This window comes from Parasteatoda tepidariorum, chromosome 5 (genome assembly GCF_982258835.1).
Source record: "Parasteatoda tepidariorum strain Cologne lab strain chromosome 5, Ptep-v5.0, whole genome shotgun sequence".
NCBI lineage: Eukaryota > Metazoa > Arthropoda > Arachnida > Araneae > Theridiidae > Parasteatoda > Parasteatoda tepidariorum.
In genome coordinates this window covers 52,304,722-52,420,191 of record NC_141759.1, presented here as the reverse complement: position 1 = coordinate 52,420,191, position 115,470 = coordinate 52,304,722, and the positions used below count along the sequence as shown (strand labels likewise).

Genomic DNA, 115,470 nt, shown 5'->3' with positions numbered 1-115,470 from the left:
TGGGAAACATCCCGGAGGATGATCCGAAGACATGCCATCACAATTTTGATCCTCTGCAGAGGGGATGGCACCCCCGCTTCGGTAGCCCGACGACCTGCGCGCGAAGTCGAGCACTTTACGGTAGCACAGTTTAACGAGGGCCAATACCGCACACCCTCGGTCCCTACGCAGACTGATCCAAGTGGTCACCCACCCGCACACTGACCGCAGCCAGTGATGCTTGACTTCGGTGATCTGCTGGGAACAGTGTCTTAACGATCAGTCCACTGCGGGACAACTCGTCTCGAAGGTGAGTCGTTTTTATTGGGGATCCAGACCTTAGAAGATCATGTACACTTTTATTTCTTTAGTATATGTGGCCAACAGTTTATTTAGGAATTCCAAACTTGGTGGCGATAGCAGAATTTTAAATTTTTTCCGTCTCTTTATAATCAAAAGGCGAGTGACTAAAGTCGCGTTTTTCCCTGTCTTCATACCTGCAGCTAATTAAATAAACTATGTTTTCACTTAGGAAAGAGAATTCTAATACTTTAAGGATTATACGAGTGAGTTTCGCACACAATGACGCGGTCGGTTATAAGTCAGTTTCGCATACAATCCAGTTTTATGTATACGATGCATCGCATTTGGTAGGGATGTAAGAATACATAAAACTAATTTCAGGGTTCCGACTCAATTTAAGAAAAAAATTCCCTGACTTTTTCAGGTATATCAGGTAAATTTCGATGCTACGAAATTTTTCATCAGAAAATTTTGATTCTTTTATTTGTAATGCCAAGTATTAGATTTTCTATGTAAAACAAATATTATATGAGGAAGAAAGCATTTCAGTTCGTCTAAAATGTGAATTTTTTACAATAAATAATAGATGTTAAAATTATTTAACTCGAATCTCAACAACTTAGTACTGTTACTGACAATTTTAAGACTGATTTTTTTCCAGGTATAATGAAGGAATTTTCCAGGTCTTTGTAAAAAAAATTGCAACTTTCCCTGATTTTTGGAGTTGAAATAGATTTTCCATTTGCTTGTTACGAAGTTGCAACCATTTGCTTGCAGCTTCGTATGGAAAGAAAATAACGAAATCATCATTCAAAAGGCAGGAACTGGATACGAACCCACATATTTTGAGTGGAAATCCTCTGTCCTAATCACTGCGCTATGGGGCACTTTTGTGTGAGAAATTCTAGAAAATACTTAAGTAATAAAAATACGAATGGTGTTAAAGAGTCAAAACTTTTAATTTCAAATTTTAGTTTAGTGCTAATTAAATTAAAAATCTTCAAGTCTATTGTTAGCTGCTTCCTATGATGGATGACTGAGGCTGCTAATTACTAATTTGCACCATTCAAAACCTTTGCTTATAGTATATATATCGAATATATATCAAGCAAGGACCTGTTTCAGAAGCCTTTGAAAATTTTGGAGAGTTTAAAATATAAAAATCAGCAAATACATATTTTTAAGGCTGTTGTCTACTCCATACTTCTGTGTGGTGCTGAGTATTGGAACCTCCGCAAAACTAGAAACATTCCAGAACAAATGTTTAATACTAGATTGCCCAAGGAAGTCATTTTGATTGCTTTTTCATTTGCAAAACAAAAAACGTACAAATAATAATGCACAATTTTTTTCCCCAAGTGAAGTAAATTTTTTTATTGTTAATATTTGCTAATAACTTGTTATATAACTGTAAATATGAAAAATATTAAAAAATAATTAAACAAATTTCTTTACACATTCCTTCACAATGCAGTCATTTTGACTGCTTTGGGGCAATATAGGTATAAACTAAGTTTCAGTCTTTCTAGCGTTAAGATTAATTAAAAAAAATTTCAGGTTCTAACACTATTTCAAATAGAGGCAAAATTTCCACCAAGTCAAGCTCAAGAGGAAATTTTGAAAAGATAGAGATAGACTGGACATATTCTTCGTCGGAAAAGGGATAGACCTGTTAGCATATCACTTACTTGGGCACCCGCATGGAAAAAATAAAAGAAGGCTGAGACTTACTTGGCAAAGATACATGTACCAAGATCTGTGCAAAGCGAAACTAAATGGACGGAAGAGGACTGGCTCAGGACAAGGGTGCTTGAAGGAAGAAAAAAAAAAAAAAAAGACTTGAGGCCTTATGCGTCAGCTGGTACAAGGAGGATAGGTAGTGTTAGCAGGAAACCCATCTATCTTACTTAGTATAAGGGGGTAAGGGAGAGGCTTAAATAAAATATGGTCACTGTATTGTTAATTTGAATAAATAATTTGCTTCAGCTGACAGCTAAGAAAATATGTTTGATAGCCAGAGAAAAAAAAAAAAAAAAAAGAAATTTCAGCACTATTTTTCAACTCAGTTTTTTACAGCACAAAAACAATATTTTTTTCTCATAATGTGTCATATTTTTCGATATATGTATATATTATATATATTGACAAAATGTAAATTTTTTTTTTAAATTTAAAAAAAGTCTCCTAATTGTAGTATTAAGGTCCAAAAAATTATGTCTTTTTTTTTTTTTTCTAAATAATTCCTCACAAATAAACTTCATAAAACAAGAGGAAGACCCAGACTTACCATCCAGCGCATGTTTTTGGGCGAATTAAAAGAATTTGGAATATCTGGCTGGGAGGAAGCAAGATCTATTGCTAAAGACAGGAGGCGTTGGAGGGATATGCTAGAGGCCTTAAGTGCCCAAGGCACGTAGAGGATAAGTAAGTAAGTAAGTAAACTTCATAAAAATTTGTGAAATGGCAACAATCAAATTGAATGAATTAATGATGAATATATTTATAAAATACTATACCTGAGCAAAATGTTAAAATGGTGGCAATTACTTTAATTTGTACAAAGTTTATTATAATTTCAAAACTATTAAATGTCTCTGAGGTTAAAATAACTATATAATATTAGTGGTACTATTTTAATACCATAATATAGTATTTTTTCAATAATATAATATTTTTTCCATTATTTTATTTATCCAAAAAATATTTAACAATTCATTTTTCTTCTTCTCAATAATATAAAAATACCTAATTAAAATAATAATTTTGAAATTAGTTTTTAAGTTGAAATTTCTCATGATAATGGGCCTAAATAAATTTTTAAATTTAGAATTCTTTTTACTTGTAGGCAAAAGAATGTGCATCCCTATTTTAATAAATCTTAAGCTGTGCATTAATGATGTATTGGAGCTTGCGGATGCTGTTTTGAAGGCACACAAGGCCATTTAATTGTCCATGGACACGATAAAAAAAACCCATTCCTCTATCTAATTAATGTTAGATATCCTCTATTTAATGCATGTTTATTCTTAAAACATAAATAAATGTAATAATAATAATTAAATCATTTATTTTATAAGTATACACATTACTCTAGAAATATCCTTCTGGTTTTAATATTTAATAACACTGAAATTTAAAAAGTTATTACTGAAAATTTTTTTTTGGCAGAAAATATAAATTCTAAATTCTTGTATAGCAAGCTTCAAACTTAACACTTTTCCTGAGATTAAAATATAACTTTTTTACATCATCTCATAGAACGACAATAATTGCTTCACTATCTACAAGAATACCTACATGTACATTTATAAAATAAAATCTGCCCTAGACAAAAAAGCTTAAATACTCGTAAAATTAAGTAATAAGATTTGTTTGAAATAACATCTTCAATTGTGCATGGATTTATTATATTAAATCTGAAAACTAATAATAAAGTTAAAGATTGGATGGTTCTTTAATATTTGTTCCGAAAACCCTAACTTTTTCATAGAATTTAGAATAGATTTGTGAATTATACTGCAATTTTAGTAATCTTTTAGTAAATACAGATTGTGAGCCTAAAAGTAATTAAAATCAGTTTTTGTAGTAATAAAAAAAGCTATGATCTATATTGAAACAAGATAACTCAAACATAAAAATTACAATAGTCATTATTTAACTTTAAATCTAATCAATTTTAACCATATATGTATACAGGGCTTGCGCTAAGCACTTTAAATTATTAGACAAGTAAATTAGCACATCAAAAGTATTAGTATACCAAGTATCAATATCAAAGTAAAACATATTTCTTATGTTTGATTTTTTTTTAGAAAACTTTAAATCAAAATACAAATTTACTATAAATTAAATTATTTCATAAAATATAAATTCAAATCAAGAGTCATTTTGCAGTTGGGGAGGGGTAAGGGAGAAATGAATGAAAAAGAGGATGGAAAATGTAGATATTTTATAGTCTTTGAGGAAAATAAATAGGAATAGGTTGGGGTTAATTTTTGATAACTTCTTAGACTAGCGTAAGGATAAACTTAGGAAACATTATGTTATTATCTTGTTACTGTATATGTTGCAGTCACAACAAAACATATTTTCTGCAAAAATATTTGGATGATAATACAAAACTTACTAACTACATAATCTGTTTTATTGACACAAAAAATTTGTCACTTGATATCGCATGAACCTGCAATGAACCTGGTAAACTGTATTTTACAGTAGTTTGTCTCATGCTTAGAAAATTTCTTTTGTTATTACATTATCTGGACTTATGGCAAATGCATAGCAAGGGCCCTGCTATATGAAATTATAAAAATGAATAAACTTTGAATAAAAATAAACATAAGTTAATAGCATAATAATAAACATGATAAAAATCCTAATGTATGTCTTAACACATAAGTAGCCACTAAAATTAAACACACGCACAAAAAAAAAAAGAGGTAATAGTCAGTCAAAATTCCTATTGTAAATCTTAGCACGCATGCAGTCAAAGAATCAAATAGAATAGCTTAAATAACTAAAAAAATTCCATAGTGTAGTAGTATCATAGTCAAAATTTTAAAAGTTCTGATAGTATAAAGACCAGGGTTGGGTTTTTGCCGTCAAAAACTGGTTTTTTGACATGACAGAGGTAAAAACAGTCAAAAACCTACTGTTTTCTTCATTTATGGCATATAGCGAACAATATATTATTTCTACATAATTGCCTTTATAAATGAATGTTGTAAATGATTGCTATTGATTTTGCAACTATATACATGTATTCTTATAGAAGGATATACAATATACTTATTGAAAATAGTGATACTTACTTTTATCATTATAGCTTGATTTGCAAAGGATTCAAAATTTTGCACTTCTTAATTGTTAGAAATAAACAAATAAAAAAGCTTGGAACTATTAATAAATTGAAGAACTAAAAAGAAGAATTTAAAATTTGGCATTTCTTAAATATTAGAAATAAGCTAAACAAAACTTTCAAAACTTGTAGTTACTAGCAAACTCTAAGTCAAGAGTTACTGCTATTTTGTCAAGTTAAAAACTTTTATTCAGTTGAAAAAGCACATTAAACTAAACCTAATTACAAACAGAATTACATGTTCAGTCGACGGGGTCACTGTGCCGAAGCATATGATAGCAAGTGACTAATTTTGCGCATTTTTCATTGCCCAGTCGATTTCTGAGTTTAGTATGGATGAGTCCTTCAACATTGCTGTTGCAAGGTATCTCTAAAATGGTTTCCTAGGCTTTTTCATGTCTCATTTCTGTGTAAAATATTGAAAGCAAAATTGATAAAAAAAGTTTATGCTATGAGGCTTCCTTTTTATGTGTACAAGTGTTTTTCAAAGCAAGATTTTATAAATGAAAGTAATCAATCTTGACATTCGTCAGTAATGTAATATGCCAAACAAAATGATGCTAGGAAATGTTGAAAATTTTGTTCAGTATCCTAATATTTTACTTCAAACAGTATGTTTTGATATAATCATGTTGGGAAAATGCAAGAATCTGTTCTTAAATATCTTTTAACAACTTATTTCTAATTTTATTGCCCAAAAAATGAATTAATTTTAAATTATAAGCAGTTAAACTCAAATAAAAATAGTTCTACCAAAACTATAGGTTTTTGACATGACGGTAAAAACCATGGTAAAAACTGTCAGGTGTCAGAAACTTGCCAACCCTGATAAAGACAAATATATGCATAAGAAAAATGCAATGCGGCAAAATATTAATCAACAATTAAATAGGATGAATGTCTATAAATTATTTGTTTATTTAAAAGTATTTACTTATTTGTAATATTTATTTATCATCCTTTAACATCATGCTCCACCATTGTGATTTGATTTTTATTTCAAATTAAAGGCTTGAAACCGACAACTTATTATTCCTGTATAATTATCTTATTGTGTGACATTTTATTTAATCTATATTGGAAAAAAGGTAAGCAATTTAATCATTATGTAATTATTAAATAGAAAATAAGTTATGACTTTAATTATGAATTTTTTACAAAACTGTTCCCAATCAAAATAAGCAAGTTAAATAATGAATACAACACTCTTATTATGAATTAACTTTACACATTACTTAACAATTTGGAGAAAAACATCTGATTTTATCGTAGCCAATAGTTGAATAGGAATTTAAAAAACAAAGGTGTACATTAATTTGAAATAGTAACCGAACAAAATGATGAAGTTTAAATTTTATTTAAATATACTTTGAAGCTGAGCCTGTGTAGAGCAATAAAAAGTTTTAGTCTTCCAATTGGGTAAATTGAATTGTAAAAATCTATTCGTTGTTAAGAATACAGTGCAGCAATCTAACATCTCTCTCCCAAAAAAGGTTACATTGTAACAAAACAAGTTATAGTAAGTAAATAGTAGTAATATGTTATAATAACAAGTTATATTAACTTTCATGTTAGAAGCAAACCAGAAATCTTATTAAGGACACAAGAATAAAAATTTTATATATTTCTGAAAATAAAACCCCCAAGCCTTTTATCAAAACCCTAATAAAGATTGGGTTTTAGACAAAAAACCAAAGGGGAAGGGATTTTTTTGAAAAAAGCCTGGACTTTTTTAAATTCTGCAACTAGAATAGTGAAGTATTACGCTAGTCAGGTGTTCAAATGTTATAACTCAAATGACAGAATTAGACTATAAATAATCTTTCATAAATATGCTAGTTCTTGCAATAAGAAAAAATATGCTAATTTTAGAAATACTTTTTTTGTTATAAAACACTTTATGAAATAGAATAAACATTTACCAGCATAGTATTGTAACCACTACGCTAATTATTTGTCAGGACTGACAATAATGAATGATTAGATATATTAAACTTAAAATGTAAATGTGATCATTATTTGCTACCTACATATCTCTATAGCATTATTAAGCTAAGCATGTGTCCAACATAGAAGTTCAAACATTAAAACTCAAATTAAAGAATTAAACTGCTCACAATCTCTCATTACTATGTTTAGTTTTTTTACTTTTTGCAATAAAAAGGAAAACATGCAAAATACAGAAAGACATTCTTTCCACTTAGAGCACTTTATTAATTAATTTAATAACAGAATCAATTTTTACCATACATATCTTAACTACTACATTAGCAGGACAGAAGAATACAGAGTTCAATCTTTCCATTTATTATTCTCATAATCGTATTTTGAAGTTAGACCATCAATTGGATCCACACGAAGCTGAATCATCCTTTCCAACATTTTAGACTGATGTTCCGGTGTCATCGACCAAGGCAAAGGAGGATACACATAAAGCTTTAATAGATAATATGCCCACAGCATGAGTCCCATAAAGGCACAGGTACCTCCGATCATGTACTTCCAGTCACCAGTAGGGGCCCTCTGTTCAGAAAAAGTTAAGCAAAAACTGTGCCTGTACAATGCTTTCTTTTCCTCAAGGGTTAACTTTTTCCAGTCGCCTTTTTCTTTCTCTCTCAGAGCTTTAGAATCAGCAGTATTTTCTCTAAAACGAATAGCAGGCATTGGGTAATCCACTCGATCAATATAAGTGTAAGAACCATTCATTCCAAATCCCACAACATCTCTATTACCTATTCTAGCTTTACCATGAAAAGCAGCTAAGGATTGCAGGAATATAGGAGATGTCATTTTCTTCATGACTCTCTTAGAAGCCATGTTGGTTATAAGAAAACTCATATTAATTGCTTATTATTCCCGCAATTAATGCAGATAAACAATAATTTTTGAATGACCCTTTCGTCCCCGAGTGGCGGTGTTGAGCGACTTTTTACTCAGAATTTTAGCAGTAGGCGTCCTGTTACATTAAATTAGTTCTTGCTTATAGCACGCTTATACTAAAGCTGTGCAATAGCGTGTGTTTAATATGGCATCTGATGAGAACTCTTCTGTATTGGCTGCACGTAAGGTTATTTTATTAAACAGAAATAGGTAACCGGAAAAGGAAAAGAAATTCTAATCTTGTTTTGTTTTGCACTTGTAATAAGAGGAACATCAGAGAATATAATTCTATATAACGAATAGGTAAGCTAGTTTATAATATTCCGGATTATATGTGTGTGTGCTGATTAAAATATTCCCAAGTTTTTGAATTACTGATCTGTGAAAATTATTAGGTTTGCTCAGTTCATAACAGAAATTTAGTATATGTATCCAACTTTGTATTTATACGGAATAAGTTTTTCATATTTGTTGTGAAAATAAAATACTATTATTACCCTGAAAGTTTAAGCTGAAAGTTACTTTAAGAATAGTAATTCTATGTGTTAGAAAATATAGTATCAAGATAGATTTGCTTTGAATAATTTAAATTGCATAGGCTGGGGATATTTCCTTATCTTGATCTGTCGCCCTATATTACTAACAAAGTCTTAGTTAAGCCTTTAAGTCGAATTTAAAGGTTCATAGGGCGCTATTCAGCAACACCAACATAGTGTTTGAATATTACGCAGTGTTCTCCCTACGCGTATTTAGATGGGCGATCCGCCTTGCCTGTAATTTGAGCCCTATAAAAGCATCGTCTTTGTCCGTTTTATAAAAATAAGCCACCAAACCTTAAAAATACTGCCTTTATACTCATATGCCATTTTTTAAAAAAAATTAATATACTGTACAAAAAATAATTACACATTGGTCAAATTATCTGGGTTTATAGGTTTAATTATGATTACTATTACAAATATTTACTTTCTTAGGATTGTTCTGAACTGGTTAAATTTTTATAAGTTTCTCTTTTTTTTGGGGGGGGGGGGGTGATAGATTAATAAAACTTTTTAAGTGATTTTAAATTTATTTTTTTGAAAGTGCACCTTTGAGTGTACATTTTCTTGTAATTTTCAGTTCAAACTACAGAAACAATTTTAAGATGATTATCAATTAATCATTTGTTAAGTTTACTTTTTATTTTGAAAAAAAAATTTTCTTGCAGTGAACTGATTATAAAGACTCAGTTCCCCGATGCCGTAGAATACCAAAGTCAAGCATCATTGGCACCATTAAGTGCTTGACTTTGCTCACAGGTGATCGGGCTACCAAAGCAGGGGAACCATCCCCTCTACAAAGGATCAAAATTGCAATGGCATGCCTTCGTCGCAATTAGCCCGTTGTGCAGCTCTAGTGCGACGTGAATAAATTAAAGTACCTACCTGAAAAAAATTATGCATAGAGATTGTCATTTAGCATGCCGCTATTTATTTTTTATAAAATACAAATTTTTCTTCTATTTCGATAATGCGTGAGAATCACTTTTTGAAATATAAGCATAAAATAGTATGAGAGGATTTAAAAATTGTTGAGGGCCAAATTCAGTCATCACATAATATTACGCAAGTTTTTACAGTGTTAAGTAAGTGCCATTTCAAAATTCAAAGTGCCCTTTTCTGTGGGGAAGCACCCTGCCCTTTTTTATTCTTAGGGGGAACTTTGCATTATGTTATTTAAAAAAGTTTGTTGTGTTCTTTATGACACCATTGTATGTATTCCAATAAAATCTAAATAATTTAGCATATTTATTTAGTTTTTCTTATCTACTTTTTTTATAATATGTTATCACATCTTTTTTCTCGGTATTCATTAACACAAGTCCCGCAGTGAACTGATCGTTAAGACACGGTTCCCAGCAGATCACCGAAGTTAAGCATCACTGGCTGCGGTCAGTGTGCGGGTGGGTGACCTCCTGGATCAGTCTGCGTAGGGACCGAGGGTGTGCGGTATTGGTCCTCATTAAACTGTGCTACCGTAAAGTGTTGGACTTTGCGCGAAGGTCATCGGGCTACCGAAGCGGGGGTGCCACCCCCTCCGCAGAGAATCAAAATTGTGATGGCATGTCTTCGGATCATCCTCCGGGATGTTTCCCAGACCATCGCCAATAGCCCATTGTGCAGCTCTAGTGCGACATAAATTAACAACAATCATTAACACAACTGCAAAGATTTATTAATGTCTACAATTTATTAATGATGTATTAATGTCTGAACAAAGTCAAGATGAATCATCATTGTGAGAGGGGAAGATGGATGAGAATTATTTTCTTCAATAATATTTATCATAAATTTATTCAAGCGCTTTTTCTCATCAACATATGAATGAAATAATATCTTCTTTGTCAGCTCAACAGTCCCTTGCAGGTCTTAGCTGCCTCCAGAGCTGACAAACACCAGCGCCTCCTATCCATGGCAACTCTCTTCCAATTTCTAATCTTCCGGGTTTCCAGGTAATTTTTGATGTCGCTGAGCCATCTAGTATGAGGTCTACCTCTGGGACGTGACCTCTCGGGGTTCTTAAAGGCGACGATTCTCATGGCGCTATTTTCCAGGCTTCGCCATAAATGGCCCAGCCATCTCTGCTTATTACTGCGGATTATTTGCGTAATTTGGGGCTGCTTATAGAGGAAATTAAAATATCAAAAATACCATCTTTCGATTGCTGCCCTGGTGCCAAACTCTGTTACTACTCGCTAACCTTAATAATTTGGTTGCCGATGGCAAGTAGATATTTAACCCTTTACATTATATTCTGAATGCTGTTAAACCTAATTATTCATAATAATCAAGGTCTTACTGTACAATAATATTTTTCATATTTATTAAAATGAAATTAGTAGAACTGTTTTTGGAAGTTTTGCGACTTCAGGTATTTGAAGACACTCTTTAAAACTACCAATTGCTTTGATCATTCCTTTTCATTCTGAGTTATCCCCTGTTAAACAGATTTTTTTAAACAGCTATCTGAAATCATTTGACAGATTGGTTTTATGACCCAATGATCAGTTTGAACTTTTAGTTCCTAAATTATTTATAGGGCATGCAAATTTAAAATGAATTAAATCACTACATTTATTTGAAATCACTTATTTCAACAAAAGATTTTTTGCAAAATTATTATAATTTTCATATATTAGTAAAATGCGCAAATTAAAAAGAGACAATAAATATGCTTAAGATATATCCAAAAACAATTTTTTGAATTAACTTACCTTTTGTTTCACAGGATTTAAATTCTTTACCTTCAAATTCTGTAATCTGGAAAATATGATCTTGATAGCTTGGTCAGGAGTGCAGTTGAAAGTTTGAACCCCTTAATGTTAACTTTATTTTTTGTGTATTTCGACATATCTCAAGAACTTTGTGAGTGAATCAAAACAATTTTTGCAATTAGAAAATTCACTTATCCAAAGATAATTCTATGCCAAAAATTAATTATTTATTATTTTATTTAATAGTAATTTAAAAATTTTGAATTTTAAGACATACAAATTTTTAAATCATTTTAAAGAATGTCATTTCAATAGACAAAATGCAAAATTAAAAAAAAATTTTTTTTTTTGAATAGTTCTTGTGAACATAAAATTCTTTATTAGATTTGGTAGCTCAGAGACTATTCAACTAATTTTGTATTTTGCCATGAAAATTAACAATCTCTGAAATGATGTCAAAATTTGTATACATCTTTTTTATTAAAATAATAATAAATATTTATTAAAAATTGTTTTTTCATCGAAATATCTTTGTATAAACGAATTTTTTAATTATGTGCACACATTTTTAGAATTACTTAAAAAGTTCTCAAGGTATGCAGAAATATGCAATTAGTAAAATTAATATTGTGAGGGTCTGAAATTTTGAACTCTCTCATGACTAAACTATCAAGACCATGTTTTCCAGATAGCTGCTACCCTCCAAAAATTAAAATCGACCGTAAAAATCCAATCATTAAATACAAAGTTATTCAGAGTGTCTCTTTTTTGCATATTGTACACTATTAAAACTGTTCAATATATTTACATTTCAATTTTCTCTCATTTAAGCTGCTATCTAATCTGGATATCTCATTGTTATGCAAAATAGCGAGAAAAATTCTATAAATTCCATTTGTGATGCAGATACTGAAGATTGTTCATCACCCCTAATGGATCATACAAGAGTACGTTACCCTTTCTGTATTGTTTGGACTCCAATTCCCATTTTAACATGGCTCTTCCCGATAGTAGGACACATGGGTATAGCTATGTCTTCTGGCATTGTAAGAGATTTTGCTGGGCCATACTATGTATCAGAGGATGATATGGCATTTGGTAAACCTACAAAGTATTGGCAACTTTCTCCAGAAAAAGCTAGAAATGGCAAAAATGGATGGGACACTGGTGTATCAGAAGCTTCTGATGTTTATAAAGGAAGAACGCATAATTTGTGTTGGGACAATTGTCATTCTCATGTGGCATATGCTTTGAACACCATGCAATATGAAGAAAGTACATCCTGGAATATGGTTAAGCTTTGTTTTTTAATGCTGGTGCATGGGAAATATGTTAGTTTTGGTGGTTTTTTGAAAACTTGGCTCCCATTTCTTATTATTGCTGGAGCACTCTGTGTAATTTTAATTTTATTACATGCTTTATAAACATAAATGGCATGAAATTGAAAATAAATTTCTATCATTTTTTTTATTAAATTAAGAAGATTATTTAGTTTATGAATAATAAATGTAATGTACTAGTCAGATGTTTTTAATCTAGTAGCTTGAAATTTTAAATTTTAATTATTATTAATTTATTACATAAAAAGTAATTAAATTTTACTCATAATATCTATACTCATAATATTATATCTCATAATATTATACATATTTGTATCTTTATCATATTTCTACTTATACTTAAAAATGTTATTGTGCTATTCTAACCCAATGATTGTTAATGAAAATTTTAATAAAATTTATCATTGTAATTTTTTTAATTTTTTTTCTTTCAAATATTAAAATAAACTTATAGCTTGAAGCATATCTTTGAAATGCACACAGATGCATTCATGCAACTCTATTTTTATGATATTTATTTTAGAAGCTCCTTTTTTTTTTTAATCTTATTTAAAAATTTATCTATACATTATAACATTGTTCTTAACTTTTATGAATAAAATTTTATGTTTTTAGTTATATTTATTTAACTCTGTAGTTATAAGTTTCCTTAACATCTGGAATATGACCTGATACTTTAAAACCATTCTTGTATCAAAAAAAATTAAAATCATTCCTAGAAATTAATAGAAGATAATTTTATGGGCTAGTTTTCTGCATTTGAATTTCAAGTGCAATTATTGGTCATGAAAGTCTTTATTAATATGTTAAAAGAAAAGGTATAATTGATATGTTACAAGGTTGGATTTGCAGAGGAAACACATACAATGAATTTTTATTCCAAAGCCTGTCAGTAAAAAATTTAATCTGAAAAAACATTGTTTATTTAATAAAAAATCATAAAAAAACAAGTATTAATAATTACTATTATTTATAGCCAAACTTTTGTTTAAAATGTTATCCTTTTGATATTTATTAAAAATATATCCTAAAATTTCTTGCCTTTTAAGCTGTAATCATAACTTCAGACCCTTCCACAGGCTTGGCTAGGGTTCTGTAACTTTTGTTTTAAGAAGTCATGCCCAAGTATATTTTTGTAAATATACAATATCTTCCTTGTATTATCTTATTCAGTTAATTTCACTAAAAAAAATTGTATTTCAATGTTGATTGCACCATGTTATTTTTTTAAAAATTGACAAGAAATTCAAGCAATATGTTTGTTTGTGAACTTTATTAGTTTAATAAGTATAAAAACTGAAATTTCACACTAAGTTAAATTAGTCACTGATCTCATGTTTATAAAGTTTTAGTAGCACCAAGAAACGTCCTGTAAGCACTTTCCTTCAAACCAAATGGCCATCAGAGAATTCACGATCGAAAATTTTAAGAATCTTTTATTTCTTTGATCCTGCTTTTCTACCTAAAAACAATGAAATTTTTTTATTTAACATAAAATGAATTCATAAATTATTGATCATATATGGTGCTTGTAAAATTGTATAAATCTTAAACTACATCAGAAAGCGTTTGTACAGTTTTGTTATATTAACCTATTTGGAACAAACAAATAAAAATAATTTAAAGTATATTTTTGTGGTTTTAATTTCATGATTATCTGTTTAAAGATTAGTAATTTTGCTTAAACTTTTGCTAATGAACATGGAGTTACAACTGTAGTGGGAAATCACTACATACAAGAGGCTATTGATCAGTAAAATATATATATGCATAAATAAATAAATGAAAGCTAATGGCATTACATAAAATTTTCAGAAAAAAGTAATAGCCTTTAAATGCTTTAATCTTATGCAATGATATAAAATCCTTATAGTAATCTTTAAATTTCCCACTCCATGTATTATGATAAAAAAATTATTTTTTATATTGTCACATCCTCCATTAAGTTTGCACCTTTATTAGTAAGACAGGATATATTTAGTATATAATCTATTATGTATGTTTAGTGCATAATCTTTAATACTTCAATAAAAGAATTTAAAATCATTTTAACCTTTTGCTAGTACAACAAGTGAACCGGATTGACATGTTTCATCATGATAACTGCCATGTTTAAAGGGTAAAAAGAAAAATTCAAAAGCAAAAACGTCATAATTTTTAATCATTTTATTTATCAAATTAATTTTTAAAAAAAATTTTACTGAATGATGTGCATAATATTGTTGACAATGAGTAAAGAAGAATACAATGTGAGTGAAAACACTTTGTGCTTCTGTTAAACAAAATCTATTGCTAAGATGAAAAAGCATGTTTTTAAAAATGAATTTTTTCTATTTTTTAATGAAATTATGTTGATTTTCTCTGATGGATGTAGATATGCCCCTTAGTCTTTTGTTGGTACACACTCTGATAAAATAATTTTTTAGTTTTTATTTAACCTAATTTTTAGAATAAAAATGCACACTTACAGATGGTGGTGGTATTAGTCTCCGATATTTTCCTCGGTTAATAAATTCCTCATAAGCAGTTTTGAAGACTCCTTTGATATCATCAGTCAAACATTGAGTGCAAACCTTGCAGTGCTAAATGTTTGGGAAATAAGTTTTTTTATGAGCATAGTTTTTAAAAAAATAAAATATAGTTATTCTTATTTCATTGCACAACTAATAAGCAGGATAATAAGATAAATAACTTCAACTTGTTCAATCATGGATGTATTAGTAATAATACAAAAGTTTAAGAGTTTGGAACACTTTTTTTGTTTCAGGTTGTAGATGTTATACACTTTTAAATGTTTTAAACTTTCCTCATAAAAAATTTAGAATTTGCAGAAAGAATCCTTTTGTGGAAAGAATCCAATAATTAATGTAAAAACAAAACATCCCTTTCCTACACATTTGCATTACCAATTTAGAGAGCCATAAATTTATTATTAATTATGAGATTGTATGAATTGCATTATGAATTTTGCAACTTTTTTTCAACAAACAATTATAAATAAAAAGCCATTTTAGTTTTCTTTTCCAATCTATATTATTTTAATGAAACAATATGGACAAAAAACTAAATCTCATCTTATAAATGTATTTAACCAATCACTCCTTTGAATTTTTAAAGAATTATTTATAGCTGTAATCTTATCTAGGCAGATTAAAAATATTTCAAACTGCTTACATTAAGAGTACAGTAAAAAAAGTACTCATAACAATGCACAACAACAGGGTGGAGTTTCTTAACTGTTTTGGTTTGATGTTTATGTTTGCCTCCTCATAAATAATGTGATCTCGGAAGCAAGTGAAGCAGTTCAACCAATTCTGCTACGCAACAAGTTTTGCTTTGTACATTTAAGAAAAAAGGAAAACCTCTTTGCACGCTTCAGAACTGGTTTTGGTTTACATTCAGAGCCAACAAGTGGTTTTTATAAAGAAAATATTTATATTTTGGATTTAAGCTCAGTTAGCATTTAACTTAGTCAGGTCATAAAATGAAAATTTTACTAGTTGCACCTTTTGATGATTCTTTTAATTTTTTAAAACACTACGATTTTCCGCAATTATTTAAAAAACTAAACATGTAGTAGTAACACTTCAATTACTATATGTTTAAACTTTAAAATTAGCTCTTTGTTTCTTTTATATCTCTAAATAAATCAAATCAATTTCAAAACTATTTTTTTCTTCACTTAATCCTTTTGTCTTGTTTCTACTGAGTATTTCTACATATTTTAAACCTTATTCCATCTTATAGTTTCTTTAAAGGCATCTTGGTAAGGTCATGCCAAATAATAATTTTATTTTTAAAAAAAAATTATCGTAAAATTAATCTAAATCTAATTTTAAAAAAATACTTTCCTGCTATATTTATGTAAGAACATGTTAAATCTCATTATGCAAAGTAATGCATTTTTATAAGTGTGAATATTATAAAGAAAGACTTGTATTATCCATGCCTTTGAACATTTATATCAGTAAAGTTTCGATTATTTGAAGAAGATATTTTAAGTAAATGAAGTTTTGCTATAAATATGAAAATCAATTTAGTGTAATTTCAAATAAATTTTTTACAGTCTCTGGAGGAAAAAGCAACATCAGCTGCATAAAATGCTCACTATCTGGATTGCTATTATATTTAGGCTGATTAAAAAGTAATCTACTGTAAATATTGAAACAACTTTAAAACATGCTTACCAAAGCCTTACATGATGCAAAACAAATTTGAGAAGAACACTGTTCAGGAAATACATTAAGGTCTTTCTCAGATACTTCTGCTTCTCCACTGTACAAGAAATGTATGCAACAAACATCAGGCTTGATTTTTTTAAACTCGTATCTTCAACTATACGGTGAGTGGGTTAGCCATCCATATCAAACGAGAGCCCAAAACCAAATGTTAAAATAATTAGAAAATAGACATTAGACAAATTTTCAAAACAAGACCAAAATGCCAAATATGAGTTGTTGTTTTTTTAAAAAAAATAAACATTAATTATCAGCATAAACCATTAATAATAAAACAAACAGATTAGATGCAAAAGCTTCAAAATGTTTTGAAATTTAGAATACTATGTTAAAAAAGAAAAGCAATTAAGAAAATTTATTAGTCAAGCAAAAAATTATTGAAAAAAAAAACGACAAATATATGATAATATAAAACTTAAAATGAAAATATAAATAATAACCTTCAAACAATTTTTTTCTGCTAAATAAATGAAACTTATGTTAAAATTTTTAACATACGTTTAAAAATTTTAAAATATAACGATTTTTTAAAATTTAACGTTATTAATTTATAGTAATTAGAAGGAATATAAATAATTCTATAAAAGTAAACTTTAGTTTTACAATAGTTTTTAATTTTTTTTTTCAAATAAACTTTTCAGCTTGAACCTAAATTTTTCAGCTGAGAGATCAAATGAACAGCAATAATCTTGATGTATTATATTTTAATATATATATACATTGCGGCATATATGCAATGACAGGGGCTGAACTTTCGTTCTTTGCAGAAGTGTTGCTCATTTCATGTTACCTAGTGGGCATGTGTGAACCTAAGTCACGGAGGCGAGTAACATTATCAATGGCAAACTGCCATTGATAATGGCTACTTTAAGACACTACACCAGGCTACTTTAACACACTACACAGCGAAAAACATTCACCCCCTGAGCGGAATTGGAACCCGCAACCATTGGCTTCACAGTCGAGCATGCTGGGGCACCTGGCCGGCATGTTTTAATAAATGAATAAAACTACTAATAAAATAAGAATAATTAAACTCAAGTAAACTAAATAATTTTTAAAGAATAAAAAATTTTCTCTTTATATTACTTATAAAATTACCTGTATTGTGCTACTGTAGGAAACTTTCTGACAAAGCCAGCAATGTTCAATGTGCTTAAAACAATTTGTTCATACAACAAAGCGTTTTGAGAAAAGTGAGCTGGTGAAAGATTTGGTGACATATTTACCTAAAATTCAAATTTTTCAATCAAAATAATAATTGGATAATAGTTAAATGTTATGTTGCATTGTATCAAATATTCCTTTATTTGTAACTTGTAAAACAACAAGAATGATAGGATGGTTATTCCTCAGACATAAAACTTGAAATCCCAATAACTTTACAGACTATTATTCCCTTCTGTGGTTTGAATTTTATACTTCACCTTCTCTCATGCAAAAAAATTAGCATTTTGCCAAACCCAGAAGTTCATTAAAGAATGAAAAGTAATCTTATTGAAATTTAAAGAATCAGAGGGAGAATTTTAAAACTCTCCATTTTTATTTGCATAAATATTAACAGAAAGCCACCCGAATAAAATAATTCCAAACGTTTTTTTTGTTGTTCATTTTCCTAAAAAAATTTAAAACAATAACTTTAAAATTTAATTACTTTAAAAGTAAAAAAAAAATTATCTTACAATATGAATACCAAAAATTATAATTTAATTGAATTTCCATACTTCCCTTTAATTTAATTATTTACCTTAACTTCAAATAATCTAAAAAAATATATAAAAATTTAAAAAGCTGTTCAATTACTTCAAAACTAATGCGGAATTGAAACGAAGTGAGACTTGTTATGAGACCATAGGTGCACATAATTGCAAAAAATAATATTCCTCCCGCAAATAGTTCTCGCTAAACTAAATAATATGACACAAAGAATAAACCAATAATTGTGACATAAAAAAAACTAATGCTTTCATGGATAAAAATTTTTATACTAGAATAGACTCTCTAAAAATGAGCAAAATTTCACATTTTTCATCACCAGGGGTGATTGTGGGCCTAAGTCGAAATTCCGGAAAATTTCCTGAGTTACACATACCTATACCATTTACACATACCTATGATGACCTGGAGAAGTAATTAAAATTTACAAATATGTCTTTCTTTCTTGTGTTTATGATTATAATAACTATTTACTGATAAAAAAATAAATATTAATCATGAATATAAGCTTATAAAGTAACTGGCTCTCCCTTACAAACAAATAAACTGTGTTTTTAAGTTCCACCTTTGAAAATTTGATTTCCGGAAATTCTGTGATCAATAATTTTTTGAAAAGTCTGGACCTTCGATATCCGGAAACTTCCGGATCACTGTTAGCGAAAAATCCGGAAATCCGGATTTTTTCCGGAGCACAATCAGCCCTGCATCACACTATGAGAATAAGAAATGCTCATGGTGAAAATCGTTTAAAATGGCAGTGATGGCAATAACTTTTTTTAATATAGAGAAATTTTAAAATGCAAACACATCTTCTATTTTTTAAATATGGTTGTTTTATGAATCAAAACAAATAAAAAAGTCAAGATATATGTAAATACAGTTTTTGCCCTTATAGCACGCATTCCATTTAGTGTTAATTTTCACTGCCTTTGCAATAAAATAAAAAAAACTTTTGAATTATACTTATATAATTTAATCAGACTTATAATGAAACTATACTTGGATAATAGAGAATGAAGCTTAAATTTTTAATGCTAATAATGTATCTCCCTACACTTTTTTTTTCTGCTCATAAATCTTAAAAGACAATTATTTAGACCTTCAGTGATCTTTTACTGATAGCTTAGTGATAAAGTTAATCATCAGAAATAGTTTTATAAAACTGTTATTCAGTGGTTTACTTTCAGTAATAACTCCAGTTTGATTATATTATAGAATAACAGTGTTTTTAAAATAAATGAGATGAAAAGCACCAAAAAAAAACCTTTTCTATGAAAAAGATGAAAAATTTATGAAAATAAGAAATGCAGCTTAAGTCCAAAAATTATATTTTACTGAATTAAAATTAATTAAATAAAAAGAAACAAAATAATGTAACTCTTCTATATAAGAAATAAAGGAAAGTACTTTTATGTCATTAAAAAAAAAAAAAAAGCTCAAATGTCAATGAAACATGCTGTCAATGATGCAGTTCAAAAGAAAAAAGTGCTAAGTAATTTATGCCAAATAAAAAATCCTATGAACATTTGATTATTGTTTTTGTTATAACACCTTAAAAATTGACTAAGGTCACTTGTGAGTACAAAAACTATTGCTTTTGATCTAAATTGACTTCATGATACTGATCAAATATAAATATGTAGCATGTATAAAAATTGAACAAAAAAATCATTAATCTTCTAAAATAATAATATTTCAAAAATAAATTACCTCCAAAAGATGCACATTAAATTCTGCATCTGCTATAAAGTCAAACCTCACTAATTCGAAGAAATTTCTGAAAGGAGAAACATGAATGTATTTTTAAAATAAGAAAAACACAAATTTTACCTGGATTTAAATTATTACCTTTTATTTGAGAACATTGAAGAACTGTACTTTAAATTATCTTCTGTTTCATAATAAACATCTTGAATAGCCTCATGAATTTGAAGCCACATTTTTTTCACATCCATACCTAATTGGAAAAATAATTATAAAACAGAAATGATTTATTAAAATGCTATTACAAAATATTTTTCTGGATAAGTAATTATAATAAACAAAAATAATAATTATTATTATAAAAAACTAATTATAAAACAAAAATAATTTATTAAAATCCTATTACAAATTTTTTTTCTACATAAGTGATTATCTACATAAATATTTTTCACAACCATACCTAATTAAATAAATAATTATAAGGCAAAAATGGTTTATTAAAATGCTATTACAAAATATTTTTCTACATAAGTGATTATAATAATAATAATTATTATAAAAAATAATTCCTACATAAGTGATTATCGACGTACATATTTTTCACATCCTTACTTAATTAGAAGAGTAATTATAAAGGAAAATAATTTATTAAAATTCTATAAAACTTAATGAACAATTATGATTATAAATATATATTTTAAACAAAAAATATATATGCAGCTTAATTTTGAAACAACCAAGGACAATATTTAAAAAGGTTGTAAAAGTTTATTCATTCTTTATGGAAAAAAAATTATAACAATGCCTATTTTGTGTTTATGACATATGGCATTGTTTCTACATAAGTGATTTATCATTATTCCTTTTAAGTTAGACTTAGTCTGTTGTACAATTTTTAAAGGATTCTCATTCACAAAATATTGACATTATTTGACAATGTATTAAACTATTGATATTTTTTCTTATATGTATGTACTTTCAGATCTTCAAACACAATATTGATGTAGATGTATGAAGAGAGATGGCGTGACTGGAGGTCAAAGAAATAATTTCCCCTCTTTTCCCACATACAAAAGACTATTTTAACACCTAAATTTTTATTCGATTTTTGGCACTCGATACTAGCAAGAGAAAGTGTTTATAATTATCAGCATTTGGAAAAAAAGAACTTAATATCAAATTGTTACAAATGTTGATAAAATATTAAGTTCTGATTTAAAAAATGGTGATTAGTTAGTCGGATTAGAGAAATTTACATTTGAGTTTTTATCATTAAATATTAAGAGGAGATACAGGATAATTATGAACACTGATACGTTAACTCCGTGAGAAAACAACAATGTATTAAACTATTGATATTTTTTCTTATATGTATGTACTTTCAGATCTTCAAACACAATATTGATGTAGATGTATGAAGAGAGATGGCGTGACTGGAGGTCAAAGAAATAATTTCCCCTCTTTTCCCACATACAAAAGACTATTTTAACACCTAAATTTTTATTCGATTTTTGGCACTCGATACTAGCAAGAGAAAGTGTTTATAATTATCAGCATTTGGAAAAAAAGAACTTAATATCAAATTGTTACAAATGTTGATAAAATATTAAGTTCTGATTTAAAAAATGGTGATTAGTTAGTCGGATTAGAGAAATTTACATTTGAGTTTTTATCATTAAATATTAAGAGAGGAGATACAGGATAATTATGAACACTGATACGTTAACTCCGTGAGAACAGTATTTATTCTTGTTGTAGTTGTAGAGAATTTTGTACTGTAAAAATCACAAACAATTGTTAATTATGAACATTTTTTATGCAAAAAAAATGTTCCATAGCTGGTTCAGTTGAAAAAATTGATATTCTGTAAAGTTAAAGTAGTAGTATTTTTTGCCTCTTATTGCCAAATAATTAAATATACTTGGGTTAATCGAAAAGTTTTTAGAAGAAAAAACTTTTAGCTAAATATGAAAAATATTATCAGCATTATATGAATCTTACACTTCAAAATTTTAACAAAGTCTGTTCATAAAATATTTGGTACTCTTCTTAATTGAAGGTCTCTAAAAATTTAAATAGGGAACGTAATATAAGAAATAAAGAATGTATAATAAATGATTAACCAAAAAGACAATTTATAACAATATAAAACTGATAAACAAAGAGGAATTACAGGTGAATAAAATGAGCGCAACAGTGTTTGCATCATTTTAACTCATCAAAATTGTTTTCACACATTATTTTGTCTTTATACTTAAAGCACTGAAGTTTTTTTTAACCAGTTCAACTTGTAGTTTTCTAATTCATAAAATGTGATCAATGTGAATCTTTATCAGAACAGTATTGTATTATCTGATAAGGATTTTTAAATCTACGAAATTTGAAATAACTTTAATAATTTTTTTATATTTATTTAGGAATACATTGTTCAGTGAAATTTTTTTGAGTGTCCTGGACATTTAATAAAACATTGAAACATAGAAAAATGTTTATTTCTAATATTTCAAGATCGTGTTTCAATTAAGAATAAAATATTTTTAAAAAAAAATAAGCACATTGAAGCATGAACTATTTTTTAACATTACAGTAAAATGGTAAAAAAGTACCTTGTTTTAGGAGATACGCATTCAATGATTCTTTTGCTGTGTAATTTAATTCTGAGAAATAAAACTGCAAATCAGGTACCTGGATTAAAATACAGTCAAAATAACTTACTTATAAATTCAAACATTGTCTAATATGATAATTCTTTCAAATTTAAATGACAAAACAAATAAAACTAATATAATAAATAAAAAAATCAGAAAAAATAAAGACACAAAAACAATTTTTAAAGTATTTTAAATCAAAAATGTAATATAATTATTATACTTTTTTAACTCCATAATAAAAGCAATAAATGCATGAAGTTATAATAAAATAATAAGGTTCAATTTTCAATAGGTTGAAAATGAGTTGAAATTTTTTACCAAATTATCTGTTGAAAAAATTATTATAAGTAGAATTTTATTAAAGCAACGAAGCCCTAGATGAAACTAAGTTTGAGATCAAAAGACAAAAGCCCTAAAACAATACATACTTCCCAAATTGGTAAATAATCATCTCCAACAATGTAAGATTCAGGCGATGATAAATTCAGAGGATAGTAGTCTTTTTTGCAAAACCTATAAATGACAGAAATAAAAAATATTTCATTGTGAAATTATTTTTAATGCATGTGAAACAACAAATTTAATACAAAAAACAATTTTCTCTACTAAATTTGAAACAAAATAAAAATAAACTTGACACATTTAAGACTAAAACAATAACTGATAACTATAAGGCACTTATATTGAGTTTCATAACAAAATCAAAGCACTAACTTTGTTTAATTGAATTTCACAATCAAATATTGAATATTATTTAACTGATATATAGTTAAATAATATTTTACATATGTAACTCTTTAAAAAATTATTTACTATTCCAAAATATTTAATTAGTTTTGTATATATAACTTTATATGTAATATATGTAAGAGTTAAACTATATGTACCTCTTTACAGAAATAATTTACTCTTCTAAAATATTTAATTAGTTTTTATTTTATAATAATCAAAGGTACCTTCATATAGTGTGTAACAAAATTAATGGTAATGATTATGGTAATAATTAATGGTAAAAATTAATGGCTTGTCAAAACAAATAGCTTCGTGTTGTCTGAAAAAAAAAAGCTTTCTTTTCTAGCTTTGTGATGTCTGAAAGGCAAAGGAGAGAGATTGTACTTACATAGTGAAAATGGGAAATACAATAACGACAATAATAGGAGGAAACAATCTTTATTATAGAAAACTTTGTAACAAGTGCTCGAATAAGGAATCACCAGCTGCAATACAGGATTCAAGCAAGTGAATTAAGCACAAGTTAAAAAATTCCTAGCAATACTCCGATTTCTGCAGTTATAACGCTAATACAGGCAACAATTCCTTGTTTACTCTACGGGCCTGGATCGTTCTTAAACTACACTTTTTAGAGACCACCTGATAAAAATAACAATGTAGAACAAATGGGAGGCAGTGGTGTTGATATAATGACCCAAAGATCTACTTCATATCCTTCATACCAAAGATCTTCAACCATACAAAAGATGAAGGTAATAAATCCTGGAGCTTTTGGCGAATATATATATTTTTTTTGCAAGAAAAAAAAATTATTTCATAAATAAATATATGTCAACCACAATGACATGGAAGTTTTATTATTCTTATCAAGAATTAAAGTCCATTATTTTTATTACCATATTTAACCAAAAAAATTATGCTCATTTATTTTATTTAAGTGTGTTGATATTTTATTTCGTGGGCAGTAGTGAATTTGAAATACATTTTTCATACTAAACTTCGAATTTACAATACAAAATCTTTACTAATAGAATTTCTTAAAAAAATAAAGAAACAAATTGACCAATATAAATAAGAAATCAACTACTAAAAATGTAATGAATTAATTTTTTATTGATTTTTTGAAGAAGATCCTTTAAAACATTTTGCAAGTGTGTCTTAAAGTTGTCAGCACTATCACAACCATGTGTAACAGGACTATAAAGCAAAAACTATATTATTAAGAATGGAAACACAGATCTACTCGCAAATTGATAATACATTTTTATTTTTTCTTACTCTAAAGAAAAAAATAAAGATTATATAAAAAAAATTGATTTTTTTTAACCTACACCCAGGTTGGGTTAATCGGTTATAAGCTATCTTGCTCACCAATAAAAATGCAAAATATCAGAATTGAAAGTATCCTTAGTGTCAATATTTTACAGTTTGGTGCACACAAGGGAGTTCTTCATTCATGGAACTACCCCCACACAGACGGCAGGAAGCAGAGGCTGCAATGCTGATACTACTGAAATTAATAAACTAAAATCTTAAATTTAAATAAATAATTTGCAGTATATGTACTTACCTAAGCAAAATATCTCCCGAATAGATATAAACACGTAAAGGATTGATGCTTGTAAGTATGACATAAACACCAATATCAAATTTTCTGAAATTAAAACAAAGTTTTCCTCAATCAAGTGACATAACATACGAAACAGAACATACTTAACCCTTTCAATTTTAAGTAATATTGTCTGATTTTAACTTAATATGAAATATACGTTCACAACTGAAAGCGACTTTCAAAAATACTAATAAGGAAAGTTTTAAAAAAATGTCATTCCACAGAAGAAAAAACAAATACAAGAAAAATTATTCAAGCTCAAGCCCAAAAATTTTGTTTTGCCATACATGTTTGCTAAGTTATAATTTAGAGCTTAACTACTTGATTAGTGCTTGCGTGAAATATCGTGAAAGAATATGTTCATTCCATGAAGTTTTAAATTAAATTCTGATGTATGAAACATTCACACACCTAACTATGGCAAAGCACCTAGTTCGACTAGCAGGGCTCTACTTTTTAACAGTCATGGTAGGAACACTGTGTATTTTTTGACCACTGTAATTTGATGTGGACAGTGTTTGAAAAAGTACTTCTCTCTCAAACTTCCACACGAAAACCAATGAGAGAAATCTCAGCAATGACAGATTTAGCGTGCACCTTGATGCGTATACACGCCAGTTTTTTAGTTGGCTGCCGGGATCAAAATCATGACCTTCAGACTTTTACATTCTACAAATATATTATTGACAAATAAACCTCTATAATTACCTCTATAAATTATTGACAAATAAAATATTTATTTCTGCATCTTGGTTTAAAAATTTAATTGAATACATTAATGCCCTAGTCACAACTATTTTAATAATATTTTGTATTTCAGATAGGGTGAATCAACTTTTTTGCTTACTAAAACATTTTGTTTGATAAATTTTTTTTATTTTATTTGAAAAGGATAAAAAAAAATTGCAGTAAATGTTAAAAAAAAAAAAACTGTTAAAATCTAAGTTTATAAAAAATTAAAAGAAAAACATAATTCTTACAATAGTATTTATTAAAATATATGTAGAATACAAAATAATTAATTAATTCAAAATTAAACAGACTTCAAACTTTACTGGTCATTGCAAAAAACTCTTTTTGAGCAGATACAAAACAGAAAAAACTTAACATGAAACAAACTTGTGCCTTTGATAAAAGCGGGAAAAAAAAGTGTAAAAGAAATTTTCGTAAAGAAATATTTCATAAGAGTTTCTAATGCAATTTCACAATTATACTAACAAGAAAAAAGGACAATGGGATATAAAGGGTTGAATTAAATTGAATTTTATACAACAAATGCGGCATTGACTTTGCATAATCAGTGCTTCTCGCATAAATTCTTGAATAAAGCAATGGTGCATGGGAAAAGTGTTCCAACAAGTTCAAGCTGCATTTTAAAACAAATTAAAATCAAATTTTGAAAAGACTTTGGTGAGCATTTTCTCCACTACTTTTCTTAAAACACTGATTAGCTACAACTTAAGGGATAAGTTATAACAATAAAAATAATATGAAAAATAAACAGGACTTAATTTAAAAACTTCTGGCCCAAAAATATCTCACAGAAACTTTTACAAATTAATATAATCTTAGCATCTTGATATCTCTGATCAAATGAAATCATTTATATATTACCATCAGCATACATCAATCATAAACATAAAAATACTCTATAGAGATAAATGGAAATCCTAAACATTTTCACAAAATATAACTTCTATTGTAAAAAAAGCAAAATTAATATTAACCAGTTATTTGATCAAACCTTCATACTTACTTGTTATTAATTAATAAAGGATTTTGAATAAATTCTTGAATAAAAACTCCATTCTCGTCTAAATTTGAAGTTAGGTTAACTATATGCATAAATCGATGAGTAGAACTTTTCATGATCCAAGACTTATTTTGATTTTTTTGTGCCTATAAATAACAAAGTTTTATAAAACAAAATTCTAAAAATAAAAAGTAATCACATAGAAAAAAAATTGAAAAATCACACACCTCTTTCTGAGACATAAAATAAAAATAACTTTCATTTCAACAACAATTAAGGCTTCTCTTTAATAAATACTACAAAAATATTTTACATTATGCTTGTATATTAGAATTACTAAGTCACTGATAATTTATATACATTTATTTTAGCATCAACAGTAATGTGTGCAATCTAAGTTTTACATCATCTCAATACAAGTATGTTTCTTCAAATGCTTGTCATTCATATAAAAGATAGACTATACAATATAGACTATATATTGTTACATTTGTAAAGACACATACAATACTATTCATAAAATACACAATATTGTGGGGATATTTCAGTATCTGTATCAATTAGTGACTACTAACAGTAAGGTACCTAATGTTTTATATAATTATAAAAAGCTAAAAATAAAAAAAATTAGTGGTTTGACCAAGATTGGATACAAGTTATAATCTTTGAGTAGATCTCTTTCTGAGATGTTTTTTACAATTTCGAATGTGCCAATGCCAGTTTGTCACCAAAATTTGACAACTTTCTTAATATTGCAGGTACTGATACAGAAATCTTCCCAACATTGCATTTTATGACATTAATACTTATATCGTTAAAGAGTATCTGATCATTTTATTAAAAAATTTCCTTCAGAAAAACATTTAACAATTTAATTAGTCGATTACAAGATTCAAAACAATACTTACATACTCAATAAAATGCTCTTTATCAATTGGTAGAATGAAAGATTTTGGAATATTATTCAGCTTCAGAGAAGCAAGATTAGACTTTTGAGTGATAAACCCACTTCCTGGAAAATGATTTACCTAAAAAGTTCAGACCAAATAATAAATCAACAATTAAAATTAAGCAGTAATTAGAAATCATACATGATAGTATTACTCTTCTTACCTTTTGATAAGACTTCAAAGAAGATAATTCCTTCTCCAATACATAAAAAGGATATGTATATGACCATAAAACATCCCAATTCAGGCTATCATTAGTTTGGACAGTATACCCAAGGTCACGGAAAACAGTTTCAACAATGGCTAGAGTCTTCTCTCCATTCTAAAAAGGAAAAAAAAAATTGTTCATTGAACTGCTCTTACAACTAATTAATAATCCAAAAATTGGAATTTCTCTTACATGAATTATTAAAACCATTTTTTCTTGAAAGAAACATTCAGTTTATATAGAACGTTACATTTTAAAATTCCTAAATAGATTCTTATTGAAATAAATTATTGATTGAAAAAATCCCATCAAAATATACTTTTTCTTAAAAATTATAGAACAAAAATATTTTATATAATACTTAAAGGTGAGAGTTAATAGATTTTGAATATTTGTATATAATAACTAAGCAATAAGTAGCTTTTGATTCGCATGTTCATTTTTAGACAAGTATTAGTCATTCAGAAATATTTGTGCAGATCAGATATAAAATGGATAATCAAATTGAGATAATATTGACTTTTGTTTTTCTTTTAGCATGTTTTATTTTGAATGAAAGAAATTTCTGTAAACATACACGGTTTGCATAAAAATGCCTGTGATTTTCTTTCTAACTGCATTGATACATCTGTTGCATAAATTGATGTTGCAACTTCATTTTGGAAAGTAAAAACTTAAAATCTTTATCCCTATTTAGCACAATAAAATCCCAGGCCACCTGGGTATTTAATTAAAAACACAAATTTTATGGGATTTTAAAAGTTAGAACGTAGTTTTTTTTCTTCAGAAATATTGCAAATTTTTATTCCTAAGTACTTAATAAGATTACAGGATTTGCTTCTAACAAGTTAAATGTTTAGTAACTATTTATAACTTGTTTTCAGGGAATTTCATCATTCTTTGGGAGGTTTTAGATTTATAAACTATTATTTTTATTTAACAGAGTGTTAAATAAAAAATTAAATCAACTCAATTGAAAGGTCTCAAAATTTTTTATTGTATTAACACAGTTCCAGAGACAATTGGGATAAAATTCAAACTTAATTATTTTTAATTATTTTACAAAGTTAACATTACAATTTAATATACAATTTTGTTTTTTAAAATTCAGTCCAACTTTTGGTTATTTTAAAATTAATAAAATGTTTTTTAGCCACATTGTTTGGTAATATTTTATAAAATTAATTCATAAAAACAATTTTGGCTGGAAATAATTTTACGTGCTTTTTCATAAAATGTTTATAATAAGGTGATATTACAAATAAATTATTGTATAATAAAACAATACCACTTTTAGTTTTAAGCTGTTAATTTGTAATAAAAATCAAATCATAATAATAAAAGATAATAACATTAAGAAAGGGTGATCAAGAAATATTTACATTAAATATCTTTAGACGATGAAAAAATAAATAATTTGTGGGTATTTTATAATTAAAGAACTTAACCAATTCTTTTGACACTAGGAATGTGCTACAACATTAAAAAATCATTTTATGTTACATTTCAAAACAGATTGGATTTTTGTTGCAACTAAAAACTGCTATATGAAACAATTTGATTCAAAAATTATAAATTTTCTCAAACCTAATTGCATTTTTATCCTATAAAAATTTTAATAAAAATATGTATTGCAATGAATTTAAAAAGCATTAAATTAAGCCTCATAAAAAAAGTGGAATGATGTAAAGTGTCTGGATATTATTATACCTGTAAGATATCTGGATATTATTACGCCTGCATTTACCTGGGATAGGACTTAATTTAGCATGGGATAGTTAAGAAAAATCTTATGTATGATTGTAAATCAACTTTCAAGCACATTAATTCTTTTAATATACCCTTATAAATTATCCTTTTTATTAACAGAAAGAAAAAAATTTTTTTTAGCCTAACCAAATATTTAGCAAGATTGTCCACAATTTAATATGTTGTGCCTCCCTATCAGCAAAATATAAAAAAAAAATTTCTAATAATTTTTACAATGTTGTTTTCCCTAAATTTCTTTATTTATACTTTCTGAATCTAAAAAAAAAATTTTAATCTCAATTTCTGAACTTAATTTTACCAACTATAAGAACAAAAATTCTAAAACCTAATTAAATTTCAATGAGATCATAAAAAATGGAATACAAATTAATTTTATCAATGTTTTTTAAAAGATATTTAACTTTATAGATGTTTAAAAGATACATCACTTTTCTATCATAATTAAAGGCCTTGGCAAAACAATTTTAATGCATTAGTTTTATAGATATTATTGCCCTTAACAATCTGAAAATATTTCAAGTTCACTTTCCAGCAAGAGTTAATAGTTAGAGTTAATTAAATATAATATTAATTTTATAATTATAATTAAGTTAATTGTAAATATGACAACAATAAATCATTGATTTTTTTTGTCTAATGTCATGTATTTACATGACATTAGACACAGTAAGTTAAAGTGCCATGCTGCTGATATTGCAATTAAGAGTTAAAGTATATAAAAACAGTTTTTTTATGTTCTGTAATAATATATAAACTCAATTTATAAGTTATATCATAGAGTTCAATTATATTTTCAAGCTACATACAGGGATGAGATTGGCCAAAAGGCAAAAAAGCTGAATTTTCATGGGAGTAAATCGTGATTTATAGCAAAAATATCAGTAACATATTCTCATCCAGTTTCGCTGATGTTGTAATGCCTACATATAGCAATAATCGTTTATAGAATAACTGCCACATTTATAGGTACTAATTCCAAAAAAAAATTACTTTTTACAAGAATCGCGATCTTGGATTTTAAAATCGCGTGAATATAAATCACGATATAGAAATCACGTGAATGAAACTCGGTATTGGATTTCAAAAATGTGAAAATAGAAATCATGATGCGTAATTTTCAGATCGCGTAGATACGAATTACGATGCATAATTTCTAAATGGCGTGAATACGAATCCAAAGGATAATTTTAAAATCACATGTAAGTACGAAAATAGATGTTGAATATTACAACCGCAAAAATTAATCACGACTTTGGATAAACTCGCCGTGAATATGAATCGTTACATAGAATTTTAAAAATGCCTGAATACAAATCGCGATATTGGATTTTAAAATCTCGTAAATAAGAAACGCAATGAACGATATTGAAATCGCGTGAATAAGAATCGCAGTGAACAACTTTTAAATCAGGTAAATACGAAAATCGAAGTTTGATATTAAAATACGAGCTATCTAGCGGAAGGGGGAAAATTAAGAAAATCTTATTTTCTGCTCGTAAAAGCTAAAATAAGTAGATATGTAGAAGGGTTAGCAGCTATGTAGTTTGAATTTTCAAAATAGCTTTCGATATATTATATCTATATATCAAATCGGAAATAAATATAATTATTTTATTTCAACGACTTAGTTTTCAGAAAAGGCGAAACATTTATTTAAAAAACTGAAACTTTTAGAAAATCGGAGTTTTTGATAATAAGGCTGAAATTCAAGAGACAGAAGTGAAAAAGGCGGAAATCCGCTAAAAAGCGGAAAAATCTCATCCCTGGTTACATAAATAATTTCATTTCATAGCAACTGATAATTCTTCCTAATAGAAATATTGATTAAATTATAATTTAATTATAATTTTAACCACTGTAATCTGCCTAGATACTTAAAAAAAATGCAATTTTAATATCAGATCAAAAGTTTATCATTTGTAATGGAAATTTGATTAATAAAAACATAATATTGTATTTAGTTATAATTTTATATAAATTAAAAAATATTCATATGGTTTTAGAAGCCTCAATGTTTTTATAAAGAACAGATATAATTCACTTTTCCATTATAATTAAAGTAACATTACAGGGTTACCACTCAATTTCAGAAAAAAATTCCCTGTGTTTTGCTGGTATATCAGGTAAATTTCAATCAAAATCCCTACCATATTTTATCTATACCATGCAATTTTTACATCAGAAAACTTTGATTAGATTTTGTGAACCAAAAAAAGATATCATTAAATGAGGATAGAAACATGTCCGTTTGACCAAAATGTGAAATTTTTACAACAAATAATTGTAATAGATGTTAGAATTATTTATCTCCAATCTCAATAACTGATTACTGTTATTGACAATTCAAAGACTGGTTATTTTCTGGGTATGATAAAGGAATTTTCCGGGTTTGTGTAAAAAGATTGCAACTTTTCCTAACAATTCCCAGATTTTTGGAGTTAAAATAAAATTCCCTACAATCCCAGATTTTCCCCAACCTGTGGGAGCTCTGCATTAGTATGTTTGCATTGTATAATGCATTTCAATCTATGCACCAAGTTAATTTATCTTCAATTATTACTCATTATTTTATCTTATTATTTTATTGGACTTCAGATAACTTTTAGAGATTCATAATTAATTTTAGAGAAAAAATCAGTAACTAGCAACTTAAAAAATAAACAACTTTTTAATAGTCAAAAACAAATGAAACAACAGATTATTCTACAGACCTTAACACCAAATATTTTTACTCTAGGCAAGTAAAAATCACAGGTAGGTGAAGACACAGATTGTATTTTTGATGATGCGAAGAGAAATGAATATCCAATAAATATGAGACAAATTGCACATAAAGAAGTAAAAAAACAGCGGAAATATTTTATGATAAAAAGGAGGAAGTTATGAATTTGCCACATGCTTCTTTAATAATAAATTAACTTATTACGATGCATGAAGAACGCGTACAAACGCGTACTATGCATAAATAACCAAAACAGAAAAATAAAAACAAATCTATTTATAGATCTTCATTGCTTAAAATACTGATTAAATGACAATGAATTTTGATTTAATGAACGATCTGAAGCAATGAATTTAGTTTTCTAAATGAAAATCTTAGAATATACAAACAGATGTCAAACCTCTGATCGGTAGGTTGTTGACATTACCTGTTGACAATGAGAGTGGTTCTCAAAGTATTTACTGTTATTTAAAAATTAGCTTATAGCTTTCTTAGAATCAAATTAAAACTAGTTTTTGAGATGGTTACGTCATTTTGCGAAAATTCGGTAGGATTATTGGCATTTGGCTGAAGTCAAGTTGTTCTTACTTTTTGAATGCTTGCATATTTTAACTTATTATTTGAAGAATTTCTGGTAATTTTAGGTTTTTACAACAACGTAAACATGCATAATGATTATTTTGTATGACCGTAGCAAATTCGAAAAGTTCGAAAAAGTTTTAAATTTTTTTTTCAAAAAGTAAAAATATTATAAAAATAGCAAAGTTTTTTTTTTTTTTTAAATATTCGTTAATTTAAGAGATACAACTTGTATTCAAACAATACTTGGGATTGTTTTCTTATAATTAAAACAAACCTTTTTGTTGTTGTTAATTTACGTCGCACTAGAGCTGCACAATGGGTTATTGGCGACGGTCTGGGAAACATCCCGGAGGATGATCCGAAGACATGCCATCACAATTTTGATCCTCTGCGGAGGGAATGGCACCCCCGCTTCGGTAGCCCGACGACCTGCGCGCGAAGTCGAGCACTTTACGGTAGCACAGTTTAACGAGGACCCATACCGCACACCCTCGGTCCCTACGCAGACTGATCCAAGTGGTCACCCACCCGCACACTGACCGTAGCCAGTGATGCTTGACTTCGGTGATCAGCTGGGAACCGTGTCTTAACGATCAGTCCACTGCGGGACCAAACCTTTTTGCAACAATCGCACTAAATCTGCTTAGATTAGATCTAATTTAAAAGGCGTTGTCTACATTTGCTGTTAGATTTTGACTGAGGTACCTACAAATATAGGGGGAGAAATGGACATAGGAAATTCTAGTGACAGAAGGTATCACTGACATATTGAAAAGGAGAGAACTTTTGGGTGCAAAAGTAATTAATATCAGCCGCATATATAGTCAATTTAATTATTACTTCTGTCAGGGCATAAAACAAACTGGTTTTTATTGAAATGATGAGTTTCATTATTTGCTTACTTCCTTTGCTATATTTTTTAAAACTGAAATTCTCCGAGATATAATTTAAACAATTCATCATTTTATCAAGTTCTTCAAATAAAAATACTATTTGGGTTTAATAAATGCATACATATTATATTAAAGATAAAAAGTTAATTAAAGAATTAAGATGCTCTTAAACATCAATATCTCATTGATAAATTAAACTCCACGATTTGAACTTAAAAGGGGTAATTCAGAAGTTCATCAAACATTGAAACTAATCCAAACAGTATTAAGTAATGAATATATATATTTTTTAAATATTAAAACTTGGTAAGAAAAAAAAATAATGGCTTTTGATTTACATTTTCATCAAAATCCTACTTAAAATGAAAAACTAAAAAAATATTTGTATAAAATCCATCCTGTTAAATTCCTGACTAGATTTTGTTAATAGTTAGAAACTAATAATTTCTTTAAAAACGCTGAAGTTTCTGTTTCCCCCCCCCCCCGGCAGTATCAGCATCTCAATATATTTCTTTATTAATAGTTTAATACAAAAGTAGAAAATATCCTCAAAAAACTATTTAACAAGTTATTAAAATTTTTACATTTAATCAGTGTAACATAAATTTTAAAACTAACTTCATTTTCACCAGAAGTAAAATTTTATTTTGTTTATTGTTTTGCAGACATTATATCAAAATTATTACATCATATTAAATTTAATATAAAGTCTTTTTTTACATTATTTTATAACATAAAAATACAATTAAAGATAAATTTAATATCAATGTTTTTAATAGCTTAAAAAATGTGAAAGTTTTAAAAATTAAAATAAATATGAAGAGTATCAAATTTAGCTGTAGAATTCCACTTTACAGAAATATAACGATAATTGCATTCACCTTACTAAAAATATGGATTTTGAATTTCTTTTAACTTTCCAGCAAATGGGAATTGTAATTTTTATAAAGTAATTGTATTATTTTTAACATAACTGGACAAATTTTAAAAATGCAAGTGTTGACTACAAACAACTCAGATGTTAACTTTCTTATTAAACTGAATCAAATGATGAGTTTTTTGGTTACTGCAAAAAGTAAGATTTATTTTTAAAAAAAGAGTCAGTATAAATATAAATGAAGTTTTATTAAACACAGAACATTACAAATATCAAAACAATAAAAACTTAAACATAAAAAAGCACCTTTCATAATTTATCACAGTGACAATATCTAAAAAGCAGCATAAAGATAGTTTTATTTAATGAACAAGTATGCAAAGAAATTTAATGTATACTAATACTTTGCAAAGCAAAAGTGTTTAATAAAGAGAAAATAATTTACAGCAAGGAAAAAATAAAATTGCTTTTTAAAGAATATTAAAATTGTAAACTTGAATACAATGGAAAAACAAAATATAAGAAAGACGAAACTGAATCGTTGTTAAAATTCCTTACAACAATTACTACTTTTATTATACATATTAAGCTTGTATTGTTAAATTTAAAAAAAGTTTTAAGCTTTGTAAAAAAGGAATAAAGTAATAAGTCTTCAGAAAATGTGAATATGCAAGATTATATCGATAAACATTTTCCAATAATCTTTCTTAACTTGATACCTTATTATCTCAAAATTTTTTAAATTGTCAAGTGATGTAATTAAAGGATATAAACATTTATATATATTTTTAAATTCCATTCAACAAACAGTTCAACTATTTTTCCATGCATATATGTTAAGAAAAAAAAACTTTTAAATCGTTTAACAATCATTCAATATATATATAATATAAATAATTTATCTATAACCTAAATATTTATATAATCTAATAACTTTTTATTACGGCTCTATTTCATTTTAGAATTTAAAAATGCAGCTAACAAAATTACTTCTCACTCAACATCTGCTTTAAAATTTCTGATTAAATAATTAGAGTTGCTCCTATTAAGCAATAAAATATTCCATACCATTTAATGTTTGAAAATAATATTAAAGAAAATTTATTAACTTATAAGCCAAAATAAAAGGAGGTAACAATCTTGACACATAAAAGATCGACTACATTTAATTTTTTTTGATAATGCATCACATTGAGATATCACACGACTCCTTCACATTATTTTTTAGACTTTTATCATTATCACAAATAAAAAGTGCAGAATCCTTGATGGAAGAAATATATATTAAAATTTGTATTATTATGTTGATTTTTTTAAGTACTATTACTAGGGCTAGTGTAGTCCTTGAAAAAAAGAACAAATTTTGTTAGATTTCCACTTAGCTAAGTCTTTTAAGTTAAAAAAAAATATAAGAACTTTTAGCAATCATTTAAGTAAAAAGTTAAAAAAATTACTCCTCATATTGCTTTTACAGATTTATTGTTTTTTTAATGGCTCTCTCTCTTTAAAAAAAAAAAAAAAATTAATCACTCTATCATTGTTATTTTGGAGTAGGCCTATTAATCCAGCTTGACGTATTTGAAAGACTAACTTCAATGCCCTGATCATGACAGTAAACTTCACCTTCAAGACATTTATCCGTGTAAACGACCCAGTTCATTAGAATTTTTAACACATTAATAATAACCAGTTGATTTTGGAAAACAAAATTAAATACAGTAGATCCTTGCATAGTACCTGAGAACTGAGATCCACATTCAGATATATTACTTTTGCTATGTCTCCAAATAAAAAAAAAATTAAAAAAAGTTTACATATTTTTTTTTATTTAGAATTCTAGAAAAACATAAGAAATTGTTATTTATTTTGTTAAAAATGAAGATAGCGCTTTATTAACAAATACATTGCAATGTCATAACTCTTGCAAGAAAATAATGCAATTAACAATAGCTGTAGAAGGTGATAAATATTCCATTCCATATTATAGAGAATAATAAAATAATTGTCTTGCAGGATAATATGGCAGCCTTTTTTTGTATCTGAACAGATGTGATATAAAGGGAGGCTAATGTAAAAAATTTTAAATAAATATCCCACTCTATACAAGCAGAAAAAAATTACACACAAATATTTGCTTTAGCACTAAATAAATTTCATATAAAATGCCAGTAAACTAAAGTTCATATTTGATTTAAAAAAATTATAATTTTTAAACTCATTTATTTCACTTTTGCTTGAGTATTTATTTAGTAATTTAAATGAGTAAGCATGAAAGGAATTAAAGTTAGGTATTAGGATTAGGTAGAAGTACAACAATTTCTTACCACACAATTAATTGTGAAATACTTCATACAAGCATAAAGATTTCATGCCAAAATACTGAAATAAAATATGTACTACAAAATTACTACAACACATTTTTCTAGAAACTGACAATAAAGGAATTTTATATATATATATATGAAATAAAAAAAGTTAGAGCACTAATGCTAGAAACAATTCACATACACAAACAATTGTAAGAAAGGCACAAAATGAGATTGTTAAAGTATAAAATATAGATTATTACACCCAATTATTTGGGAATTTAATGAATATTACAATTAAATATATTAAAGATAAAATACAATTTGATCCGATAAAATGGAATGCAAAATTAAACTTAAAAATGTTTTAATGAATATAAGATAAACTATTTCCTAGTTAACGAATACACAAAATGTTTCTAGTTCTACTAATTTTTTTTAAAACTAAAACATTTTATTGAAACTTAAGCCTTCTAACATTCACATTCAAAATGTGCGAACTGCATGTAATTAAAGTTTAAGCATGATTAATTTAAGCTAACATTACGACATTAAAAAAGAAGTTAAATGTCATATTGAAACTGCATAAATTAATTGTAAATGAATAGAAATATTTGAAAATTGAAATGCAACAAACAATATTCTAATTTTCACCTATTTGTCAGCTGTTTTTGTGTACCAACCCAAATTTTTCACTAACTTCGAAAATGTAAATCGAATTTTATTAGATAAATTCTTTCAACCAATACTTTCAGAGCTCTTTTCTTTTTGTACTCATTCTTAGAACTAACCACTACAGTTTTGAACCATATAAACAGGTACATATATTGCTGATAAATTAAAAGATTTCTTGTTTTGCTTAAAGAGAATGATAGACTTGAAGCCTAAAATTTTCGTTGTTTTAATTTTAATTTCAAAGTATGTAGTTGTAAATAAGTTTTGCTGCCAAATTTACTGTGGCAGTTTAGAAAACTTGCCTTTCATTGGAAATTTATTTACGACATTCTTCATACTTGAAAACTTAGGTAAACACTTTTGTAGTAACTGTATGCAAAACCAAGTAAGTATTACTGTATTTCTAAGAATTTGAAAAGTATAAATTCATTTACTACAAAAATATGCTAAACTGATTACCTTAATTCTAAAAATTTTACTCATAGTTTCTTTACAAAATTATAATTGATGTATTAAAATACTAGCATGTAATAATGGAATGACATAATTGAATATTTCATTAAGAAATATATGAAATAGTTTTTTGGAAAAAAATTTACAACTAATTAATCATTTTTAAACCGAAAAAAAGTAAGCTGATATTAGGTCAAAAATTATAAATTTTGATTGCAGATCACAAATGGTTGCTTATAAATATATTTCTGTACTTACCTGTTAAGTTCAAATCGACTAGTAGAATGCTATGATATTTTATATTCACTTAAGTGATTCAGAAATGCAAACTGTAAACTTATATTTTAAGTAATGGTTCTACAATAAAATATTACAAAAAAATTCACTTTTACTTTTTACATTGTTAAAATGTCTTTTTCTTACTAAAACATATATGAAATTAATCATTTTTAAAATTATTGATACATTTTTTTCTTATAAGTACGTATATTGTGTACAAATGCCAATTTGTTGGGTACTATAATTATACTTTTCTATGTTTGATTCTAATCCAGACACTTGAAATAAAAAATGAAAGTTGAATTCTCTCTGAAACTTAAGAATGTCAATATTATTATTCAATAATACATATTAAATAATTATGATGTTTTGTGTAAATGTAAATAAATATTTTAAAACTATACCCTTTTTAATTAAGTATATTGCACACAAAGGCCAATTTGTTGAGTACACTAAGTATATTCAATTCTCATTGAGACACTTGAAATAAAAAATAGTAGTTGACTCATTTTCTGAACTCTAATATGCCGTCATTATCCTTATTTCATAACACATTTTAAATAATTATGTTGTTCAATATTCATGTAAATAAATATTTTTAAAATAATAAAAGTATTTTATTTCAAACACTTGATAAAAATTTTATGTACAAATTAAAAAAATGTAAATAACTACTTAAAAAATAATCAAAAAACTTTGTTTCAAATTCCTTATGTATATATATATGTATCTCTTAAACAAAAATGTATGCATATTGTAAAGAAATTTAAAAAAAAAAAATATCTAACCACATGCAAAACACATTTATTATGAACAGTGCACATTTTTAAACCCATTCCAAGCACAATACATACATTAAAAGAAATTTTTTAAATAACTATAACAAGGTTTGGTACACTATGTGCTTTAAAAATCAAAGTAGAATATCTTATGATTTATAAAATTATAACTTATTTCTTAGTGATCAAAGCTTCATATAACTTAAATGTTAAATGAAGCTATGACATGTTCATAACAGTAAAAAAGTATTTATAAAACCAAAAATAATTTGGTATTGAATTTGATCAAATATTGTAAATGCATATTTTCCTTTATTTCATCTTTGATACTTGAACGTTTTTTAATTATTTAATTCATTATTGGTTCAAAATAACTAAAAGTTTCCTAGGTTTTAATTAAAATAATTAAATAAATAAAACTCTAGTTCAGATCGAATTTTAGTTTCCAGACAAAATGAATTAAATTACAAGATTTAATACAAAAATTATGAGGTTCCACAGCAATTTAAAAGTGATTTTAAGGCTGAAATAATCTTAAAACATTTGTTCTTAAATTTTGTGCAAGATAAAACATTTATAAAATTGTACAATAAAATTTTATCTTATAATATTCTAAAATCTTATTTTGAATCAGAAGAATAATTAAATTTTGCAAAATTTCAAGACTTCTCCTAAATATAATCCCCCAATAAATTTAAGTTTAAAGAGTATAAAAAGATTGAATGCAAAACTACATTATGAATGCTAAACAGGACATACGCTAAACGATACATGTTTTTACAATCACAACAAATTATCTATATATGCTACCATACTGCTTTATTGTGTTCTTAATTTATTGATCATAAACATTTTAGAAGCGAATTATCCATTTACTAATAACCAATATTAAATCTGCTACTATTTTATAAAATGATAGAATGGAAAGTTAATATACATCATGCATGTGAAATATACATATGGAAAATACGTCTTTTGTACATTATAAATATATACAACCATTCAAGAATTTGGAATTAATTTATTTGCTAATCAATTAAAGTTACAGTTGAAAAAACTATTTGTTGGACTTTTAATCAAGCGAAAATTGAAGAAAGGAGCTATTTGTGTCTATGCAAGATTTATAAATAGCATTTTAAACCAAATAAAAAATAATGATTTTTTAAAACGTAATGAATTAAAAAATATTTTTAATAATGGATTTTTATTAAAAAAATCCAAATAACATTTTCTTATTTTTTATCTTTCATTTTTCTATGTTTCTAAAAATTATGAACTACTTAATGCGCCAATAACAAAAACCTTCCAAAAAGGATTTGTGTTCACACATAATTTACATAAGCTATAATTAAAACTTGATTTTTCTTCTTCGTTTACCTAAATACATTTTAAAAGGTAAAGTTTAGAAGAGCTGAAAATTTAAAAATAATTTTTATTATCTAATTCATTGTTTTCACAATATTTGCATAACATGACGCTTTTGTTTAACTATAAGATATACTTTTTCAATTTTGAACTAGTGTTTTAATGAAGTTTGCTTCAAATTTATTAAAAAACTGAACTAAATTCAGTGGCGTGATCAGGGCCAAGGTTTACGGTGCCCATCCCAGTTTTCTTGCCCTAAGGCTCTGGAGTGCAGGATCATATATTCCAGTTGGGTGGTCAGCTGAACACTGAAACCCCATTCACTTCAAAAGCAGGCCTGGTACTCATTTTACGCATCCACTAAAGGGATGACATGCTGAGTCAACCTTACCCAGTCTGAGGACAGAACCCAGGAACTGTGGCATAGGCGAGCACAGCTACCATGTGTCCAGATTTATTCTAACTGGAATAAATTTTCTTTAATATATTCCTTTTTTACAAAAACTAAAAATAATACGATATTAATATCATAGAGTTACAATGTTCATGATAATAAATAAACTCATAAAGTTAAAAAAAAATTTATATTTTAAGATTAATTTTAATTCAATGAAAAAACTGTCATTTACCTAATTTAGTTTAGTGGAGTATCATCATTGAAACATTTTGTATATGCGCAAATAAAAATACAGCAGTTTAAGAGAATTTAACTTTAAAATAAATTACTGGTTCCAAATTTTTGTATGGTAGCATTAACAAATATCACACTATCATAACAATTCTCATTAGGAATTAAAGATATCAAGGACATCTAATATTAATAGTAATGCTCTTTAATTTAAATAAGTATTGAAATTTCAAATGTTAGCTAAGTTTAAGTACATACTTTGTTTTAAAAATGTAAAAAGGAAACTTATGAACATTTAAGAGAACTTTTATAAAACTGTGACAAAAAATACTCGATTCAGTACAAATAATCTAAAAATGTGGAAGAATAATATAAATCACAGCCATACTTGAAATACTTAAATTTTCTTTACAATGTTTACAAGGCATATGTGTGAGTTTTGCTGCAACTAACACTATCGTTCTCTCTCTCTCAATTACATACATCTCAAACCATACCAAAGCCCTCAGATCCTTCGTTAATTGCTAATCTCAGTGCTCTTTCAAATTGTTCATAGGAGTCATAATCAGGCAAGCACAGCTGGTTGAAACTATAAAAACAAGATTTAAATAACATGTAAACATTAAATAGAAACAATTTTCAATGAACTATAGGAAAGGCTTTGCTCTTTCATTGACTGTCATAGATTCAATTGAACTTGTTTAAATGTTTTAAAATTGTTTTACTTCTTCCGATTTTTTTTTTTACTACTTGAAATCTGTTTAGAAGTAAAACATATTTTTCTACCAGCATTAATTACTTTAATTCAATATGGGGTGATTGTGAGTCCAAGTGAAAATTCTAGAAAATTTCTTGAGTGAAAAAAACAAAAAAAAAAAAAAAAAAAAACATTTTAAATCGAAAAATTAGAAAACAATTTAACCAAGTTTTTTTTTCCTTTTTCTCAATATTTCTTAGTTTACTTAAAATATAATTAAAATTTTACACATACTTATGATGACCTGGAGAAGTAATTGATATTTACAAATACGTATGTCTTTCTTGAGTTTATGATTATAATAGCTATTTACTGATAAAAAATGAATATTAATCTTGAATATAAGCTTATAAAGTATATCTGGCTCTCTCTTATAAACAAATAAAATAAACAGTGTTTTTAAGTTCCACCTCTGAAAATTTAATTTCCGGAAACTTTTGTGATCAATGATTTTTTGAAATGTCTGAGCCTTCGATCTCCGGAAACTTCCGGATCACGGCAAGCGAAAAATACGGAAATCCGGATTTTTTTCCGGAGCACAATCAATCCTGTTGAATGATAAAAATAATTTTACTTAAATCAATGTCCACTTGCACTACATATGAAAAATTTCTTTGTAGTGAACTTCATTTTATGTATTGTATTCTATTGCAGTAAAATCCCTACAAATATTTTTATTGTAATCTATCACTTTCAGCTCCAGGTTTTTTCAACCTTTTAAAAAAATTTCTATTTTAGAATTTTTAAAACGATTTGTAAAACAATTCAAGTTAATTTACAAAACATATAAAAAATCTCAGATCCAGATTTTTAACGTATAAAAAAAAAAAAAAAAAAAAAAAAAAAAAACTGGCATTTTAGAATTGTTAAAATTTTTCCAAAAACAATTCAGATTCATTTACAAAAATAGAATCAGTTAACTTACCATGTATGTGCTGTAGGCAAATTACCAAATGTTGGTGCAGCTGTAATGTGGAATTTTGGACTCAGTTCTGAGAAACCACCTGGTGGTAATTGGGAACACCCGGTAGCAAACTGCAATAATCGTGCCATTTCCTCCTCAGAAAAGTTTGACACTGCAATCCAAAACCATTCTAAGACCTATCAATAAATATGAATAATAAATTTTACAAACATTTATTTTTATATATTTAATGTTTAAAAATATTATTTTGATTAACATGAAAATAAAAATAAATAAAATCAAAATGGCTTTCAAAGTTTAATAATAATCAATAAAATATTACCTTTCTGAATTCGTAAGATGAGCCACTAACAGCATGATTTGCTTTAAAATCAGCGATAGAATAACTGCCAGTTCCACACATAAGTAACTGAAATAAAGGAAACAAATAGTGAGTGAAAAGTTTACTTAAGAATATGACAGTTTTATGTTAATATAACAAATTCTTAGGCAATATCTAAAATTGAAAAAAAAATTTCCATATTTTATTTAATTTGAAAAACATATTGAAGCTAAATGAGTTTATATAGCGGAATTCCATAATTTAGTCTTACCTTTAAAAAACTTCATACGAAAAAATAAATCTGCATACAAGTGCAGTTAAATAAAAAGTTTATAGATACATAAAACAGAAGAAAGTATATCCCATATCAAACAACAGAAGAACTGCTAAGTGCAGGTTTGTACGGAAGTTCCATTTTGGCATAAGTCATACAAACTATAAAGTGTAAATATGTTGCAACACACATGATTGGGCCAAACTAATAACAAATTAATATCAATCTGCTCCAGTTTTAGGAATGTCTAGAACAGGAGCCTTTAACATTTTGCATCCAAGAGCTCCAATAAATTGGGAAAAATCACACATTCTAGATGATATTTTTAAAGAATTCAAAAATGGGAGAAGAATAAAAGTCAATTTTAGGGTTAAGTTTCTGAAATTTTCCTTTTGAACTTAATTAAAAAAATTGAAAGCAGTAAATGCAACTCTCGGACCCGATGGATAAAGCTAACCAACTTGACAATTACATTGATAACATTTTCAAAGTTTATAAAGAAACATCATTTATACACACTTTCGTGATGGATTTTAATAATCTCTATGATTCTTGTTCAGTGGAACTCATAGAAAAAGCAAAATATTCTCATGGCAAAAATATTTGGCTTGCATAGAGCCAAGATGTTGAGTAAACAAGAATATAACTGAACAAAGGGTTGAATTTTTTTAATGTAAAAGCACTAATTCCTTTATTATAAAGAATTTTTTTCTATCAAAGTCTGCAGTATCTGTTGCATTTATTCATTTTTGCATTGCTACAGAATAAAACACGAATTTCTTACATTTGAATTCAAGAGTATTAAACATGATTTAAGTCAGATCCTACACAACTCGTTTTTGTTCGACCAGACAAGCGAATATTTAAAATAGACTTACGTAGGCAAATTACAAAAAATGGACAATACAATTCTCAACATACTCCCCATTTTTTAAACGCATTTATCAAGTTGCAATGTTTTGACTACTGTGTAACTAACACAAATTGTTACTATTACTAATTTGTTAGAGAAAACAATGACAGCTAGCATTTTGTTGTGCTTTTGATTTCTGAACTCGGTCACTCCGAAAATACCCACCCAGTTGAAAATACTTCAAACTTCGTTTAGTATCATAACACATCTTAATAATGCATTCCTTCATACTTCCTGACTCTCACTGCAAATAAAGCAAACTGCATCACACAGATAACTCCCCACTACGTGTGCATTCAAAAACAAAACACTTCTGAAATAAGTAATTTAACTGAAATTTATAGTAGAACACTTCTCCTGATACAAGTCACTCAGAGTTGCTGTTTAGTCCTTGTCTTATTTACATCGTTTATTTCAAAACAGGTAATACAAAATTGCTTCTTAGAGAAAGCTGTTCAAGTCGAGGCAATACTTAATTGCTTATTAAGCTTCCAGTCATAATAAATGACTAAACATATTAATTTGTGAATCTTTCTTATTATTATCAGTTCCTCACTTCAACTTATTATGTGAAAAAAAACATTGTTCTACATCATTCAATTTATTTTTGAATTACTGATTTAAAATTGAATGAAAAAATTTGGAGGAGTGAGGCACATTGAAAACCCACTAGTCTAAATATAACCCACTCTGAAACAAAATGTAATCGCTCTGACTTTTTCTCATAGAAAATAAAGTATGAATTCTCGTTAAATGAAGTAAAAATAGTACTGTGAGCATATAACCAAATATTTGCAGATTCCGTTGAACTATTTTAGTTAGTTTTGATAAAATAAGCAATCAGTTGCAACAATTTAAGTAATTTCTAATAATAAAAGTTGAACTGGCCATAGAAAAGAAAAATTTAAAATTCATGTAACAGTCAAACTTGTTTAGGGGTATGCACATAAGGGCCAAGACAATGCTTGCTTAAAGTAGCTGGTCACCAGCGTTAGCCAAAATTATGAACATAAATGTACTTCAATGAGTTAGCTATATGGCACAAGATTCAACTAGAAAATAGCTTGGATAAAACTATTGCATTGTATAAAGCTAAAATTTTCATGAAAACTCAAATATTATTTTACCGACAGTTTCAATAAATTTTTTTCAGTTTATGAAAAATGCCTTAGTAAATCAGAGATACGCTGATGACAACATTTTTATTTGGTTCTTATCACTAAACCGGAAGTTTGTAAACCATTTAACCGGAGGTTATTAGTAATACTAATAACCATTAAATATTATAACCATTTATAATAAAAGAGAAAAAAATATTACTTAACTTTTTTTACAAATTACACTATTGAAATATTTTGCTTTTAGAAGAATTAAAAGAATGTGTTTTTTTCTTTCATAAATAATAAATAAATACCTCCAACTCATTTTCGTCAAAAATGCAGAGGAGATTATCGGGTATAAGTTCTGTCAATCCTTTTAAAAAGTGCTCTATTTCAGACTTCACACTAGTCGTGAGTCTATATTGAGCAAGAGCATTTAAGTACTGCAGCTTGTTTTCTTTAGTAACAGGTATCATGTAACCATTTGGAATGAGGTCAACTTCCTGCAATAAAGTATGAAACTAATTAATTATTATTTTACAAACTTTAATTGTTGATCTTAAGTTCTTATCAGTGATTTAGAAATTATTAACACACTATAAATTAGTTATGGCTTAGAAATGTCTTACTTCAATCAGTTTTCCTGTTGAATCATATAGTTCTTCAACAAAGAATAAGTCCATGCTTTCAATATCATTTTCTAGGATGTATTTTATTTTGTTCACATAAAGGTCTGGATCATCGTGTTCAAAATACTGAAATTTTTTTTTAAAAAGTGAATACATGAAATATAAATGTCTTTTTTTCCAATTAATTATGAGATTTTTATACATAATAACATGGATGCATTTTTATATTTCTGTCAAAATCAATTTGAAATCAAAGGACATAAATTAATTTTAATAGAATTTAATATAACAGGGTGCGTAGCAAAATCTTTCCAGAAAAAGCACCTTTTAAGTACTTCTTAAGCTCTCAAAAAATATTTTTAAGCACTATATACGCTAACAAAACGCAAAATAATTTTAAAAGACTTTGCATGATAAAATAACTAGTTTCAGACAAAGAACTTTTTTCTTGATTATATTAGCCAACATAAAAAGATCGAAAAATTTTCTGGTTCGATTTTAGAGGGTTGAAAATGAACCTGAATTTGAGAATATCTTGCAAAATGCAGCAGAGTTGCACACGAGAGTGCTGGAAACTCACTGAACTCAACTCAATAGACGCACATGCGGACTCGCAAATATTTCATCAAAAATGTAAAGTGATTGGCGCTTGCATTGCGTTACGGACTGATGGTATGCCGAAATGGATTATGGCTTAATGAATTGTGAAAACGTTGAAAAGAACATTGTGAAAACTACGCTTTTGCATAATACATCACAAAAATCGACATGGTAAAGAAAAAAAAATAATTTTTAAAAGTGAATATTAAGCACTTTTTTAAAACCTCCAATCTCACTATTAAGGGGTTTTAAAATGCGAAAATAAGCACTTTTAGAAACGCTACGCACCATGCCTTCAGAATTGGCCGTTCATTTGATCACAGGTGGAGCAAATGAAATAGAAAATAAGCATTTTATTAGCCTTTCTAGCATTTTATTTACTGCACCTATAAATGCCGAGGTTTTGTACCACAGAAAAACATTTCTGTTTAGATTCAATTTTAATTTCCTTCACAAAATGTATGATATTCATCATTGTGTTTATAGCAAGACTTCAAATAAAGCAAGACTTCAAATATAAGGTCAAGCATGATCTGGATAAGCAAATAAGATACTGACTGATAAATTAACTAAATTGATAAAAAAGGCAACTATTAAAAATCCCCTTAGCATTCATTGATTAAAAAATAAATGTTTCAATTTATGCATTATTTTCTGATAGCTTTAAGTCAGTTAATACATTTCAACAACCTGTATAAAGTTCAATTGCCTTTAAAATATTTGCTTAATTTCAATTCTCAAATCAAAATGGATGATTCAATGAATGAGAGTAATCAGGGTGCGTAGCCAGATTTTTCAACAAAAAATAAGTACTTTTCAAGCATCCCAAAAAATATTTTTAATCATTTTCCAAAAAAAAAAAAAAATTATAATCAGGATCTGTGCAGTAATAAAAATGATTTTTTCTATCGCTTAAGTTGTTAATTTATAAACAAAAAATCAATACAATTTGAAAACTTTACATAATCATCATAAAATAACTAGTTTCTGATAAATATTGCAGAAAAAATTGGGAAAATCATGCATTTTTTGTAATGTAGAACGACAATTGACATGACAAAGAAAAAAATCTATTTTTAAAATATAAAAAATTAAGCAATTCTTACAAACCCCGAATAAAAAAAGCACCTTTACGGGCTCTTAAAAAACAAAAATATGCACCTATAAGCACTTTTTAAAAATGCTGCGAAACCTTGGTAATTGTGATAAAATAAATTTTACTAAAAACGTTTAAAAATCGCAATAAGTAAACTTTTATTCAAACTTATATGCGTGTTGGTGTCACATTGGTATACTCTCATCAGTAGGACAAAATGTTGCAATATTTTGTCCTACTGATGATCAGTAGGACAAAAGTAGTTGAGAGAGTATGTTGCAACATTTTGTCCTATTGATGAAGTTCAACCAATGTTACCCCACAAACGCATGTAAGTTTAAAAAATTTTTTACTATTTGTGATTTTCTGAACATTTTCAATCAAATGGCTGATTCTTGTTTGAATAATTGGAGTTGTACTCTAGATCGTCATTATTTAATGGTAATTATAATGTTCATTCAAAATTAATTTCCATTTGTCGTTTAATTACACACTTTATCTCTATGAAAAAAATGAATTGGTATACTTTGATGATAAAAAAAAAATGTAAGAGTCATTAAAAAAAATTTTTTTTGTCTGATGATTTGACTATAAGGATGAGCAAATTGTTTTGTACACGTAAGCACAAAAATCAAATTTTTATAATAAAAATTATAATTTTTTATGAGCTTCAAGGATAAAGCATTTAAATAACATTTCAGTAAATAAGTTTAAAAAAAAAACAATTATGCTTGGTAACAGTGAAACTTTCTGCAGTTTTGAAAAAATAATTAGCAATTCATTCAATTAATCATCGATAAGGAGAGAAATAAGTATGTTATGGAAGCAGAAGATTAGGAGGGAAAAATTACAACTCAAAGATTTTTGTAAGACAAAAGAGTATTGGATGAATTGTTGTTCAATGAGATGTCCTTCAAATGAAATGTCTTAGTAATGATAAATAAAAAAAATGAACCCAACATTTTGAATATTAAAAAGAGGATAGGAAAGCTTAGTCATTTCTCTACATTTTGATATTCATTTGTCTTTTATTAGCTCATTAAGGTTTACTTGATCTTGTTTACTGGTAAATATTTAAACCATAAACTTTTATTTCGGATTTTATGGTGAAATTGCCAGGAAATATATATATCCACCCAGTATGCCTTTTGACAAGTATAGTAATAATAACTACCAAAAACATTTGCAATGTTTATCCAAATGAATCAGACATTCAAATAGTTACATTATTTGGTACAAAAATTTATTTTTACGGACTTATTCAATCACCATTAAATATTTTATTTTTTAAATGAATTGTGTAATAAATTTCAACATAGGGACTTAAAAAAATCTGACATCCAAAACTACTTGAAGTTTTAAAAGTAATTGTCACAAAATTTCTCTTATTGGATTACTAATTTTAGAAAAAGCAAAGCCCGCTAAGATAGAAGAAACTAGCACAAACCCCCCCCCCCCAAAAAAAAAAAATGCAGCAAAGGTGACAGAGCAAAGGCCAACAGAGAAAGGAACACATGTTTCGTTCTCCTTAAATCCTGATTTCAAGAGAAAAGAAGAACAAAGAGCATGGAAAAGAAGACAGCCTATATCTAAATAAGTAATTCATTTAATGATATCGACATTAAGATTACTTTGTACGAAAATTGAGATTTTAATAGATCCAGTAATATAAACTTCTGGAAGCAAATATGCTAATTGATAAAAAGATTTACTATAAAAAACACTTGGTCATAACTTACCTTATAATGAACACTAAGACCAATTAATTGAGCTAGAAATGATCTTGAAAATTTGGCTTTTACAAGTTGTCGATAAGTACTACCAAGAGAAGACTCATATAAACATTTTCCAACTATTTTTCCAGCAAATTCAAAATATTTCAGCTTCAAATTTGGGGGCCTTTTGTAACCAGGGCATGGATGTACCTGAAGATGAAATAAAAGAAAATCAACGATAATAGTTTACTACTTAGCTTGTGTTTTCAAATATTTGAGAATAACACAAAAAATAAACTTTAATTGATATTCACAAAATTGTTAAATGAAAAGTGCATGCTGGATTGGGTTAAATGCAATCCATCTTGCGCATTTCAATATTCATTAAAACTTAACTTTTCAGTATTCGTTAAAATATATCAATCTACCTGGATAAAAAAAGAAAAACTCTTTAGATAGTTTGCTTAAGCATCAGCTATAGCTATATTCATCAGCTATATTCACTTCCCAGATACCCATTGATCAGAGGATGTGTGAGTCAAGCCATTACTGGGGATCGAACCTGAGTTCTTCATAGTGACAGCTTAGTGCTTTAAACACTGAACCATTGTCACTTTTTAATATTTTGAATGTACAAAAATTATAATAATAATAATAATGTCATTCAACAAACTAAATCATGAAATATAATGACTTAATAGAGTTTCCATATAATTTAAGAAATAGAATTCCAGGAAGAATATATTTCCAGGTATTAGAGAAAAATTTCTACAAAACTCCAGACTACATTTACAGGAATTTTTTATGAGAAAAACATGAAGTAAATATATCATGGAAAAATTCCATTGCAATCTGAAATCTATATCTTAATTTTAAAACAATAAATTTGTCATTGTAATGAATGCTTAAATTATTTAGGTTGGATTTTAATGATTGATTACTGTTATTGCTAGTTTTAGGATTGGTCAATTTTTAGGTTTGTTACAGGATTTCTCTCTCTCTATATATATATATTTATTTGCTCAGATTTTTTTTTCATAAAGATCAAATTTTCTGACAATTTCAGGTTGTTTTTTTTATCAGTAGTACTCTTAGTTTAGATATAATCATGCTTATATTAAGACAAAATTCCTCAAACAAAATATAAAATTATTATTTACCCTAGATTCAATAACATGCATGAGAAACACTTGTCTAGTAATCTAGAAAAATACTATCCTTTTCCTTACAAGTTCCTAGTATAGAAATATTAAATAAATAATCCCAAGAAAGTGATGAAAAAATATATGCTTGATTAAAAAATTTATTGGCTAAAAAAAATATGAAGATGGTAATAAAATTCGAACTGCTCCAAGTGCTCTAAAATAGGCACCCACTCTCAAGATTTGCCAGACTTATATGAGAGAATGAGAAAACTAAGTAGATTTGAGACATGAAATTGCCAACGAAAAATGAGAAATAAAGGTGAAAAATAAAACTAGAAAAACGGAGGAATTTAGTTTATTAATATATCATACAACATATTACATTTATTTTCTATTAATTAACCATGATTGTTTTAGTTTTGTTTTTCTTCCCATTTTTCATTGGCAGCTTTAGATTTTATGTTTCATGTCACTTTAATTTTCCCCATTCAAATGTAGCAAATTTAGAAAATGTGCTCATATTTTCTTGCACTTGAAACATGTAAATATTTATTATGATCTTCATATTTTTTTAAGTAAACGATGTTTTTAAACAAGACCATTCATAATTCGCAGTATTTATCAGACAAATGTTTATGAATCCAAGGTTAAAAACAAAAGTACAATAAACTTACCAGGCCTTGTTTATCTGATTTAAAGGAATGAAATAGAGAATTCTCTGGAGAAAATAATGATGTGCACACAAGCTCAAACCATTCTCTTTTAAGTCCTCCCCAATCAACTCCTGTGAAAAATATTTGGAATAGTTCATTTGTAAATCATTAATAAACATTTACGTTACATTATTGAGAATGTACAAATTATTTGAAAATATAAAAATGGCAGCAGGCTTACCCTCTTCATCTATAAAGGTGATTTCAAAATTTTTACACCAATCACTAACACTAAAGCCTTTTGTTTCTTTTAGGGACTGAAAATGAACAAAAAAAAATTTAAAACAATACAATAAAATTTTTTTTTTTGAATAATAATTGGCTAAAAATCATAAAAACTCACTGATTCTAAAATATTCTCCCTTGATATTTTTACAGATACTTTATCATGAAAATGTTTTTGATGATACTTTCTAACTTCGTGATGGAAGAAATCTTGTTTATCTTTGAATGTTTCTGATCCACCTACATAAATAACTATTGATTAATCTCTCTCATATTTTTATCACACAACATTAACACACTCACTACATGAATACATATTTTCCATAATGACTACTCTCAATAGACATCTAGGATCTTTTGATCCTATTATGTAAAAAAAGTAATTTTGCATGAGCAGACTTAAGACAAATTAATTTTATCTTATAACCGTTGTTGAGTAGCAAATCCAATTTTTCGGGTTTACGACTACTAATGTTCAACTCTGTAGCCTTGTAATTTTGAACCAAATCCAGAAGACAAGATAACTCTTGGATCAAATATTGGGAGAAATTTGCCTTCGTGGAGGACTTTTTAATGGAACTACCTTACATTTGTGTTACATGGAGAGGAAAACCACGAAAACCTCCCACGGTTCTTCTACCATCTCTGGGATTTGAACCTGGTTCACCTGATTGAAAGGCAAATGCTCTATCCCCTGAACCATCACGGTTCAAGACTAATTAGTAATCACAAACTTTTATTAGAACAATATACAGGGTTAGAGAGTTTGAGGCTTGACATAGTGTCATGTATTAATAAGTATCAGGTAAAGCCACACTATTTTGCTTCTCTCATAGTTTTATATTGGAGACTTGTGTAGGGAATTAGTTGCTAGGATCTTTACTCACATAACAGCATGTGATAAAAAAGGAGTCTATCTTGATTCAACTTCTACATGGCACCAGAGTACCTTAAAGGTACTTCTTTAATAATCAATACTCCAAAGAAAATGATTGCCAATTAATGTTAAAAATTATATTTGAATCGAAAATTCAATATTTATGAGTCTTTTGAAAGTAAAAAAACATCTGTACTTTAACTAAGACTTAATATAAAAAGACTCACTAGAGGCATTTTATATTACATATGAAGAAAAAGAGGGAAGAGCATTTATGTCCATGAAAGCTGATTTGAAGAAAAAAGGAATTTTTGCAATGAGAGGAAGGGTTTTTAAGTAATTCTCAAAATGTAACAGGTGATCCAACTGTCATTTTTTGTGAAAAAATGGACAGAAACCATACTTTGCCCTTAGTTTTCATATATGTTTAGAATTCTTGTAAACAAATTAAGTTTCACTTGAAATCAGTAAAAGAAAGAAAGATTTTTAACTTTGAGAATTTAAGTGAAATACGCATAAGAGGAATTAAAATAATCTAAAAATTAGTTTATTTCAGAATGAAGCATAATTGCAGTTCTTAACGAAATGCGAACACATTTAAGTATCATTAGATAAATAAAAACTGGTTTTTGTTCATTTTAATGATTATTTTATTTTTCCAGATAATTAAAGGTATGTACTATTTTGGGAAAAAATAAGTGAAGGATAAAAAATTAAGAAAAAAAAATCAGTTATTGAAGGATTGAAAAGAAATCCAAAAACATAAAAATACCTAGAAATGAATTGAAAATTAGATTGGTAGTCACTCTTAATCAATAAGTAAAATGATGGAAAAAAATTTAAAAAAAACTTATCGTGAGAAAAAAAGCCCTTTCAAGAAACGGGAAACTTACGTTTGAAAACTCCCCTCCCCAGTTCTAGTGTGTATCAAGATTAAACATGAATAGAATACTGTTCTTTTTTAAAATAAAAAACTTCTACAAATAAAACAAGTCATTAAAAAATTTATAGTTCAGATTTTTCAAACTAAATAGACTTTGTGAGAATTTAGAATAAATCAACAAAGGTCTATTAGAACTATTACCGATGCCACAACTTACCTATGTTTTTTAGTAAAAACTGAGTGAAAGTTGCCACAATAATATTTCTATCCGGGGATATAAGCTCAACTTCTTGACAACCATCATCAATAATAAGAACTGGATCAGCCTGTATGATATCTTTTCTACTTTGAAATTTGAACTAGATAAAAGAAATATGTTCATAATTTAGTTAAGTAAAGCTATGATTTTAATTGAATGACATATAGAAACTTTTATTCAACAGAATATACCTAATATCACACAATAAATACACGAGAGCCTGAACACAAAAGAAACTTACTTCATTCAAAACTAAGTTTGAAAGATCAATATTTTCACTTGTTTCCTACCTTTAAACAAATCTTTAGGAAAATTTTAAAACTGGTCTTTACTTTTGTAATAATAAAAGACACATTTCAGTAACGATTATTAAAGTTTGATAGTTAAAGTGATGCATTGAATGAATAAAATATGACTATATTATTTTATATACAGAGTTATTAAAGTATTATTGTTTAATAATCATATAATATTATCACCCATTTTAAAAATATTTGCAAGTGATAAAAATCTTAAGGAAAAAAAAAACTAAAATTTATTCACAAAAATTCTATTTAAACTTATTAGTTTCATGGCTTAAAGGCAATATTGAAGCAACAGTTACAAACAATATTGAACATATGACATGTTCTTAAAAGTAGTTTAATGTAGAAAAGTAATAGATTTGACTGAAATATGGTATAAAGAAAAGATTTTCTTTTAAATAATATGCAATTTTAAAAAAATGTCAAAATTTACACATTTACAAAAAAGTTAATAATACCTTTGTAGATGGGCAAAGGCGAAATGTGACTAGATGTTTGGGGAAAAATTTCAACACATATTCCTTCAGTGTTAATTGCTGAAAAAATATTTATATACATAAATTTAATAAACGAGTTAATTCAATATTAAAATAACATGCACACTATAAAAAAAATGAATTACAAAATGTAAAAATAGTATTAAGAAAATAGAAGTAAAACACAAATACATTAAGAATCTAATGTGTTAGTTCTAAATTATTAGCAAAATAGTATAAGTTTGCTAGAAATTTCCCAGGTAATACTAAGATGAATAAGTATAATGCATTTCACATTGATAGATAAACTGTCAATTAAGAAGGTTTGGTTTAATTCCTTGTTAAGTAAGCAGCAACTTCAGTTCGTTTTTTATTACTCTAATGTGGCTTACAGGATAGGATTACAAGGAATTGTAAGTGGATTCCATTTTTGTTTATTATGAGATAAATTACCTTAAAGTCTAATAAGTGTATCATTTTCCTGTATTGTGTGATTTCTGGCTTCCTCAGTATGCCAACAGAAATAAATTGGGAGGAGTACTAGTTTTAAAATGACATGTGTGAATCGGAAAGTAAGTTTTTTCTTACTATGCAGAGTAGAGCTTTGAAATAAGGCGAATATAATAATATGAGACAATGACTATGTGCTTAACTTACTTACTTTAAATGCCCATACATTTATTAAATTTTTTTTTTAAAAATATCTTTTCTTGAAAATTTTATAAAATTTAAAATATTTTATAACTAATAAAATATTCAAATCAAATAATAAATCAAATAAAATACAAATAAATCTAATAAAAAAATTCAATACGAAATTGTTTCTAAATAACAAAGAATTCTTAAGCTTTCTTAATGAGGAAAAGAAAATAGATTACTTTAGGAGATATATAACAGTAGACTTTTTTGGCCTTTTGATTCCTCTCTCCATTCAAAGCAATAAGCTTGACTTCATAACATTTGTTCTTTTTAGATACATTCTTCTGTACAACAGATGACTCATCAGCTGTAAGAAAAAAAGAAAAAAAAACTAAATTGAAACAAAATATCACTGAAGAATTGAAACAAAATATCACTATTCAACTTTAAAATAGCAATTATACTAATTGGCATCATTCAAAAAAATAAATGGAGTTTTCAATACATTACATATTTATTAAAAAACTAAAATAAGCCCTTCAATTAATAAAATAACTGAAACTATATTAGTTAATTTGTTATATATTATCTAAAAAATTCTTCATTAATAAAGCAAATTTTAGTGAATGGAGGGAAAAAAAATTTTAAAATCTGGATCTAAAAACCTATTATGAATTTTCCCACCTTTTTAGAGATAAACATCATACATATTTAATAAAATATTTTTGATTGCAATAAAGGTCACTTTTATGTCACCTAAGCAGGGAAGTAATCAGTTTTTTGCAAGCAAGCCAACTCTAAAAAATATTTTAAGTAATAATATATTAATATAATAATATATTAAATATTAATATATTATTATTTAAATGTTTTATTAAAAATTTTTTAATATTTATATATTTTCTTTTTAGGAAAATGTTTTTGTAAATTAAATGAAGCTTTCTTTAAAATCAGTGTGAGGAAAAATGAAAAGTATCTGATGAATTAATTCTAAGAGGAAAATTTAATTTCATTTGCTACCTATAAATTACAACTAGCAACCTATTACTAACAGCTCAGGTTACGGTAGTGTGAAACTCAGAGAGCATTTAGCAAAATAAAAGTATTAAGAAAATAGGTTCAATAATGTAGTTCTTTTCTCAAAAAAAAAAAAAATAATAATAATAATATCCAAACACATCCAAGCAAAAAAAATATTGTATTAAATTTTATCGAATCAAAAATTTATCCAATCATATCCATTTCTTGAAAACACAAAGTGTTTTTGATTAAAAATATACATGATTTTTAATATTGTTAACTATTTATTAATTGGTAAATTTTTTAATTAAAAACACTTTGTGCTCTCAAGAAATGGATATGATTGGATAAATTATTGATTCTATAAAATTGAATTGTACTCAATAAAATTGTTTTCAATTCAATAAAATTGTATTCTATTTTATAGAATAAACAATTTATCCAATCATATCCATTTCTTGAGAACACAAAGTTTTTAATTAAAAAAATACATGATTTTTTATATTGTTAAGTATTTATTTATTGGTAAATGTTTTATGCAATAAGATTTCAAAATTTTTAAATAATTACAGATTTTTTAATGATTATAAAGGATAAACCAAATATTTTTTAAATATCTCTAGTATTAAAGTAATGAAAATGAATTATAATCACTTAAAGTTCATAGCAAAAAGGAAAATTTTTTAAACTCACAATTAAGTACAATAATATTAAAATCTCCATTTTGAATAGTTTGTCCCTTATAAGAAATTGTAGCTCTATAGCAGCCTTCTTTTGGAAATTTTAAGACTAAGGCTAGGCGAGAAATCAAAGGATAGCATTCCCAACGGAAGGAATCAGCAATAGGGCGACCAGTATTTACCTAAAAAGAAAGGAAACAAAAATAATCAGATAAAGATAGTTAAAAAAATATTATAGCCATTTAATTTTGCTTTATTATGAGCTAAACTGAGATGATTTACTGAAATTCTCCCAATATTTATATTGCATTTTATTTAAAATTTTGTATAGTAAGCACAATAAACATTTCTAAAATTATGCTCGATTTTAAAATTATCATATAATGTAGGCTGAAAAAGAATGAAAATAGAAAATATGATTAATGAGAACAACTAATATTAAGTAGAGTACTTTCTTATAGTTATGTGCATTTTATGCCTTGATTTAAAATTGTTGGGAAAAAAAAAAATTTTCCCATAAAAATAAGATTTAAAGAAAATTTATAAAATGAAAATGTAATTAACATTTAATGAAAATGTGATGAGTGTGGAATTAAATTTATTCAAAAGCTAATAAGCTCAAAAAATGTTCAGGACTTTTAGAAAAAAAAATTCAACAGTGAAATACAGGGTGGTCCCGAATTCATGGTACAAACTTTAATGGTAGGTACAGGACATTGTAACAATGATTTATTGTATAGGAATGTATAGTCGCAAGTGACGCGGTGAGGCGTAAACAGGGGAAATAAAAGAAAAGAGAAATGGAGTGATCGGTTGGTATCATTGCCGATAGAGGGCAGTAGATGTCTAGCCGCCGTTGAAAATGATGCATCGCAGTAGGGAAAAGTGCCATTCACAATTGTGCTGCCGTAGACGATGGGTGACTTTACGTATGCAGAAAAAGCAGACATGCATTACATGTACGGCCGTGCAAATGGTAACGGCAGAGCTGCGTTACGAATGTATCGCGCGGAGTATCCTGATCGACGAATGCCGGATCATTGAATTTTTCAACGGTTACATCGTCAACTTTGTGAAACAGGTGCGTTCGACGTCAACAGACATGACGCTGGTCGATTATGAGCTGTACGTACTCCAAGGCTGGAAGAAAGCATCTTGAACATTGTGGCTGATAGACCCGAGTCAAGCACAAGAACTGTTGAGCGTGTGTTAGGTGTGAGTCATCAAACTGTATGCAGAGTGTTAAACGAAAATCGCTTACACCCCTTCCATTTTCAGAAAGTACAAGCATTGAATTCGGCAGATTATCCTCTTCGCGTGAACTTCTGCCTGTGGGTGATGCAGCAATGTGCGTTGCAGCCGGATTTCGTAGGTGATGTGCTATTTACAGATGAAGCGACATTTTCACGCGAGGGTGTCTTTAATGCGCACAATTCCCATGTGTGGGCAGATAATCCACATGCAACGCGTCCACATGCGTTTCAACAACGTTTCTGTATTAATGTGTGGGCTGGTATTGTGAACGACTTTTTGATTGGCCCATACTTACTACCCACGAGAATCAGTGGCGGAAGCTATCTTATTTTTCTGAAAGAAGTGTTACCACAACTGCTGCATGATGTTCCGATCGCCATTCGCAACCACATGTGGTTTCAGCACGATGGGGGGCCAGCATACTTCAGCATTGATGTACGGAATTACCTGAATGCCACGTTTGGTGCTCGATGGATTGGGCGTGGTGGACCAATCCCTTGGCCACCCCGATCTCCCGATTTATCGAGCCTCGATTACTTTTTATGGGGACATCTCTTGGCCAAGGGACATCTAAAGCATCTTGTTTATGAGACTCCAGTTGACTCAGATGAGGATCTTGTCGCTCGCATATCTGTAGCTGCTGCAGGTGTGCGTGAAATACCAGGCATCTTTGAACGTGTACGCCAATCGCTCCACCGACGCTGTCAAGCATGTATCGCTTCTGGTGGAAGCAATTTTGAACACTTACTGTAAACATGACACTTGTCAACAACGCTTTCAATAAAATCTTTGTTTTTCCTTTCGGCTGTTATTTCTCCTGTTTACGCCTCACCGTGTCACTTGCGACTATACATTGCTATACAATAAATCATTGTTACAATGTCCTGTACCTACCATTAAAGTTTGTACCATGAATTCGGGACCACCCTGTATAATAGTTTTTTCCTATTTAGTCAAACTTTGAAACCATACATTTATTATGAAAATTGTTAAGACAATTAGGACAGTATTTTGATTTTAAAAAAAAGAGTATGAATTCTCTTTGTATTTATTATTATTTTTTTTTGTCGTATGCCTGTTTAGGCAGTGGGGCTGCGATTGTTCCTGTTTTTCAGTGGCGCCATCTATGGCCAGGAATTCGACTTCTACCACGCCATTCACACAACCACAATCCATTCATAGGGCTGGTCACATTCACACACAAAGGAGAAAGGACATAGAACACCCAGAGAGAGAAAGAAACATCCCTGCCTTGCCCGGGATTCGAACCCAGGACCTTTCTGAAGCAAGGACAGTTCCTACACAGGCTAGTCAGCTTTGTATATGCTACTCTGATAATAAAATAAATAAAATTTTACAGACAAATAAATTTTTCATTAACTTTTATGAAATATTTTTTGGGAGAAAGAATAAAGGAAACAGAAAATTTACGTCAATGTTTGATAATATTGTTTACTTGTTGCAGAAGATGAAACGTAAAGTAAGTGTAAGAATATTATAAAATAAAAAGTTATTTCTCTTTTGAATGAATTAGAACATAAAGTAAAGAAGAGTTTGAAAATTTTAAGTAAAGGAATAAAGCAATTTTCAGAAAATATGTGACAAAAATGCCGCCGTTAATGAAGTTTGCATTGATTTCATAAAGACACCAGTTTCTATTCTTACTTATTATGAAACTAAAAAAGTTTTTAATGTAGACAAAACAAGTTTTTTTTATGTTTACCCATAATAAAAAGATCCCAAAAAGCAAATCTGATTATGGTCATAAGTAAAGCAAAGAACAAAATACTTTATATAAATAATCTCACGACACTGAAGCAGTAAAATATTACTCGATTAAAAACTTCATAAAAGAATAGCTTTTTATTTCAAATCACTTTTGTTTCATGTTATTCACAGCTGGCTATCTTGAAAATGGGAGCTTATTTTCGAGCACTTGAACCATGTCGACTATTATTTCCATTTTGCATATTTTTGAAAAAAAGTTTTTAATCAAGTAACAACTAACTTTAAAAGTGCGCACGAAAATAGATGGTTCTGAAAAAAAGGAATTAAATCAATAAATAGACAAAAATCTGATAAATATTTTTATGTGAGTGTCTTTCTGTTTAGAAATTAAGTACACATTATAAAATTTTTAAAAAGTATGCACCCTCATTATTTTCACTAAAAATATTAAAAATACTACGATTTCAGATAACCAACATTTTTGATATCAATGCATTATAAAAAGGTATTACTCTAATGCATTGCATATAGACATCTTAAAAAAAAAAACAAAAAAAAACGAGGTAACTAATAAATAAATTTGTAACAATCAAAATGAGAGAGTTTTAAACAAACTAAACAGAGACCTAAAAAGAATAACAACAAAAACTCACTTCAATGATATCAACACTATACTCATTAGCTGGATCACAGTCATTATTTATTGTGCATAGGTTGCCATATTTATCTCTTGGTTCTATAAAGAGTTGAGTAGGTACATCTTCACTCCCCACTACTGTAGAACAATGTTGAACAAAACTGGTTTTAATAGGATCTGGTGGGCCTGCAAAAACAATCGTTTTTTTTATTGCAAATTTGCATTTTTTGAAAAGATGAATAACAGGGTGAGTAGTCAAATTTTTTCAACCAAAAATAAGCACCTTTTAAATACGTTTTAAGCACTCAAAAAATATTTTAAAGCACTTTTAATATTATAATTAGGAAATGCACACTAATAATTTTTTTCCTTTATATTGTTGAAAGTTCTTCATATGCAAAATGCCAAATAGTTTCAAAAAGTGACATGATCATGATAAAATAACTAGTTTCTGACAAAGAATTTTTTTCGTGATAATATTAGCCATCATAAAAACAATTTCCCAATTTTAAATACATTCAATATTGAGTAAATTATTCAATTTTTTAAATTTATAATTCCTCTTTTTCAGCAGGACTGCCCCTTATAGGCCTTGGCTGCCTCAACCACGCGTAGCCTCCAACACCTCCTATCCATGGCGACTTTTTTTCCAGTAGTTAATTACTTTACCCAATTACGTAAAAAATTTTATTCAAAATTAAAAATAATAAAAGATTATCTCGCTTGCAAAATGCAGCAGGGCTGCTCATGAGAATGCACGAATCCTTCCTACCAAATCCAACTCAGTATTCGAACCAACAAGTATTTCATAAAATTATTGGCGCTTTCATATGCTACAAACTGATGTTATGCCGAAATGGATTGCGGTTGAGTGAATTATGAAAACGTTAAATAGAACAATGTGAAAACCACACTTTTTGACTAATTAGAAGCAAAAATTGATATGGTAAAGGAAAAAATCTCATTTTGGAAAAGGGAAAATTAAGCACTTTTTAAACACACCCACTGAAAAAAAGCACCTTTAAGGACTTTTAAAAAACGAAAGTCGAAAATAAGCACCTTTAAGCACTTTTTAAAAACGCTACGCACCCTGAATAAAATATAATTGTGAGTAAAAATGAAATGAAATTTATATTAATAGCAGAAATTTATGACATAAAAACCATATTATTTATTACTTAGAAACAAAATGTGAACGAGAGTTATACAATTTTTCTAATAATTTTAGAAACATATAGGCAATTTTTTATGTAACTCTATAGTACTTCTATTTAAAAAATTTGAGTTAAGACACAAAATCGAAACAAAAGGATAAAACAAATAATTATTAAATGGTGTAAAATAAAATATATTTTTATCATAATAAAATAGTATTGAGTTTTTAATATGAATAGTTATTAGACATTAGAGAGTTTTTCATGTAAACTCAGTGTAACTTTTCAATGATAAAATAAAAAAATAATTTCATAATATGATTATTCTTTGCAAAACTTTTAGAACATAATCACAAACACATGAGCTAAGAAATAAGATACATAAATTAAAGACACATATCAAAAAACTTTAGTTTAGAGTTTCATCCAAAAAGTGGTTATAAATTTCGCAGTTTTAAATTAAGATATAATTTACATGTTCTTAAAATGGACAGATTTAAATTTTAAATTTTCTGAAATTTCAAACACCTATATACAATGTGCTAAAAAGTGGACACCGTGAATAACTTTTGATCTAATGATCAGATTATCATGAAACAGAACTCAATTTCAATGGTTTGAAAGCCTGGCCTTAAATATGCTAATTAATCAGTGTAGACAACATATCAAGGTACAAAAAACAAATTTTCTCTGAATAAATATATCTTTTTTCTGATGGATTTTTGATCCTCAATATATGTTCTATAGTTTAGTCAAGACAGCGTTTTAAATGTTAGTTCTCTTAATGCTAATTTTACTTTTTGTATATTTCTCTATGTCCCGAGAACTTTTTAAGCAAATTGAATGATTTTTTTAGCACATTTATAAGATTTATTTATTCAAAGATAATTAAATCAAAAAATGATTTTTCATAATTATTATTATTATTTTTAATAATAAAATAGTTAAAATTAAAGTAAACAACTTTTAAAAGTTTAATAATTCAGAGACTATTTCCCTTAGAAAAGCAGGCATACAAACAGCAGTGAGAGATGCAGGCATACAAACACGAAAAACCATTTTCCAAAAGTCAGTGCAATAATTAGCATTGGTTAATGATATAGATACTGTATGATGTCACAGAACTAAAGATTTGATCAAAGCTTTCAAACCCTTGATACTGCAAATAAAAATCTTGGCTCATTTGCCAAAGAAGAAAAGACTAAATTCATGGCAGTAACAAGCAAAACACAAGATTCATCACCACTGAAAACAAAAGAGTATGCCTTTGAAAAAGTAGTTCAGTTTAAATACTAGGGAGCAATGTAAACAATAATAATGATATTAAAGCAGAAATTAGCAACAGAATAAATATGACTAATCGATGCTATTTTAAATTACGAAGACAGTTCAAATCAAAATACTTATGTAGGGAAACAAAAATACAACCATACAAGACCTTTAGTTTTAAAAGGAAGTAAGTGCTGGACAAAGAATAAATCAGAAAAAAATTATTAGATAATTAGGAAATAGATAAAGATATCCCAATGAAAGATTTTATGCTGCAATAAATGAGAAAAATGCATGGAAAATAAGCTAAAACTTGGAAATTTACAACAAATTCATGGAATCAAACATAGTAAAGTTTATTAAAATTTGACAGATGAGATGGCTTTGACTATTCACAATGGTAAAAATACTTTGACTTTTCACAAGCAAGAAAAAAAAGAGAGGTGGGTTACATACAAGAAGCTTAGATAATGTGGAAAATTATCTGACCAATATGGGAGTTGTGGCATCTGACAGATCAAGATGGATAAGGCTGTTTGAGATAGCCATAGCTGGCTATTGGCTATAGTGTTTGTAGAAAAAGGGACTTATATTTTGTATTTTAACGTTTAAAATTATATACTTTTAAAATGATGTAAACATTTGTATACCAAAAAATTCAAAAATTTTCAACTATGTATTATTAAATAAAATACTAATAAATAATTATTAGAAAATTACATTTACATGGAATTCTCTTTGAATTAAAGCATTTATAAGAGTGTAAAAATGTGTTTAATTCTCTGAACAAACTCGCGAAATATGTTAAAAGTGAGATAAACATTAAGGAGTACAAACTTTCAATTGCTCTGCCCCTCATATTTTAAGGGTCAGGTCAAAAAAGGCTTATTTATTCAGAGAAAGAGCGTATTTGAGTCAGATTTTATAACTTAAAATTTAAATATTTTCTACAGAAATTAATGAGCATATTAGAATTAAGAGCCATGAAAACTGAGTTCTAGTTTGTGAAAATTCTATTATTAGATAAAAAGTTATTCAGGGTCTTCTCTTTGTTATTGCAAAGGTATAAACAAACAATTAAAACAGCCAAAATAAATACCTGGTATAAACTCTTTTTTAAAAGGACTTCCTCGAATGTGGGTCATACAGATAAGGACACAAATTTGATATTCTCCAGAACGTCTCACCGTGAAATGTACTTTAGCCTTATTAGCATCTGAAATTTGTGGTCCACCATATTCAATACTACAAGCTATCTTGTATGTTCCCTGAGTAACTTCGATGAGAATGTTATCTTCATTACAAATAGGATATGCTTGGCCATTTCTCTGATAAAACTAGAAATACATAAAAAAATATATGTGCAAAGCCACCTTGAATAAATATTGGTTTAATGATCAGATTTTCACATACTAGGACTCAATCTTAATGGTTCGAGAGGAGACCACAAATATAATAAATAGTTACTGCAGACATTTTAAATTACAAAATCAGACACAAAAACGTACTTTCTCTGCACAAAAGTAATTTTTTTAAAAGTAGATCTGGATTTCTAAAACTCCAAAAATATGGGCTGGCCGAAATCTGGGAAATATGGTCCCAATAGTTTGGTCAGGAGAGCGATCCAAAGTTTGAACACCTTAATATTAATTTTACTTTTTGCGTACTTCGTCACCTCTCGAGAAATTTTGAAGCGAATTGAAATTTTTTTATACACAATTATAAAATCTGTTTATCCAAAGATAATCCCACAAATTAAAAATATTTTTTAACAATTATTTTGATTTAATAATTGTAAAAAAAAATTTGAATTTTAAGGTATACAAATTTTTACAATTTTAAAAAATGTAAATTAACTTTTTTTAAATTCAATTTCACAGTAACTACATGATCAATTTCGTTCAAATTTTGTATTTTGCCATAGAAAATTACATTCTTTAAAATGGTATGAAAATTTGTATACCTTACAAATCAAAATGTTTTAAGTAAGACTATTAAATGTAAGACTATTATAAAATAAAATAATAAAAATTTATTAGAAATTAGTTTTTGCATAGATAAGATTATATATATACATAAATCTGCTTATCTTTGGATAAACGAAATTTATAAATGTGTGCAAAAGTTTTCCCCTTCGCTTAAAAAGTTCGCGAGATATGGCGAAAGTCGTAAAAAATAAAATTAATATTAAGGCTTCCAAAACTTTGGACAGCTCTCCTGACCAAACTACTAGAATCATGGAGATCAGAAATTCAAATCCATCGAAAATAAGGTATGTTTATTCAGAGAAAACGTTTTTTTGTCTGATTTCGTAACTTAAAATATTGTCTGCACTAATTAATTAGAATATTTGAGGTTACATCCTTGATCCTTTAAGAGTACTAGAACTTAACAAACCGATCATTAGAACAAAACCGAGTACATGCAATATATGTGCTTGTAAAATCTGTGGAATCAAAAATCCTTTGGTTAGTCGCTGAGTAGTGCCATGGGTACAGGGATCTGGAGAAAATTTCCCCCCTCTTCAGATCTAGAAGTGGCATCATGAATGGGAGCTGTTGCCATCTATTGGAGGTTCTGAGTTAAGTCACACTTTCACCCATGCTCTTGTCAAAAAACTTAACTCTTAAAACTCTTGTCACTTTTCTGCCTTAATTAGACTTACATGCTTGGTTTGTCTAAGTGTCACAAGAAACAACATCATACATACCCAGCCAGATATATAAATATTTAATTAGAAATACCATTAACCACTGATTAAGTGTCCCTCAAATTTACGACAAAAATTGCCAAGATGCCAATTGAGGCAGATAAATAGGGAAAAAAGAAAATGCATTATACTTAATATTTAAAATTATTGAAATTAATGATGTAAAAATAATAATTCATAAAACAAAATGAGTTTATTCTTTTTTTTCCTTCTAACCATGCTTACTTTTATTAAAAGAATGTTTACTCCAATTGCTGTGCATAAGAAAACAATTTAAATAAAATTGAAACTGCTATATGGAAGCAAACAAAAGAATCGTTTTTTCAAAGTTACATATTCATGTGAATAAGAATCCCGATAATAGCGGATTAAAGGGCAGTTTCAAATATTCAGAATGGCGTGCAGAAATTGCATGCACATAAGCGTTTCGTTAATGGAATTAGCGAAAGTTTCAAAATTAAAATGTTAGATAGCAGAATTTTGTTGGATTATGTTTTTGATAAACCAAAGTATGAGAACTCATGGTCTTGAGAAACGCGGAATTTCACGATATTCGAAGAAAAATCATTTGCTTAGCTTCCAATTTTCAGACCCAGAAAATGGAACGAAAATAGCGGAATTCCGGAATACACTCACCTCTGATATTGAAGGGCGTATATTTGCTGAGAATACTTTAATTCTGATAGTAATACATATTTGTTAATTCAATAATACTTCCTCAATGTTTATTCATGTTTAAAACTTCTTCTTATTAATACTTCTGATTTATAAAAATAAAAGTATTGATGCAGATATAATTTTGCTAATATAATTTTTTCGACAGAAAAACATAAAACAAACATTAATATGTTTTTATTAATATGTATTCGAAAGGTGTTTGTTTAAAATTCATTTCGGCATGTATTTTATTGTAGACTAATATGCCTGGGAGGTCATGTAAAATTTCTGAGACCGTATTGAGATTTGAGGTAAAAAACAGGGAAAAGGAATTACTTTAACAGTGAAGCTCATAGTATTTCCCACAGACTGAGGTTCCTTCCAATCAAAGACAACTTTGCAGCTGGATGGTGAAAGATATCTACCAGTTACATATGAAAGGAATCCAAGCTTTGAAGATGTCACTTGTGGATGGATTAATCTAGGCTGGGACATGGTCAACACCATGCCTGAAAAGAGAGCTATGCAAAGGGACAAGATGAATGTGCCAACTGAAAAGAAAGAATGCTATCAATGAACACATTTTTTACAAGAAACTTTCTATAAGTATTGAAATCTAAATCAAAGTATTATTATGTAAAAGAAAAAGGTAAGATAACTCAGCTTAACTTAATGCAAGTTCAATGCAAGAAAAAGGGAAAAAAATTCCATTAATCATAAGATTCATAAGTACGAAATAATAGAGTCATAAGATATCCAAATGAAGAAAAAAAACACGCCTTTTTAAGCACAAAACAATAATTAGAGCAATAAAAAATATTAATAATAATTATATAATACTAATTAGTTATATAACATATCCAAAATGTAGTCTTGTTGCATAATCTAATTTTTTCCATTAAAAAAACTAACATAATTTACTAAAAGGCTATTCCACAGCGTTTGTTACATTTGCAGAGATGCCAACTGCTCCGGACATGCCAAAATAATAATAATAAAAACGGTAAATAACTACAAAGTAAATTTTGCAAATATTTGACTATTTTTGCTTACTTTTTAAAAGGTATAGCATGACATAAGTACAATAAAGTGGTGAATTAGATAAGCCTACGAATTATTTATAAATAGTGGTGGATAAAAATCTACTAAATTGAATTTTCTAAACCAAGAATCACAATTGATAAACTACCACGTTAAAATATATATTTGCTGTCCGGAGCAAGTAATTTTTGGTTACCAAATGTAAAACAAACAATAAAAGCAATAACATTCAATTTTTTTCCATACCCCTTCCTCAATATAAGAAAAAATATATAGTTTATAAAGTTTTAGGTCATTAAATGTGAAATAAGAGGAATGATCTAAAAACTTACTAAAAGAAAATCTATAAGCTCTGAAACTCATGATATTTAAAAAAAATAACATGAAATAATGCTAAAATTGATATAAAACAATGTAACACTACAGAAAAAAAAAAAGAATTATAAATGCATAATATAAACATGAGTAATAAAATATGTAGATGATCAGTTTAATTATTTAATAATTAGGCAAGAAATTACTCTTTAACCACCTAAAATTAACTGAAATAAATATTAATTAGGTTTCAAACATCAAAATAACAACCAAGATTAAAAAAAATATTTAATAAAGTTTAAACTTAATTTAACACAAAATGTTTAGTGATATGAAAAAAAAAAAATTTAGTTGAATTATAAACAGACAAATACAAATAATGATAATAATAACAATAAATTATTAGAGGGAAACATTAAATTTAGAAACTAAAAATGTTAGGAAAAGGGAATTTATAAGAGAAAGCTTTAAATAACCACTCACTTGTTTTTCAAACATATGATTGATTATTTGCAATTAAACAAAAATGTAACTTTTTTTAAGTATTGCATGCCCTATATGCGTTCATTAGTCAGTATTTAATATGGTAAAAATATTTGTTACTCTTTTTGACAAAATAAGTTAAGGTCATATGGATTTAAAGTTTAAATAAGAAAAGTTGAAATGAAACAGAAGTTAAAATTATTTTAACTTAATGAAACAGAAGTTAAAATTGTTTTAACGAAATCAGAGAAAATGATAATACATATATGTACATATTTATTATTTGCATTTCACAACCTAAAGATAACAAAAATAAATAAATAAAATAAATAATTTAAATGTTTTTTTAAATTAAAATTTTTATAAAAAGTTACCATAATTTAATATTAATACAATAATACAGAGAGTTAAATTTCCCTTCTTTACTTTCTCAGTGCGCATAAGTAAATGAAGAGATAAAATATATGAATCATAATGATATATGAAAAACAGAGAGAAAGCTTTAATTTCAGACATCAAAATAAAGCAACGATTACACAATTAACTAATTTAAACTATTTCATTTTAACAAAGTTTTGATCAAACTGTGAGAATATCTCATACTTTCTGCTAAAATTAGCAAGTATATTTCACACTAATTTACAGTGCCCTGAAATATGTGTTGATACAAAAATGCAATAGTAGATGATAAAGAATGAAAATGTAAAACAAATCACCTGTAGTCCATGGTCGGTTTGCATTTTCCTCTATTTCTTGCCATAATTTTTTGTTGAGAAGTGCGATCTCATCAGGTGAAAATGAAAGGGTCCTACTAGCTTTAAGGAATGTGTTGAATTCTGCACTATTTAGTCTGTATTTTAATTCTGTTATGTCAACATTCTGCAAAAGCTTGATACTATTGATGCCTTGAGCATTAAATCTAAAAAAAAATATTATAAACATTGTAAATTTTCCACAAAAAATATTCTTCAAAAAATGTAGGCATTACTTAAAGTGTTTTTTTTTTAATGAATAAAACAATAAATGAAAACAATTTCTAAAAAAAAGTATCTTTTAAAAATAGGTAGTTCATAAAAAAGTTTCAAAACAATTAGGTATTTTTTCAATAAATAAATAAAAATAAATAAATATGTTTCAAATTTCATAAAAGACTCATTTTTTAAAATAAATGAAATAAAAAAAAACAACAATTATATTCATAAAAATAATGAAAAATATATAATGAGCTTATTCTCTTAAAGTATAATTTTTCTTATTCATTTTGCAAAATAGAATAATTCACGAAGAGAAAATTTAAATTTTAAATTGCGAGTTTTACAGTTAATTAATTCTTAAAATTTTTTATTTTCTACTGTTTTTTGTTGTTGTTAAATAATAAAACAACTAATGAAATGAAAGCGAAGCAATAATTAATTATTTTAAATTATCCATTAAAATAATTTAACTATGATTTTTATCAACAAAAGGCTATTAAAATTAAAAATTGAGATTTTTTTTACAATTAATTAATTTTTAAAAACGCCTATTACACTACAGTTTTTTGTTAAAATAAAATAAAATAAATATAATTTAAATAATAACATAAAGTAAAAATTATCTAACAAAAATACTGCTTATTTCTTTTGAAAAAGAAACAGAAATAAACAAACGAAAAAAATAATAATGAGACCTCTATTAAAATAACAACTTACTATATTAAACTAGTATTTTTATTAATTATTTTTCTAAGTAAAATCATTCACAAAGAGAAAATACAAGTTTTCAATTGAGATTTTTACTATTTTTAAAAATTTCTATTATACTACAGTTATTTATTAAGTAATTAAGATATAAATAAAACAACACATAAGTAAGATAAAATTAACAAAAAACTAATCATCTTTCAAAAAAAAATTCTTTATTAAATAAAACAATAAGATATCCATCAAAATTAAATTTTTTAAAATTAAATGAAATAAAACAATAAGATATCCATTAAAATAACAACAAATGTTATAATGACACTTACTTCTTTGCACCACTATTTTTATTGATTTAATTTTTTTTTGAAGCAGAATCTTTCACAAATATAAAATTTAATATTTTAAACAGAAATTTTCTTAATCCTGCTAAATAATATGATCATGTGATGGTTCGATTTAATCCAGGCTCTTTCTATTAAAAAAAAATAATCACAACTCTATTTCAAAAGAAAATAACCTTCTTCTATTTTAAAATAAAGAAGGTAAGATTAAAAAGCAAAATTAAAGGGCGCCTATTAAATGAAAATAAATACTAATTGGGTTCTAGAAAATATTCTAAAAAGGGACCCCCTATGAGGAATGAATAGATTCCGCAATGTTTACATGAGTCCAGTTGGAGCAGCTGCAATGGAGAATATCTCAAAATCGATACGGACACGTTGGCTTAGAAACGACGTTTGGCTTCACATCTCTTTTTCTGGCGTCTCATAAAAATTCATTATTAGATCCATTTTCCAATAGCGCTCACTCAATGGAACGTAGATCAATGGTTAAGCAACCAGAAATCACGAGATTAAAGTTGGCTGAAATATTTTTTTTTAGAATTGAATAGCACAGCGCATGTTAGGAAATATAATGGTCTTGTTTTTGCCTAGTTAACCCTTTTTTACATAAATTATTTCCGAGTTATAAAAATAAAATGATTTAAAAACAACATAAAGAATGTTCTAACTAAATCAAAAACAACATGATTTATTTTCTTTATAAATTAATAAAAAAATTTAGCAAGTCATAAAAAAAGAATCTTTTTGTTATCTCATTTTCAACAATTTCTTAAAAAAAAAAAAAAAAAAATGTTTATTGGTAAGTTTTGCCAATAAAAGTTTTTCCTAGACAGGGTGCGTAGCCAAATCTTTTAACAAAAAATAAGCACCTTTTAAGTACTTTTCAAGCACTCAAAAAATATATTAAGCACTATATACATTAACAAAAGGCAAAATAATTTTCAAAGATTTTACATGATCATGATAAAATAATTAGTTTCTAAAAAAGAACTCCTTTCTTGATTACATTAGCCATATAAGAATGATCAAGAGATTTTTTGGTTCGATATCAGAGGGTGGAAAATGAAGCCTGAAATTTAGAATATCTCGCAAAATGAAGCAGAGTTGCACATGAGAGTGCAAGAATCTCAGTAGACGCACGTGCGGACTCCCAAGTATTTCATCAAACATGCAACATGATTGGTGTATCATACGTTACGGACCGTCGGAATGGATTGTGGATGAATGAATTATTAAAAAGTTGAATAGAACTATGTGAAAACTTCGCATTTGCATAACACACAGGGAAAATCGACAAAAATTAAGGAAAGGGAAAATTAAGCACTTTTTAAAAACACCTCATGAAAAAAGCACCTTTAAGGGCTTTTAAAATACGAAAATAAGCACCTTTAAGCACGTTTTAACAACACGACGCACCATGCTATAGGAGGTAAAAGAGTTTTACATATCTTGGAAGTGCAATTAACAACAAAGAAGGAACTGATGGAGATATACTAAATAGATTATATAAAGCCCAACTCAGTTACACTATTCTCAATAAATTTTGGAAAAGCAAAAATGTAAAAAATTTAACAGAAATTAGAATTTTTAATACTAATGTCAAATCTGTCCTACTCTATGGATCTAAGACATGACACTGCCAGTGTTGCCAGATTGGGCTACAAGTAGCGGATTGGGCTACTTTTAAAAGTCCCCGCTACTGAAAATTGAATTTTCGCTACTTGCTACTTTTTGGGCTACTTATTATTTTTCGAACGCTACAAATCTTAACAAATCTTTTTTTCCTTTCTGAAATATATATATTTTTTAATTTTTTCCCTTCCCATTATAAAATGATTCTGAAAGTTTGCAGCTTCTTTACCATTTTTAAAAAAGGACATTTTTGTTGCTGTTGAAAACGTTCTCGCTTCAGTTTTGGATTCTTATTGATGTGTTTTACTGATGGAGTCTATAATCTTTCCATGTTTATGTTTCAAATCGTAGACTCGGGAAATCGCAAAGATATATATGGAAAAATGCACGGAGAGTATGATGGGGAAAATGTTTTTTAACTCCAACTAATATTAATCGTTTATCTTCTGGAGAAAAAAAAATCACGTTACTCGCTTTGAAACTCAGAAAAATTAAATCCAAAGTCATTTGACCTGATGAATGAAAATAGTTATTGTGAATGACAATGAGTTTCCAAAAAAATATCGTACTGTTAAATGCTTTTTAGAGAATTCATTTCACTTTTGTAAATCAACACAGTTGCACGAAAAATAGGAAAATTTTTGTATCTCTCTAGAGCAGGGATGGGCAAACTACGGCCCGCGGGCCAACTGTGGCCCGCCGGAAGGTTTTATCCGGCCCGCGGATATAATTTTAATTTGCCGATCAGTGGCAATATACATAAACAATATACATCCATTTTCTTGTCAACTATTTAAAATTATTTCTGTTTTTCCTTTTTTAACAAAGTACTGATGACCTTTTTACTTTCTCTATTTTTGTTCTACAAAACATAAATTGATGGAAATAGTTAGTACAGACAGCTGCAATTGGTAAAATGTTGAAAGCAGAAGTTCTTCATAGAATAGTCTTAGATTGGCTCTAACTAGCGTTTGTCTTTCTCGAGGAATCTAATATAGGTAAATTGTACTTCACATTTGGCAGACAACGCATTTTAAGATCCAACGAGCGGACAATCTAACAATCATCTGAAGCAGTTGTTTCTAAATATGCCAAAGTTTTACAAATCATTACCAAAAGCTAGTTTCCAAAATTTAATATTTTATTCCCAGAAAATCAGCTCTATGTTTGCTTAATCTTATATATGTGAACAAGAGTTTTCAACTTTGAACCTTAGAAAGAATAATTTCAGAAGTGGACTAACAGAAAAGGATTTAGCCTTGTTCCGTAAAATAGGCACATCTCGCTTCGAACCTTAATATAAGGAACTTTTAAAAACGAAATCGCAATTTCATTCATCTCACTAAATATTTAAATACTTGTATATCGCTTTTTTATTTAAATTTTGAAAGTTTTATTTGTCCCACCAAACATTTTTTTTCTCGATTTTTGGCCCTCGACCAAAAAAGTTTGCCCATCCCTGCTCTAGAGCTTAGTTTTGCCCGTTGTAAATGATGAAATTATTTTTTTTTAAAGGAAGGTATAATATGTATTGCTATGGTTAAAGTTATTATTTTTCACCTCATTTTGCCAAATATGCAATAAATAAATGAAACAAATAAAAATTAAGTTTTGGATAGTTATCATATTAAAATAAAATTCGTATTACCAAACACAAATGATAATCAGAATTGGCATCAAGGAGAACGACATGAAGAAATATTTCATAGATGGCCAAGGCCCACCCAATGATGACGATGAAACGCAAAAGATGAATTTTGTTTTTAAAACAAAAATATATACTATTAAATTTCAAATAATAATTAACTATAACAATGAAATTATGAATAAAAATGATTAAGTTAATTGAAACATAATGCACTTAGGGATCAGGAAAACTGAATAACGACAATTTTTTTAATTCGAAAATGTCAACATTTTAAACCTTTCGAAACATTTATAGTAATTGCAAAATAACTAGGAAAGATAATCACTTTAAATGATAAACACGGTAATGTATATGCTGCGTGTTATAAAAGGAGTTTAGAAAATTATTAAAGCTACTACAGTGAAACTATCGTAAACTGATCAGAAGTGGAATTACAATTTGATGGTTTTATCAGAGAAGTCATCTTATAAAAATGATAATAAATTGTTTTTACCAGTTTTGCACTTGATCATCAAAATCTTAGATAGGTGATTAACTTATAGAGATGGTCAACTTAACAGGTTTCACTGTGCAAGTAAAGTAAGCACAGCAACTAAGGCGAGCTGCGAGAAAAGAAAATATTTACGAGCATTTAGTGCAAATCTATCTTTTTATCATTGTTTTTTTTTTTTTTAACTTTACAACAGATGTTACGGCTACTATAAATGAAAAAAAAATTAGTTAAAAATATTTGTTACTTCGTAGACGCTTTAAAATACTGTTTCATACGTGGTCCAAATCAAAATATTCATTTGTTCACAAATTTACTATCAAAACTATTCTCAATCGAGTTTGTAACAATTAGTGATGCTGTTACAAAGAAAAGCAAAGTCATATTTCTCATCTGTGAGCTGAATGTTTGTGCTTTGTATTGTTTCGAACTTCAGAGCAGAAATGATTAAATAAATTATTTTGCTTATCAAAAAAAGATTTTTTGCCTTTTATTTTTAAATACACACAGATGTAGGCCCATGAAGTTGAACTTTTCTGAATTTCTTGTTGGAGATTGGGTCCTAGTTAGGTCTTATTTTTAATTTCCTCGAAACATGAGATAATTTTTATTAAAAAAAAAAATTAGCTAGTGAGAACATTTTTATGTGCGAGTAATTAAGGTTCTTGAGGTTGGGGAACGAAGCGAGCTGAGGTCGAAACCTCTTAGTATTCTTATGCAGCTCAAAGACCGCACCAACATTAAAATATCGAAGACAGTTCCGACTGATTTTTACACATAAAAAAGCTGGAAAAAAACGAGCTAGTCAATGTTATTATAATTTTAGTGTTTTCTGGCAAACGGCGCTGTTTTACAGAAATATAGCCAAATAAATTAGTGCAGTAAATAAATTTATATTTATATATATATATATATATATATATATATATATATATATATATATATATATATATATATATATATATATATATATATATATATATATATATATATATATATATATGATTTATTTTTGGGCTACAAAATGTTCGAATCCGCTACTTTTGGAGCTCCCATTCGCTACTTTTTAATCTTAAGTTCTGGCAACACTGGACACTGCAATAAAAATAACAAATAAATAACAAAACAAAAACCTTCAAGAATTTATTAACAACAGTTTTAGAAGAATCTTACGTATCAAGTGATTCCATAAAATTTGTAACGCAGAAATTTTTAGAAAAGCAAAACAGAAACCAATTGAACTGGAAATTAAAAAATATAAATGAAAATGGATTGGTCTTGTTTCTACGTAAAAATTTAAGTAAAACAAGTATTTGATTGGAACCCCCAAGGCAATAGAAATTTTATTTTATATCCGTCGTTGAACAGCCGACTCAATTTTGGGTTTACGACTACTGATGTTCAACTCCGTAGCCTTGTAATTTTGAACCAATCCAGAAGACAAGGAAACTCCTGGATCAGTACCCCCAGAGGTATTGATTTGACATGTTGAAAAAAATTTTTTTTCAACATGTCAAAGTACAAATAAATTATGACAGGATAATTCAGGATTAAGCTGTGGTGAAGCATTCGTGCTCGCAGTTGAATGTTTTAAAAACCTCTTTTCAGCATTTGAAACTTCATGGTTTACACTAGGTTTAACTGAACTCACTTTTCTCTAAACTTTGAATTTTTAAATACCAATGGAGGTGAAACAGAATTTTACATTAAAAGTTTCTTTCGGGGTTTAACGTAGTCTTAAAGGCGGTATTTACGGAACACCCTGCGTTTTAAATTAGATGCTGTTGTTGTTAATTTACGACGCACTAGAGCTGCACAATGGGCTATTGGCGACTGTCTGGGAAACATCCCTGAGGATGATCCGAAGACATGCCATCACAATTTTGATCCTCTGCAGAGGGCATGGCACCCCCGCTTCGGTAGTCCAACGACCTGCACGCGAAGTCGAGCACTTTACGGTAGCACAGTTTAACGAGGACCAATACCGCACACCCTCTGTCCCTACGCAGACTGATCCAAGTGGTCACCCACCCGCACACTGACCGTAGCCAGTGATGCTTGACTTCGGTGATCTGCTGGGAACCGTGTCTTAACGATCAGTCCACTGCGGGACCATATTTTAATTGAAAATAGACTTTTTATTATTAATCCTAAAGTATTTGTAAAAACACTTTCTTTCCAAGTCAAAACATGTCGCAGTTATACCATTAGGTTACAAGCTAAAGCAATCTTTCTTATTTCAACACTTAATGTATTTGCGAATTGTATCAATAAAATTTTCTCATTAAGATTTTGTCCGCCAATTTTTACAATTTCTCAACGAACGATCCTTTTAAATTGTGTTTAAAAGGGCGGGGGGTTCACGTTTGGAGTGGCATACGTTTTGGGGTGATTTGCGCAAGCATTTTTTGGGGCATTTTAGACTATCTACTAGTAATTTTTTTTTTTTTTTTTTAAATCCTACGGCACGATAGCAAGGTTTGCCAAAGTGGGCCCGGACCGGAAAAACCACACTCAGGTTTGTACGGGTGCACCCACTTAAAAAAAAACTACTTTTTTGCAAGTTCCCCCCCCCTTAAATTCGCGAATAATTACGTTTTTTTTTATTTTAAAAAATTCATTATTTATTTATAGCTATAATTCTCACTTCAAAAGCAAACGAATTGTTATTGTCATTTAAACAGACTTTCAAATAATGAAAGCAAAATCATCTTCGTGATTTAGCTAAACTAGGCATAAATTGAAATGCATTCAACTCCCCTAGCAGCGAAATAACCTGGGCCCTCAATGCACCAATATTCACGAATCTTAGCTCAATAAGGGTTCAAAGGGACTACATTTTTCCGATATGGGCCCTATATAGAATTGTCCGATTCTGACCCGATATTTTCTAATCATTATTCAGTCATAATAAGCTCTATCTTGACACTGCATAGAGCCAATATTAAAAAAATCTAGACATCCCACTATTAATCCTTTGGAGCATGTTCATATAAGACAGATATTGAGCCAATTTTGAGCTCAACCAAGGTGTAACTGTTGCTAGGGTTGTTTTGAGAACATACTTAATGTGGGTTTGACTAATATCAATTATTATTATTATGTTTTTATTAAGTCAATTTTCATCACAAAACATTGAGTTTCGATGTGAAATCAATTTTGCAGTTGCATGATATCTAAGCAGATTTTAGTGATTTGAATTACAATTAAAATCAATTTACTTCAGTAATAAAAAAAATGACAGCTTCATGAAGAAAATAAATTATGGCTTGAAAAAGTTATTAAATTTCCTTAAGGTCAAATCTAATACACGATTTATATATTATTATAAAAAAAAAAACTTTCTACATTTTAATTATATATATGATACCACTTACTTTTAATTTTTTTAAAATCGCATTGAAATAAAATAAGGTTTTAGACATTTTTAGAGTTATACAGTTAAAAGCGGAAACAATGATTCACTATTTTTCATTAATAAAAAAAGAAGTTTAGGGGAAAAAAAAAACATTGAAAAGTTAAGAAAAAGAATCACATATTTTTTTTCTTCACTTTGCTGACAGACATGCACCAGATTCTTAGCTTACAGCCACTCTTTCTAAATATTTAAGTCGAATCATTTTCCCTTTACAATATATAAAATAGTCCATTAGGAATTTAAAAAAATTTCTTCAAAAAAGTAGAATTAGAATCATGTATAAAATTTTGCTTAATTATGTTCTGTATACAAATACAGTTCCAACCAATCTCTAATCCTTCTCAACTTTTTTTTACTTCGGTTTTTTATAGATTTTTTTTTTATCCCGCTTAGTTTAATACCATTTAAAGTAATTATGATGAACACTAAATATTTTTATTTTCGAAATTTATATTTTTGCCATGTGCAAATCCAATTCGGGAAAATACGTGGCTAAAAAATTTTATAAGTAACCAACAACCTCCTCCAAACTTCAATTAATATTTTTCATTATATATATCATTATTTATAGTATAAAATGTAAAAATGTTTGAAAAAATTTATAATTTTTAGACAATTATGTTTCATTTACTGGCACTTCACGAGTGCAATACATACACAAAATGTTTCGTTTTTCTATATAGCATATAATGATACAGGTCTAAAACTGTTTCTCATTGTTAGATACTTTTTACCAACGAAAAAAATTCTTTATGAATACCACAAACTAATTTTGAGCATCCAATAGCATTAAAGATTTTTTCGTACTACTTGACATTTTGCTGACTTCTATACAGTAACTGAGGAAGAATCTCAAGAATGGAGGGAGGGGACTCTTTTCTATCGCTGTATATATATACAAGGGGTGATCAAATGAAAAGGTACGAAACGACATGGTGGGTACAAATGTACACTTTATTCATCCCACTGATGAACAAGCCGCAGGATTCCTTGTTCCCTGAATTCCTGTGGCCGTGACGAGACCCAGTAATTCACAGCATCCTTGAGTCCGAGTTGAAGAGCTTCCCTTTCAGGCGTTTCTTCAGTGGACCAAACACATGGAAATCGCAGGGCGACATGTCCGCACTGTAGAGCGGATGGTCCAACGTCTCCCACTTGGACTTGGCCAGTTCCATGTGTGTGACTCTGGAGACGTGTGGACGGGCGTTATCATGGAGCAGAACCACACCCTCCGTGAGCAGCCCCGGTCTTTTGTTCCTGATGGACCTGCGGAGGCGTCAGAGTGTCTCACAGTATACATCGGAGTTGATGGTTTTTCTGTGCTCGAGGAAATCGGATAACACCTCGCTGTTCCTCAATCGTCGAATTTTGCAAAGCGAACACCATCCTGTCCTCATACGGACTGTCGCATCATTTGGACGCCGCTTTTGATAAGAGCATCTGCTCTTTCCTGCTCATGCGGGCACCCGTGCATGCTCCGATCTCAGTCAGAGACTCCAATCGCATCCCGAGATGTCTCGCTGCGTTCTCCCATAGCGGAATATGCAAATATTTAACTGTTACGTTTTTACGTCGTTTCGTACCTTTTCATTTGATCACCCCTTGTGTATATATATATATATATATATATATATATATATATATATATATATATATATATATATATATATATATATATATATATATATATATATATATATATATATATATATATATATATATATATATATACTCTATAACAAAAAAATCGACGCACCACGAAGCAATAATCCGATTGCTTTGAAATTTCGTATGCACGAATGTTCTGAACAGATATGGCTGGACTGATGCCGACTTGGGGACGTATAGTCTTTAGCGACGAATCCCGCTTCCAACTGTGTCCTGACGATCATCGAAGACGTGTTTGGAGACGCACAGGGCAGAGGGTGGATCCTGCCTTCACTATTGCAACAAGGCATTATGGTCTGGGGTGCCATTTTCTTTGACAGCCGGACCCCTTTAGTCGTCATTAGAGGTACACTTACTGCACAGTGGTACGTCGACGACATCGTAAGACCTGGTTTGCTACCGTTCCTTTTGCAGGGCCCTGGGCTGGTTTTTCAGCAGGACATTGCCAGATCACATACGGCACGTGTTGCTATGGACTGTCTGCAAGTTTGTCAAACTCTTCCTTGGCCTGCCAGATCACCAGATCTCTCTCCCATCGATCATGTCTTGGATATGATGGGAAGGCGATTGCATCTGGCACGGAATGTTGATGACCTCGTTCGACAATTGGATCGAATTGGGCAGGAAATACCGCAAGAGACCATCCGAGAGCTTTATCGGTCTATGCCACGCCTTGTGGCAGCTTTTATCTAGGCCAGAGGCGGGTCAACACCTTATTGAACTTGTTACCGTAACTTTGCAATAAAATATTCAATTGTTCTGAAATTTTAATCATTTACTATTCTGTACATTGTCTTCCTATCCACCAATTTTCGTTTCAATCGAACAACTTCTTCCATGTGCGTCGATTTTTTTTTTGTTATAGAGTGTATATATACACTGGTGTGCAAAACTTAAGCAACAAGTGCGTTTTTTGTCATAACTCTACAAGAAATCATCCGATTGACATGAAATTTGAATATGATGTACATTATTTTGTACTTAAACGATGGTAAAAGAATAATGGCGCAGAAATGAATATAAAGCTTAAAGTAGGGTATGGAACAAAAAGGGCTTTATTTGACATATAGTGGCGTTACACATGATTGCCTGAAGAAGCGTAAGTACAACTGGCAGATGTTCCCTAGTATGGGATATGCCCTCCCAATAGACTCAAAATTTTCTATTTTTTTTAGTTGTAAATTAAATTACATGAATATTGAGTGTCAAATTTTAATTTTAGAAGGGGCTGTATCTCCTTTTTTTTTTTTAGAAAAAGTTAGGGAGCTAAAGCCCCCGTTCCGCGTGGTTCCTTCCTCTATAAACTAAACTAAGCTTTAATCACAAAATGTCATTTCATGCACAACTGGTTTTGAAAATATTACGTTCTTCTCTCCATTTTATGCTTAATTACTTCTGAAGGTTCAATTTTTTTTTTTGAACAGCAAGGGAATGGTTCTGAAAAAATCTAGATTCTCTATGGTCAACTGTTATTTTAATTCGGATTCTGTATTCTCTAAATAGTATTTACAGTTGTTTATCGCAAAGAGAGGAAAATAAATAAATGAAGGAATATTTCTTTTACTTCAAAATGATAATTTTTAATCGATGCCAACACAAAAGTTTTAGCACCCCATAATATACCTACACTAGGGGTGCACAACCTGCGGCCCGCGGGCCAAATGCGGCCCTTCGACTACTGAAGTGCGGCCCGCGAGAGTTTCTAAACACAATTTAAAAAAATTTTAAAAATGGCAATTTTTAATCGCACTTTTAAGTCATCACGTTTTGACGCAATCAATTTTAACAGATTCTTTAGTAAATGTACGTTTAACGCGCTTTCTTTAAGCTGATTTTATCGTAAATATAAATGATTTTTTTTAAACAGTTATTTCCGCTTTTCGACGTGATTTCGAAAATCCCAAATTTTTATTACGACGCGAGTTTCAGATCGCCCATTTAAATAATCACTTTTTGGTGCACTTTATTAGTGACGATTTAATCTTAAATCTAAGTGATTTTTGATATTATTTTTTTTTGCAATTCTTTTTTCTACAATTTATTTCGGCAGTTATTGCTATGCGTTCCCACGTATTATAAAAAATTTCAATTATTCTATTACGACATGCAAATTTTAAATCGTGCATTTGACAAGCTTTATTCGTGCTGAGTTCAGCATAAATATAAGTAATTCCCCCCCCCCCAATTATTTCTATACTTTTCCACATGATTTTGATGATCCCGTTATTTAATTATGATGTTACTAAGACACGTGATTGTTAATCGCACAATTAAATAATCACTTTTTGATACGGTATTTTGGTACAGTTTTATCGTAAATCCTAGTTATTTTTCCTTCTTTTTTTTTCCGCAACGAATATGATTTGGTCGAATGTGGTAATGAATTGTGATTTGGTCAAAAACCAACTATTCGGCAAAAAAATCGACTGAACGCCGTACACTTGGGGCCAAATAGCAAACTCTTTTAGCAGTATAGCAACACTGAAACTAACATTTCAATGCTCAGAATAATATTTCCTGGAGAAACGTATTCCTAAATTAACTCTAAAAAATAAGGCCAATCAAGAACGTTTTTGAAAATGTCGCAAAGCGAAACAAAAGAACATAAAAATCAATCTTAATTTTTGGAAGAAAATTTTTAAGCTTAACATCTCAGTTTTCCAATTACCAGAAAAAGCCAAGAAAAAAGAATTAAGTCAACAGAAATGCTATTAAAAATTACTGTGTTATAATAAAAACGCGTAAAAAAAGTTTTTTTTCTTTAAAGAAAATAAAAAGTTAGAAAAAACGTTCTTAATCTTTTAAATGAAAATCTTACGCTGAAAATCTCAATTTAAATTTTTCTCATTGCCATAATTTCAGAAGAAAAAAAAATTGCTATAAAATAAATTTTATTAGTAACTTTATTTTTTTAAAAAAATGCTGTCATTGTAAAAATGCCTTAAAAAAGAAAAACAGAAAAAAACAAATTTTTCTTTCCTGAAATAAAACTTTAATACTGAAAATCACACTTTTCTATGTTACTGTTTATTTATATTACAGTACAGGGAAAGAGTGATAATAAATTAATAGTATGAGACGTTCTGTTAAAATGCTGGGTTATAATAAAAACAGCAAAAAGTGGAAAAAAATCCTTCCCAATTCTCAAAGTATCGAAAAAAAAATGACAAAATTGACTTATCTGATTATAATTTTTTTTAATTTTTTTAAAAAAAGTAATATCTAAAAATTCAAAAAAAAAAAACTTAGAAAAATATATTTCTAAAAAATGTTCTGCCGAATATTTGACAGATCATTCAACAAACTGAATTTTTCACAGAAGGGCCAAATACTCGTTACATCCCTAATTTAAATGCAATGTTATTGCAACTTGCGAAATTCATAAAATGGAGGAAAACGGGAATTTTTAAACTGCTCACTGTTTGTAGTTAAGATTTCAATTTTTTGTTGCTTAAGTGATCTTTTTCGATTAAAAAAGAAAAAGGTTTACGATAAAAAAAATCTAATAATTAATAAAATGTAATAATAAAGTACATTACAAAATAAGCATTGAATTTTATTTTGAACTATCACAGTTTTGTTTTTATTTTAGGCTTTTGTTTAAAACCTATAAATTTTCTTCAATTAAAATATTTAATTTGAATTTATATTGCTTAATTATGACAAAATTTTTTCCTACTTTCATTCTGTGGGCATTGCAGTTTTTTTTTATTTATTAGAATTTAATTCTAAAATGAATTTTCGTATTGCATGATATGATAAAAAAAAAAACATTTCTTTCTTCAATGTTTTGATAAATCTCTTATTTATATAATCAAAATAGCAAATCTTTTTTTGGTAAAAAAAAAAGTTAAGGTTTTTTTACTTTTGAATGAATTCTAATAATGGAACACCCTTAATTTTTTACAAATATATTACTAAGTTTATTGATAAAAAAAATAGAAAGCGAATGTTTAAATAAACATAACTACATTTGTCATTAACATGTACATGTTTTTTTTAGTACATGTGCGGCCCTTCGTTAGCCAACCTGCTGTGCAAGTGGCCCTTCACTCAAAAAGGTTGTGCACCCCTAACCTACACATACACAAATACAAAATAGCGATATAACATTTAATGTTATTTGATTAAAAACAATGTTTAAAAATCACAAAATTTATACAAGTTTCGGTGACACATTAGCACACTTTCATCAGTAGGATAAGGAGCAGGATCACTTGCATTTATTAGGTTTTAATAGAAATTTTACTATTTGTGATTTTTAAACGCTTTTTTTAATCTAATTTATTTATATCAAAGCATCGCCCTCGTTATTTTATAATTTATGTTATACTTAATTTTGCTCACACTTAAGATTTTTACAGCATGATTATATAGTAAAGGCATGTGCACGGGGAATCCTTTGATGGGCAAGACGGCTATTAACCCAGTGGTTCCCAATTCTTTTCGGCTGCGGTACCCTAAACAGTCAACCAACCATCTTTCCCCGGAATCCTGGCTTTATAAGCAAATGATATAAAAACAAATGTGAACGTATTAACAAGTAAAATACTACTTTTTTGAAAATATTTAAATAAGAGAAATGTAATTTTTTCATTGTTTTATCATTAATGATCTTAAATTATGTTTTATGTCTGACAGTTGAATTTGCAGTCCTGGAGATGAATCTAGTGTAGTTATGAGTTTGTTTTTGCTGTATATACATAAGCTGAAAATGAAAGAAATAACCGCAAAAAATGTTAAAAATGGTTGTTAGGAAGTAAGCTTATTTCTTTAAAGCCAGTCTTTTTTGTAATTTATACAACAGAGAAGATAGAAAAGTTATATTTTCTTCAAAAAAAAAAAAATTCCATTTTTTTTATTACCACTTTACTTTAAATAATTTCGTAATGGCAACCGAAATATTAACTAACAAATGGATAATTAATTGGAATTAAAAGTATTTACAGGTTTCAAAAATGCTTTTTTAAAAAAAAAAACTTTTTAAACTTATTTAACTTTCTCAGAACCTTTAGTGCTCCACGAAAACTCATTTGAGAACTGCTGTGTTAACCTAACCTAATATGTTTTGTAGTAACTTTTTTTCCCTCAAGCTTTTTGCAATTTAAATTTCACAAAATGACTCAACATAGACAAGAAAAATTAGTCCACAACTCAACGCACATAATTAGAATTCCGACACAGGATGATTTGCTAAAAATTTCTCTAAATTGACCCCCTCCCCTGGCAACAGTTTAATGGTAGGCCTGAAATTGATCTATATCGTAAGTCGAAAAGTAGCGGTATACAAATATGAAGTATTAAAAGTATGGGAACATTTCCGACGTCTTAATTTTCGAATATTTTTTGTATTTTAATGATGTGTGGATAACATTGGAATTAATGAACTTATTGAAACTTTTTTAAAACTAATTTCAATGTTTTTACCAATTAATGTGTTTCAGTTTTTAATTTGTTACATTATTTTATGATTTTAAACGCCAAAAAGTTCTTTTCACAAAACCTGTTAACATTTTGAAAATTGCATATTTTTTTAGGGAAAATAGTGGCGAGGAAAAACTTTCGCCTGGCTAGTATTTCAGAATTGAAATTTCGTGTTCTGTTCCAATGATCACGTACTAAGTATCGATCATATTGACTCAAAGGGTTGACCTAACATGCTAATTTATTAGTACCAACTATTAATTTAGTTACAAAATCCGACATGAAAACGTATTTTCTTTGAGTAAACATGCTTGTGTTTTTCTACGGAAGATTTGGATTTTTTATCATCAAAATATGGAAGGTAGTGGCATTCTGGAAAATATAGTGTCAATAGTTCAGGTTGAAAATTCGGACCCCTTAACATTAATTTTGCTATTTGAGTACTCATTGAGCACACTGTTTTATGAAGTTCGTTTACTTTCAAGATAATTTCACGTAAAAAACGGTACGGATAATTTCACGGATCATTTTTAACAATTTGCTATTTTTTTTAATTTGTAAAGTATATAAACTTTTTTTCCATAACTATACAATTTTAATTGACATAATACAAAATTTAAATAAAGTATCTGTATCAACCAAGAACTTCTGAATACTCAGAATCCAAGTGTTAAATGTCGAGCATCGTGATATACGAGTATTTCCACATCAACACCGAAGCCGAACTTCGTTTTTACAGACTCCTTCCTCAAAACACAAATATTGTGTGGCTTTGAGGAGAACTCCAGACTGAAAGTCTGGGGCAGTCTGCTGCTATGGTAACAAGCGAGAGCATATGTCTAATGGGAGTGAAATTGAGGAAAGCAAGTGTCGATTAGTTTACTCATGATGACCTACGCTAAGATTAAGACAAAACTATTCATCCCACACCCCTACTCAAAGTGACCCTTCCTCGTAACCATAGTACCCGCCAAGACGCGAGACGGCTGTCTGGAGGAGTTCTCCTGAAAGCCGCACTATAGTCTTATTTTAATATTTTGTAGAATTTTCTAAGAGCCTTTATTCAAAATTGTAGTTTTTATAAAGGAATATTCTCCATTTATCTTTTAAAAAAATTATTAAAAAGGATTAAATTTTTTGTTAGCAATTTTGACTGCACCCTCAGCAATTTAGCCCTGCCCCCCCCCCCTTGAGTACGGCCTTGATCAACACTAAAAACACTTTTTAACACTTCAAGCCCTCAATACCTGTGCTCAATACACAAAACAGAGTTCTTGATTTCAAAACAACAAAATACAGCACCAACACTAAAGCGCATAATGTATCATAACCACAAGTAACATTTTTCTCATTTTACGACACTCGTTCGTTTTTGATTCTCATTTGTGCTGCTAACAACTTGGAAGTTAAAGCAGAAATAAAAACAACCCGTTTACGAAGAAAACGGATTATGAATAATTTCATCATTATGTTATTCCAGTTTCACTTTTGCAGGAGTCTCACGCACTACTTCTCCGAAACGAAAGAAAATAAGAAAAACTTAAGATAAACCAGAAACGTAACAATGTGAATGAATTAAATCACAAAAGGATTTTAGATTACTTAAAGTTTTCATACAATTTTAACAATTTCATTCGAACTAACACAATAAGTCAAAAATTGTAATTCATTACTTAAAATAAAGGGTAGATGGCATCTCAACTCTTAACATGTTTTTATTCTTAGAAAACTGAGTGTTCTCAAAATGCCCCACGTTCTCCATGTATATTTTTAAATTGGTTTATGAGTCTTTCATGTCTTATACAGAAAGGGTTAGTCATTTCTGGAAACGATTTTGATAATTAAGCCTGGAGTACAAGTAGCGATTGCTTGCAGCTATTTGCTTTTATTTGACAACCTTAATATTCGAGTATAGCACTTAAACTCAAACTTGATTTTCATGAATAAAAATTTACTTGCTTCATTATTACAGTTATTAGCTTTTATTTGACAGTCTTAATATACGAGTATAGCTTAAACTCAAACTTCATTTCCGTGAATGAAAATTTATTTGTTTTATTATTACAGTTATTTGCTTTTATTTGGCAGCCTTAATATTCGAATATAGCTTAAAAAGCAGCTCAAATTCTATTTTCATGATTGAAAATTTATTTTCTTCATTATTACAGTTATTTGTTTTTATTTGACAGTCTCAAGCTTGATTTCGTTAAGGAAATTTTTTTTTACATACCGGCATAATATCAATTTTATTTCATACGTATAATAATGCTCCAAAAAATATCGCCAGAAATTAAAAGTTGGATTAAAAATTTGGGTATATTAGTATTTTTGTGTGTGGCAATTTTGCTATATCTCTCGACAATATATCTCGAAACAAATTTAAAAAAACACAACAAAATATACTATTTTAATTTCAGAATTGCTTAGTTTTGAGCAGTTAAATTTCAGGGATTTCCAGAATAATTTTGTCAGTGGCGCACTCAACAATTCATAATAGATTAAGATAAATAAATATATAAAGAATTTTATAGTACTGCTGCATTAAAAAAAAAACGAATTTCAATTAGTTAATATTCTTTCATACTGATATTTAAAAATTGTTAATCAAATTATTTTATAGTAGGATTTCAATTATCTCGAAGCGAAAACAAATTGAATATGCTATTTAACTTAATATAATTGCGGATATATAGTAATATATGGCGGATAATACTCAAATCACAATTTAAAAACTCTATGGTACAATTACTGTATTGTAGATTGGAATCGGTCATTTTTACTAAATGAACGAGACGAATTAATATTTGTGAAACTACAACTTATGAGATTAATTTTTACATTTGTCGAAAACAATAAATAAGCTTCTGATGAAGGAATTCATTATCATAAAAATTAGGTAGTTATATTGTTAATTGAGTTCCTTTTTCAGGAAAAGTCAAAATTTACATAAAATTTGAAACATTGAATCCTGAGGGTAAGGATATATCCATGAACCACGTCTACAATTCGAAAACTGTTTCTAAGTTAACACTATCGAATTTTGTGATTTTATGCTACCATTATTAATCAAAATAAAAAGACATTTGATCTAAAGTCTAAACCTTCCCAATCTTCAAATTTATTATTTTAAAATCCGCATGTATATTCGGAAAAAAATGGGTTATTCTGGACACACAAAAATCAGAAATATGAGGAAAAAAACTAAAAATCAGATCAAAATATTTTTTATCAGGAAAAACCAGGGCAAATTCGAACTCTGAATTACGGGATCATAAATTATGATATCTAAATTAACCCTTGTGGTCGTATGTCTACTCTCAGTCCTAAAGCTCTTTTATCGTTCCAGTCGTATGTCTGCTCTCAGCCACCACAGTTAGATACAGCTTAATGGCAAACTACATATATTGCGGCACTGTGTAAATGTAAAGATTGTTCTGCATGTCCAAACAGAAAAATTAAAGGCGGAAGACGCCGAACTAATTGTTTTTGCAACACATGTTTTCGAAAAAAAGGGCTTCATATTGGAGACTGCTTTGAAAGATACCACACGATGGAGAACTATGAAATATAATTTTTACATAAAATTAAAACACATTATTGTGTAACATATATCTAAAGTTTAAAAAAGAATTCAACGAAAAGCTGGTCAGAATTACCGTTCGTTCAACGAAAAATAATTCTGACCAGCATGACACCTATATATTAACTTAATACGACAGCAAAGGGTTAATGAAGTTGCATTTTTTAGATAGCAACCCAAAATTTATTATTTCATATTGTTTTGAAGATGTATAACTTTTTATAAATCAGGACAAACATGAACCCTGAATAAAGATATCATAAATTATTTTATCTGAAATAATGAAGTTCTATTTTTTTAGACAGTAAACCCATATCAACCGAATCAAAATATTATTTCATATTGTTTTGAGGATGTATAATTTTTTATAAATCAAGACAACTAGGAGCCTTGCATTAATAGACCATAAATTGAGATATCTAAATTAATGATGTTATATTTTTTAGATAGCAGCTCATATAAAAACAAAACGTTATTTCATATTATTTTTAAGATGTCTAATTGTTAAATCAAGCAATTTCAATTTATTTCAATTATCGTGAAGTTAAATAGTAATTCTTTTGCCCGGAACTATTTTTAGATTAAAAAGTTTTACTTTCGATAAGTTTCTTGGCTTAACTGTTGAGATTAAATTTTTCACTTAGGGACTTTACTCTCCTTTTTATCATTCGGGTTAAAAATTCAAATTGTCGAAAAAAATTACATGTTTATTCAGAATGCGTCTGATTTAGTAAATTAGTGTTAGCAGCAATCAATTAACAAATTTTAGGAAGGATCATCAAACCAGGAAAAGAGCATCTTAGTACCAAAAAATCCGATCAGAAGATTAAAAGTTATATAACATTTTTACGTTTTGATGTTATGTGTTACGTTTTACTGTTTAACGTTTTTTATTTTGTGCACTATAGTAAAAACGTATCATCGATACATTATTAGGATATTTTTATTGTTTTAGTAATACTGATAACAGAATTTCTTAATAAGGGGATTTAAAGCCTTATTCATTATAGTTTTTATCAGGGCTCGAAAAAACTCAGAAATTTTACCCGTCCCCGAGGACGGCTTGCTCAATCATGTACCTGTCCTCCTTTGAAACTAACCCGTAGATTCTAAATAAATAAAAATATGATTTTCTCTTATTTATTACAAACATTTATATGAATTGTATAATGAATTAGTAGTTACTAGGATTACATTATACAGTAATAAAAGAAATACTAGGTTACTAATAGTAACCTAGTATTTCTTTTATGAAGTAATTTATTTCTTTTATGATAATTATAATTTATTTTTAAAATTATATAAATAATTTAAATGACAAAGGTCAAGTTATCTGGAATGTCAATTTATCCGAGGGTACTAAGTTTTTTAAATAAATCAAATATGACGTTTGCCAGTTCCACAATCAAGTCAATGATTTACAAAGGTTTCTGCACAGAAATCTGAATGAGGTTTTCCTTTTAGGTAGATGTTCATAGTTGCATTTAACGCTTCTTGTTTAAGACCAGTACGTACTGTGTTTTTTGTAAGTTCATTGCTGAAAAGCCACTTGTAAGATAGCAAAAATTGAAAATGTATCACGAACATTAACGGGAAAATGGTCGTCCGCGCGGACGTCGGATTCGAGAAATTTGTTGTCCGCGGGGAATTTTTGACCGCCGAGGACGGCCGAACGGGCTGTTTTTCGAGCCCTGGTTTTTATACATATTTTTTCGAAAAGTATAACGCCAAATGCTACCTAAATTATAATTATCTTGTGTTATTTAGTTATAAATCATGCGCATATGAACAATCCAATTATTTTCAATTTAAATGCAACTATACCGCTTTCATTATTCCACGATTGTTATGACTATCGTTTCTTGTAAAGCTTTTTAAAGAAACATTATTATAATATTAATGGGATAGCAATTTTATCATTTGTATCTTTTGTTTATGGGCTAGAACGGTTTCTAGGAAATCACCATGGATACGAAGTGTGTATTTCCATTTGTGGCAAAAAAAGAAGTTTTCTTCTGTCCACAAGCACACTTTACCACACTCCATTAAAGGCTTATCTATATTCCCTTTTTTTTTTTTTGTTGAAAAAGAAATTCTGAATCATTCATCTACTAATTTATTATATTTTTTCTTTTTCTTGAAATACATATACGTATTTTGTTTGGAATCTATTGCGTAAAAATGTACGTCATGTACCAACTGGAATGACATTTTAAAGTAGATATTTATACTAAAAACACGGATAGGGGTAATGTGGCCAGTCTCGTTTTTTGTTGCTCTGTAATTCAAAAAACAACTCACCTAAAGTTTTAAGTATTATTGACTTTTCATAAATTAATCTAATCTAAGTGATTATTTAATCAGTCACGTGTTAGCTCTTTATAAAAACGTATACATACGTAGAACTTTATACCTAGAATGTCGGGAAGGGTCTGAGAGACCCCTTATGTATTTTGGTAGGCATCCTGTATCCCATAATCTCAAATAGTTTTGGGCATAAGGTACCCTTTATAGTATATATGAGATACCCTAGTTTCTATAATAAAACAAGAGTATTTTACCATACCTATAATTATTACTTATAGAAAAAAACGAAACTCAATAATTAAAGAAACTAATGTATACGTATAATAAAATAACACTGAATTCCGATGATCAAGTCTATAATGAGTATATTTTATGATTTTCAATGCGTTATTGATCTACACACAACTATCTGGGAAGGTCGACATGGGCACCTTAAAGCTTTCTAAGTACACAGTTATGTTCAGTCTTTTTAGAGTTAATGTAAAGGCCTGGTTTCTTAGGACAAACGCCTTATCTGGGCGTCAGCGGGACGTTGACGCACCGCTCGCGCCAACAAAATACTGGTTTGTCAGCTCAAGGCCTGGTTTCTTAAGCGTCTTATCTGGGCGTCAGCGTTAAGTTGATATAATTTTGACGCCATAAAAATACCGTTTTGTTAGCTCAGCGTGAGCAGTTGGTCCAACACAGACATTATCTAGCATTGCGCATGCGTTAATAACGTAAACAAATATTTATTTTGAATTTGTATTAATTTTGCGATTGTCGACCAGTGCTTTAAAGAACAAATAATGACTTTGTTCAAGAAAAAAACACATTATAGCTTAGTTAAATGAAGAAGAAGAGGAAAAAGAAGCTATGTTTAATGTTAAAATCTTGGCTGATTTCAATGCTCTGTTGTTGGTTGTTGTCCGCTATTGCTTCAGTTGTTAACGTCACGTTATAATTCAACTGCAGTTGATTTGGACGGCAGTTGTCGTTCAAGCTGAGCGTTCGATGACGTATGCTATCAAGCTCATAAATTGACCAACCAGAGGTAAACGTTCGTTTCAAGCAAGTTCCTAAGAAACCAGGCCTTAAGGGATTATTTTTTAAAAAATTAGTTTATCTATACTTTTTTTATTTATTTTAAAGAATATATTCCACTTTTCAGTTATAAGTAGTCAAAAATGGGCTCATATTTTATGAAAGTAATGCAAATAATATTGCTCGAAAATTATTTCGAAAATTTTAAATATTTATATTTCGATGTGAATTTATAATTCTTATTTCTGTGAAGGTAATAATAAGAAAATTAAATACAATTTTCAAATTAATGAGTATACCCTTTAAAAGTAAAATATGTATAAAAGTATTATCGTTACTTTTTGACACATTCTACGTTTCAGTCAGATGTAATAAAAAATGACTTACGTTCTATGAACGTAATGCAAATTAAACAAAGTCGGAAAAAAAATCTTTGATTATTTTAATGCAATTAAATTATAATCTTATCCTCCAAAATATAATCCTTACTTCTGTGACGATTTCAAAAATTAAATACAAGTTTCAAGGCAGCTAAGAACGTAGCTTTAAATCGTTATTATATACATAGAATCTTTATCTGGCGCTATACTATTCTAAAACATGTTCATATGAAATATATATAGAACACTTATTAAATACATGAATAATCCATTGAACTTTTAGGAGATAGATATTTCAGATGAAATAAAATAAAAAGGATCAAAATTCAAGACGTAAAACATGTATAAAAATATCAAACAAAAAGATCAATTTACCACATTAAAAGAAATCTTATTCGTATATACAACTGATGGAACTTAAAAAACGATTGGCTTCAAACCAGGGTTGGCAAGGTTTAGGACAGAAGGGATTAATCCACCCGTCCTGTCCAAAACCCCTTTGTCCAAAACCCTTTTACTCAAATTATGTCACAATTTTATCTGAACAATATTTAAGAGGTAAAATAAACATAGAACTAATAACATATTGATAATTAAATATACTAGAGAATATTTGTTTTTAAAAGTATAATATTTTATTAATATAGTTTGACGCTTCAATTTAAACAAAGGAAGATTAATCAGTAATCAAGTTCAATTAGTCCTCTCATTCAATACTACATAACTGAAGTTTGGCCTTGCCAGGCAGGTTAAAATATTAGGGACTAAGTGCTTGGTTCGTCATAAACAGGTTTATTTATCTATTGTACTATTCAAGAATACTTTTATTTCATTCATGTTCAATTCTTTTAGCATAGTGGTGATACATCACCAGTGTCAGTAGCTGAAACTGATGTTATGCCCTTCAAAACTGTTAATACATTTTTCAGTTATTTTGTATTTTCAATTTAAACTAATATATTTATATTTAAAAACAATTTTTTTAAAAATAGATATCTTTTTTATCATCCTGTGATGCAGAAATTATAAAATTCTTTTAAAAAAATATTGTGAAAAATAAAAGGTTAATTTTTGAACAAATTTAGTATTTTTTTTTTAAGAAAAATTATTATTTTTTAATATTGCCATATTTATCCTTATGCAAAAATATTATTTATCAGTATTAAAAGCATATTTATATTTAAAGGATTAGGTATTCACTTCTGTTGTTCAATGAATTGTGGAGCTTCAAAAATTATAAACCTTTTCCTATTATATTATATTATTTTCTTTTAATAAGTTATAGTAAATTGTATAAAAAATATCAAATATTTATTGATACATGTAATTATTATGTGTACAATGGTTACCTATAGAATTTTTGCTTTTTACCAAAGTTCAAGGTTTTGGACACTTTAAGACAGTTTTACCCAGTTTAAGACAGTAAAACCCACGTGTCCTGTCCAAAACCAGTTTAGGACGTCCAAAACCCCAACCCTGCTTTAAACGCTTGTTTAGATTGAGGGAAAGAGAGCTAACAATTTTCAAAACTATATACACGACATATAATAACAGAATAAAGACAAAACAGATAACAGAACAGAGAAATTAATGAAGAATTATTTAATGCGCGTAAGCTGCAGGGCTAAAGAGAATAGAAGGGCTGGTTCACTCCTTTGAAGTATCTCTTGCCGCGCCGATCCTCCGACGTCACTCTAGTGACGTCACTTTGGCGCAAAGCTCGCACTTTTACTTCAAGAACGGAGCGTTTGGCCTTACTAGCTCTAACTAATATTAGATCATTTCTTTTTGCGAGATATACTAAGACATTTGTTATTTTCTATAATGACTTTCCTCAGTTTTTGCAGTGAATTTACAAGAATTTAAAACTATTATCGAAATGTCAGTTTGCGCGATTGCAACTTGCAAAAATTCTGATATAAAAACAAAAGGAAAAAGTATAATTTTTCGCGTGTTCCCTAAAGTAAATGAACAACTATGTAAAGAATGGATTTCGAAATGACACAGTTAGTATAAAACCGCAATACGTTTATTCTGTCGTAAAGAACTTTTATAAAAATTCATTATCTAAATAGAAACCGCCTCGCTACTTCATAAAGAAAGGCAGGTGAAAAGAATTAAAAAATAGATAAAGTCAAAGAAAATTAAAATGTAAGTAAAAAGTATAAATAAAATATATAGTATATAGTTGAAATTCTCCTAATTTCATAACATATTTTTTAATGTAGTTATTCTAAATATTTATGATTTTTTTTAAAAATTATATTCTCTTCAATTTAAATATCTATATATTATATCATCGTAAATTTAAATGTCTATAAACAATTGTAAAATTTCTGATGTCATTATGAACCTAAATTATTATTTTGTTTCAGTAATTAGCGTTTAAGGTTGATGTTTCCTAATGATTAAGTATGAACAAATTGCTATTAACGACATATTTTAAAATCAGGGATTCTAAATTTAACTTAACTTATCCTTATAAAAGAATATGTAGATAAAAAAAAGTGTCGATATATGCCTTCATTTTTCTTAATAGTTGAAGTTAAAACTGAACTTTTTAAAATAAAGTATTTATCGTGTCATTTTCACCAACTAGCAAAACATTTTTATAAGTTTAAAATGGTATTTTTTTAATATAATAACCAAGAAAGTTTTTTTTTAACTATGTTTATGAACGGAAATAATGTGTTAATTACGTAAAGTTTGAAGGCTAATAACCAGAAAAAGTCTAACTTATTTTTACAAGAGAAAGATGCAAAGTTATCATATCTTTGCTTGCGATCTCCGAGATCTGTAGGCACAGTGACGTCATGAGGAGGGAAATCGTAGCTTCAGCTCTAAGAGCGGAGTGAACTAGCCCTTTAGCCCTGCGTAAGCTGTAAGTTCATAGAACTCATAAAATAAGTTAAAAAGATAGAAAAAACAAGGAAAAAAGGAGTAAAGAATTTTTAAAGGGGAAAAAAAAAGTGCTTTCTAATATTGCATTAATATAGCCAAAGCAATACAATAGTGAATCACACTATGCTAAGTCTAATTTTACCGGACTAAAGACTATTAAGATGTGACATTAACTTTCGTGTTTACGGCGTAGTATAGTTGATGAAGAAACTAAATTTTTTTTTTTAAAAAAAGACACTTGCGTGAAAATTGTTATATTTTCATATTCGCGGCGTGGCGCCAATGATATAGCAAGTAACAAAGAAAAAGGATTAGTACTAACGTAATGTTTGGAGGACTTAAGAATTTTTCTCTACTCAAAATAATGTTTTCCTAACTAGTAACGATAATAATCCAATACAAAACAACTAAAAAAACTCAATAACACTGTATTTCTTGTTCAAAGGTTGGCTGGTTGAAACCGAATGGTTTATTTAAAATCTTATTACGATTCATTAATGCAATGCTATTCATTTACGCTATTTTTTTTCCTCTTTAAAATTTATAAGTTATTTCAATATTTCTTATTTGAATTTAAAATTCTTATAATAAAGTAATTAATTCCTTAACATACTTGTATAAAAAAGTTATTAAACTAAATAACTTCCTTTTTCAGAAAAATAATTTATTATTACTTTTTATTACAGTAAGAAGATAAGGGAACAATCGAAACAAAAAATCGTTCTAACTATCAAACCCTCTTTTCCTTCTCCGATGTTTTTTCTTCTTTTTAATTACAACTTATTCTGCTCAATAGCAGGTAATAGAAGTTGTTCATCACAACATGTCACTTTTCAGGGTAACGGCTTTGATTAAGATTCAAAAATATTGCTTAAGTTCATACCTGGCTTGCATCTAATGAAAATGTTATGAAGCTAAGATAACATTGGACAAACATTTTATAAGCTTCTTCAATTTGGCCAAACAATAACTGAGGAGGAGTTCTGTGGGAAGTCCTTCAACTAAAGATTCAAATTTAAGAATGTCGAACTTGGTCAATCTAAAAGGCAACCTTCAACAAGAGATCTTATTAAAAGCTGTGACAGCAACCACTCCAAAAACTTAAGAGTGCTAGAATGGAAGATCCGCCCGGACTTAAGAGTCTTTTATGAGCTATCTACAGAAGATTCTTCCAGGACAACTAATTTTTTGACCTTCGCAGAGTTTTTTACCCCAATCACTCTAATGTCTGATTCCGTAGAATCAAGCCACCATTTTTTTTTTAACCTTTCTCTTTTGCAATTAATATGACACAAAAAGAAAAGAAGAAAAAATCTTTACTGAATGTTTTTATTTATATGCAGCAATATTATCTAGCAATATGAGCAGCCCAGTTCATTCCTATAATTTTAATCCTTTTATGGCATACTTCAGAGAACCTTTTTTTTCAAAAACTGATTTGAAAATGTTGGGTTTGACATAATTCCTACGACTATACATAAGTAGGTTCTCCACATCCGCACATCATTTTATTGCGCCAATGATCTTTTTCTACTTGTGTCTCAAAGATGAATAGCAGAATCATTTCCATCTTTATTAGGCCCCCATAATTCTTTTTTTTTAATTGACTCGACAGCTTTTTGTGGGTAAAGGCCATATTAGAGTCTTTTAACATTCAGATTGTTCCAGTTGTTTACTCTCAATTCTTTGAAACCCTCATTAATACAGCCTACCAAACTCAGTCTGGGCCACCTTTGATTTGGGTTTCAAGTGGTTTAAAATAACAATGCTGGATGTTAAGAAGGATGGTTCCACACATTTGTTCCACAGATGTGTTCAACACATTTTATACGGTTTATTATAATACTATCTTTACAGCTCAATATTGTATTTGTGCGGCTATTTTCTATTTGTATTCACTGTAAAACTTTTCTCACGATTTCCCCAGCATTTCTTTCTATAAAATAAAGCACATGTCTAAGTTTTGGATGGACTTATTTTGTTTTTCGTGCTCAAAAGTTGGTCTGAGTTGATTTCTTAGGCTATAGAAACATTTATCAGCCCTAGATGGCTTTTTTTTTTTTTTTTTAAATTGAGCTGATATAGACCAGTGGTCAACGAACGAAGCTGATATTGCGAAATGACTGGAGTTCAATCCTTAGTGGCGACTTGTAGCCCATCTAGCTTCAAATCGATGGATACCAGCTTGTCGGAGACGAAAAACCAGCCTGTGTGTAATGCAAATCATATTACAACACTCATGCTGATAGTCATGAAATTGTAGTCTTAACCAGCATTACTCCCTGGTTCCCAGCAGACTGTTGTAAGAATAATTTACTTTAATTTTTTTTACCTCACTTCTCATGGAATTTCAGCTTGATATTTAAATTGTTTATATAGTTTCAAAAATATACATATTAATCTTCAAAAAGGACTTATATTCATAATTTTATTTATTGCAAACATAAATTTAGTTTTATTTTCATTAAAAGCAAAGTCCTTCTTCATTGAAAAATTTTCAAGCAAGACAAATATATCGACGGCAACTTGTTTAGTTCACCCACCATTATAAATAGCTAAAGTTAATAGTTGGTAGAAGACACACCATTTAATTTTATCATTTTTTTACTGTGAAAATCTTTAATTGTTCATTCAGAAATTTTAATATATTTCTTTTTTTTGTTAGATTTCTAAAATAATGATTTTTGTAGCAAGATTAGTTACAACACTGTGAAATGCTTTTTAACTATAATAATAAGCAAAATACTAATTTCAAGATAACATTTAATTGCTTTTAAGTTTTTCTTTCAATTATACCTCTTACTTGGATTAAATACTATTAATTTAAACAAACTTGACTCTGTTAATGTCACACTTTAAATATAACTTAATTTTTTTGTTAAAGAAAATTTTTTGAAGGCTTTCAAATGCATATAAAAAGTGTGTTAATTAAATTAAAATTTATTATGCAGTAGCTGTTCTATCACACAGAATTCAAAATGACCAAAAAAGTGGCACAAACTCAGTAGCGTTTGAGAGAACATAAGCCATTGAAAACAAACACATTGCTGAAACAATTAACATACTTTGCATTAGCAGACTAATAATCCTAAAACTACACAAATCATTTGTTAAAAATTCTCAATGATTCGACTAAAATCCAAATTGATTAAAATATATATATGTATATATACTTGAAATGTATTTTGAAATGTTATCAAAACATGTTTTAGAAACAATGATAGTTTTCGACAAATAATAGTTAAGATTTTAGTTAAGATATACTCGATGAATTTCCACTATTTTATTTTAATGATGCCTAATGACTTTATTCAGGATTATCGAAACATGCTTCAAAATTGTGAGCATAAAGGGGAGAACACAAGTTGCATTAATAATCTCCTATCACCAAATTACCCATATTAATTTTAATTGTGGTAACTCAACACAGGAAACTGAAAATAAATAATTACTAAAAGCATGGTGCATACTTCCAATGAAAATAATTTGGAATTCTCTGTAGTTTAATTGAAATAATGACCAGTATACTATTCATTTATTAAACTAGAAGGGAGTAATTACTTTGTGCTTCCAACGTGCTTGTTCACTAAATTTGGTGTGAATTTATTAAGCATTGCATAGATGTATAAGGATCTTACAAACATTGAGTTTTATACATACACAGATAGTGTTAGATTATTTTGTTAGTAGTTTTAAAGAGGTCTCTTTAGTTTTGAAATTTCCTTAAAATTCGAGACAGAAATAATATATTTGTGTTAAATTGATATTTTGTTAAGTCTTCTCTTTGAAGAAGTATCTTGTTAAGATAGTTTCAGATATAATAAATAAGTTAACAAGCCAGTTATGAGATTCAATATATTTATTTAAAAAAAATCTACTTTCATATAAAAAGTTTGTAATTAATCATGAAAAGGTTTTACAAAAAAATAAATTTCTATCACAAACACCAGTTAAAAAGTAAACTAAAACACTATATTTTCTTTAAAGCTCATAACATAATAGACAATTAAGACTAAATTTTTAAAAAAAATATTTACATATTTTTGATTAAGAATAGACATATTTGATTTTGAACCTACATATGCATTGAGTTTAATGCAAGAACAACATATATCAATCCTATAGGGAAAAAATATATAATGGTCCTAACTTTTATAAAGAGGTAGACACAATTGATAAAAGTTTAAAATATAGCAGAGAAAGATTGAAGAAACAATTTTTTTTCTTCTTTTCTTCAGATTCGTATTTACCAAGATATATTTTTTAACTTAAAAGGAAAGTTATTTCTTAACTTAAACGTTAAAAATTTCCAACAGTTTCATGAAAATTTCCCTCTATTTTTAAAATTTTCTCAGTTGTGGCCACCCTGTATGATCATCTGCAACCAAAATCTGTAGTTTTAGTGGTCACACAGTAATTCTCAGAATTCCTATCAAGTACAGGGCAAAATTAGTAAATTTTGCTACAGGCCAGCTGTTGAATTTCTACCAGTGACCACTTCTTCGAAAAACTGAGAATATTAAAGGATAAAAAAAAAATTGCAGTTATTAATTATATAAAGAATGTCTTTGAAACCTTTCTCAAAATATGGTAAACACTACAAGAAACAAGCATGATACAAAGAGATGTTCAGAATATTTTTGTATTAATAAAATTTTCGAAATAATTTTATGCTTCTTAATAATAATAATAAAATGCACAATTGCTGCGCTTACAACGAAAAAAAACTGGCAACTGGGTGGTGACTGACAGACTATTTTTTAATCACCATTTGTAATACTTCAATAGCCCAGTGACTGGGATCAATTATTAATTTTGCCTTATGCTATCAAGTATTACTGAAATATGGCCACAAATAGTTAAGAGAAACAGGGGAAAAATTGCTTCCATTCAATCAGAGTAATAACACAAATACATTTTTTATTGCAATATTTTTTTAAAATGTAAGAAAACTTAGTCTTAATCCAGCATTTTGAAATTGCTTGTTCTTGCATTAACCTATAAGTACAGACTGACAGTTATTGAAAAAATAAAATTTTCAAAAACCAGAGTTAAAATTTTTTAAAAACAAATTTAAAAAGATTCAGGGATTGTTATAAGCCAAGGTGGTGAGGTATGAGCAAGTAAACATTACACATTACACTGCCGTTTTACATTACACTATAGCTTCAGTTACTAGGATAGATTCTGACTGAGCATTACTCACTAAACTATTACCACTTTTTTACTTCCTTTTTGTCCTGCCACTTAAGTGAAACAGTTTGCCTTTTTAAAAATTAAGCACTTTTACTCTTAGTAAAAGAACAAAAATAAATGCCTGCACGAAGGGCACTATTTTCACTCCATTGGCAAAGATAGGAAGCATTTTTGCTTAGATATCAATATTCAGAAAATATGAAAGTACATACATATAAATGTAAGAGAGTATATGTTGATACAGGGATTGAATAAAAAATGAAGTACAGCATCAAACTTTAATGGTGTACACTTTATCAAAAATTATTTATAAGAGAAAATAAATATGTACATGTACATATTTTATTATTAAAAAATTTTTGTTTCTTCAATTTAATGAAGAATAATGACTTTGAGTAAAATGTAAAATTGTATAGAACTGTCCTGGTTATCCACTTATTTCTCATAAAATAATAGTAGATAAGAAGCCAAGAGCTTTAAGTCTGCAAAAATCATGATTATGTTTTTCTCTTTTTAATGGGAGGTATAATACCACATTTATTTTACAAGTATAAGATCGTGAAAAAGAAGGAAAAGACGTGAAAGAATAAAGAAATAAAAAAAATAAAACATAAGAAATATGTTTGAAAAAGACGCAAGAAGAATATTTTGGCACGGGAAATTTATTAACTAATGATATTTTTGCTTAAAAGCTTTCTTTTCATTTGAAAGATACAAAACTATTTAAACAGCAAATTTTTTAAAACTTTAAATCACATGATTGACTTATTACTAATAATTGAACTAGTCAGAAATGTAACAATTAAATAATGTTGAAAATAGCTTAGAATAAAGAAATGTTAACAATATAGTTTCAATTAAATAAAACTAAATTACTATATAAAAATTACACTAATATAAATACGAGACTTAGATAGCAAAATGAGCTATAAATCGTCAACTCATTTGACGCATTATATAACTTCACAAAAATTTATTTTCGAATAACCCTTAAAGTAACCCATGTGACAAAAATCGTAATACACTTAAACTGAATATTTATCAACCTTATGGAATTAAATTTACTTTGATTAGTTTTTTTTTTTTTTTTTTAAGATTTAAAAAAAAGTATTTGACATAAAATGTTTTTCTTAAAAATTTCTTAGGAAAACAGCAAAAAATAGAGAAAGGATTAGATAAAAAGAGATATAATAAAAAAAGTGGAAAACTGCAGATTTGAGAAGGAATCTTATACCTGATTTTAACAATAAAAATTGTAAGACATTAAGCATATTAATATTTCATTCTTTTATAGTGGGTACCAAGTATTTCAAATACAAATGTTGAGAAATATTTTGTTAGAGCCAATAGAGTTTTAAGATTAAGTACCTCCAATGGTTACGTTACAGCTTTCCCAAAAATCATTATAATTATAGTTACATTTTAATTGCACATTATACTTCCTAGTTAAGAAAACTAATATAGCATCACTTTCACAAAAGAATAAAAAAATGCCATTACAATGAAATAAATTGCATAAACAAGAATTTTAAATTCTGAGCCAAAATAAACTTTCACTTTGATAAATGTATCCTTAATGCATTTTTCTATCATCATATATTTTCTATCATCATACAGCCAGACATTTACTTAATAGTTTTTTTTTTTTAACCTTAAAAAATTAAAATGATAAAAATATTTTTCCCAAACTAATTATTAACTGCACTTTTCGGTTAGCAGGGCGGAAATGAAAAGTCTCCAAAAAACGCAGACCTCTGCCAACTTTTTTTAGTTTTTATTTTATTTCTTTATTTAAACACATAAAAATGAAATGAAATAAAAAAAAATTTCAAAAAGAAGTTGAATTTCCTTGCCTGGCTAATTGAAAAGTACAGTATTTACCTTTTTATTTTTTTGTTTAAATAGCAATAATAAAAAAATAATAATTTAATCTCATAGATTATACTTTTACATCCAAAACGATAAAAAAGGAATAAAAGAAGTTCTTTTGATTATGTAATTTGGCTGCAAATACAAAAGCCTTTGAAAATGATCTCAACAGCATTATAGGGATTTTATAGCTAGATTCATTAAAAAATATTTTTACTTAAATAAGTTCATTTTTCAATGAAAAGAGTATTTTTGACAAAAAAGTATCATAGAAGGGATGGAAAATAGATGTTTAATAAAGCATCCTAGTTTAGAAAAGTTAAAAAAATTCAGAATGAAATTTAATACTGAAAATCAATGACAAATGCTAGCACATAATGGTATGAACAATGACAAATGCTAATGAAACAATGACAAATGCTAACATACAATGCTAATAAGACAATGACAAATGCTAACATACAATGTTAATGAAACAATAACAAATGCTAAGATACACTGCTAATGAAACAATGACAAATGCTCGTATACAATGCATAAGTTAATAATTGTCCTTGTTTTTCAATTTTTCGATTAAACTACAGATTTTCAAAGCAGGTCCCAATTTCAATCCCATGTACTTAATAATCATGTCACTGTTTAAAAGCAGCAAAGCTTTCCCATCAATTTCATGTTTTCGAAATAGATCAGCATATGCACTCATATTTGGATCTGTATTGCACATATATTGAATGACATCATCAATAGTCCATTCATTTGGTCTGGAAATGTCCTGTTCAATTTTTATGACAGTTTTAGAATATGCATTGTTTCTAAAAGACTGGCTGGATGAACATTTTTGTGTAAATATGTTCACGAGAGAATGCGCATTGCCAGAATTGTTTTTCGTAGACACTGAAGGCCAATGCTTTTGTAATTTGAGCATTTCAGAATCTGCAAATATATTTTCTTTTGATATTCCTCTCATTGGTCCCTTATTTGCACATTTAATGCACCCACCTTGAAGTGGTTGACTAGTATAAAAATTTTCACAACACATTAGTTCATCCAAAAGATTTTCAAGATAAAGCCAAAAAGTAGTGGCATTATTAAAAGAACGCAACCGGCAGATGTGCTTTTTGCCATCAAAACTTGCCGTGATAGTTACTTCTCCATTGCCTGGTTTAAGCAACGAGAAAACGTTTTTTTCATTTTCAGAGCAATCAATAAATGTCTGCACAGTTTTCTGAAGTACATGATTTAGAGGGGCTGGACCATACTTTACAGGCAAATTAGTAACTTGTTGTGGGTTCAAATAGGGTCCACAATTACAGTCACGATTAATATAAGCACAGATTTGAAGATTCTCAGATGGATTTAAATCTGAGTTATTTTTATTTTTTTCCATAGGCTTGCTTCGTTTGTTTTCAGGCACAGCTACCAAATTTTCTTTTCTTTGAACTTTGACGCGAATTTGAAATTTCTCGGGAGATTTTAGAATTGATTTTTCCAGATTCTTTTCCATTGATTCCTTTCTTTTATTTTCCTCTATCCTGGGGACTTTTGCACTGACTTGAAGTTCCTCGGGTGGTTCCGAATCTGATTTATTTCTCTTCTTTTTAAGTTCATTTGCATCAATTTTTTCAAGATTCACTGACTTTGGTACCTTTGCAGAAATTTGAACTTTTTCTGATGATATCAAAACTGATTCATCAGCATTCTGCTTCATTAACTTCTTTCCTTTAATATTATCATTACTTACCAAATTTTGAGAGGTTTGGGGCTGTTTACAAACTTGATCGTTCTCGGGTGTTTCAATAATTGTTTTATCTTCGTTCTTTATAAGTTTGCTTTCAATTTGCTTAAAATTTTCCAAATTTTCAGCTATCCGAACTCTCGAACTTGTTCGAAGTTCCTCGTGTGTTTTCAAAAGCGACTTATTTCGATTTTTCTTCTTAAGTTTCTGTTTCTTAATTTTTTTACAACTGATCAAATTTTTTATCCCAGGAACTTTCGCAGCATCTTCTTGAGTGTTCGGCGTACTGCTATAACAAGACCCCTCTGTTTTAATTTTGATTTTTTTCTTTTTCCTTTTCTTAGCCTGAAACAAATAAGGTGGACAGACTATTTTCTGTTCCACACAATACTTTTCAACTTCTTTTTTGGATCTGAGTTTCGGAGACCCGGATGGAGGATAGTAGTATACATCAACGTGTTTTCCGATTTTTCTGGGTACTTTTTCCCTTCTCCATTTAGAAGGAAATACTTCATTTTCACAACTATGCAAATATTTAGTTGTCTCCTCTTTACTGTTTTTATCATGACTTTTATCACTTTCTGTCACGTTTATTTTAGATCTCGTACAACTGCTTGGACTCTTTGTGGAAACAGAAGGTGCTTTGACTGTTGGACGTGGTAATGGTGTAGAGTTTGTTACTGGTGGAGTGATTTTGACTTTTTCTCCAGCTGTTCCTGGATATTGCAATATAAGCCCGTTAGCTATACACCAGCCAACAGGAAAAATATATCGAGAGTCAAATCTGCAAAAGTAATCAAACACTCCTGGCCAACCATCAAATTTTATAAGAATCATGTCATCTTCAATGGAACTAACAGTTGCGGGATAAATTAAGGGAGGATTTTTACGATCTATTGCTTCTAACTTCTGCCCGACTTTAAATTTGTTACTTTTTGGAGATTTTGGTTCTTCTATGAATATGTCACTTGGAGCAATGTATGCTCCATTTAAAATCTTGCGAAGAAACATAGGCCAAGATGAAGGAGTCATACGAAAGCCAAGAGGAGGTTGAAGCATCCCTCCATTCTTTTCACAATGGCCTATTGGGTGTATATCTGAGCTATCAACCAATTTCCAAAAGTCACTTTGGTTGTCAGTACCATCCAAACGTAGTTTAAGCAAGGGACCTTGTATTGCCACAACGGTAGCAATGCACGTCGATGATACATTTCGCGGATCATAAGCTTCAAGTTTCATGTTTAATTCAAAATCATTTTTTGGAGGAACAGGATATTGCTTGAAGCAGCTGGCAGGTGCAGCAACTGCATTACATTCCCTCAAATATTCCTCCCAATCAAAGACACCTGTAATTTTAAAATTGTGCTGAATGGTGCTACATTGTTTAGTCTTATGTTTTTTAAGCTGAGAGTTCAATTCTTTAGCAGTGTGTTTTTGAAGACAATCTTGATTACAAAAATCTTTTATGGTAGGTTCTGTAACCAAAACATAATTTTGGGCAGTTTCAACATTCTTTGTGATTTCATTTTCACAGAAGGAACAGGTTAAATTTAAAAATGCAAGCTTAAAATCATGTAGACACAGTTCAGAACAGAAATCCTTTTTTTGAAAATCAACATTCAGGCAATACTTAAGTACTTTCTTTTTATTACACCAAGCACAGCAGGGCTTGGTTCTACCTTTGCCACTAACTCCAGCCATCATTAAGGAATTACGTAAAATATATAATGAAACCGATGTTAGACTAAAATAAGTGATTTTTTAAAAATGTGATTTTAAATGAATATTTGTGAGTGACTATTTGCCTCTGTTGTCAAACTTTCTATGCGTGTTAAGTAATTCTTTTACTAAGTAAAATGGGAATGTTTAAAAATTATTTCAAGCAAAAACAGAAGACTTAGTATTAAAAACCTAAAAATGCTTTTAAAAGATGAACAGAATTGCCCTTAGAGTTAACAGTGGCGAAAACGTGTAGGGGTTATTTTGTGTGGAACAATTATCATTTGGACATAAATATTGAATAATTTTAAAAATTCTTACACTGTGTCCGCATCATAAAGCTCTTTCTTTTTTAACCACTGCTTTAAAATGAGATGATCTTTAATAAGACCTATTCGCTCTCTCAATACCCTCAAAGAGCTTTTTGATAGATCTGGAATATCTTGCTCTCCACATATGTTAACAAAAGTAACAGGTGACGTACAACCTGAAATTAAAATTAAAATCTTAATTGGATTCTTTTAGTTCAGATATTTAGTGCTAATATAGAATATAAATATATAGTTAGCAAAATAAAAAATAAACCACAACTAATAACTTTTGATCTAATAACCAGATTTATATGCACTAAAATAACAATCGTAAAAAGAGTGGTGCTTGAATAATTGACCGAGTAATTTTCAAAACATTCACTTCTTAATTCTACGTAATTTCACAGAATGCACAGTTCAAAGACAAGTAAACATAAACAATATGTTCCTTCTTGCAATTAAGACTTCGTTGACAGCATTCTTATACATTTTTCTCAAAAAAACATTTTACATATTTGCACAAATAAGTACTTCTTCACTTTTCAACTGATTTAAATAAAATTTTAACATCATACATATTCAAAGAATACAGAGAGGAATAATGACTTTTATGTCTGATCTTGTCAAAAAGCAGCAAAACTAGCAAAAATTTACTACCTGCTATCTAATAATAATTTTATATTTCAATCATATTGAATTAGCAACATTTTGATTAATATAGGATGATGAGAAAAGTTTAGTTAGGGTTCATTCTACCTTGAACACTTTTTGAATGAAAATTTCTGACTAGCATACTCCTTGAAAAAGATTACGCACCTAAATATATTTAAAAAAATGGCCTATTCACACCATTTATTTGTAAATTCATGTGGTTTTTTGATTGTTTTTTTTTGGCAGTTTTTCTATAGTTTCTAAAATATTTAATACATTATATTTCAATATATATTTAATGCATTATTACAGCCATTCTTTGACTTAAGGTTATGACTCCTTTTCAAGAGTTTGATTCGTGATGATTCCATGGTACTTTCACACCGTTTGATGATTGTTTTTTCAAAAGCTGTTAAAAAAAAATTCGGCCCTTTTTAGATGAGTTTTCAAAGTCTGATATTTTTAATACAATGTTATTATGACATTCGAATTTGAGTCACCACTCTTTGATGCATTTGATTCATTCTTATCATTTTATACTATTAGGACGATTTTTAAAATTATCAATTTAACTATTAATCAGACTGCTAGGTTAAATATAGGAAAAGAATTTTTCCTTTTGAAAATTTCACAGTGCAATCAAAAAATTTTAAACTTATTCTGGATTGTATCGTAGGTTATAATTTGTAGGGTTCGTTACCTTCTTTATTTCTGCGATTAAGAAAACAATTACAGTCGAATCCCGTTTTTGCGAAATTCGAAAAAGAGAAAATTTCAAAGTAGCGAATATTTTCCGAATCCCCAAATGTATTTCCATGCGAACAATGTATAAAAAAATACCAATATTACGAAATCAATTATCCGATTTAGCGAAGGCGAAAATGAACACCAGGTCTTATTTTCTTTGATGAACAAGACACATTTCTTCAAAAATGTTCTCAGAAATGAAATGTTTTATCACCCTTAAAATACTAATAAGTTACAAATGTGAAAAACCTGTCAAAAAAAGAAGAATCACTGGAAAGAGACCACCCTGAGTTGACCCTTGCATTGATTCATTCATGTTTTAAGAAGTCAAAATACACATGCTTTTAAAAGAGGGAATTCTATTGAATAGAAAGGGCTTGTCAAGAATGATAGATTAGAAGTGACCACCCTTAGCAGAACAATTCCTTTCTTGAATTACAACAGACTAAATAGGGGGGGGGGAGCTGTTCTAAGAACTCAAGGTGTAAAAGGGGTGTAAACAAGTTTCAGAAAATTACCAGAGTGGTGTGCAACTTCAATAGGAGAAGGTTAGTTAAATCAGTTTGTCTGCTATCAACGTTTGCAAGCATTTTGTTTTCCTTCTTAAGCATAATGAGTGGTCAAAAGCGTAAACAATTTTCCATTAAGGAAAAACTGGAAATTATTTCAGAAGTTGATCATGGGATAAAAAAAGCTGACGTTGCGACAAAGTATGGACTATCCCCATCTACCTACTCTATCTACTTTTTTAAAAAATCGAACGAAGTTGGAACAGCAAGTGCAATCAGCATTGATCGGATCACATAGAAAAAAGATAAGACTTTCAAATTTTCAAGATGTAGATGCAGCTGTTTTTACATGGAATGTCTCCCGAAACATTCCAATTTCCGGGCCCCTCATTCGTGAAAAGGCTTTAGAATTTGCAAGAACTTTTGGAAACGAAAATTTTCAAGCAAGTGTTGGTTGGTTGAATCGATTCAAGAAGCGTTATGGTATTGTTGCAAAGCAAATTTGTGGTGAAGCTAACTCTGTTGATTTAAAAGCTGTGAATGACAGAAAATCAGAAAAAGTATGGGATGCAATTAAGTCTTATGATCCTTCTGATGTTTTCAACGCAGACGAAGCGGGAATTTTTTTCCAGTTGTTACCAAACAAAACCTTGGCGTTTAAAAAGGATAAATGTATTGGAGGCAAAAATTCCAAAACTGTGTTTAACTGCTTTGTTTTGCTGCAATATGTCAGGCACTGAAAAGAGAAAAGTTATGGTTATTGGCTAATCTGCCAAACCTAGGTGCCTAAAAAATGTAAATTCACTACCTTGTGATTATAGATCTAGCCGCAAAGCGTGGATGACGACTGGAATATTTAATGAGTGGTTGGTTAAGTTTGATGAAGATATGAAACGTATGAGAAGAAAAATTCTGCTTCTTATTGATAATTGTTCACCCCACAATGAGCCACCAAAATTGGAATGTATTCACATCGAATACTTTCCTCCCAATTGTACGTCAATTTTACAACCTCTTGACCATTGTATAATTAAAGTGGTAAAGGGAAAGTATCGAACATAACTTCTGAGGTGTATGCTTGTGCAAATCGGAAACAAAGAAGCAATTACGAAACCAGATGTAAAGCAAGCAATGGATATGATTGCTGGAGCATGGAAAGACATTAGCCAAAAAGTAATCTGTAATGGATGGAAGAAAGCAAATTTAATTTCGGCAATTGACAATGAAACAGTCGATGAAATGAATGATGTTATCATCGATTTGCAGCCTTTATGGGAACATGTGACAAAAGAAACATCAGTGCCAAACAAAGTCAGTCTTGACGATTTTCTGACTGCAGATGATGATGCTAGAACATGCGAAGCATTGACAGACAATGATATTGTACGTATGATTCAAGAAAACAAACAAAAATAATTTTCGGACAGCAGCGATGATGAAGAATGTCCAGAAGAAAACAATGTACCTACAGCTTCACAAGCCTTGGCCAATTTGGAAGCTGTAAAGAGATATTTATCGGCATAAAAAAACTTTTCAGATACTTTGTTCGAACATGTGCATAATTTGGAAAAATTTTTAATTTCTACTGGTTCTAAATCATTTGTTCAGAAAAAAATTACTGATTATGTATCTGCCTAATTAGTAAGTGTTAATAAAGTCATTGTTTACATTAGTTTTGTGCGCTCTTTTAATATTACATTGATATTTTCCCAAATCTAGATTAAAAATATAGTATCAAAACTGTAAATTGATTTTTCATACGAATAGTAATCCCAATGTAACGAAATAATATTTGTTAATGTTGAAAATTCGTAATATCGGTATAACGAATTTTCATTATTGCGTAGAAATAGCTTCGGTCCCATGGGATTCGCTAAAACGGGATCCGACTGTAATATAAATAGATAAAATAAGTACTGAATTAGCTAATTAATACAAAACTTTTAATTACCACAAATCAAAAGCTGTTTTTGTTCACAGACATTTTTAAAAATATTTATTATGTAATAATAAATAGCTAATTTACAAGGGAATCCCAATTAGTCAATGTTTATACTCGAAAAGAGTTTTTTTTTCCTTCATTTTATGAAAATACAAAAAGTGAAAAGTAATTTATAATGAGCTTTCATACTTAAAAATTTAATGAATTTTATAGGTATAAAAATTATAGTATTCTTAGATTAGAAAAACTAAATAACAAAAATAAATAAGTAAAAAATTTTTTTATCTAAAAAAATTTTTGCTAACAAACTTTCAAAAAAAATATTATTTAAAAACAAGGATGATTAAATTAATAATACATTACCATAGAAGTAAATAATTGGAGTAAGATGTTCCAGTTCATATAATTTTAACAAACTGTTCAACTCTTTTTTTTGTTCATGAGAATCGTCAGTGCACAATTGACGAAGAAGAAACAGTGACAGGAAAAATACACCAATGGAAATGAACAAGTAATGTTGTTGTGCCATATATACTTTGATTTTTCATTAGGTGTCCTAAAAGAAATTTTGATCATAAATGAAATTTCATACTGTATGATAATATAGAAACAAAAAGATATTAGAATCACTAAATTAACAAAAATATTAATGTGAGGAAAATTTTCTTTTTATTTCTATAATATTACTTGTTTTTCGACAACAAATTACTAATAAAACAAAAGGGATACATTTCTTTATTAGGTATAGACATGCATCCTGTTCCCCCCAACGTTTTTTTTAAGTTTACATGTCACTGGCCAATTGTTGTCAAAAGTTGGCTGTCATTACGGCATACGATATTATTTAGAAATCTTCTAAAGTTTTATAAAGTATGTTTTGGTTTAATCTTAGTGGACACAGGATTTAACGTGCTTTAGAAGGAAATTTAATTTTCCGTTTATGACATAAAATGGTGTTATTACTTTATTACAATTAATTATAACCTCCTTTCCTATGTAAAGTTAATAAAGAAATTGTCAATAAGAATGCATAGTTATGCATTAATATGGTCCTTGGGAGATATTTCCATATCAGCACCTGTTTGCACCAACACCAAGGTTATAAACGACATTGTAACTTGCAAAATTTTAAAAATAAACATGTAGTGGCCACCCTCAGGGATGGGTATTAGTTATACTCTACAAGTTTGACGGCTCCTGCAATTTGATTTATTTAAGTTTCTGACAGGCAACTGTCCGGAAGTTGTGCAGTTTAGATACAGGTAGAGATATGGAAGTTAAAATAAGATTAATAATTTAATAATATAAAATGCAAAACCTATATGCCATAGGCTACAGGAAGAAAAGAAATTATGAAAAATGTGCACCAATTTGGACTTGGGGAGATATTTCCATACCAGTGTCTATTTGGACCAATAACCAACACCAATTAGTTTTTAACTTGTAAATTTTTTAAAATAAGCATGATTGCTCAGGATGACTACAAGTTATAACTTTATAAGTTGATTCTCTTCTGTGTGTGTTTTTTTCTTCTTTTAATTTCTCACAGTCACTGTTCAGAAGTCATTAGACGGAGGGTACAGATCCAAATCTTATAAATCAAAGTGTTAAAACAGAATTATAATTTGAAGTGCAATTCCTATTTTATTTCTGGACACAAAAAAAAAAATTTCTTAAGTATTAATGGGTCATTCTCACAAAAACAGTCATTTTCATGTCCCCAGTATATTTTATGTTTGTTTTACAGCTTACGAAGAAAAAAAATTCAGGGAAAGTGTCCTTCAGAATGCAAGCTAACAAAAGAATAAAAATAAAATTATCAATTTTTATTTTTTATTTATTTCAGGTAATTAAAATATACCAATATGTCATTCCCTCACTTGTCCCCGCTGCTGACTTAAAAAAAGAAAAAAATTGTTTCTGAAAAAAATTTTTTTTTTTTTACAAATTCGTGTTTTTTATTTCAGAATACTGAAATATAGAATTCAGAAAATCAATTTTAAATTGAATTTCTGATAAAAATATTAACACAGCACTATTTTAAACTTTGTCCCCAGTGTTTCGCGTCATTCCCTCACAACAATGTTCTTATCACCTGCAATCTTCTTAGAATAAAAATATTTTAATAAAAACTTCAGAAGTTAACAACTGGCATCATAGAACAAAATTGCAGTATGTTTCCATCTTCAACTTAAAGAAGCTTTGCTGTGGAATAAATTTGAATGAATCAAACCAGGTAAAATTTTTTGCATTTGTCATTCCCTCATGTCATTTTTTAGAGTAAAATAAAATACAACTTCATCGAGAAAGTGGATAATTATATGTTGCTTTCTTGTATGAATATAATTGTATGTGATTGACTTCAGAAATTCATTAGGCCTAACTGTAATTTTTAAATTTTATTGAATTCGTCATTCCCTCACTTGTGTATAAAGTGAGGGAATGACGCTGAAGTGAGGGAATGATTCAAGATGAGTATATTATTAATTTTTTTTTTTTGTTCAATCGTGCCAGCAAATTTTATTTCCCAAACCTGCAAAAACTATTAAATATATAAGACTAAATTATAATAAATATTAGATATACTTAGTATGTTATCATTTTCAAACTTTAGGTAGATCAGGGGTCTGTCTAGGTTTTTCTGAAAGGTACCTATTTTGTGAAAATTTTGACATAATTTGTGAAAAATTAAAAATTATATTAAAAAGCCAACACAAAAACATGGTAAAAATATAGATTTATCGTTTCTTAAGGGATACAAAAATAAAATTTTAAGAAAAAGTATTTTGTGAAACTACCGTTTTTCCAAAGTTGAATTTGTGAAACTACCGTTTTACCTAAAATTGAATTTGTGAAGGTACCGCTAAACGGTAGTAAATTCGGCCTGGACAGATCCCTGTAGATGTAACTTAGATAAAAACATGTATTAAAATAAAATATCATTCTCTCACTATTAGTGCCATTCCCTCACTTATTAAATAGTGAAAATAATTAATTTACTTATTAATTAATTTGAAAAATAAATTAAAAAATTAATAAATTAATTTATTTATTTATTAAATTAATTAATTAGTTATTAATTATAATAAATTAATTAATTATAAATTAATTATTTAAAAAATTAATTAATTTAAATATTAAGTATAATTTATAGGATATATACTTTCTTTATAATGTCATTACATATTTCTATTAATATAAAAAGTTTCAGAGCTTTTTATTCACTTTACTTTTTTGGGATTTTATGAACTGAAAAATGACAGTTTTCGTGAGAATGACCCTAATGATGCCAGTGATACAACATTAAACGCAGTTACTACTCGTATTGTGGTAATAAGTATATCTAATCCAGGTACTGGTTTTATACCACCCCTCCTACACGGAATAGTACCAAAATGTATTACAGGGTGCGTAGCTAAATTATTCAAGAAAAAATAAGCACCTTTTAAGCACTCAAAAAATATTTTTAAGCACTTTAAAAAAATATCATAATTTGGTAGGGTTGGAAAGTTTTTGACAATTAACGGTTTTATCTTGTTTTAACAGTCATGTCAAAAACAAAAAAAAACTTTGGGCATTGTGTTTGACAATTGTCAAAAATCATGAAATTTTGAATCATGTAAAATGAATGGAGTTTTCAAACGTTGAAATAGATTAGTGTTGAATTTATTGTGAAAACATTGAATAGAACAATGTGAACTGTGTCTTTCTGCATAATTCTAAGCGAAAATCAACATGGTAAAGAAAAAATCTCATTTTGAAAGAGGGAAAATTAAGCACTTTTTAAAAACGCTACGCACCTTGTATTATATTGGGAAGATTTTTGTATTGGTATCTATGATAAGTTTTGGCAATTTCCGGGTAGTAGCACAAGAGAAAAAAAAAGTGGAGAATGAGATTAACGCGAAGGTATTTCATACAGCCACCTTCGACAAACCGCTACACATTGTTTTCTTTTTAAAAAAGTGTTTACCAGCAATTAAAATCATGTCCATTTTGAGATCACTTAATTTTATAAACTGGAATATCTTCACCAAGGAAAAAAATGTTTCACAGATAAAGAAGTCTAGGTCGAGAAAGCCTGGTTGGTAGCGCACTGAGCCCATGCATGGGTGCAAGTTGGAAAAAAGGCCAAGACTGAAAATTTTTTGACTGAAATACCTAACATACACAATATCCCCTCGACTTATGCAAACTAAGAAAGCTTTACCATAATACATCATTAAATACTGTACAAAAAATATTTATTCATCTGTCTTTTGATAAAATAACAACAGGACAGAAGAAAGTAGACCAATAACGTAGACCTAAAAAATATTTTTACGGACAGAAAAAAAAAATTCCGATTTTCGTCTTCGAGTCAGTCTTGTTTCCGTCTTACTTCCGTCCGCGGACATTTTCGAAAGACGGAAATCCGTCCTGTGGACGGAAGACTTGCACCCATGAGCCCATGTCCAAGAGTTTGTGGGTTCGATCCCCGCTGACCGAAGACTCCCAGTGTAGTAAATGGTGACTGATGCATGTTAAATCTATCGAGTCGCAAAGTCCCCCATGTTCCCATAACAAATCAGTACCTCTGGGGGTACTGATCCAGGAGTTTCCTTGTCTTCTGGATTGGTTCAAAATTACAAGGCTACAGAGTTGAACATTAGCAGTCGTATACCCAAAATTGAGTCGACTGTTTAACCACGGATATAAAATAAAAAGATAAAGAAGTCTTGAAACAAATTTAATATTTAGAAATTTTTTTCTTCAAAGTTATACTTTACAAATGCTAAATCAACATTTGACATTTTAATTGAATAACAGTACTATTTTCTTTTTTTTTTACAGAAGGGTTTTAAAATATTTATTTGAATGTTTATTAAAGTTTTTGTAAAATTCAATATTGTCTTTTCATTGTTGTAATGCTTATTTTAAAATATATAGAGCTTTTCTGATCTCCAATAAAGGCAGATTTATCTTTTATTGAATGATTGACAGGGTGAAGATCATTGACATTGAATGATAAGCATTTCATAATTTATTTTTTTATTCATAAGCAGTTTTCATTTAGATTTCTTACCTTACTTTATAATTTTTATTTATCATTCTACAATTTCACAAAGAAGTGTAATCCAACACTGCAATTTTGTTCTTCTTGTTTGTTAGCAACAAGAAAGAAATTTTTATTTACATGTTTTTCAAAACTTGCTAAGATAAGAAAATGTTAAACATTCAGAGAAGAAAATGCAATGTTTTATTTTATTTGATTTTACAAAATGGCAAAAAACTTTATTAAAAGATGGTTTTAGCATAATTTGCTATTGCAATGATTATGTCCGGGGATATTTCCGTATTGTAATCAATCGCCCTAACAACAATTGTCAAAACAATAAATGAATTTTAAACTTTTATAACCTGCAGATTTCTTAAATAAAAAATATATATAAATATATGGCCAGAGAGAGGATACTAGTTGGTTCTCTTCTGTGATATTTTTATTCTCTTTTAGTTTCCCATGGGCCGCGCCAAGAATATTTCCGTACAATGATCCGGAGCACCAATTACAACCGTCAAGATGCCAAATAGGAGTTTAAACTTGGAGAATATATTTTTAAAAAATATCGAGAAGTTTTAGTGAAGATGCCTTCAAGTAACACTCTTCGGGTAGAACACCTCATGTTATGTTTTTTTTTTCTTCGCATAAATCTCTGCATGGAAGTTTCCACGACTTCACGATTATTCCACCACAGATCACAATACAGAAACTTTCCTCACTATGCGGAAGTTGCCAAGATTTGGCGATTGATGGAGGGCTTGCCTTCAGATAAGGCCACCCAAGTTTGAAACTAAACAGTGACTAGATGGTATAAATCCTGCTTCGGGCTCGCATTGACAGTGCTCATGCAAAATATTCTCATTGGTAGGCTGATTATGGATTTCATGAGTTGATTATGGATTAGATGTTGTTGTTAATTTATGTCGCAATAGAGCTGCACAATGGG

At 28.5% G+C, this 115,470-nt stretch overlaps 5 protein-coding genes across 10 annotated transcripts; 1 reads left to right on the top strand and 4 right to left on the bottom strand.

The window, feature by feature from the left end:
* Positions 1–7,330: 7,330 nt before the first annotated feature.
* Positions 7,331–8,140, bottom strand: LOC107452829 (cytochrome c oxidase subunit 4 isoform 1, mitochondrial). Its single transcript, XM_016069429.5, has one exon. It carries the CDS (start codon positions 7,976–7,978, stop codon positions 7,433–7,435), a length of 546 nt encoding a protein of 181 aa, XP_015924915.1. The 5' UTR covers positions 7,979–8,140; the 3' UTR covers positions 7,331–7,432.
* A 42-nt stretch (positions 8,141–8,182) lies between these two features.
* Positions 8,183–12,844, top strand: LOC107452828 (transmembrane protein 222). Of its 2 annotated transcripts, none has more exons than XM_016069427.5 (2): positions 8,183–8,323; positions 12,105–12,843. In XM_016069427.5, exon 2 carries the CDS (start codon positions 12,134–12,136, stop codon positions 12,695–12,697), a length of 564 nt encoding a protein of 187 aa, XP_015924913.1. In that variant the 5' UTR covers positions 8,183–8,323; positions 12,105–12,133; the 3' UTR covers positions 12,698–12,843. The 2 variants fall into 2 exon arrangements, with proteins under 2 accessions (XP_015924913.1, XP_042903181.1); XM_043047247.3 differs by having other exon boundaries at positions 8,187–8,323; positions 12,180–12,844.
* Positions 12,845–13,869: 1,025 nt separating this feature from the next.
* On the bottom strand, positions 13,870–33,186 carry TTLL15 (tubulin tyrosine ligase-like 15). Of its 4 annotated transcripts, none has more exons than XR_001585239.5 (13): positions 32,659–33,108; positions 28,133–28,291; positions 27,928–28,047; positions 27,023–27,165; positions 25,225–25,308; positions 23,351–23,435; positions 22,878–22,956; positions 20,416–20,524; positions 20,278–20,344; positions 17,953–18,080; positions 16,801–16,948; positions 15,082–15,195; positions 13,870–14,075 (listed from the first exon to the last, which is right to left on the bottom strand). XR_001585239.5 is itself a non-coding variant. In XM_016069426.5 (13 exons), exons 1-13 carry the CDS (start codon positions 33,091–33,093, stop codon positions 13,962–13,964), a joined length of 1,314 nt encoding a protein of 437 aa, XP_015924912.3. In that variant the 5' UTR covers positions 33,094–33,186; the 3' UTR covers positions 13,870–13,961. The 4 variants fall into 4 exon arrangements, 3 of the variants coding, with proteins under 3 accessions (XP_015924912.3, XP_015924911.3, XP_042903180.2); XM_016069426.5 differs by having other exon boundaries at positions 16,801–16,888; positions 33,070–33,186; XM_016069425.5 differs by having other exon boundaries at positions 16,801–16,888; positions 32,659–33,107.
* Positions 33,187–39,329: 6,143 nt separating this feature from the next.
* Positions 39,330–110,012, bottom strand: LOC107452816 (apoptosis-resistant E3 ubiquitin protein ligase 1). Of its 2 annotated transcripts, XM_016069401.5 has the most exons (19): positions 109,847–110,012; positions 105,645–105,810; positions 69,024–69,226; positions 66,805–67,019; positions 64,201–64,438; positions 60,695–60,864; positions 57,073–57,241; positions 55,599–55,726; positions 54,703–54,780; positions 53,898–54,039; positions 52,039–52,160; positions 51,877–51,952; positions 51,657–51,766; positions 49,862–50,047; positions 46,427–46,552; positions 46,112–46,300; positions 43,511–43,597; positions 43,189–43,364; positions 39,330–42,095 (listed from the first exon to the last, which is right to left on the bottom strand). In XM_016069401.5, the coding sequence occupies exons 1-19, from the start codon at positions 110,010–110,012 to the stop codon at positions 41,993–41,995; spliced, it is 2,850 nt and encodes a 949-aa protein (XP_015924887.3). In that variant the 3' UTR covers positions 39,330–41,992. The 2 variants fall into 2 exon arrangements, with proteins under 2 accessions (XP_015924887.3, XP_071041065.2); XM_071184964.2 differs by lacking the exons at positions 105,645–105,810; positions 109,847–110,012 and adding an exon at positions 70,316–70,690.
* Positions 101,066–105,645, bottom strand: LOC147809350 (polycomb protein SCMH1-like). Its single transcript, XM_087163930.1, has one exon. It carries the CDS (start codon positions 105,306–105,308, stop codon positions 102,411–102,413), a length of 2,898 nt encoding a protein of 965 aa, XP_087020056.1. The 5' UTR covers positions 105,309–105,645; the 3' UTR covers positions 101,066–102,410.
* Positions 110,013–115,470: the final 5,458 nt, after the last annotated feature.

Bases quoted from the DNA above. Each gene is read 5' to 3' on its own strand.
- LOC107452829 (XM_016069429.5), bottom strand. From the start codon at position 7,978: ATGAGTTTTCTTATAACCAACATGGCTTCTAAGAGAGTCATGAAGAAA.
- LOC107452828 (XM_016069427.5), top strand. From the start codon at position 12,134: ATGCAAAATAGCGAGAAAAATTCTATAAATTCCATTTGTGATGCAGAT.
- TTLL15 (XM_016069425.5), bottom strand. From the start codon at position 32,844: ATGTGGCAAATTCATAACTTCCTCCTTTTTATCATAAAATATTTCCGC. The intron at 27,166-27,927 runs GTAAGTATTGTT...TGTTATTTATAG, and splicing joins AAGAGCATTTTATTGAGTAT to GCACAAAAAAATCAAAATAA. The intron at 20,525-22,877 runs GTACTTTTTTAC...TTTTCCAATTAG, and splicing joins TGCGTATCTCCTAAAACAAG to GTATGGATGTGAAAAAAATG.
- LOC147809350 (XM_087163930.1), bottom strand. From the start codon at position 105,308: ATGATGGCTGGAGTTAGTGGCAAAGGTAGAACCAAGCCCTGCTGTGCT.
- LOC107452816 (XM_016069401.5), bottom strand. From the start codon at position 110,012: ATGGCACAACAACATTACTTGTTCATTTCCATTGGTGTATTTTTCCTG. The intron at 57,242-60,694 runs GTGAGTTTTTGT...CTTTCTTTTTAG, and splicing joins ATAGTGTTGATATCATTGAA to GTAAATACTGGTCGCCCTAT. The intron at 46,301-46,426 runs GTAAGACATTTC...ACTTTATTGCAG, and splicing joins CAACAGGAAAACTGATTGAA to GAAGTTGACCTCATTCCAAA.